The sequence below is a fragment of the Chenopodium quinoa genome, unplaced genomic scaffold (assembly GCF_001683475.1).
Source record: "Chenopodium quinoa cultivar QQ74 unplaced genomic scaffold, ASM168347v1, whole genome shotgun sequence".
NCBI lineage: Eukaryota > Viridiplantae > Streptophyta > Magnoliopsida > Caryophyllales > Amaranthaceae > Chenopodium > Chenopodium quinoa.
Genome location: NW_018745587.1, coordinates 58,073 through 160,091, shown reverse-complemented (window position 1 = coordinate 160,091; position 102,019 = coordinate 58,073). Strand labels below are relative to the sequence as shown.

General features: G+C 37.4%; 6 protein-coding genes and 1 long non-coding RNA gene across 10 annotated transcripts; 3 read left to right on the top strand and 4 right to left on the bottom strand.

Annotated features, from left to right (window-relative positions):
• Nucleotides 1–7,921: 7,921 nt before the first annotated feature.
• Nucleotides 7,922–9,739, top strand: LOC110716490 (zinc finger protein 2-like). The gene has a single exon (XM_021895122.1). The coding sequence runs from the start codon at nucleotides 8,878–8,880 to the stop codon at nucleotides 9,433–9,435; it is 558 nt and encodes a 185-aa protein (XP_021750814.1). The 5' UTR covers nucleotides 7,922–8,877; the 3' UTR covers nucleotides 9,436–9,739.
• Nucleotides 9,740–12,091: 2,352 nt separating this feature from the next.
• Nucleotides 12,092–17,799, bottom strand: LOC110716475 (TIP41-like protein). Its single transcript, XM_021895106.1, has 8 exons — nucleotides 17,516–17,799; nucleotides 15,752–15,937; nucleotides 14,158–14,248; nucleotides 13,855–13,965; nucleotides 13,109–13,168; nucleotides 12,977–13,018; nucleotides 12,453–12,581; nucleotides 12,092–12,349 (listed from the first exon to the last, which is right to left on the bottom strand). Exons 1-8 carry the CDS (start codon nucleotides 17,653–17,655, stop codon nucleotides 12,230–12,232), a joined length of 879 nt encoding a protein of 292 aa, XP_021750798.1. The 5' UTR covers nucleotides 17,656–17,799; the 3' UTR covers nucleotides 12,092–12,229.
• Nucleotides 17,800–21,343: 3,544 nt separating this feature from the next.
• LOC110716479 (TIP41-like protein) lies at nucleotides 21,344–27,037 on the bottom strand. The gene is made up of 8 exons (XM_021895111.1): nucleotides 26,767–27,037; nucleotides 25,003–25,188; nucleotides 23,409–23,499; nucleotides 23,106–23,216; nucleotides 22,360–22,419; nucleotides 22,228–22,269; nucleotides 21,704–21,832; nucleotides 21,344–21,601 (listed from the first exon to the last, which is right to left on the bottom strand). The coding sequence occupies exons 1-8, from the start codon at nucleotides 26,904–26,906 to the stop codon at nucleotides 21,482–21,484; spliced, it is 879 nt and encodes a 292-aa protein (XP_021750803.1). The 5' UTR covers nucleotides 26,907–27,037; the 3' UTR covers nucleotides 21,344–21,481.
• A 6,120-nt stretch (nucleotides 27,038–33,157) lies between these two features.
• Nucleotides 33,158–40,572, bottom strand: LOC110716467. 3 transcript variants are annotated; one of them, XR_002510503.1, is made up of 9 exons: nucleotides 40,255–40,572; nucleotides 40,037–40,133; nucleotides 38,826–38,893; nucleotides 38,356–38,413; nucleotides 36,826–36,908; nucleotides 36,544–36,713; nucleotides 35,800–35,958; nucleotides 35,505–35,668; nucleotides 33,158–35,427 (listed from the first exon to the last, which is right to left on the bottom strand). It is a non-coding gene; the product is annotated as an uncharacterized LOC110716467 (long non-coding RNA). The 3 variants fall into 3 exon arrangements; XR_002510504.1 differs by lacking the exon at nucleotides 38,356–38,413 and having other exon boundaries at nucleotides 33,158–33,957; nucleotides 35,243–35,427; nucleotides 40,255–40,571; XR_002510502.1 differs by lacking the exon at nucleotides 38,356–38,413 and having other exon boundaries at nucleotides 40,255–40,570.
• Nucleotides 40,573–44,459: 3,887 nt separating this feature from the next.
• Nucleotides 44,460–56,273, bottom strand: LOC110716457. 2 transcript variants are annotated; one of them, XM_021895081.1, is made up of 13 exons: nucleotides 55,152–56,273; nucleotides 54,356–54,424; nucleotides 53,492–53,558; nucleotides 52,491–52,726; nucleotides 51,883–51,993; nucleotides 50,202–50,271; nucleotides 49,959–50,107; nucleotides 49,606–49,809; nucleotides 48,809–48,916; nucleotides 48,652–48,708; nucleotides 48,508–48,569; nucleotides 48,266–48,347; nucleotides 44,460–45,916 (listed from the first exon to the last, which is right to left on the bottom strand). In XM_021895081.1, exons 3-13 carry the CDS (start codon nucleotides 53,547–53,549, stop codon nucleotides 45,524–45,526), a joined length of 1,530 nt encoding a protein of 509 aa, XP_021750773.1. In that variant the 5' UTR covers nucleotides 53,550–53,558; nucleotides 54,356–54,424; nucleotides 55,152–56,273; the 3' UTR covers nucleotides 44,460–45,523. The 2 variants fall into 2 exon arrangements, with proteins under 2 accessions (XP_021750773.1, XP_021750774.1); XM_021895082.1 differs by lacking the exons at nucleotides 54,356–54,424; nucleotides 55,152–56,273 and having other exon boundaries at nucleotides 53,492–54,318.
• Nucleotides 56,274–62,728: 6,455 nt separating this feature from the next.
• LOC110716512 lies at nucleotides 62,729–64,168 on the top strand. Its single transcript, XM_021895146.1, has one exon. The coding sequence runs from the start codon at nucleotides 62,729–62,731 to the stop codon at nucleotides 64,166–64,168; it is 1,440 nt and encodes a 479-aa protein (XP_021750838.1).
• Nucleotides 64,169–75,841: 11,673 nt separating this feature from the next.
• Nucleotides 75,842–76,327, top strand: LOC110716511. The gene has a single exon (XM_021895145.1). It carries the CDS (start codon nucleotides 75,842–75,844, stop codon nucleotides 76,325–76,327), a length of 486 nt encoding a protein of 161 aa, XP_021750837.1.
• Nucleotides 76,328–102,019: the final 25,692 nt, after the last annotated feature.

The window sequence follows — 102,019 nt, the reverse complement described above, 5'->3', positions numbered from 1 at the left end:
TGTAACTGATTAAGATTATCCCTCTAATTCACCTGCATAATGTAACGCCCCGACTTCTAAAAGGAAAAATCTGCTACAAGCCTATAACAACACCAACTATCGCTTTGGTGAACAAAATAGCACAACCTGAAGCGCGTGTAGAACACAGCACCAACACCAACTGTCCTAAGTTTAGGATATTACACATAATGCACCATTTATTTCTGATTTGAAATTTTCTTGTTTGTTACATATGAAGCTTTGGATTCTCAATCTTACAAGGAGTATGCACCAGTCCACACCTTATGTCCTCCTTTAGTAATATCTTTTTTCGACGTTGCCCACCAAAGTCCATCAGTATGTTTTGAAGGGTAAGTATGCAAGTCATTGACGAGGATGGATAAGATGATGGTAGGGACGAAGAACATGTTCTGTAGCAAAGGTTTTTTCAAAAAATGAAACCTTGATTTTATGGACATGAAGATTTGGAGAATGTGAGATTAGCTAAGTACATTACTTTAAATTAGGCTTCGAATACGTGGAGTTTGTTACATTGTTTGACAATTGTAAGATATTTTTGGATTTCTATAAAAATGCTTTTAGTATTTTACGTAATCATATTTGTGTACTAGGTTTATTAAAAAAAAGGTGTGACAGATATGTAATCATCTCTCTTCTAAATTGAATGTCCCAGCTGCTTAAAAAGAAACTACCTAATTAACTATGTATGTATGGTCTCTTGTGATAAGGTGGTCTCTTTTCCTAAGAGATTGCTGACCTAGAGACCGCCTCTGAGGTGGTTTATAAGGGCTACTTGGACCCTTGACTATGATAAGGAGTACCTAAGGCCATCATCTTCAATGCAACTATATCAGGTACTCCATGGAAAATTGGCAATCCATAGTGACTAATATTTAATTTGCATGCAGTAGATCGTGGTAAACAAATTTGCTATGGAATGAAGTATTAAGGCGAACTCCTCAATGACATAAATTAACTATTGAATTTATAATGGAATACATGAAAGTTTAATAGTAAACAAGAATCTCATTCCTATAACTAAAATTGAACCAATTGGAATTAAGAATTTATTCATCAAATTCCTATAACTAAAATTGAACCAATTGTAATTGGGTTAGGGCCCTGGGCAGCGGCACCTAATGCCCTGCCCCAGGGACGGCCCTGATAGTTGAAAGACCTTCTACATAATTGAACACCCCCAGAGTGCCATAATAAGAGTTAAGAGGTTTAAATTGGACACCATCATGCTCTTCAACATGATCATCGTCTAGCCCATACGATATCAACCGTCCCTTGTCATCACCTAAGAAAATCCGATCATCATTTGGAATTCCAAGCACATGAAACTCAGGATCAAGAGTTTTTGTTGCAATAGATACAAGCAAGTTCCAAGATTCTGATTCATTATCCACACCTCAATATTCTGCTTCTCGAGGGACATTGCAAGAACAGCAATAGTCTGCTTAAACACCCAAACACTCATGTTTGTGTCTATGAAACTGGGGGATATCTTATTGGGTGGAATTGGAGGGCCAGCCATTACTTTAAAAGAGTGATCTACCATACCAAATGTTAGGACACCAAATGCTACAACCTTACCACTATGTTCATCTCTTTTGGCACATGACCAGTGACAAGCCCCATGGGTGAAGCTGTTGCAGAATGGCTGTTCAGAAACAATATACGGGAACAGGAATGACGATATTCAAGACAACAAACAGTCGTCCACGAATCAGTGGCATTATTATAGACTCTGACATGCCAAAGTTCCTCGGGAGGAAACTTATATGCGGTGTCCCAGTGACAGATTACAACAACCTTGTGTTGATCAATGTCGTCATCAAGATGAAACCCTTTTGGGTTGCACACATCATCATCCGAATATGAACAAAAGCCGCGATGTAGATCAAGGGGGAACGGGAAGGAAACAGGAGGAAGAATGTGTTTGTAGGATCGAGTGGCGGGGTTCCAAAATATTAAGGTACCACCAAGTACGGAAATAAGTCTATGGAATATACAATAGATCCCATTAACAGGGACTACTATATGAATATCACTAACACATGTTCCAGGAAGAAGGTCATCGATGTCAGCCCCTTTAAATACCCACCTATTATCATCAACAAAGGGGGGAAATTGTAAGTTATAATCCTCCGATTATGATGATATCGGCTTCGTCAAGGTCGTAATATTTATTTGCCAAAGCAAAACAATCCAGATCTACTCAATTGATTATAACGAGAGATAAAGGATGGCTTTCTAGTAACAGAATTCCATCTTTTGCAAACGCTCCTGAATCGGAGGATAGATTTTACTGGTAATCGTACAAGGATTTCTCCCTCTACGTCGTCCGGTATAAAATTTGGCTTCATTATCTATTCTTCTTGTTTCGAATCTACCAGTGATTGGAGTTTGGAAGTTAGGGTATTGAATCATTGATGAATTCTGATGGGAGTTTTTATATAGGTAAACCAACCCAATCCGTGCCCTTTTACGACTATTATATATAGATAAACCTAATTAATTAATTAATAATTATAGGCTGAAATTTAAAAATTGATTACCTACCAATCTACCATATACCTCAAATTTTTAGGTCACGTAAAACTTGCTCCCCAATTTTACATTTCTCTACAAAGGAGGAAAATGTTTCAAAGTTGATGACATATTAGGAATACATATGCAATAACCAAAAAAATAATTAAGAATACATTTGCAACCAAAAAAATTAATTAAGAATAACATTTGCAACCAAAAACATAATTAAGACTACATTGAATAATATATTAAATTAATAGAGTTATCTAAGGGACAATAATTAAATTTATTAATGATTTTAAGGAACAATAAAATAAATTAAATACTCTATTATACTAATAAAACTTACTCATACTAAAATTAGTACCCAAACCCTACAACTACATAAACCCAAATAATAAATGAAACCCAAAACCATCCCATGTTACCAATAGTTTTACTAGTGGAATTGTTGGGATTTTTTACAACAAAGACTTTTACCTTTAACCCCAACTTACACAAACTAGGTGTGCCGGATATAAAATAATGCCAACCCGTTTTCGTCAATTGTATCATTGCTTGAGCCGAGTTATCTTCAAAATCCTCGATGTCAATCGGATTGTTTGCTACACAATTCTCATAATCTGACTCCGGTACTTCAACGACAGTTTGGTTCTCCACCATATTGAATACTAAGAAAGAAAAACAAATTATAATTACAATACAATTAACTAGTTCTTTGAATGTTTTTTACTATTATTTTTGTTTTTTTAAGTTATCATTCACTCCAATTTTTTATAAATTTTTAGCGTCTTTTAATAATAAATTATAAATATGTATAATCAACAAACAAGAAATAAGATTACACAACTTTACTAAGAAATAAGATTATTAATATAAATTATAAATATACAACTAAATATAGGTTTAAGAAAGAAAATTACCAAGAAAGTCATTTAGGAAAAATGTAGTAGAATCGGACCACCCTTGGAGATCGTAATTGATCTCAAAACCGGTTGCACCTCCAACAATTTGGTTTCCAAATGTTTCTCCTTGGGACAATAAGCTTTAAAAAAAACAAAAAGAAAAGCATTAACAAAAATTAGTATTAAATAAATTAATTAAAAAAAAAAAGAGAAGTAGAGATTACCCAATAAGAGAAATTAATATTATCACCATGCCCATATTTACTTTACAACTAACCGTAATAATTGTTTGTTGAGAATTTTTTCGTTCTATGAAACTATGGAGTATTGTTATGGTTTTAAACTTTTTAATAGGCATAAATAATAGGATGAATAATGGGATGAAGGGGAATATTTAATCATTAGTAAAACATTTTGATAGGTAGATGAGTAATGATATTGTGATAAGTGGAACATTATTTATATGACTCAACCAGTCAACCATGAAGATTAATTTTAGAGGGGGATTACTACATGCATGGCAATGCATGCAAATCAGAAAAAGAATACGTGAAGAGGCATTGAGCACGTACTAAGAATACGTGAAGAGGCATTGAGTGTTAATAATTTAAAGAATGGTAGGTCACTTTCATGTTATTTAATTGATTTACTTAGGTTAAGGTGTTGTATTATCAATTAAATAAGTAATTAAAGCAAATAAATATAATTGACTGTTGTCTTCAGTTTTAATCGTATGGTTTGGCTGTACAATGCTTTGTGTCATTTGGCTTAAATAGCCAAACAATACTAAGAGACGATTGTGACCAAACAATACTTCCCATAGGAATTTGTATTTCATGGGAATTAAATTGTTACATCAAATTCATGGGAATAGCTTAAAATTGTTTGGTTGACATGAAAGAAGTTGCAAATCATGGGAATTTTGACTTACCTAGGGGGGTTGGGTAATCAACTTCCCATGTTTTGTGGAAAGTCACAATTCCCATTAATTTGCAATTCCTTCGTTATTTTCACTTTTTATTGAGAGTGAGACATGAAAAGAATAACACTAACTTTCTTTTTTCATTGCTCTTGGGGGTTGTTAAAATCATGGGAATTTGAAAATGAATGAGTTATTTGCTTGACAATATAAAGTGTAAATGAGGAAATTGCAAATTCATGGGAATCATGACTTTCCACAAAACATGAGAAGTTAATTATCCAACCTCCTCTAGGTAAATCAAAATTCCCATGATTTGCAACTTTCTTTATGCCAACCAAACAATTTTATGCAATGCCCATGAATTTGATGTAGGAATTTAATTCCCATGAAATACAAATTCTTATGGGACATAGCAACCAAACGACACCTTGATTTGCATTCTTAATTTCATTATTTATCATCATAATAATTTATCTAAGTTTGATTACATTAGATCACAAACATACTACACACGTACTATTGAATGAACGTTTTACATAGGAAAATTAAACGTTTGGTGTGTGTATTTTCTCCAATTTTTAACAACAATTTTTTAAAGCTTTGACTACATTTTTTCACGATTAATATGTAAATTTAGGATTAATATGTAAAATGCTATTGGATTAGTGATCAAAGTTGTACATTAACGAGCATAATAATCATAAAGCTGCAATTTTTTGAAACAAAAAATTTGAGGAAACATCTTGTAATCTCCTGGTTCACTTGTTTTTGTTAGTCGATTTAACATTCCAACATGGCATGAAAGCCTATGTTAGCCTTTCCCCAGGACCAAAGTAAATCGTCAAATGATGTACTACTCCTTTCGCCGCCACTGGGTAGTTTTGGTACTAGGATTAGTTTGTTTCCCCTTCTTACCAGTTATTGAGAATAATAGGTCACATCTGACTTTAGAATCCTATATTCTTAAAATCTTACATTGATTGAGAACATAATTATATCGTATACATGGCTTACAGTTAAAGGTTTAGCATTGTTAAACTTACTATGAATTATATTGACCCCTACTTCATACACACACATGGAGGCACCAAGTCGATCAATTATTTATACACCTCTTAAATTCAAGGAGGCAAGAAAGCTTTGGTTCTTATCGAATATTATGGACATGCGCTATGCAATGCTTTCGTATGTTGATAAGGGGATGATCTAGCATCACATTGGAGTATTGCGGCCAGCCTCCATTGTGAACTTTGACTCTATCAGGCTCCTTGAACTGAACTGATGGTCGTTGCAAGAGGATTGGACTTAGCTTGGGTTTTTCGATACAAGTATGTTGTTAAAAGGAAGGTGATTAATGAGGCCGCAGTCATATGGACAGTAGATATGCACTTGGTTGAGGAATTCACGTCTAAAATGTTTTGTACTGTAAAAATAAAAAAAAGTTGATTAAGAAAAATGCACTTATTTGCTCATTTTGCTCATTTTGCTCTTCTAACTTTATATATCTTAGACTTAACTGAACCTCTGTGATTTTTTAAGCATTGATTTTAGTTGTAAAATAAACTTAGTTAGCCTTGACTAAACTTATTTTTATGAAATAAGTGGAAATAAGCTAAATAGAACATCACCTACTTTTTATTTAGTTGCAAATATTACCGTTTGAGCTTTTACATGTTTATTCTTTTACCATATTCAATAGTTTTTCAAATTTAGTGGTAGTCTCTTTTTACCAAAGAAGTCCCAACACGAAGGAATCAAATTGTCCCCATAAAGTAGATATTTATAGATCGTCCATCTAATGCAAGAACTAATAAAGCTTAATTGGCACAACTTTGTTTGTAGGCCAATAAGGGCATCTCGTCCATGTTCATTGTCAACAACTCAACACCCAATCTAACATAATATGGATGAAAATCCAGCTTTGCACTATACTACTCCTATGATCAGCTTACTGTTTATCAGAGCTAAAATTTCCTAAGAACTATAAACTCAGGAAATCGTGGTATCAGCACTTTAATTCAGATATATGTCATGAGTAAAAGAGCTAAGTCATTGACTGTTAAGTACTTCGTATACAAATAGTGCAATTTTACATGAAGTTCTTATTCTCAGTTCCCGCATAATAAAACATGTTACTTTTCATGATCAACCAAACTACTCCGTAGTTCAATTACAAAGAATAGAACCACATGAAAAAAAGTTCTCCTTCCGTTTTCTTTATTTGCATCAATTTTCTTTTTAGGGTGTTTTTTTTAAATTCATCACTTCTGTATTTGATAACTTTAAACTACTCCGTATATTTTATCATTTCTCTCTCTTACTTTAAACCCCACTCAACATATTTTATCATGGTTCCCACTAAAATAATATTTCCTCTGTTCTATTAATATTGCAACAATGGACTTTTTGCACTATTCATTACTCTTGTTTGACCATATAATATGAGTTATACCTTAAGCAAAATATAGTCAAGTGAGATCTTGTTGGATTCGTCTCATAAAATACTTTCAAAATATCAACTTTTTATAATTTTTACTCTTACACAATTATAGATATTTAACATATAAAATGTGTATTGGGATGCGTAATTTTCTTCTTATTGCAATATTAACAGAACGGAGGAAGTATGTAATAAAAATATATTTCCTCTCTCACATCCTTTCTATTTCAAGGTCCCATCTTACTAATATTATAAAATTTATTCACACTCACAATATTATATTACTCTTCTAAAACTCCGTGTAAACACAAGTGATGCAAATAAAAAAAAAAACGGAGGGAGTACACAATTAAGCCTTGGGAGTTTGGGGAAACTGGGAAGAATAACAAGCAATAATTTCCAAAGGGGAAAAGGCAAGTACAAGTGGTTCATAATGCGTCACATGCAGGTGGCCACTTTGTTCATATGAGATCTTCCAAAAAAACCCTACATTCAACTCCCACAAAGATAGTCTTGTTCTTGTAAAAGGACAATACCATAAATAGTAAGATAGCACTCAGATCCATCAACTTTTCCCAGTAATATTATCATCTAGGGACAGCTTATTCCACAAAACATCAAAATAACTTTAGTTAATTTTTTATTCATATTTTTTTTTTTATGGGAACATCACAATAATTTATTTTAATATTAATGATGAAACTCAATAACCCAACTTTAATCCACTTTATAATCTCCTTCATTTAAGCCAATCACCTAAAAAAGATTCATTAAAAAGACAAACTTTTTTTTTGGGTGGTATCCATCTCATTGGACATGACATGAGATGATGGAAAGATCAAATCATTAAGCCTATTAAGATACTCCTAGTAGCCAGTTAACAGGATACCCTGCTAATTAAAGAAAAAAGAATAATCCATATGATAATGGCAAATGCTATGTCCACCCAAAACAAAAGGATCTAGGGACTCAAATAGTACACCCCTACCTTAATTATTGACGCCTTGAATAATTAATCTACAAAACCTAGAATAATTGATTATGAGGGTCTTTTTTGGGTTCAAGTAAAGGTTAGATAATTTGAAAATATCCGTATGTCGTTTGCAATTATATATGATTATACTATTATAATTTTTGACAATTTTACCCCACCCCTTTCTCAGCCCTAAGCGACAAACTGACCACCACCAGCCATTCAGCCACTACACCCAACAAAACCAGCCAATGCTTCTACCACATCCTTCACTAACTACCAACCACACCCACGAACAAGTTCCAAGTACTATAGGATGCGGTGGTTCCAGGAATAAGGGACTAACACGAGGATTAAACCCCTACTTATCCTCATAGATGTAAGAGGTAAAAGAGCTTGCCGCTCTTCCTACCCCTCATCCTCGCAAAAGCTATCATCATTAAACTACCGTACGTGCAACATAAAATACCTACTCTGCTCCAATCTACTCAGCAGCTTTGGCCTTTTAGACTTTCAGCCAGTGAAAGAGTTGCCCAGAGTTAAGTTCCAAGTACTAGTACCAAAAGACAGTACAAAGCATTTACAACAGTACAAGACGAGATCTATGGTACTAGGTAAAGTTAAGTACAGTAGTAAGTAGAGCACAAACTTAGTGGATTTACTAACAGACAGCAGGCAATTGAGTCCCCAATAGTAAGAAACATGAAGTTGTCAGTTGATAAAGTAGTTTGTAGGATAGTCAACTAGTGTTCCTTTTGGCCTACCTTTGAAGTGTAGAGTGCCACTTAAAGTTGGTATGATTTGATATGATCCAAGAAAGATACATTAAGGTGGGAATCCTAAGCTCGACATTAGCAACTGTTTCACTGACCTGAGTATTGTCTTCTGTCCTACCAAAACATCACTATTTGGGTCCTATCTTCTTACTTCAGATAATATTTCTAATCTTCCCTCTCACTTTCTCTAGTGTTATTCCTCCTAACTCTCTCTTTCTATCTCGCTCTAGCTCGCTCACTTCTAGAACAACTCTTCTGTTTAATACTCAGCAAAACAACCATCAGCGAAAAAATTTGATCCTGAGGGTTGCAGGATATAAAATATGATAGTTCAGAGTGATATAGCGACAGGGTTAACATCTAACCAAGATCAAGCTGTCCAAAAAACATATTCGGACATGGAGGAGAGCAGTCAAGGGTGGCTAAATCTGGGTTTGACAACAAAGCCGGCTTCTATAGCTGACGAACTGAGTTCTTCAAGACCGGTTCCTGCTAAAATCTTCTCATGTAACTTCTGCATGAGGAAGTTTTTTAGCTCCCAGGCTCTTGGGGGTCATCAGAATGCACACAAGAGGGAAAGGGGTGCAGCAAGAAGATTTCAATCTAAAAGGATGATGTCGATGATGGAGTTACCTGTTAACTCACTTATGCAACGATCACTAGGTGTGCATCCCCATTCACTGGTACACAAACCACCAAGAGAAGATTATCCATTTGCTGGAAGATTTAAACACTCAGATATAGGAATTGCCACTCCTTGGAACCAGTTCATAGCTGACAGCACAACAGAAGTGCTGTGGCCTGGGAGTTATCGCGTGAATTTGCAACCAGTTGAACAGCAACCAGAGGAATCGAAGCTTGATTTGAATCTCCGGCTCTGAATGAGTTTCAACTTTTCAAGCAATCTTCCTTACCTTCACAACCCAGGTTTTTAATCAAGCATCAAGGACACGGCTTTAAGTGAACCAAGCCTCTGCAAATTTCAAGTTCAGGTTTACAACTTCCCAGAGTAAGATTCAGAGTGGTCCTACCTCTAAATACTCGCAAGTGTTAACTGTACAAGCTTCCACTTGAATATAAACAGCGTGATGCCCAATAATTATAGATATGCTGAAGTACTGTAATTTACATAATCAAATAATGTATATGAAATTTATGCATATAAAAAAGCCAGTTATCTTTAAATTCTCTTCTTTACTTTTTCATCCTCAACATGATCATCTACATGGTTAGTCATATCTGAAATGATCAAAGGACAACTTTCAGGAAGAACACAAGTCTAGTTCTGGACTTCCCAGCGGTCCCTCAATAATAACTGGCAAACTTTCAACAGAGAAACACCTCGACTGTAATTCAACTTAACTAAAGAAAAATAACCATCAAGGTAGTTTTCGTGCTAAACAGCTTTTTTTAAGTGTTTCAGAAGTAGTCCTTTAGCTGGTGCGGACCAATCGAATTTATGGCTGCAGTATGTGAATAATTAGATCTCCACCCCCAAACCGTCTACAGACAGGCCAATCAGGATCCTTCCAAATTTTTTGTGATTTTTAGTTATCGTGTGTGTGTGTATCCACCCAATATATTGAACAGATGCAACCAGACTAATTGAAAAGCCAAGATGGTCAAACACACTTGCACACAGTTCACATCAAAAGTCATCTAAACTAGAGGATGTAGTTGTAGGAATCATCACATCAAGAACTAAAACCACAAAAGTCTCATAAAGAGGGGGGGACTACAGGTCGGAGAAAAGGCTTCTTTTTCAGAAAAAAATCTAGCCTCAGAAAGGACAACTGCATAAATTCCTATACTTTTCATGTGTTTGAGAAGATAATGCAAACTGCAAAGCGTGAAATAAATAGATGAAAGTTATTGCCAACAATATCTCGCATGGTCAAGGACATTATACATGTCAAGCCTTGACGATTTGTTTGAAAAGAAGACACATGAAAAAGTAAATAATCACCACGGGAAAAAACTACTGAATGTCATAACTCTCTGCAGAGGGAGGGGGTTGAAAACCAGGAAACGCACTCGGCAGAGTCAAGCACACAAATGACAAGGTTACATAAATCACTCAAGCTCAGATTCTTCCACAAGGAAAAGAAAGAGTGCCACAGAGTGATTGCAATGTTAGAGTCATCTTTAGGTAGTCTAACTAATGTCAACAACAAGCTTGCAATCCCAACAGCTAGGTCTAGTTGCTGGTGTTAAAGAACTCAGATATTCGGCTCAGCCTCACATGAAATCAGAATAATATTATATAGATAAGACGTAAGAATTTAACAACTTGACTCCAGAACTAGTTTGTATACCAAGGTGGGTTATTGCAAATTTTCAAGAAAAAAAGTAACCAACATATATTCCTTGAAAAAAGTTTTTTTTTATTAAGGTAAGCTTAGGCCCCACCTATGTTACTTGGAGAGTTGGAGTCTTTCATTTATATATATGTCGGATCCTCAGTATTCCGAATGTTTTATTTATAAAGGTAAGCTTAGGCCACACCTATGTTACTCGGAGTCTTTCATTTACATCTACAACGAATCCTCAATATTTCGAAACAGATAGACAATTAAATTTTACACACTTTATTTTGGGACATATTCATGAATTCATAACTTTTTTATTTCTTCACAAAATAGTCGAGTTGGACATTGTCACGTTGAATAGGTACTCATTTCTAACATGAGTACTCAAAGCCAAGTAGCATAGGTCAATATTAGGTCCCCACTTAACTCTATATAACGGGTGAGGGATGAGATCATAGCTTACAACCTCCTTTGATCACCATCTCACTAAGAGCAAAGCCATTGGTTGCCAAGCCAATGGTGGTCATCAAATATTTAATACATATCTCTCTCTTCCACTTCATTCATGCGTATCATGCCCAATTCTCATATGCACCCATGCCCATATACCCTCATTGGTTGCCCTAGTCATAAGTATTTTCTTTTTTATACTTTTACTCTTATGCACATAAAACACTAAAAAGAATATTAAAAAAAAAAACAATATAGGCCAATTATAACAAGACAAGTGGCGCACCCTCATCTTTTTCCCACAATCCCACCTTTTGCCAGAGGTCATAGCACTTTCCTCTCCAAAAATGCTATTTATGTATTTTATAATATTATTTCATCTACTCTCTCCTCATGCCCATTACAAAAGGGCAACATACGGCTATGCTCTTAAGTGGCGAGAATCAAAACCATGATTAAAGTCGTGGAACGCAGTGAAATCCATTGCCCCCTCAAACAATTTTAGTTCCCAACAGAATCAATACAGAGGTGGAACCTTAGTTATATTTGTTGAAGGCAGCCTAGAATACCAACAAAGCATTGCCACTATGACAGCTTCTGTTTGGTTTCGCAAAATTGAAGGCTTCTACTGGTCTCAGTTCCGAAGTCATTTCATAGTACATGGCCATTATAAATTTATAAATGCACCTTTGATGCCTTCACGTGGTATTATAATGTGCTTACCAAGCAGACAACCTTCCATGCCTCCATTAATGAACTCTATAGCAAAATAAACATATACTTTAAATGCAGAAAGAAATTCTCATTCAGAATTGCATCATTATGTTAGATGGGTATAAAAACAATTTCATTCCATTTCAGATTCAGTCAGTATACTAGTGTTATGAATAGCCGCTGACAAATGAATGTTACAGCCTTACAGGTTGGTAGTCTTGGTATTGAATATAAGCTTTTGTGTTTTATGCTTGATGATAGGGAGCCTCTCGCTGATGATGCTTGGATCATTATATGAAGCAACATCAACTGGATACCCTTTCTGCAAGATATAGAGGGAAATTAATACAAGGGCAAAAACAGTTGCAGAAATCCAAAGCAGTAAATAGACAGTTAAGGCCTTAAGGGATAACACAGATACTTACTGCAGCCAAGGCACTGAATGAACACTCTCTCCAGCAGCTTTCCCGAAGAACCACAGGGAATGAGTTTTCTCTAAAAACACAATGCAGGCGCGTGTCTCGAAGTCTCATAAGCACGCCATCAACTCTTAGCTAAATGGAATTTAAATCATGTTTAGATAAGTATGTAGACAGATGAAGCAACAGATGAGAGTAGATCAGTATGCTCCCTATATCTAGTACAATTATTTTGCATCAGTACAAAAAAGCATGGGTGAAGAGGAAAAGACTCAAGCAATTGTCTTATAACTACTATCCCAACTAATTTTCTGTGAATTAACAAGTCAGTGAATTGATCTCTCAGTCAAGAATCTAACAGAACTATTCTTCTCAGTTGCATGGGTAAGAAACATACATCTACTTTTTTTTTTCCTTCGAATAGTACATACATCTCCTCCTCTATACCAAAAGTGTTATTAGAAACAATATGGACTTTAAAAAAGAAGATAAATAGAAAAGGAAAGGAAGATATAAATTTCAGTACTCACCCAAAATCTTAAGAGAACGAACCAACCACTTGGCATAACTCTCTGCAGAAATAAATACTCAGTCCTCCATGTGATCAAGGAACATACAACAATTTCATAATTTAATCAAAATATAAAAAATGTCAGAATTACCACTTTAGCAGTCAAAAGTGATACTCCATTGTCGGCTAATTCATCTTCATATAAAACCACCTGCTCCAAATGAAGAGAAGCATTAAAATAGGGAATAATACTACATATTTCATAGCAACAGAGAAGTGCTGAAGGATTCAAAGGTTGAAAGAAAGTTTGAAGATACTTAGAAGAGTTCATCTAGTTTAACTTTCTAAAGAGGTATCTTAAAAGTGTGGAGACAACTGTGTGTTTAAGTATAGATCCTAGTCAGCAACCAAAGAATAAGAGCTCGAATTTTAATATAGTATGATGCAAGCCTTAGAGTTTTCGATGTAAAGCAACATATACAAAAAGCTAGTGCATAGAAAGGAGAAAGTATGTAACAGTGCATTAATGAGTCAAATTAGAACATAAAGGAAGAGAAGTGAATAACCAAAGAAAACAATGTCTTTTAGTGCACCATATGAAAAACGAGATACACATGAAAACTTGTTACAAATTATATGAGAGAAATGTCAGGCATTTATAACAAGAACATAGTTATATTTTTCTGTCATATTAGCAAGTAGCTGTTATAAAAGATAAAGGTGTGTGGAGTTTATAGACGCTTTATCACATGCGGACCTAGACCAAATAATGCACCATTTATGAAGATTGATTACATCGAGACAGGTACAGAAAGTCTCAGTTGAACTGTTCAAGACACAACAGACAGATTCAATATCCCTCTATTGGCAGTTTATAGTTGCTTTATCAATACTAACCTCATCATAAAACAGAATGGGTTCTTTCGAAGCCAGAGCCACCATATCAATCTTCTCCTCACAGTCTTCCCAACAAAGGCTGGGACCACCATCTGAAATGTCCCCTCCAACCTGTTTTGCATAACATTCAAACAAGCCACCATTACAATCAATGCAAAAATCAAAGAACAAGTTTTTTAAAATCTTAAATAAACGAGAAACAAATTTCAGCCTGAAAATCACATCATAAGAAATACACATGGAGTGGAATATGCACAAGAAATATGGACAGTTAAAATTAGAAGCAAAATTAGGGAGCCACACCTTTTCACTATTTGTGTCAACCTCTTCACTCCCACAATAAGGAGTTGTGAATGTGTAGTCATAGTCCAATATCACCTGTTGAAATGGTTGGCTGCAAAAACATAATTCCATGCAACAGGGTTAGACTTCACTTTAACAATTGGCAATATGAAGCCAATCAAATGTATTGCTACAAAGTAGTTATATGTGATAGGTCAATCAAGAGCATACACATTCAGCCAGTAGCCCAGCACTGGACAGTAAATAATTATATATTTATATACACAATTTCCATCTATATTAAAAAAAATTACTTTCACCCAGCTCAAAATGAATTTCATCATTTGTTTATAAAGCTTGTCAATATCACTCGTCATATATGAGCAACTTTAAAGAAGAAAATCATTTCAGATTCACACTTTGGAACGCAGACCAATTGCATTACATCCCACCTTTTCCTTTTTCTTTCCGGGTGAAGGAATGGGAGGGGAGGGATGATATCCGATGGAACGGCAGGAAATCATTCACATGCAATTTTTGGCGACATTAAATATGTCTACAAACTTCCTTCAACCTTTAACATTTTCCTTTTGGCCACAAGCAATTTGGCAGAGTAATTTAACAACAAAAGTTGTATTTGTGGTTGGCTTCAAGTGACTTGAAGCCAAGCAAGCTACTATTTTACTAATTCAAGAAACAGAGAAGATATTTTGTTCACTCTGACTTTCAATCAAAATTATTTACAGGTTCCAAATCCAGAGGCCATGTAGAGTACTCTCATGAGTCACAAGTCATGAGCATGTTTATGTTTAGTGTAGGAAGGACGAAGAAGCAGGAAAAAAGATATCCCCCCCCCCCTCTATTCTGAAGTGGCCTTTAAGCCGAGTGTACCATGTTCAAGATGTGTAGGGGAAAAGGACTTCAACAACAACCAAAAAAAAAAAAAAATCATCATATACAAGTTCATTTACGAGGTAAGGGTGGAATTTGGAGCAGAAAGGTCATTGGTCATTATACCAACTTGTTAGCTTTGTGATTTGAGAACATTCAAAGAAATGTCAGAATATTTCACAAGCTTCCTTTTGTGTTCACACAGCCAGGGGGGTTTCAGATACATTCTCTTTTAGTTCTTAAAGCACAATGGACAGGTTATCTCACACAGATAGTTTTGGAGGAAAGACATGTAGTTTAGAGTTGTAATCGGCTTCTTGATATAGTTACATATAGCATTCTCATTACAAGAAGTGAAATATATGACAGGGACAAAGTGCAAAAGCAACAGACAAAGGCAACCACAAGTACCGAATACGAGAGGGCCCAGTGACAGCAGGAATACAGAAGAGGATACTCAAGTAGAAGCAACACAATGACCATTGATCATAATGTTTTTCCTAAACCAAAAAATAGGGAAAAAAAAACATATACTTTTCCAAATATTTCAAAAGATGCCCAGATAAAAGAAAAGTTAAAGTGGATACTCAGCACCTATTCAAAAGTTGGGCTGACGTTTACTATGATTGCTCATCATTTACCGAGCATGTTATATTGAAATGTTATGTCTGTTAGGCATGTAATGATACACGAGATCTCAATTTTAATAATTCATTCAGCTAACCTTCTGAATTTCCATTTTGCTGCAGCAGGAACTTCAACTGGTGGTAAGGCTTCTTGCTTCCAGCCGATTAAAGCATCAAATGCGTTGAAATGAATTTTAGTACCACTAGCTAAATGCTTAAGAATTAAAGAGCTGTTTCCAAATATCATCTCAGGAAAGTGAGTTGTCTTTAGTTTTTCTTCCCAACTGCAATTACAAAATATAGAACCACCAGAGCAAAGTTAAAATAGGGCAAGAAACAAAATTCATATAGCACTAAGGTAGTAATTAAGATCAGAAGAAAGGATTAGTTGCAAGTTGAGTACGCACACACGCTGACATGCATAGAAAAAGGTTAAGAGACTGGCACACCATAATATTGAGATAATTTTCTGACATTGACTCTCCAACTACCACGACTCCCATGTCTAACAGTGGATCCAAAATCTCAAACAGATACTTGTATATTTATTGGTATGATCCCTCAAAATACTTAAAATGCTAATAAAAATACATTAAAAAACTTTCTCAATCTGTGTCATGTACTTCAAACGAGTCTGACACTGCTGAAAGGTCATTGAGACGGTTAATTTTTCTTACAACGCTTCTGTTAAATTACAAATCTTCCAAAGAAACAATTCACACTTTCAATCCAACACCACAGGTAGGATAAGCATGACTAAATGACTCAAACATCTTCCTCACTCACAAAATTCCCAGCAGTATATATTTAAGCAGAAATCTGCAGCATGTAGCAACGAAAGAAAAGAGCCCTTTCCTTTTTACTTTTCTGGATGAGAAATACATAAGAATGCCAAGGATTCAAGACTACTGCATTCCCAACTATAAGCATCATGCTAAACTGCATACGGCATGACCAATCATCAAAAGTTGGCCAAACCCATACACAAGTTTAAAAGATCAACAAACAAAAAGATGGTGCTCAGCTTCCTACTATTTCAAACTAAATAACTATAAGTTTGAAACAAAAAAGTTGTTTAAATTGCTAACAACAAAAACCCGAATTAAGGAGCAAAGTGTTGACCATAACTAATACGTAGTAGCACAATTCATGTTTAGTAGATATATATATAACACAACTGAGTGACAGAAAGTCTTAGAAGAACCTACAGGCCAGATACAAAAATTCTCTGCCGTGATATTTTCTTTAGATTTTCCAAGCATGTCACAATGAAGAAAAGCCCCGGTAAAATTCCACACTATACACAACTCCCCAGTAATGTAAACGGTGCAGTCTAATTAATACTTGCACTTCTTAGATTATGGTACAGTGACTAAAAGTGAATGATAAGTAAGTGGTCAAAGTTTGAGTAATGATCACCAAGATCATACATGATGTTACTTCGCTCATACATGAAAATTTTCAAATTAGCAACAAATAATCATCAAAACACATCTCGTATCGTAGTTCATAAACTTATTACAACTAGATATCTAGGTTACTCTGATTCAGGTAAGTTTCCAAGTTTCTATAATTTCCAGTGTTGAGGATCCAACAAGAGAAGTCGAGGTAAAATGAAGAGTCCAAGTTGCATAAATAATGATCAGAATCAAAACTAAGATTCAGCAAGAACAAAGCGCACAAAATAAACCTAAAAAATAAAATTTCCCGTCCTTAATTTTCGACGATGCTAAACAATTAACCTAAAATGTAAGTCAATAAATTCATCACAACTAAGATAATTTCAAGCTGACCAAAATTCCAGAAAAAAATGTAAAAGTGAAATGGAAACAAGGAATTAGAGAAAGAAAAAGAGGTAATACAGTTGAAGTTCAGGAGAAGTGAGGATAGAGCGCTTGGAAGTCTCGATCTCCCAGCCGTGAATACGCAACCCTCGGCGTCCGTCGGTCAAGGCGGCGCCTCCGGCGGCTTTGATCTCTGTCTCGTCGATCTCCACCTCCATTGCCGCCACTGCTGTTGCTTTTTTTCTGTTTCCGGTGTAATTTGGGGAAGAACAATTAAGTGTTTTGGTACTCCCTGCAAAACGAAAGGGGAAAACTCTACAACTGTCAAAGAGGGTTTACTACTTTACATTTCAAGCATTTGGGTAAAATTCTTTTTTGTTTTTTTTTTGACACAAGGGTAAAATTCATTTTAATAATCTCAATTTTTTCCAATTTACTTTAATTAATCTCAATTTTTAATTATTCTGTAATTAAAAAAATAAAAGGTAAGTTTTCTTTTTTCAATTCTAAAAATCGGTAATATACTGAAAATGTTAAAAAAAATTATAAAAAAATATATATATGTACTTCGTATTTGTCACGTGTCAATATGTGATTAATCCAAAGAGTAAAAGACAAAAAAAATAAATTAAAATAAAATAAAATCAAACCAACAGCCACCTACGTTGGTGGCCTCCCCTCTCACCGCCCCGGCCATGCCCTCCCCAGCCCCAACACGCTGGAAACAACCCTCCTCCCTCCCCAACCCGAAAGCCACCAGCCACCTCGACCACTCCCACACCGTCGACCCCGCCCTAATCCTGACCCCTTTCTCTCTTTCCCTTCCCATCACCACCGCCGACCAACCCCCACCCACCGGCCCTTTCCCCCGTCGTTGAACATACCCCGACCCCCTCCTAAAAACACCACTAAAACCCACCCCCGAATTTCAAACCAACCCCTGCCTTGACCTCTTTTTCTCTAGCGTCCCCTTTATCTCTCCTCTTCCTTATTGAAAAGTAATAAATGTTTCCAACCGTATCTTAATAAGCGTTACACTTACCAAATGAAGTCGTGTTTTAATACGTGTTACATTTCCATTTTTGGCAACATTTTAATATTATATCTTTCTCCTTTAATAGTCCCCACCCATTCCCACTACTAATATTTTTTTTATTATTTCTTTTCTCTCACATTTATTATTTTTCAATAAACTATTAACCACACTATCTTTCTTTTACAATTTTTTTTAATATTCCAACTATCCACTTACCTCTTATTTTATTTAAGTCAATTAAATTGCCTAAAACTATGTGCCGGTCAAAGTGTAATACTTATTAAAACACGGATGGAGTATGCAATATTGAACCATCATATCCCCAATTCCTCATATGATGAAAAACTCAATAGGCTAAATATTAATTATGCAATATTGAACCATATATATTAAAAGTAGTTAATGGTGTTTAAATATGTAACTAGTTATTGGTTCAGGCAATACCCCGAACCATTATATAATTGCAATTTTGATCAAAATTCAAGTTAAGTGGGTTAATATTAAACAATATTAAGAAGTGAAGGAAGATATAATTAATGACAAAAAAATAATTAAAACATCTTGTGGTTACACATTAACCGAATATATATATAACATTATTTGTGGTTACGTGATTGATAATGCTATAACAATGACCAAATCGTTCACGTATAATTACAAAAAGTAATTTAATTAGCCAACTATCTATAATGAATAGAATATAATCAATATAGAACTATTATACTTTCTATTAATATGAGTTCAGGGTTATAACATAGCCGTGCACAGTCAAAATAAGAAAAACATTTAGAATCACATAAAGTATAATATTATATGCGGTTTAGGGTTAGGGTTACTTATTAAGGGTTTATGGTTTATAGTTAGGGTTTAGAATTAAAGTTTAGCGTTTAGGAGAACGTTAGGGTGTTTAGGGCTTTAGGGTTTAGGTTTAAAGGTTCGTGTATTTAGGGTTTAGGGTTAAGGGTTAGGGTTTAGAGTTTAAGGTTTAGGGTTTACGGTATAGGGTTAAGGGTTTAGGGTTAGGGTTAAGGGTTAAGGGTTTAGGGTAAAGGTTTAAGGGTTCAGGGGACTACAGGTCGGAGAAAAGGCTTCTTTTTCAGAAAAAAATCTAGCCTCAGAAAGGACAACTGCATAAATTCCTATACTTTTCATGTGTTTGAGAAGATAATGCAAACTGCAAAGCGTGAAATAAATAGATGAAAGTTATTGCCAACAATATCTCGCATGGTCAAGGACATTATACATGTCAAGCCTTGACGATTTGTTTGAAAAGAAGACACATGAAAAAGTAAATAATCACCACGGGAAAAAACTACTGAATGTCATAACTCTCTGCAGAGGGAGGGGGTTGAAAACCAGGAAACGCACTCGGCAGAGTCAAGCACACAAATGACAAGGTTACATAAATCACTCAAGCTCAGATTCTTCCACAAGGAAAAGAAAGAGTGCCACAGAGTGATTGCAATGTTAGAGTCATCTTTAGGTAGTCTAACTAATGTCAACAACAAGCTTGCAATCCCAACAGCTAGGTCTAGTTGCTGGTGTTAAAGAACTCAGATATTCGGCTCAGCCTCACATGAAATCAGAATAATATTATATAGATAAGACGTAAGAATTTAACAACTTGACTCCAGAACTAGTTTGTATACCAAGGTGGGTTATTGCAAATTTTCAAGAAAAAAAGTAACCAACATATATTCCTTGAAAAAAGTTTTTTTTTATTAAGGTAAGCTTAGGCCCCACCTATGTTACTTGGAGAGTTGGAGTCTTTCATTTATATATATGTCGGATCCTCAGTATTCCGAATGTTTTATTTATAAAGGTAAGCTTAGGCCACACCTATGTTACTCGGAGTCTTTCATTTACATCTACAACGAATCCTCAATATTTCGAAACAGATAGACAATTAAATTTTACACACTTTATTTTGGGACATATTCATGAATTCATAACTTTTTTATTTCTTCACAAAATAGTCGAGTTGGACATTGTCACGTTGAATAGGTACTCATTTCTAACATGAGTACTCAAAGCCAAGTAGCATAGGTCAATATTAGGTCCCCACTTAACTCTATATAACGGGTGAGGGATGAGATCATAGCTTACAACCTCCTTTGATCACCATCTCACTAAGAGCAAAGCCATTGGTTGCCAAGCCAATGGTGGTCATCAAATATTTAATACATATCTCTCTCTTCCACTTCATTCATGCGTATCATGCCCAATTCTCATATGCACCCATGCCCATATACCCTCATTGGTTGCCCTAGTCATAAGTATTTTCTTTTTTATACCTTTACTCTTATGCACATAAAACACTAAAAAGAATATTAAAAAAAAAACAATATAGGCCAATTATAACAAGACAAGTGGCGCACCCTCATCTTTTTCCCACAATCCCACCTTTTGCCAGAGGTCATAGCACTTTCCTCTCCAAAAATGCTATTTATGTATTTTATAATATTATTTCATCTACTCTCTCCTCATGCCCATTACAAAAGGGCAACATACGGCTATGCTCTTAAGTGGCGAGAATCAAAACCATGATTAAAGTCGTGGAACGCAGTGAAATCCATTGCCCCCTCAAACAATTTTAGTTCCCAACAGAATCAATACAGAGGTGGAACCTTAGTTATATTTGTTGAAGGCAGCCTAGAATACCAACAAAGCATTGCCACTATGACAGCTTCTGTTTGGTTTCGCAAAATTGAAGGCTTCTACTGGTCTCAGTTCCGAAGTCATTTCATAGTACATGGCCATTATAAATTTATAAATGCACCTTTGATGCCTTCACGTGGTATTATAATGTGCTTACCAAGCAGACAACCTTCCATGCCTCCATTAATGAACTCTATAGCAAAATAAACATATACTTTAAATGCAGAAAGAAATTCTCATTCAGAATTGCATCATTATGTTAGATGGGTATAAAAACAATTTCATTCCATTTCAGATTCAGTCAGTATACTAGTGTTATGAATAGCCGCTGACAAATGAATGTTACAGCCTTACAGGTTGGTAGTCTTGGTATTGAATATAAGCTTTTGTGTTTTATGCTTGATGATAGGGAGCCTCTCGCTGATGATGCTTGGATCATTATATGAAGCAACATCAACTGGATACCCTTTCTGCAAGATATAGAGGGAAATTAATACAAGGGCAAAACAGTTGCAGAAATCCAAAGCAGTAAATAGACAGTTAAGGCCTTAAGGGATAACACAGATACTTACTGCAGCCAAGGCACTGAATGAACACTCTCTCCAGCAGCTTTCCCGAAGAACCACAGGGAATGAGTTTTCTCTAAAAACACAATGCAGGCGCGTGTCTCGAAGTCTCATAAGCACGCCATCAACTCTTAGCTAAATGGAATTTAAATCATGTTTAGATAAGTATGTAGACAGATGAAGCAACAGATGAGAGTAGATCAGTATGCTCCCTATATCTAGTACAATTATTTTGCATCAGTACAAAAAAGCATGGGTGAAGAGGAAAAGACTCAAGCAATTGTCTTATAACTACTATCCCAACTAATTTTCTGTGAATTAACAAGTCAGTGAATTGATCTCTCAGTCAAGAATCTAACAGAACTATTCTTCTCAGTTGCATGGGTAAGAAACATACATCTACTTTTTTTTTTCCTTCGAATAGTACATACATCTCCTCCTCTATACCAAAAGTGTTATTAGAAACAATATGGACTTTAAAAAAGAAGATAAATAGAAAAGGAAAGGAAGATATAAATTTCAGTACTCACCCAAAATCTTAAGAGAACGAACCAACCACTTGGCATAACTCTCTGCAGAAATAAATACTCAGTCCTCCATGTGATCAAGGAACATACAACAATTTCATAATTTAATCAAAATATAAAAAATGTCAGAATTACCACTTTAGCAGTCAAAAGTGATACTCCATTGTCGGCTAATTCATCTTCATATAAAACCACCTGCTCCAAATGAAGAGAAGCATTAAAATAGGGAATAATACTACATATTTCATAGCAACAGAGAAGTGCTGAAGGATTCAAAGGTTGAAAGAAAGTTTGAAGATACTTAGAAGAGTTCATCTAGTTTAACTTTCTAAAGAGGTATCTTAAAAGTGTGGAGACAACTGTGTGTTTAAGTATAGATCCTAGTCAGCAACCAAAGAATAAGAGCTCGAATTTTAATATAGTATGATGCAAGCCTTAGAGTTTTCGATGTAAAGCAACATATACAAAAAGCTAGTGCATAGAAAGGAGAAAGTATGTAACAGTGCATTAATGAGTCAAATTAGAACATAAAGGAAGAGAAGTGAATAACCAAAGAAAACAATGTCTTTTAGTGCACCATATGAAAAACGAGATACACATGAAAACTTGTTACAAATTATATGAGAGAAATGTCAGGCATTTATAACAAGAACATAGTTATATTTTTCTGTCATATTAGCAAGTAGCTGTTATAAAAGATAAAGGTGTGTGGAGTTTATAGACGCTTTATCACATGCGGACCTAGACCAAATAATGCACCATTTATGAAGATTGATTACATCGAGACAGGTACAGAAAGTCTCAGTTGAACTGTTCAAGACACAACAGACAGATTCAATATCCCTCTATTGGCAGTTTATAGTTGCTTTATCAATACTAACCTCATCATAAAACAGAATGGGTTCTTTCGAAGCCAGAGCCACCATATCAATCTTCTCCTCACAGTCTTCCCAACAAAGGCTGGGACCACCATCTGAAATGTCCCCTCCAACCTGTTTTGCATAACATTCAAACAAGCCACCATTACAATCAATGCAAAAATCAAAGAACAAGTTTTTTAAAATCTTAAATAAACGAGAAACAAATTTCAGCCTGAAAATCACATCATAAGAAATACACATGGAGTGGAATATGCACAAGAAATATGGACAGTTAAAATTAGAAGCAAAATTAGGGAGCCACACCTTTTCACTATTTGTGTCAACCTCTTCACTCCCACAATAAGGAGTTGTGAATGTGTAGTCATAGTCCAATATCACCTGTTGAAATGGTTGGCTGCAAAAACATAATTCCATGCAACAGGGTTAGACTTCACTTTAACAATTGGCAATATGAAGCCAATCAAATGTATTGCTACAAAGTAGTTATATGTGATAGGTCAATCAAGAGCATACACATTCAGCCAGTAGCCCAGCACTGGACAGTAAATAATTATATATTTATATACACAATTTCCATCTATATTAAAAAAAATTACTTTCACCCAGCTCAAAATGAATTTCATCATTTGTTTATAAAGCTTGTCAATATCACTCGTCATATATGAGCAACTTTAAAGAAGAAAATCATTTCAGATTCACACTTTGGAACGCAGACCAATTGCATTACATCCCACCTTTTCCTTTTTCTTTCCGGGTGAAGGAATGGGAGGGGAGGGATGATATCCGATGGAACGGCAGGAAATCATTCACATGCAATTTTTGGCGACATTAAATATGTCTACAAACTTCCTTCAACCTTTAACATTTTCCTTTTGGCCACAAGCAATTTGGCAGAGTAATTTAACAACAAAAGTTGTATTTGTGGTTGGCTTCAAGTGACTTGAAGCCAAGCAAGCTACTATTTTACTAATTCAAGAAACAGAGAAGATATTTTGTTCACTCTGACTTTCAATCAAAATTATTTACAGGTTCCAAATCCAGAGGCCATGTAGAGTACTCTCATGAGTCACAAGTCATGAGCATGTTTATGTTTAGTGTAGGAAGGACGAAGAAGCAGGAAAAAAGATATCCCCCCCCCCTCTATTCTGAAGTGGCCTTTAAGCCGAGTGTACCATGTTCAAGATGTGTAGGGGAAAAGGACTTCAACAACAACCAAAAAAAAAAAAAAAATCATCATATACAAGTTCATTTACGAGGTAAGGGTGGAATTTGGAGCAGAAAGGTCATTGGTCATTATACCAACTTGTTAGCTTTGTGATTTGAGAACATTCAAAGAAATGTCAGAATATTTCACAAGCTTCCTTTTGTGTTCACACAGCCAGGGGGGTTTCAGATACATTCTCTTTTAGTTCTTAAAGCACAATGGACAGGTTATCTCACACAGATAGTTTTGGAGGAAAGACATGTAGTTTAGAGTTGTAATCGGCTTCTTGATATAGTTACATATAGCATTCTCATTACAAGAAGTGAAATATATGACAGGGACAAAGTGCAAAAGCAACAGACAAAGGCAACCACAAGTACCGAATACGAGAGGGCCCAGTGACAGCAGGAATACAGAAGAGGATACTCAAGTAGAAGCAACACAATGACCATTGATCATAATGTTTTTCCTAAACCAAAAAATAGGGAAAAAAAAACATATACTTTTCCAAATATTTCAAAAGATGCCCAGATAAAAGAAAAGTTAAAGTGGATACTCAGCACCTATTCAAAAGTTGGGCTGACGTTTACTATGATTGCTCATCATTTACCGAGCATGTTATATTGAAATGTTATGTCTGTTAGGCATGTAATGATACACGAGATCTCAATTTTAATAATTCATTCAGCTAACCTTCTGAATTTCCATTTTGCTGCAGCAGGAACTTCAACTGGTGGTAAGGCTTCTTGCTTCCAGCCGATTAAAGCATCAAATGCGTTGAAATGAATTTTAGTACCACTAGCTAAATGCTTAAGAATTAAAGAGCTGTTTCCAAATATCATCTCAGGAAAGTGAGTTGTCTTTAGTTTTTCTTCCCAACTGCAATTACAAAATATAGAACCACCAGAGCAAAGTTAAAATAGGGCAAGAAACAAAATTCATATAGCACTAAGGTAGTAATTAAGATCAGAAGAAAGGATTAGTTGCAAGTTGAGTACGCACACACGCTGACATGCATAGAAAAAGGTTAAGAGACTGGCACACCATAATATTGAGATAATTTTCTGACATTGACTCTCCAACTACCACGACTCCCATGTCTAACAGTGGATCCAAAATCTCAAACAGATACTTGTATATTTATTGGTATGATCCCTCAAAATACTTAAAATGCTAATAAAAATACATTAAAAAACTTTCTCAATCTGTGTCATGTACTTCAAACGAGTCTGACACTGCTGAAAGGTCATTGAGACGGTTAATTTTTCTTACAACGCTTCTGTTAAATTACAAATCTTCCAAAGAAACAATTCACACTTTCAATCCAACACCACAGGTAGGATAAGCATGACTAAATGACTCAAACATCTTCCTCACTCACAAAATTCCCAGCAGTATATATTTAAGCAGAAATCTGCAGCATGTAGCAACGAAAGAAAAGAGCCCTTTCCTTTTTACTTTTCTGGATGAGAAATACATAAGAATGCCAAGGATTCAAGACTACTGCATTCCCAACTATAAGCATCATGCTAAACTGCATACGGCATGACCAATCATCAAAAGTTGGCCAAACCCATACACAAGTTTAAAAGATCAACAAACAAAAAGATGGTGCTCAGCTTCCTACTATTTCAAACTAAATAACTATAAGTTTGAAACAAAAAAGTTGTTTAAATTGCTAACAACAAAAACCCGAATTAAGGAGCAAAGTGTTGACCATAACTAATACGTAGTAGCACAATTCATGTTTAGTAGATATATATATAACACAACTGAGTGACAGAAAGTCTTAGAAGAACCTACAGGCCAGATACAAAAATTCTCTGCCGTGATATTTTCTTTAGATTTTCCAAGCATGTCACAATGAAGAAAAGCCCCGGTAAAATTCCACACTATACACAACTCCCCAGTAATGTAAACGGTGCAGTCTAATTAATACTTGCACTTCTTAGATTATGGTACAGTGACTAAAAGTGAATGATAAGTAAGTGGTCAAAGTTTGAGTAATGATCACCAAGATCATACATGATGTTACTTCGCTCATACATGAAAATTTTCAAATTAGCAACAAATAATCATCAAAACACATCTCGTATCGTAGTTCATAAACTTATTACAACTAGATATCTAGGTTACTCTGATTCAGGTAAGTTTCCAAGTTTCTATAATTTCCAGTGTTGAGGATCCAACAAGAGAAGTCGAGGTAAAATGAAGAGTCCAAGTTGCATAAATAATGATCAGAATCAAAACTAAGATTCAGCAAGAACAAAGCGCACAAAATAAACCTAAAAAATAAAATTTCCCGTCCTTAATTTTCGACGATGCTAAACAATTAACCTAAAATGTAAGTCAATAAATTCATCACAACTAAGATAATTTCAAGCTGACCAAAATTCCAGAAAAAAATGTAAAAGTGAAATGGAAACAAGGAATTAGAGAAAGAAAAAGAGGTAATACAGTTGAAGTTCAGGAGAAGTGAGGATAGAGCGCTTGGAAGTCTCGATCTCCCAGCCGTGAATACGCAACCCTCGGCGTCCGTCGGTCAAGGCGGCGCCTCCGGCGGCTTTGATCTCTGTCTCGTCGATCTCCACCTCCATTGCCGCCACTGCTGTTGCTTTTTTTCTGTTTCCGGTGTAATTTGGGGAAGAACAATTAAGTGTTTTGGTACTCCCTGCAAAACGAAAGGGGAAAACTCTACAACTGTCAAAGAGGGTTTACTACTTTACATTTCAAGCATTTGGGTAAAATTCTTTTTTGTTTTTTTTTTTGACACAAGGGTAAAATTCATTTTAATAATCTCAATTTTTTCCAATTTACTTTAATTAATCTCAATTTTTAATTATTCTGTAATTAAAAAAATAAAAGGTAAGTTTTCTTTTTTCAATTCTAAAAATCGGTAATATACTGAAAATGTTAAAAAAAATTATAAAAAAATATATATATGTACTTCGTATTTGTCACGTGTCAATATGTGATTAATCCAAAGAGTAAAAGACAAAAAAAATAAATTAAAATAAAATAAAATCAAACCAACAGCCACCTACGTTGGTGGCCTCCCCTCTCACCGCCCCGGCCATGCCCTCCCCAGCCCCAACACGCTGGAAACAACCCTCCTCCCTCCCCAACCCGAAAGCCACCAGCCACCTCGACCACTCCCACACCGTCGACCCCGCCCTAATCCTGACCCCTTTCTCTCTTTCCCTTCCCATCACCACCGCCGACCAACCCCCACCCACCGGCCCTTTCCCCCGTCGTTGAACATACCCCGACCCCCTCCTAAAAACACCACTAAAACCCACCCCCGAATTTCAAACCAACCCCTGCCTTGACCTCTTTTTCTCTAGCGTCCCCTTTATCTCTCCTCTTCCTTATTGAAAAGTAATAAATGTTTCCAACCGTATCTTAATAAGCGTTACACTTACCAAATGAAGTCGTGTTTTAATACGTGTTACATTTCCATTTTTGGCAACATTTTAATATTATATCTTTCTCCTTTAATAGTCCCCACCCATTCCCACTACTAATATTTTTTTTATTATTTCTTTTCTCTCACATTTATTATTTTTCAATAAACTATTAACCACACTATCTTTCTTTTACAATTTTTTTTAATATTCCAACTATCCACTTACCTCTTATTTTATTTAAGTCAATTAAATTGCCTAAAACTATGTGCCGGTCAAAGTGTAATACTTATTAAAACACGGATGGAGTATGCAATATTGAACCATCATATCCCCAATTCCTCATATGATGAAAAACTCAATAGGCTAAATATTAATTATGCAATATTGAACCATATATATTAAAAGTAGTTAATGGTGTTTAAATATGTAACTAGTTATTGGTTCAGGCAATACCCCGAACCATTATATAATTGCAATTTTGATCAAAATTCAAGTTAAGTGGGTTAATATTAAACAATATTAAGAAGTGAAGGAAGATATAATTAATGACAAAAAAATAATTAAAACATCTTGTGGTTACACATTAACCGAATATATATATAACATTATTTGTGGTTACGTGATTGATAATGCTATAACAATGACCAAATCGTTCACGTATAATTACAAAAAGTAATTTAATTAGCCAACTATCTATAATGAATAGAATATAATCAATATAGAACTATTATACTTTCTATTAATATGAGTTCAGGGTTATAACATAGCCGTGCACAGTCAAAATAAGAAAAACATTTAGAATCACATAAAGTATAATATTATATGCGGTTTAGGGTTAGGGTTACTTATTAAGGGTTTATGGTTTATAGTTAGGGTTTAGAATTAAAGTTTAGCGTTTAGGAGAATGTTAGGGTGTTTAGGGCTTTAGGGTTTAGGTTTAAAGGTTCGTGTATTTAGGGTTTAGGGTTAAGGGTTAGGGTTTAGAGTTTAAGGTTTAGGGTTTACGGTATAGGGTTAAGGGTTTAGGGTTAGGGTTAAGGGTTAAGGGTTTAGGGTAAAGGTTTAAGGGTTCAGGGTTTAGGGCATTTTATCCAAAACTGTATTTACCTATTTGCCCTTGGAATTAATTTCAAAAAAATATGAAAAATCTTTGAAATTTAATTATTCTTCAAAAATATATATTAAAATTTCCGATCTCCTTCCCCATCAAACAAAACCCAACAAAGAAAATTTCCGAAAATAATATAATTTCCAGTTATGTTAAGAATTAAAAAAAAAATATAAAAAGGCAAAGATGAAGTTTTTATTTTGTCAAATATTAAAAATAAAAGATATTGAAGATGTTTCGAAAAAGCAAAAGATAAAAACGTTGTTTAAGCTGTGGTATTGGTTGCCGGTAACAACCGTCACACCACCCAGCAATCTTTGCGAAACCACCGAAGTAATGTATTGCCCCAAGTGACCAAACTGGTAATTTGTTTGATTTTGGCATTCACTGCGTTGAAGATTCGAATAGTTGAGAATCCCAATTCCAATTCGAAATCTAGGAAGAATTATGGAGGATTTCAGGAAATTTATAACCCTAACCCTAGGTTTGGATTGAATTCGTGAATTGAGTGGAGGTATAATGAATTTGGGTCTCCTGCGAATGAATTTGATGGGTATTCGGGGAGCAATGGGGAGGTGGGTCATCATCTGGGTATGGATTGGGGGTAAAGAAGAAGAAAAGGGGGAGTGCGTTTGCGGAAGCTTTAGGGGAGACCAGAGACAATACAAATTTTTACCTACACCCTAGTGTAGGCAGAACTCCCTACACCCCTCCCCACTGCATTATCCTACACCTCTCCCCACTACATACATCTCCTCCCATCCTTCCCCTCTCCCATCCCAAATTATAGCAGCTATCACCGATTCACCGCATCTTACCTCCAAATTATATACAATATCCATCTATATTAACTCTAGAGAAATCCATTTTCAACAATCTCACCACCATTATCTCCTCTTTGACGACATTATAAACCTCGCCTCGTTCGTATAACCACCGTTTTATATAATCCGATTAAATCACAAGACTAATCACTTATAAACACTCGATTTCGATAAGGAATCTCGGATCTTTGAAATTAAATTTAATGGCAGTAGCACTACAAGAAAATAATCTTTTCGTAACGATTATTTTAACCTTTAGTATCGATTGTAATTGCAACAAAAAGCTTTCCCAACAAATGGTCATTAATATCCGTCGTTGCCTTAGCCTTTTAGTAGTGGTTTTCAATATCGCTGAGGTTGGCCTCAATAATCGATACGAAAAACTACATCCAATCGTGGTGATTATTGTAGCGATTATAATCGCTATAAATGTTGAACTCATTTTCTTCAAAAAAAAATAAAAAATCATACATATGATCTTTACAAGATTCGAACATGCAACCTCAAACTCTTATACTAAATGTTTCACCAATAAGCTATGACATATTTTATGTATTCTTTGTCAAACAATATTTATATATCTAGTGTAGAAAAGGCTTTTCGTATCGATTTTTGGGATTTAGTGGCGATTGTAAATGATACGATTTCCCAAAATTATATAAATGTGCAAAAATAGTGTGGATATGTATTATTATGTTTTCCGTATCGATTTTATATGGGAAAACCATGGCGATTGTAAAATGATACGATTTCCTTAATTATTTCACAAACATACTTGCATATTGTAGCGAATGTACAATCACTACAAAATAATCGTTACGAAAAGACAATTTTCTTGTAGTGTAGCAATTGTGTGCTCCTGGGCAACAATTGTGGTTATGACCGTAGTCATGGTTATGGTGGTGGTAGATGTATCTTCCATTATATGGAGTAGCGGCGGGAAATATAGGAGTTGATATTATATCCCATCACCACCACCATGGATCGTTTGTCACGGAGGAACGACGGCTTGAGCTAATTTGGGATGGCGTAGCGGGGTAGAAAATCGAACAGGGGAAATTGTTGGCAAACTTTTATAATTAAACATATAATATTTTTAAAATGAACATTTTTAACATTTTTTAATGGTTGTAAATGAACATTTGTTTTTATTAATTGTAAATGAACATTTATTATTTTATAAATGAACATTCAATTATGGAGCATTAAAATTAACCTATTGCGGATAACATGTTACAGTTTAATTATTTGATCAATAAAACAAACAACTTTCAAAGGATATTTTTGAAAAATAAGCACTATGTATCTAAAAGTCAATAACATAAAAAAAATTTAAGATATGTCAATTATAAAAATATTTAAAACTATGCAAATGAACATATAGAAATATGAATATATAAATGAACATTAATTATATTAATAATCTATTAACATGTGAATAACATCATACTGATATATAAATGAACATTTACCAAATTGAAAATGAACATCCATAAAATAGAACTTTCCGCTACGAACTAAATTTACAAATCTATATTCATATGAAATAGATTAAATTATCAAGAAAATTGCGAAAATTTAACCCTTTTTTTTTTTAATTTTTTGTGTCCAACAATTTTATAAACTAATAACATACCACAAATTTACAAATCTATATTATACTTGTGTTTTCGTTTCAAAAATCAACAAAAACACTTACAATTTCGATTTTCGACTTTGTTTTGGTAATTTTTCCAACGAAGTGCAAAATTTTCTCATATATTAGACATTGTGCTTGATTATTGCAGAGAACTGTAACTTTTTATTGAAATTTATTTGCAAATATAAGATTTTGATGAGAGAGAAAATGGGGAAATAAAATGAAAAGATGAAGAGAGAGAATTTGAATGGTGGATGGTTTTTTTTTTTTTTTTTTTTTTTTTTTTTTTTTAATGTAGTTAGTGGGGTATAGATTGTTACTGTAGCAAGTAGGTAGTACCGTAGTATATGGGATGTAAGGAGTTGGTGGAAGGAAGACTAATAGTAATACAGAACCGTTTTGCATGAGGGGTGTAGGTAGAAGACCCTACACTAGGGTGTAGGGCTCAATAACTATTAATATTAAGAGGCCTGGTTTAAGCCCAAGAAGCAAGTGTGCTTATAATCTACGGAGTATGTGCTAATAATTGGGGCCCAAACTTTCTTTCTTCATAGGACCATAGCTAGGTTGCACGAAAACGGAAACGAGAAACTGAAACGCGAAAATGCAGAAATGGGGAAACGTAGTTTTTAAAATTAAAGAAACGAAGGGAAACATGAGTTACTTAATATACATAAAATAGATTATAGAGAAATCACATGTTTTTATAAGAGGAAGAATAGTAAATGAAAATAGAGTGATGTAAATTGAAGCTCTCTTGAAAGAGTAAGTGAGTTTAAAGAGTAAGAATTAATAATTTTGTTAGAAATATTTTTTTCAAACCAATGAAACATTATTAAATATAAATTAGAGCTTCGGAAAAGTTTCCACAAATGTCTGAAACGAAAAGGTGTTGGAAACAGGAAATGCAAACCCTCAAAAGAGTTTCCGTGCATCAGAGGGCCATATATATAGTCAATGTAAAATGAAAAATTAAGACCATGGATGTGAGTCTTTAATCAATAAAAGTTGTACTTTCACCGTTTTCAAAAACTTGTAATAAAGGGTCAATTTATGTTAAAAATATAAATTATTAGAAAGGAGCTCGTGACGATAAGCACACGTCATGCATGATACATATGTACCCCACCTCACCCTGTCTTGCATCTTTCTCCATGCAAACACGTCTCAAATTAAGAGCAACATTTTAAATAAATTTTTTTATCTCTCACAAATATTCTCATTTGTTACCCAACTACAATAGTTGGGTAGCCATTATATTTCAAAAAAAAAATATTCTCATTTGTTGCAACTATTAAATAACGGAGTAAACTATGATAGCAATTACTTGTACCTTATATTTTAGTACTTTCATATCCATTCAAATACATTTTCAAACATTGCTTTATTCACATCAACTAATTTTTGCTAAACTTATGTTTTTAAAGCTGAACTTATTAATTTTTTTCTAAACTGAACTCATTTTTACTTAACTAAACTTATTTAGGTTAAAATCTTAACAAATGTCTCAAGGATTGAACTTAACGATACTGAACTTATTTTACTAAAACTTATTCAAATAGGAATAGGACCTTAATTTTTTTTTTTAATTCTTTAAAATGAGAAAGTAATGAAGACTCCTTCCTTCCACTTCCTTTCATTTAATTTTTTTTTTTTTTTTTTAATTTCGAACCAAACATTCTTTCAATTTCCTTTCTTTTGGATCCAAATCCCTTCTACCAACCTTGTTAGGGATTTCATATTACCTATTTAATAATTCAAATATGTTAAAATATTCTATTTAGTCATTTTATGTAACTTTAATTAATAAAAGCAGACTCTTATTATAATAATTTTGCAAATGCAATGGTTATTTAAATAAATAAAAAAATCGTGAAAGCAATGGGAACTGCATATGAAGTTGATTGTTTAGATTAAGTACAGCTTTGTAACAAAGAAAGTACATTATGTTTACTGATCAAGTAATCATTGATATGTTCTAGTAATACAATCAAGCAACTGTGACTCACTCTAGTGATATTAACCTTAATTTGATCAGCATGTGCCAAGCTCCCAATTATAGATTAGTGCAAATCCCAGAACTGCTCAAGCTTGACTCAGAGTAGAATAATGTCCTGAAATTATCTTTGTTGCTACAACATGATTAGCAGCTTCGGTACAATGAACTTCATCCCAATATATAGACTGTGACACATTGCTGCAGATGCTTGAGCCTGGTTGCCCACTTGTCGCGTTTTTGTCATAGAAGTATGGAGCCCCATGACCACAACAGGCTCCAAATTGATTCTTTAACAATTTGATGATTTTGTGTGCGCTAATAGTATACTTTTGTACTTAAAAAGAGCACAGCAAGCTTTCAATTAAAGGATAATTATACCATATTTTTCAACATAGATTATGACAGCATCGTCGTACACCGATCTTAGATTTGAGAGGAGCAATTGACAAAGATGTACACATCGCACAACCATTGATAGAAATCTGAATTCATGAACAAATTGTCTACCTGTCTTCCATGCAATGAAGCTTTAAATAAACTTAAAAAATGACTAAGAGATAACGCAGAATATCCAAGGTTTGAGAGAGCATCCACTTATATCTCAAGGTTGTTCTGCTTCATACCCTCCAAATTAACACTACAATTTCCATGCATGCAGCTAAACTATCAACCTAAATGACAAGCATGTACAGATTCAAATCAGATGTTGATCCACCAAGTGTAGACACCCAGGTTCAACTTCATCAAGCATTGCAAATCTTAAGGTCTTGCATGTCCTATAACACTGTGTCAATACAAAACTTTTGAAGACTTAAAAAGGGCCCCTATATTGATAAATTTCTAGCTAGCACTGTCATGCAATTTGAAAGGAAACAGACTTACAGGCTAACAGCTAAGTTTTGTAGCTTAGAAAAGTTACAAGAGAGCAACCCTTATTCAAATCACAAGATAAAACACGTCACTTGAGCTACAACATCCAAACCAATAACCATGCCAATAACAAGGAAGACAATAGAAAAAGGTAGACACACTGGAGTATTGCCAGAGCAAAAGAAAAGAGAAGTGATAACTGAAGCAAAAAGGAGAACAGACTCCCCCAATTTCAACATCTATTGCACAAATCTTTACAACAGATTTTCAAGATTAGAACACGATATCAGGGAAGCCTTTGCATATCAAAAGAATAACACTAATTCTGCTCAGCTTCCCTAACCACCCTCCCCCCCCCCCTCCCCTCTCGCGAGTGGACAGCGCCCATAGCATCATCGTCTATTTCATATAAGTCACTTCTAGTATTATTCTGATCCAGAAAGATAGCAAGAATAATAAGCTGTATTTAAGGTCCTTTAAAGTGATTTGGCAAAAGTTGCAAGAGATCAAATCAAAGATGCGAATCAAATAATTCTTATTTCACTATACTCTAAAGTCTAAACTAATAAGCTCGTTTTTTACTAAATTAATATTAATATAGCAAATCGACACCAGTTTAAATCCTGTTCCTTCTACCTCAGGATCCTGGTTTTGAAAAATCTAAATTTACATTTCAAAACTATCAGAGATAAGGAAAAAAATTCCTTGCTAAATTCTCATGTAAAAATTAGCACATATTAAACGCATCATTTAGTGTAAATTTCAACGACTTTCATCTCGCAACCCTTTATTTCAATTATTCGGCTAAATCAAATAATTGAGCTCAATTAGTTGCATACTAAAAAGAGCTAGAAACAGCAACGACGTAATCAAAGCAGCATATAGTGTAAATTTCACCAATTTTCCTCCAGGAATATCTATGTTAAGTTCTTCGCCTAACTAAAATAATTCAGCTAAAAGTAGTTGCACAAACTTAATTCCTTGACAAATTGATTAGGAAAATAATATCCAAAAACAGCAACAATGCAATCAAAAATTCAAAAATTAAAAATCAAAAGGACAAATCATGAGAGAGAAATAAATTACCTTACAATGCCAATTCTCATGATAGAAATGGCAGACAACACGATCATTGCTTATGCACACGAAAACATCCAATTCGATCAAGATCAGTGCCTTTACGACGATGCAGAGCATGTTCTACAGGTAAGCAGCCAAAGGGCCTTACGTTGTGGATCCAGGATTTTCTCCCACCATATATGGTAGTTTGTCTGTATCACATCAATCACCTTTAAAATAGTCCCCAGAATAGCAAAACTAATTAACAGTTAGAGTGTTGACGGCTTACCTGCACAGCTAATCTGATTTCTTCGAGAAGGGATGGAATCTTTCGAGCAACAGGACCATAAGTTAAGTTTGATGCACGAAGAGCCTTTACAAAATCGTTTTGTCCAATGTCAATTATATATAATGCACTGCGGAATCCTTCTTCATCGATCAAGTCCCTTGATCCTGCATAGAATGTAAGCAATAAGTCAACAGATTTTCTGATCACAGGTAACATTTCATAATTATGGACTTGTGTTCTACAGGAATAGAGAAACTACTGCTGCTAATAAGGTAAGAAGCTAGGCAAAGTATACCAAGTTACACGAGCTCAAGTGACTTGTTTTTAAAGAGTGATCTGGCGAACTTGAGCATTCAATGTAACTGGAAAGAACTCCGGCAGAAGGCTTGCACCCGCGACAGCAAAGTTGACTCCACTGGTAAAATTTGGTGACAGTAAATCCAATACAGTGCACCTGCCACAAAATTAAACATGAAACCAAGCTATTTCAGCTAGCTCTTCAATAAAACTTTTAGTGCTACAATATGACTGCTCAGCCCCAGAAGATAAACTTAGTAAGATTTTCAAAGCCCTATTACATTAAAAATCAGATCATATAGGATGAAAAATGAAGGAAGGCATCAAGTACAGATGTTTATAATAGGTATAGTGACAAATAACAAATAAAATCTTGATAGTTTGGATAGGCTATCCTTTTTTTTTTTTTTTTTTCTTTTTTCTTTTTTTGAGTTTTACTGTATTATACACTTACTACCATGAAAATCATCATATATTTTACATTAAATCGGTCACTTAAATTTTAGGAAGCAATAGGAATTAAGTTTGATTAATCAACAAGAACAAGCTTGGTACTATATGAAATCTTGCAGTAGCTTAATTAACCAAATTCATTAAACACTACATAGGCTAATGATTTTCATATGGATACATTTGTGCAAAATATCAAGTTTTTGCATACAATTGCGAGCTATGGTGCAACAAAATCAATAATCAGACAATATAAGCAAATTCTAAACATAAATTAGCAATATCAACTCACTCTTTCGCAAGAATTTCAATGGAAATGTAGCAAAGAAGTGAAGTGCCTTCATCCCAATCAAGACCAGGCCAAGAAAGATCACGCAACACAGCACAGCCTCCTCAGATTCCTTAGTAGACCTCTACATATCAGTATCCTCAATTCTCCGAACAAACTTTCCACCTTTCGACCTAAATACCGAAAATTTGCAGTATGAAAATTGCAAAACAAAAATAAAGTCAATTACTTTAATAGATAACCATATATGTAAAACTACGACAACCAGCATAACAAAAGGCTCACATGTCCATGATGGGTCTTCAAGACTTCAAGCCCCAATCCTCCACTCTACAATTGCCACCGATAACAAGCGCCTTGACAGGTACCTATTCAAATAATTAAAAAACAGAAGATAAGCTTACTAACAAATCCTAAACTTTTGAGAATGGATAGAGCTCATAGATACCAGCTCCCACAATCAATCAATTAAGGCAATAACTTTCCTACACATCAACATATGAAAAAAAAAATTCATTTTCATATTCCAATCAATGACTATAAAATCATTCTAGCAAGACAATACTGAAATACACTTGGATCTTTGTCATTCATAAATTATATTATACACTTAACATCTTGGCCATATCCTATTATTATATAGAATTATTTTCTGTGTATAAAATGCTAGCAAGCATGGCATATTAAGAATAGGTAGTTTTCTCAACATATAATAGAAGTATAAAACTAAAGAGTTCACTGATCCTCAAAGAACCTTGCAGAGTTCCTAATAAAACACCTCGGCCTAGGATAGGTAGTCTACGAAACCATTGATAATTTCGTAAGACAAATGCATCTTCAAGTTTCTTCAGATTTATCAATATACATTATTTCAATGGACAAATTTTACCTAGTTCCTTTAAGTGTCAATTTTTGCAATGTCTCAAATAAACACCTTTGACATAAAAGCAATTCACCATCAAACACAGCTTTCTAAGGTGAAACTATCAAACAGCAAGGATAATCAATGTTCCAGAGCACAACGAACAACCAGGAACATAAAAAATTCAACTAAAACCAATTATACAAAGCCTTAAACGTCTAAAACCCAGATACAATTAGAAAATAATAACTGAATCAACCTTAATGACCAGCCACTCAAAAACAATCAACAACTTAAACAGCTCCAACCAACATAACGACCTTTGTTTGGGCTCATGGTAGCCCAACCCTCCTAAGCTATTTTGAGTTATTAGATACTCCCTCCGTATTCTAATGATCTGCACATATACTTTTTGGGAAAGAACAGGAATAATGTATTACTTGTATAACGGGAGTGGGGTCAAAACGCAAAAATAGATTGGAGAGACTGAGAGAGGTAAATGGGATAAAAGTAAGGGAAAGTGAGAAAAGTAAGCGAAAGTGGTAAACCGACCGAAGCACAAACATATACACATATGAAACGGAAAAAGAAAAAACAACGGTGTGAGGCAACCATCAAGCGAACACTAAAACATAACATTTTCCAAGAAAAAAAAAAGACAAACAAAGGCCAACAAGAAAACAGATTCCAAGTGAAGCCAAAACCACACAAAGCCATGCAACTAAAACTCAGACAGACACCTCACAACAACTCAACAACACAGAACAAGAGAAAGAACACAGAATACATGGACCAAAAACCAATCCCCAGCAGACAAAGAAAGCAGGGCCTTCTAAACCAACCAGAGACGCACTACCCACCTCGCAGCGGAACAAAAGCAAAAAAAAAAAAAAAAAAAAAAAAAAAAAAAAAAAAAAACAGAAACAGAAACAGAAACAAAAGAGTCTGCTAACCATTTGAAAAAGCAGGAGCAAAAGGAGAAGCCAGAAAGAACCGAACGGGACACCAAAGCTGAAAGAAATGCAGACCACCATTTACAAGAAAGCAGATCAGCTACTGACCAAAGAACAAACAAATACACATATGAAACGGAAAAAGAAAAAGAACAGTATTGAGGCACCCATCAAGTGAACACTAAAAAAGAACAAATCCCCCCCCCCCCCCCCAACAAAAAAAAAAAGGAAACACCAGCCTACCAAAACCAAGAGCAACATAAAACCAAACACAAGAAACATATCAGAAAGGACTTTCTGATGAAACTCTCCACAAGTAATCAAATGAAATCTTTGCAGATTGCTGCGCATAAGAGCATAATCAAGAGTTATTATTAAGTGGGTATTATATCTATACCAGCAACAAAAGTTACAATGTTAATGCAGCATTCATATCTATACCAGCAATAAGAGCACCATGCAGTCATTACCTTCTGCTTAAATGGACAGCCCAAAGAAAAGCAACTCCAGCTCCAGCTCCTTATCCTCGGATGCAGATCTTAATCATCAACCAAACAGCAATTAGTCCTTAGATATAAGGATCATCAAAGCTCTTTAACAGATGTAGAACTAAGAACAAAAACTTTAAGTCAATGTACATATAATAAAAAGAATCACAGCAAGAATGGAGTTGTTGCTGAAAAAATGTGAAGAATGGAAATAACAAAGAAGCATTAATTTCATTATCAAAATTTATAATGCGGCTCCAGAATCTTTTATTAAGTTTGAACTTTTACTAAATCTACAAAACATCCATTATTCCATATAGTCAAGGCATTCGGTATAATATTACATCTAAAGTTATTCATTCTATCTCAAACTATCAATAATAATTATTAACATAGTACTTCATTACGAATATACCAAAGAATAAGCACATAACCAAATCGGAGTAGATAAATGTAGGTAAAGCAAAAATAAAATCCAATATACTGCCATTCTAAATTCTAAACCTTTTATCAAGTGAAGTTAAAATTACAAAGCAAGAACACCAAAACTCTAAAATTAAAGAGAGCGAAATAAGTTAATCATCATTGTTACAAGTAATACACAATTTTACTATTTTTATAGAACTAAAGATCTGAGTGATATAAATTAGTATACTTGAGAGATTTAAATGAGAGATTTAAATGACAGATTACCTAAACCTAAAAATTGATTTTGTTTGCAAATTCACAACCCTTACCCCATTAAGCAACAATATAAAAACCCTAAAACAAGAAAATCGAGCAAACGAACATGAAGGTCAAACAAACCGAACAAGGAAGTGTACAAAAAAAGTAGAAAGACCACAATCAAGAACACTATGGAATTATTCATTGTTAACATGACATGGCTTTGACTCAAGATTGCAGATCCAGTCAATCAAGTTTCTAACTCACACACACGACACACCAACATATAATAAACAAATTAAAGAAAGAAAATAACTCGGAGGGACAACGCAATATTGTGGAACGTGAATTTGCAACTTATTGATGCAAAAAGAATAATAACAATATTAACAAGTAAAAACTATAAGAAAGATGACAAAAATGATCAAAACAAAGAGACTAAACAGCTTGACAATTCGAAGATATTCTAAGACAATTTAACAAAAATTAACATTAAGACATACAGAAATGAAACCAAAACAAATTACCAATACAAAATATGAGTAGTGCCTGCAATTGAAGGTTGATTTGAGAGGTGTTGGCAGCTCCAACACTGCGTCTTTCTCTGTATATCGGCTATCCTTTCTAATTTGAATAACATAAGAAAATAAAAATGGAACACATACATGAGCAACAATAATAGTCAGATACACATCGTCACATCAAGTAAATTCATGATTTGGGAGCATAGTAGAATATTGCTTACTTGGGTAGCATTCAATCGAGCAACTCTCCACTTTCACACAACCTGATTACAAATGATAATCAACACCATATCAGTAACAAGACAATAGGTTAGTTGACAAAAGTGAGGAAAAGTTGAATGCCTCTTTTAAAGGAGAATACATAGCAGGCATCCTAAGATGCAGGATCTATCATTGAAGAGTATGAAAGTGTCTAGGGTGAAAGTGTGAATATGGGGGGTATAATGGGCATCCACATAATATAATAATATTACGTGACACAAACAATTAATGTCAACAGCAAACTTGCAAAATTACTCACTAAACCTCTTAAGAAATTCAAAAGGTTATAAAATGACATACCCTGTATTAAATGTCTTAAATCACTAGGTTATACAGACTAAATTTTCCTAGCCTTGACAACTTTGATCATTTAAATTATAATCCATTCAATGGAAATTCATTTAAATTAATTCAATGGTATTAACACAATCCAAGCATCTGATACAATCCTTACCATCATGATAACCTATCTTGCATTTCTTTATGTTCTTGGATACAACGTAGAGCAATACTAACAGCTTCCTTGGTAAACGAAGACACACATTACATCCATTATCATGGGTTCTTTTCAAAATTACCCAAATTTAGGCCATACATTACATCCATTATCTATGTCAACAAATCTCTATTTATTTTTTTATTTTTTTTAAATGGCCTTGAAAAAGATGAAACAGAAGAACAATGAAGTTACTGCATTCACTTTTATCAATTTTGTAAAATAAAGCTGTCTAAAGTTACCAATAGGCGTATATAATCTTTAGGCATTCCTGTGCTAAGGAAACTACTTGCATAAGCGGAGAAAACTAACCTACCCTAACTGTAGTATGATGTAATTCTTGATGATGTTCTAAACAAGCCTAATGTGTTTGCTTATTTATAATTTAAATGGCAAACCACACAAATACCCTCTAAAAAAGGAAAAGAAACAAAAAACAAAAATGTTGCATATATTATATAGTCTAGTTAGAAAATGTCGCTTCATTCTAAACAAACCTAATGAGTTTGCTTATTTATAATTTATATACTCAGTTTAAATATATCTGTCATACATTGTCCAAAGTACCCTGCTAAACCAAATAAGGCCTGAATAACTCCTTCACTAAACAAAGAACAAGCCCTTTTTTCATAGGACATGCAAAATAATATGCTTTTAATCAAGTGAGACGAATTATAGTATTAATGTGGAAGTTCATTGAATTAAGTGTAAATGAACACGCCTTCAAAATGCTTTTATAATGACATCTTATGATCAAACATAAACATATAGGAACTACAAACCAAATCACTCATCTTAAATTGGAAACATTGGTACCACGAGTGTTTATTCAATGGAAAAGAACCCTTTAAAATCCTCTCTAAATCAGCCCTTCTTCATGGCTTTTAAAACCCAGAAAACCCCCAAATAAAACCAGAAAAAAACACTCCTCAAAACCTTTAAATCTTATTCAAATTACCAGGACCCAAAAAAAAAAAAAAAAAAAAAAAAAAAAAAAAAACCATATAAATAAAGCAAAACAGTTGCTAAAAACTCAATCTTTGCAAAGAGTTTGTGATCCTCATAATGTTTTGTAGAATCTATATTGATACTCCATCTAATAACAAGTATGGAGGTAATAAATTACACTGAAGTTCATTAGGAAATTCCCCACGTCAATTTATAATATAACTTTATTCTTAACCATGTGTTTTCCTAAATAAATGTCCATTACCATCATATCTAATATTAAGCGGTAGTGATCTTTGATGACGAGAAGCTTGTAGGTAAACAAGCATTACCATGGTTATGAACATGACGCTTCTCTTAAAATTACATACAGCCTCATTAACATTACTGTCATTTATTATCTCTCACCAAATGATTTTTAAGGGCCATGTTTGGAATGAGGAGAAACAAAGGTACAAGATAGTTAATAAATTACCAGACAGGAAGGGTTGACAATTATTACCCTCATTAGGTAGTAATCTATTACCTTCTCTTCCTCCTCTCTCTTCCACCAAATACTTATGATCACCTCGCAACCATCCCATTTGCAACCCCTTTATGAATATTACCCTGATGTCCCCGTTCTAAGCATATAGTAAGTCATAAGTCACTATGCAGTTATCTAGTTTCACTCATTCACTACTGCTAATGAACATTTTGCAGGCTTCTCTTTGTTCAATAATATCCATAAAAGTCTTGTAACTAAGTGCTCATCTAGGCTGAGCTAGATAGCTTTGGTTGCTATTAGCTCATAATCACACCTATAAACCACACAGAGGAAAAGCCACTGTGCTATTTAGGCATTTAGGAACCTCCGTGTTTTTTCTCTTCAAAATGACCTTTAAACATTATCTATAGCCAGTCAGCCAATAACATACGTTCCTCATGTTTAATAAAATGATAATTATTTATGTTCCAACCATCAGCTGAAAATAACCACCTATACAACAACATAGCCTTACAAAGTTATCTTATAAATCATAGCATGGAAACCATATATAAGGGAAATAAGAAAAATCCAATCAAATAACATACAATGATATGCATACAACACATAGTGAAGGCTAATTTTCATATGGTTAAAGATGAATAATACTCAGAATATGGGAGCATTTACAAATTTACCTGAAGCTGATATGGATCTGCCACCATAAGGAGAAGGGAGGGCTTATGAACTCATTACCATAAGTCATGGGTTATCCTTATTATCCATTCCTGGAATTTGGACAGGGGAATATCCAAAAGGCATTGGCACACTCCCTGGAGCTGAGAGTGTGGGCTATCCAAAAGGCATTGGCAAACTCCCTGGAGCCGAGAGTGTGGCCTAAGAGGCTCACCATTAGTAGGAGTGCTGCTGATATCCCGATAGAAACTATATTAGGCAATTTATTTTTTCATTCGCGAGGAGCTGGATGAGAAGAAACTCTCACGTCCGGCGCTCAACGGACCCTTTTTTTGAGATACAAACCCCTTTTTTAATTTGAAAGCCATATTTCGACCCGGACGTTTTCTGTATCAAAAGTGTCATGATATGCAAGCAGCCTTCTTTCTACCCATCCCAAGATAGCACTCAGAAACTTAGAGTATACTGTATCCCTCGTTGTCTTTGCATCCCTTGCTACTTCTTTTAGATGACCATCTGCAGTTAGGAGTTCCAAGTTCAACTTGACCAGTTGCAACAAAACGATTACAAAGAACCCATGTAAAACAGAGGTTATGCAACAACTGGATAATGCCAAGAATAGGCCAAGTTTTCTTGGTCCATAAGTTCATCAACCTCTTCAATAACTGTTGATACAGAGAGGGAACCCATCAGCCCAATGACAAGAATCAGACAATCCATCAGCTGCTCTGCAAGCCAAAGCCACTACAGCACTACGAAGAACTTGCATTGATTCGTTATTATACTGGTCTCTCCAAAGCTCCACGAAGAAACTTTTGAAAGTTGGGCAGCAACTTCAGCTTTAAGATCAGCTTCAACAATCGTCCAATTTTGTTTTTGCCATGAGTCATACTCTTGCTGAATGCTGATCAGTAAAGTCTGACAACTTCAGCTGTTGTAGCAGCTCAAGTGGCAGTACCAAGTTATCAATACGCTTTCCAAGCTGTGACAAGAACATTAAATCAGTCACTGGATCAGTTAAACTTTGGTTAATGTCTAAGACCCAAACAAAATACTTCCTCTTATCCATGCTGCATAAAGATCAAAGATAATAGCAAATGCATTGAATTAAAAACAAGCTGAGTTACCAACTCAAGCACTTTCAGCGCTTCCTCTCTGCAACATGCCTTGCTCAGTTCAGCCTCAACAAGAACCACTTCATCAACAAGGGTCAGGGGCCATTAACATACTGAGAAATTGCAATACTGAAGTCCCAGGAAGTCGAATACATTCTGAAGTAGCAAGAATTCAATATTGTGTCCAAAAAAAAACACTCCGAACCCTCATCTTTCTTTCTAAACTGATCTATCATTCTAAAATGCATCTTAATTCTTCTACAACATAATTATCTTAATTATTTTTAGAAAACAAGTATTCAGCGTCCAGAATTTCAAGTGAAATAACATCTTAATAAAAATGATAAGTCTTTACTGTTTAGCAATGCAACATGCTGCCTGAAGATTATATCCAGAACTCTCAAAGCTTTGTTTCACAATTAAGATATCAAAAGTTCTTAGAAATCCAGATAAAAATATTAGGCATATATCAACATACATTGTCACAAAAGGAAAAAATGTTATTCATCTATTCATGGCTAATGCCAATATCAACATTAATATCAAAGTACAGCAGCCACAACCAACAGGAACAGTCACTTACAAACAATCTACCTTAGACCTATATTAAAGTTCCACCTAACACAAAACCTTCTTTGCACAATTTAACAAAAAAATCTTCCAAATAGCAAGGAACCAACTGACTGGTAGCAAGTTCAATATACTGACATATCAAATAATCTTCACTGTCAGCCTTTTGAATAAAAGGATCTCCGGTTCTTTGACTCCTATCCTTGCAAAGTGCATGCACCAATCTCACATATCCGAGAAAATGTTTTTGATACCAATTTGGAGCATCATCAGTGCCAACAGAGTTGTAGGAGTGTCCTACGCTACCACCAGTGTGATAAACTCTTGAAAGAGGAGTGTTTTCTGGTATACGCTTTGCAAAATCTTGTTTAACTTCGACAAGATATAAGAAATTATCATGAATTTTCGAATCCAAAGAATTCCTTTCAGGTGCAAACTCACCCATAAAAGAGACAAACCCATCATTAGATAGAGGTGTTGATCCTTGAACCCACTCCTTATACACCAGCTCGTAAAAACCAAATCGTGCAGACCAGTCCCAAAGGCTAGGGTGATTTTTAATCACAAAACCATTTTCCGTTTCCATTGTCTTCCTTAAATGCAGCAAACCATCAGGCAACTTAACCCCACCCAAAATTTTATTGAAAATAATCCCATCCAATCTCAACATATCAAGTTTGGCTGACTTTTCTTTCAAAACTTTAGCTTCATCCTCAGCTGGGTTCGTGTTTCTAAAAGTCAAAATGCAATCCACATCAACCACATATTTATCCGACATCAAATGATACTCTCTTTTTTTCAAAAGAAAGTTCTCTGTGTTATGTAAATAACCATGAAATTCATCAGCAGCGTGAAAATCAACAACCGCTTTTAAGATGCTCCTTATGATCAACCTTGGATTATCATCTAAGCGCCTACTATCCCAATTGTCCATGCAATCAACTCCATTTTTTTTTTTTCGAATCTTCTTGATTCCAAACATCATATAAAGCAGACCAAAGATGAAGGTCTACTTTTTCTTTCCTTTCCAGCCAATCTTTCAGTGTAAAATCATATTTGAGACTTACGAGCTCTTCTTTCATCGTTAACACAGTTGGTCTAGGCTTTTCATCTTCTTGAAGTTCTTTTACTTTTACTTCATCTTCGTTCACTTCGTCAACTTCCATATCATCTGCTACTTGCACTTTTTCCACCACTTCTGCTACTTCCACTTCCTCTTCTCCCAAATCTTCTATGTTAGCTTTATGTACTGGAGATTTAGCACCCACATTTTGTGCTTTAGAAGCAGGTCTCTTCATCTTTTTATCTTTTCGCTTCTTAGTTTTTTCCACCTGGAAATCATAAATAAAAAACTAACATATAACAAGCATAGAAACAATGTTATGAATTGCCAATGAAAATGATTTTTCAAAGTCATTATTTGTTTGTACTTTGAGATTTTTCAAATTCCCAATGGTGGATCCGTGCTTTTGAGAATCCTCAATAGTGTACATAAACTTTTTTTAATCTCAATGGCTTCCCAAATGTAGTGTTATGGATGGAATATTCTGTTAGATAACAAAATTTTCCATTAAATTTAACCCATAAAGAAAAATAAAAACCCCCACTTCCACCCAGCACCGCCTACCACCACCCAATCAGTGTATGAAAAGGCACAAGGCGCACTGAGGCGCTAGGGGTCTTGGAGCCTAGGCGCAAAGAGCAGGCGTTAGGCGCGCGCCTTATCGAAGTGAGGCGCACTTTCACATAATTAAGCCTTTTTTCACTCATATGCATACATAACCCACTAAATAAACCATCATAACACATAATAATTTAACAAAGGTTCTAAATATTATCATTTTAGATCATGTTTAATCATTTTAAGCAGCAAAAGATACTACATATCAACATAGTTAGCATTAATATGAAAAGGATATGGAAGATTGGCATTATATATAGTCTTCTTCTTGTGCAATGTCTTCCTCCATGTCATCTCCATCAAGTGATACCCTTCATCGTCTTCTTCCTCTTCTTCTGTTAGGATTTCATTGATTTAGTTAGAGCAAAAACAGCAGTGAATAGTGACCAACTAATAACAGCAGTAACCAGGAAGTAATGAACAAAGCAGCAAGGAATGCAAAGAACAGATTACAGAACAGCAGCCAGCAAATTATAAACAAAACAACAAGAAATGCAAATAATAGAACTGCAGCAAGAGATGCACAGGCTAGGAAATAGCAAAAACAACAAAAACAATGCCACGTATATAATGTATATATTACTATAAAAGAAACAAGACAACACATATTAAAGGGAAGAAAATGTATGTTTTATAATTATTATTATTATTATTATTATTATTATTATTATATACATTTATAAGTTAGTGGCTGTTTTGTCAATAAAATAATGGTGGGCATGTGATATTTAATGGTGGAAATTGGAAAGCAATAAATAAGTGGTCCATGGAAGAGATAAATAATGATTAAGAAAATAAAAAGTTGAAAACTTCCTCCTCTATATAAGAGCAGTTGAAGATCAGTAAAAAGAAAAAGAAGATGAGAGAGAAAGAGATGAAAGTAAGTAAAAAAAGATGGAGAAAAGATAGCACATAAAGAGAGTACCTTTTTGCTTTCTTCTTCTTTCTTCTTCCTGCTTCAACGTGATACTGCTACTTTCTTCAATGTTCCATTTTCAAGCTAGGGCTTGCTGGGTGTACGTGTCTTCTCCTTTTCTCTCTCTTTTTTTTAACCTTTCATCTCCACCCTTCTAGACTTGTCAGCTCTCATAATCTTCAAATTGGGCTTTGGCCCACTTTCTGATTGTTAAGGGAAGTGTAATAACATAGTAACATATAATATTATAATAATACAAGCATACACAATTTTCAACAGAAAAATTTAAAGAAGCACAATATCTCAACACCTTGCGCCTCAATGCCTAGGCGCGCCTTACCACAAATGCCTCGCCTAGACTCAATTAAGCGCTTACCCCCATGCGCCTTGAGCCTTAGCGCCTAGGTGCGCCTCAAGCGCGCCTTTTCAAACACTGCACCCAATACCATCGGCCTCCACCCCAATTCCACCTAACGACGCCGGCAAAACTCCCTGAACCCACCCAATACCGTCGAACCACCCTCAAACCCCAAAAACAACCCACGAAAACAGCCACCACCCCCTCAAACCCTAACAACAACCCACGAAACTGCCCACTACCCCTTGAACCACCCTCAAACACCCGACAGCCCATGAAACCCACCGGAACCACCCACCACAAACCGACATTACCCACAAAACCCCAAACCACCCACGAAACACTACCTCTTTTCGAGCCATACCAGCCACCTCCTTCCATCCACCCCCACCCACTTTCGAACAATTAAGGGATCTTTTTTGGTGGTTTACGTGGGGAGTTCAAAGGAGACAGGGATTGGGATAGTGGAGGTGGAAGGCGGTTGTGTGTTGACCGATTAGTTCTGGGGTGTATGCGATGGCAGCTAGTGGTTTAGGTGATAGCTGGTGGTGCTAGGGTGGTGATTGGCGATGGAGAGAGAAGAGAGGTGGTTAAGGTTAATATTTAACAGTTTTAAGCAAACACTAGTTTAGATATATTTTTGAGATTTAAAATAATTTAGATACACCATTGAGAATTCGTTAAATAACAGGTACTCCGTTAGAAAGTTCCCTAGGTTTAATTACCGTAGGCTCGGGCAATGCATTTGTAGGTAGATAAGAGGCCTTCTCCAGTCTTGAAGAAAATTCCAAAGTCCAATCATGTACCCTATTTCATATTTCAATTACAAAATACAATATGTTAGATGATGGTGTAGAATAATTATGATCATGATCATAATCATAATCATAATAATCATCATAATGATAATGATAATGATAAGATTATGATATGTCAAATTATAAATGCTAATACACATGGCACATACATATTACATTTCACTCCAGCTGAAAAACCTAATGTCTTCCCCAAAGTATCCTTTAAAGTCTCCTGATTGTGCAACACCAATTTTAGTTAATCTGATAACTTAAAAAAAATACAATTTTAAAATGAAATTTTGAACACAACTTACAACAGTTGTGTCAGAGCCATCTAAACCAAATCGAAAATTGTCTCCCCAGGACATTACCTGTAAGAGAACAAAAAGATTATTACATGTAAGAGAACAGAAGATATGATGTAAAAATTAAGATGAAAAATTCGATTAAAAAAAATTTCAAGACACTTACTATAACAATGTTATCAACTGATGCATCCACGATCTCAAAAAGAAGCCTAAAACAGCGATGATTAGCTTCTTTAACTAAGTAGTCCTCTATAATTTTGTGTTGGTATTCCTGAATAAGTATTTACAAGTTAAGCGTCATAATTAGAATTTGGTTTCCAAAACAAAACCAATAGTGATAATTTAGTAAAATATTAATAACTTATAATACGCAGGTCAAAACTTTATAAGCCATATAACACAAAAGCAGCTAATAATATACTTTCAACTAAGATAAAATTGAAAGATAAAGGTAACAATGTTTGCATACTTTATTGTTCAAAAAACACAACTTTGTTGATAAAGGTGAGTTTTTTTAAACAACATGGTCATTAAAGGTACTTTTTGCAAAAAAAATGACATAAAAGGCATTTTCAGAAAAAAGTGGACATAAAAGGTGCATCCTGACTAAAAATTCTATTTTTAATTTCATCTTTGAATGTAGCCCTTTTTTACAATATGTATCACTTGTGTTTCTCTGCCTTGCCTTGTTGTCACTACATATCATGTTGCTGTTATCGGGAAAAAATTATGATAATAATTCCACCTTTTACTCATCTTCTCAAAACAGTCTGAGTTTAATTTTTCATTTTATATAAACCGACCTTTATACTTTATCCGCTTAAAATGGTCCCTAACATGTAGGCAATCTATGGTAACCCGTATAATAAGTTAATTGAGACATGTGTCATGCAAGGTGCAACAATCTCAATTTTATAATATTGAATAAAGAGATTAGACATAGATAATCCTCATCCTCACCTCTGGTACTACAATGATATCAAATTTTTCAAGATGACCAATCTGTCTTTGTACCACTGTTACATGATGATGTTCTGTAGCAACCTGATAAAGAGGCCTTTCTTTAAGATTCTCAATCTCATCCAAGGATCCGGATACCTTTGAAATTGACTGCTGACGGTCAGCGATCGTTTGTTTCACCCCAGCTATAAGATCTGTCTCTTCCTAAACGTAAAACATATGAAGTGCAAAACAAGAATCATTAATTAAAGCATGAAAAACACATTAGAATAAAAGGTAGAAGCATATAAACAAAAACAAAAAAAATCTAGCAAGCTTTAAATAAATTAGATAAAACTCATGATTCAAAATACCTTGAAACCAACTAGACATATCTCTTCCTTTTGGAAAGGACATCTCTCCACAACAATGATTGAAACTGTTTTGGATTCATCATTAAAATCTTTCATTGGGCCATTTATACTCAGCTTCCATCCAAGATCAAAACATTTGAAAAGATGAACTATGAAAACAATGAATTAGAAAACGATATCTTAGTAATATATGTATTAATAACATATCAAAAGGAATAAAGTTGACATTAAAGTACTTCATACCTATAATCTCACTTATAGCATTCACTGTAAGGTAAATGAACATTCCTTGAAGCTTTAAAGATTTCTTCACCTGCCACAACAACAAAAACAAAGTTTGAGAAGAATGAGGTTGAAAGTAGAACAAGAAGTGAAAGTAAAGGATAGGACAAGAGAAAGCATGGCAAACCAAAAAAAACCAGAAAAAAGTTTGAGAAGGTACTATGAAGAGGGCTAAAAAGAAGATGCAAAGAGAACATAAATGTTAAAGAAAAAAAATAACTATAAAATTAATAATAAAATAGATAAGAGAAATTTTTCTAAAACCTTATACTTTCTCCGTAATAAAATACATGTTACACTTTCATAATATATATGAGACATATTTTATTAAAGTGTAACATGTATTTCGTTACGGAGGAAGTATAAAATTTTCTAAGATAGAAAAAATTGGCATCATAAATCCCAAGTTGGGGTGTTTCCCATCTTAATACCATGTGTTCATTATTTCTAAATTATCAGTCCCAAGTTTAAATGCATTCTTGCCATCTTTAATTTCCTCTTTCCTCCTTAACCTCACCCATCAAACAAAATCAACATTCAAAACCCACTGCAATGATGACACGTGCAACCTGACCACAACATCCATGAATGCCTACCCTATCCAACACCCTCACATCTTCAGCCTTGAAGATTGTTGTCTTATTGCCCAAGCATGATAACAACCTTCAATTCAATAAAGATAAAATTTACATCAACCCACCTTCTCCAATACAACCTCAACAAAACAACCCAATGGTAATGAAACTTTGTTTCATTGTTTCTCACTTCCATAATCATGAAAATCAAACTGAGCTTAAATAAATATATTGTTTTAAGTCCAAAAGAATCATGGGTCGTGATGTGGAATTGTAGATCATAATGCTGTTAGTTGAGATGATTTTAGGGAGAGGAAACACTACCATTTAAAGGAAAAGGAAGGGGTTTAAGTAGGAACATAGTGCCCATTTCACTTATGTTTTCTTTGCTTTTCAAAAAGTCTGGCAGCAACATTAAGGAAGTAGGGCACTGCTAATTAGTGTTAGACAATTTTTATTTAAATTTCTATATTGTTGAAAATCATGTATTATTATGTCTCTAGTTCATATTAGAGTTAAAATAAAGCAAAACTCCGTTTTAATCCCATTAAAGATTAGGCAGCATTTTGATGCCCCATTATATATACATACTTCCTCCATTTTTTTATAGTTGCATTGCAAGAATTAAGGAGAGGATAGAGATAGAGAGAAAGAAATAATGGTACCCATGTGATAGGAGAGAAGTAGAGAGAATTAATTGCCAAGAAAAATGATGCAAGTAATTTGTAACTTCCTAAAAAGGAAAACGATGCAAATAAAAAAAAATGGAGGAAGTATATTTTGCTAGTAGCAATGGAACAGCCAGTTGGGATGGTGGCAATAAAATGGCTTAGATAGTCCAGAAGGGAAAAAAGGGGAGGGGAAGAAGATTGTTGCCTATCATCATCAAACTTCTCTCCAAAATCATGACATGTGCGTATATAACCTTTTGGCGATCTATGAGTTGTGATCAATATGAGAAGACTATCTCTAAACTTGGGATTGTTAAGATGTAACCAAAACTTATAATTTCTAAAAGCAAAATAAAGCAATAATATATTATATTGTGAACATGCCGAAAAACAAACCTTCTCAAAATGTCCAGAAATTGTAAGCTTCGAATTAGATTTGACAGAAATTTTAAGCAACATATCAGCATAGCCCACATCAATGACAGCATCACACCTCTTGGGCATATCCTATATTAAACATATTAATATTTAATGTTATAAAAAAATAACAAAAAGGCAAAAGGAGATAATAGTAATGATACGTAATTCTTACTGTATCACAATGAAAGTAATTCAAGTGGCAGCAAGTTTGTTCAATATGTTATGTGAGAGTCAGATTAGGGCACAGGGACAAAAATTAATTTTGTTTGTGAATTGGTGAGAATGTCGAATGATAGAATTAATAGAATAATGAAGGAAAAACAAGTGAATCTCAAAACTTTATAAGAATTTAAAAATCTCAATCCAAATAGTTTGGTTTAACTAGAAAACCTTAAGCAATCTCAAGCAAAAGCAACAAACGTAATGTTTGATAAAAGATAAGCAACAACACACTTATACATATGGCACCACAGGAAAGTGAATAAAAAACTAAAAATTACCTAATATATGATAAGGAAAAAATGATATAATCCAAATACCACATGAGCTAATTATAGTCACTTTGAACCACATCAAGTAATTACCTTTGGCATAATGTCAACACAAATGTCAGTAATACGCTGTTTCAACTTTTCGGTGACATAAGTGCTTAGAATCTTGTGTAAACAAGAAGTGCACTCAAAACTGTTAACCTTAATCTGTGTTTTCACCCTGGTACCAAGAAATGCATCCAGTTGGAAAAAATTGCAATTCTTTGGCAGAGGGGGATCTTTTAAGGATGGGAGTGGATGAGTCTTAACATCCAATTGCCCTGATGACCCTGCAAATTCAGGTAACAATATATAAACAAATTTGAAAAGATAGACTAAAATTTCATCAGCAAGAGAGAGAAAAATGGATAAGGATGAAAAGATACAATCAGTTCAGCTCAGAATAGAAATGTCAATATAGTAAGACAACGTAAAGTTGGAAGCAGTTAGCTGTGTAGAGAAACTACGAAAAAACTGAAACATTTCCTAAAGTGACCACACCACCACAGCGAGCACTTATGCCACTTCAAAAAAAAAAAAAAAAAAAAAAAAAAAAGACCCACAACCTTCTCATCATAATCTTCACATATACATTAGCTTATTAGAAGAAAATCAGTCAACATCTACGATTAAACACGATATAATATTATTAACAATACAAATAAGCTAAAGCATCCCCTCAACAACCACACATTTTTTCTGTTAATAAATTAGAAAGACAAAGCAAACAGAGAAAAAGAATGAGAAATGAAAATAAGATTTCAAATCAGAATACAGAAGATAGGCACGCGTACATGTTGGACAAGAATACACAGAGTCATATATGGCCATTTTTTCATGCTCTGAAATATCAAATACAACAATGACGTTTCAAAATTCCAGATTTCAGAAAAAAAATTCAGAGCACACACATTTGAGAGAAAAACAAAAACAAAACAAAACAAAAAAATATTTCCTCTTATTGCAGTTATTATTGAATGTTCTCTAAGAACATGAATTCGAATATAATTAAAGTGACAGGCATCCAACGTTGATACACAAAGAACAAAAGATACCTCCAAATGATGGCCAAGTGCTAATGGAAGTAGAGAAGGCAGCATCTTCTCCCTTCATCTTTTAATTCTAGAAAAACCAATTAAAACAAATTATGTTAGCAAAAAAAAAAATCAGTACAATGTTAAAACACTGTTCTCTCACTTTCAAACTTCTCGCCTTCCACGAATATACTTGTTGCCCTTCAAAAATGCATGTAGAATCTCTAATTTCTTAACAAGCCAGCAGATTCGAAATAACCAAACACTAAACAACAAATACAAACCTCTATAGTTTACATTTGCCACAAAAAATAAAAAGATAATTCAAACGAATCAAATCCAAACAAAACATGTGTAGAGATTTCCCTAATTATGTAAATCTAAACTCATTCAATTATAGAGAAGATATAATAAAAAATAAAACAAACTATTCTATTGCACTTCTCATTGACACTCTGATAAAAGGGACACCATATGCGCCATTGCAATGTAAGACTTAATTCTATTGCACTTCTCATTTACACTCATATATTACGTAAAACCAATAGATTCAACAACCTTAAACCCCAAACCAAAAAAAATACAGGTAGAGATCTATCCAATTATGTAAATCTAAACTCATTAAATTAAACAGAGAAGATATAAGTAAAACAATCTACCAAAAATCAGAAACTAGGGAGTATAAATCATCACCAACAGATATAAAAGGACTCCGTTTGCGGTATTGCAATAAGAGTGACACCAGAAAAACACAGCCATAGCCAGATTAACAAGTTTAACAGATGAACCGCAAAAGTGTATTAAACACGGATAGTTAGACAAAGTACCAAACAATATCAGCTCAATATCATACAATACAATCAAACAAGGATACAAGTAATGTACCTTGGCAGCAGTAAAGGTTGAAACGGACTGGTTGAATAGAGCAGCAGTGACAACTTGGAGGAGAAAGAACTGGCAGGGGCATGCCCAATAAAAAAATCACAAATAAATTCATAGCTAAACCATAAAAACTCCCAAAATTCAAGGATAAACATGACTCAAATAAAAAAACATAGAATAATTCATACCCACGTCATGAACACTACCAAATATCAGAAAATAAACAAGATCCAGATCAAGAAACACAATATCATTCGTACCCATGTCATAAAAACTCCCAAATATCAGAAAATAAACAAGATCCAGATCAAGAAACACAATATCATTCGTACCCATGTCATAAAAACTCCCAAATATCAGAAAATAAACACTTTATCAAGCAATAATATGAATCAGTTAGTCGAAATTTATCAACAAAGCGACAACAATAAAGTTTGTAGGATACTACTTTCAGCTATGGATGATAATTAAGTTGTGTTAAAGAACTCTGGAGAGTAGCAAACTAGACCTAGCAAAACATACAGGCAAACAAACAAAGTCGAATTCGAAATTAATCTTCAATATGATTATATGAATCAGTTTTGTTAGTCGAAATAAATTCATCAACAAAGCAACAATATGATTATATATAATAATAAATTATATGAATTTGGAAAATATGAAGGATGAACCTGTTTTTCTTATTTTCATTCATGGAAACCCTAATTTCTAAATGTCTAACTAAAAAAGGGAAAAAAAAAATACAAAACATAACATGATGCAATCAAATCAAAAGTGAATGTTCCTAAGATTGATTGACCTGATATTATTTTCGATCGAATTAAAGACTCCGCACAGCACCGCGCCACGCCACCGCTTCCCGCCGTCCCTCGACAAGCCCACCCTGGTTGACCGCCGAAGTTCGAAACCCAACCCAACCCTACACTACACTACCCTGGTTAGTGTTAGTGTTAGTGGTGAATTATGAGGAACAGAACATATCAGAGGGAGAGAGAAAAATAAGAGCTCCATCCTTTTTACTTTTTATTTAACTAGTCGAGCAATCGCGCGCCAAAATGATATTATCGGGTGTGGATATTTTGGAATGTAAGTCTGTGTATGCTATTAATCCGTGTAGAGTGTTTTTCTTTTTTTCTTTTTTTTTTTTTTTTTTTTTGTTTTTTTTTCCTATTTCTATTGATTTTGAATGTATGACAATGTAAATATACTCTAATTGAAAATTGTAATTACGAAAGAAAGAAAGTGGAGCTGGTGGATGCGGAAGTTCGGACTTTCAGAAGAAAGAGAACTATGCAAAATCCTTTTGTGGACAACCAAAGAGTACTGCTGAAAATGCTGGTGACTGTATATTGGATAGGGCCTCTGTAGAAGACGGCCTGAGTAACTGAGATGCTAAAAAAGGAGAGGGAAAGTCTTAGTTTTCATGGGGACAATTAAGTGATTCAACTCTAAAGAAGTTTGCACTAAGTGCTGATCCATGGGGTTTCGATAAGTCTAAGCAGTCTAGAAACTCATCTGGTTGGGGTTTCTGAAGGGACCAAGTTTGGAAAGGACAATGAGAAACAGGACTCTTAGGGGAAACCAAATTCTTCAACTTGGAAGGAGTGAGATTTTCAATTTCTTTCATATGATGAATAGTGTAAATGAGGATAGATTGATAGTAGGGGCTTAGGTGAAGATATTGATAATTTTGACAAGAGTGTTTTCATGGAATAAGCCTAGAAAGGTTGGTTCTGAAGATGATGAGAAGGATGATGCATTGATGTAGGTGTTGATAGCCCAATATGGTAAAATCGGGTGTGGATATTATGTAGCGTAAGTGCATGTATGCTATTAATCAGTGTAGTTATTGTTATTTTGTTTTTTATTATTGCTATATTTTACTTTATAAAATATACAACTTTAAAAAATATAATTGGAAAATAGTAATATGTCTTGGGAAATATATAACTTCTTTAAAGTGGCCTCTCTCTCTCTCACCCCCCAAGCCCCCCCCCCTCTCTCTCTCTCTCTCTCTCTCTATTTCGCATGCATTTTGTTAAGCCTTTTTCCTTAGCTAATTGCCCCGACTTTCTTTAGCGATCTTTCATAAGTGGTCTCTCTATCTTTCTCCTAAGCTAATTGCCTTGATTTTTTAAGTGAGCCTTCTTAAGTGATCTCTCTCACTCTCCTAATTTGATTGCCCTGATTTTTCTTAAGTGAAATTTGGTAAGTGGTCTCTCTCTCTCTCTTCTTCCTAAGATAATTTCCCCGATTTTCTTAAATGATCTTTTTTCTTAAGTGATCTTTCTTTAGTGGTCTCTTTCTCACTTTTTCCCTAATTTAAGCTAATTGCCTTGCCTTAAGTGATCTTTCTTAAGTAGTCTATTGATTTTCTTAGGGGATCTTTCTTTTCTTAAGTTACCTTTCTTCTTAAGTGATCTTTCTTCTTAATTGTTCTTTCTTCTTAATTGATCTTTTTTTTTTAGTGATCTTTCTTTTTTCTTGAGTGGTCGTATTTCTTCTTAAGTGATCTTTATTAAGTGCTCTCCTTATCGCTCTCTCTATCTCTCTAAGATTTAGTAACTCTTTTTTCCTAAGCTAATTTCTCTTATTTTCTTAAGTGATCTTTCTTAATTGGTATCTCTATTTTTGTTAAATGATCTTTTTTAATTGGTTTCTCTCAAATGATCTTTCTTAAGTGGTCTCTCTCTCTCTCTCTCTCTCTCTCTCTCTCTCTCTCTTTCTCTTTCTCTTTCTCTTTATTTCTCTCTCTCTCTCTCTCTCTCTCTCTCTCTCTCTCTCTCTCTCTATCTATCTATCTCTCTCTAAGCTAATTGTGTTTTTCTAAGCTGATTGGCCCGATTTTCTTAAGTTATCTTTCTTTAGTGGTCTCTCTCACTCTTTCCCTCTTTCTTGCATTTTAGCGTAAGCCTTTTCCTAAGCTAATTGTGTTTTCCTAAGCTAATTGCATAGATTTTCTTAAGTGATATTTCTTTCTTTATTCTAAGCTAATTGCCTTGATTTTTTTTTATTTTTTTTATGTGATCTTTCTTAATTAGTCTTTCATCTCTCCAAATCCAATTGATCCTATTTTCATAAGTGATTTTTCTTAAGTGACCTCTTACTCTTTTTCTCTCTTAAGATGATTGCCATGATTTTCTTAAGTGATCTTTCTTGTGTTGTCTCTCTTTTTCTCTCGCATTTTAGTAAGCCTTTTTCCTAAGTTAATTGCCCTAATTTTCTTAGGTGGTATTTCTTAAGTGGTCTCTCTCATTCACTCTTTCTTTCTCTCCCTTTCTTAAGCTAATTTCCTTAATTTATCTCCTAAGCTAATTGCCTAGATTTTCTTAAGTGGTCTCTTGATTTTCTTAAGTGACTTTTCTTTTTAAGTGATTTTTCTTAAGTGATCTTTCTTCTTGAGCAATTTTCTTTTTCTTGAGTGATTTTTATTCTTAAATGATCTTTTTAAAGTGGTCTCTCTCTCTTTTTAACATTTCAGTAACTCTTCCAAAGCTAATTTCTCTTATTTTCTTAACTGATTTTTTTAAGTAGTCTCCCTTTTTTTGTTAAGTGATCTTTTTAAAGTAGTCTATCTCAAATGATCTTTCTTTAGTGGTCTTTCTCTCTCTCACAAGTGATCTTTTGTATGTGATCTCTCTCTCTCTCTCTCTCTCCCTCTCAAGTGATCTTTCGTAAGTGATCTCTCTCTCTCTAGTGATCTTTCTTCATAAATTAGCTTAACAAAACGAAATTAGCTTAAGTGGTCCAACATTTTAGTAAGCCTTTTCCTAAGCTAATTGCTCGATTTTCAATGTTTAGTGATATTTCTCTCTCCCTCCTTCTCTTTCTTCCCCTCCCTCTTTCTTACTCTCTCTATAGCATTTTAGTAAGTCTCTTCTTAAGCTAATTGTGTTTTCCTAATTGATTGCCCTAATTTTCTTAAGTGGCCTTTCTCCCCCCCCCCTCTCTCTCTCTCTCTCTCTCTCTCTCTCTCTCTCTCTCTCTCTCTCTCTCTCTCTCTCTCTCTCTCTCTCTCTCTCTCTCTCATTTTAGTAAGTTTCTTCTTAAGCTAATTGTGTTTTTCCTAAGATTGCCCTAATTTTCTTAAGTTGCCTCTCTCTCTCTAATCTCTCTTTTCCTTCCTTCCTTCTCTCTCTCTCTCTCTCTCTAAAGCATTTTAGTAAGCCTTTTTCTAAGCTAAATGTGTTTTCCTAAGCTAATTTCCCTCATTATCTTAACTGATATTTCTTAAGTGGTCTCTTTCACTTTCTTCAAAGCTAATTGATGTGATTTTTTTATGTATTTTTTTTTAATTAGTCTCTTTCTCTAAAGCCAATCGACCCGAATTCCTAAGTGATCTTTCTTAAGTGGTTTATCCTTCTCACTCTTAAGCTAATTGTAACGATCTTCTTAAGTGATCTTTCTTATGTGGCCTGTCTTTTTCTCTCGCAATTTAGTAGGTGTTTTTCGTAAACTTGTTTTATTTTCCTAAACTAATTTCCCTAACTTTCTTAAGTGGTCTCTCTCTCTCTTTCTTCTAAGCTAATTGCCCAAATTTTCTATGTGATATTTCTTAAGTGCTTTCTCTCTTAAGCTAATTGTCATGATTTTCTTGAGTGATCTTTCTTAAGTGCTAATTGCCCAAAGTTAATTGACGTGTTTTTTATGTGATCTTTTTTAATTGGTCTCTTTCTCTAAAGCCAATTGACCCGATTTTCTTAAGTGGTTTCTCCTTTCTCTCTCTTAAGCTAATTGTCATAATTTTTTAAAGTGATCTTTCTTATGTGGTCTCTCTTGATCTCTCGCAATTTAGTAAGCGTTTTTTGTAAACTTATTTTGTGTTTCCTACGCTAATTTCTCTAACTTTCTTAAGTGATCTTCTTAAGTGGTCTCTCTCTGATCTCTTTCTTCTTAGCTAATTGCCCTAATTTTCTTAAGTGAAATTTAAGTGCTCTTCCCCCTTCAAGATAATAAACCTGATTTTCTTAAGTGATCTTTCTTTAGTACTATCTCTCTCTCTTAAGCTTAATTGCCCTGAATTTCTTTAAGTGTTATTTCTTAAGTACTTTATCTCTCCGTCTCTCCTAAGCTAAGCTATGAGTTTTTTAAGTTAATAACTCTAAATTCTCTTTTTTATTTTTTGAAAGAAGTCCAAAAGGACACTAAATTTCATTGATTAAAGTCATACGACATCTACAATTGATAAATAACGATAATGAAAACAGATTTAACAAAATCAAACAAGAATTAATTGGAGAAGTGCTAAGAATCCAAATACATAGATATAACAATTCGACATATTCTCGATTCGTTGTCTCATACAACTTTTGAGTGGATCCGTCGATGCTTCAATATTTTGTGAGGAAAAAATTTCTTGTGATAATTTTGTAACCCGAATTCGAGCAATAATCAATTGTAGCCCCATAAAACTGGAGACCCTATCAAACGTAAATAACACCTTGTCTTTTAAAGGAGTTCGAAAAACCTTTTCTTTTGAAGGAGAATTTGAAAAAACCTTGTTTTTCAAAGGAGATAAACTCTTTCTTTTGAGGGAGACATTATTATAACCTAAGAATTAAAAGAAACTTAAAAGAAACAAACGATTGGGGCTTTCCACTAGTGAAATCTGATGGAAGCCCCTTCAAAATTTACAATGGAGAGTAAAATTTAAGAGAACTCTGAATTGTTAAGCAATCCTTCTTAAGTGGTATCTCTCTGTAACATTTTAGTAAGCCTTTTGCCTAAGCTAATTGCATTTTCCTAATTGAATTGGCCTAAATTTTCTTAAATGCATGGTCTCTCTCTAGTACTTTGTAGCTATTTTTCCTAAGCTAATTTATCTAAATTTTCTTAAGTAATTTTTCTTATGGTGTCTCTTTTTGTTAAGTAATCTTTCTTAAGGGGTCTCTCTCAAATGATCTTTCATAAGTGATCTCCCTCTCTCTCTTGCTCTCTCTCTCAAGTGGTATTAATTTGGGAAAGCATGACAAAATCACGCGTCGATCGGTGTAATTAATGTTAATTTTAGTTTAATCTTTCTACTTTTAGCTAGCTTATCCAATGCCCCTGGGGCATTCATTAGCTTTTGCCTAATAATAATAATGTTTAATGTATAATCAATCGTTTAAAATGGGTTAAATAAACTAATGTTAATAATAAAGTTTTTAAAGTGGATATTTTTAATGTATAATCAATCACTTTCTCACCCCTCTTTCTCTCTCTCTCTCGTCCTACTCCCTCCAAAACTGAGATTTACAACTACCTTGATCCGATGAGTAGCGCAAATGAGGCAAGATTAATAGAAGGGGCTTAGGTGAAGATATTGACAACTTTGACAAGGATGTATTAGGGACACGTTTCCTCTCAAGAGGATCTGGTTCACCCTTAATTGGTACTACGTCCGGATCAATTTCTGTTGGAGGAGGTGGAGGAAGAGGTTGATGAGTGGCATTTATGCCACTTTTCCATCCTTTTTCTCAAAGGATTCTCCCCTTATTTGCACTTGTTTGAGCCTTTTTAAGCATTTTTACCTTAGTTTTGCCTTCTCCTTTCCTTTCTCGTGTTTCCTTTCCTTTTTCCCCTTTTTGTTGGGTTTTTTTTTTCTAGTGTTTCTTTGTTGTTTTGTAGGTTTTTGGCCCGTTTGGATGAACCTTTGGATGCATGACGAGCTATGGAAAGGAAATATGATGCTCAAGGATGGCACAATGGCAATGGAGAAGCCGCGGGCGCGGAGTCAGAGGCCGCGGGCGCGGTTGTTCAAGCTTGAAGATGCCTCAACTTTCGGGAGATGCTGCGCCGCGCCCTAGAAGAGGGCGCGGCACCTGGAGCCGCGGGCGCGGCTACTCGAGGCTGGCAGCTCCCCTGATGTCTTGCCGCGGCCTCTCCTCAGCAGGAGAGGCCTCTCCTTTCTTCAGCCGCGGGCGCGGGCGTAGGAGCCGCGGGCGCGGTTTGCTGGGCTAAGCAACTCCGTACCCACATTGGAGAGGGCGCGGCTGATGGCTAGAGGGCTCTCCTTGGTGTTTTATTTCCGTCTTTTATGATGCATATAAATAGTTCCCTCATTCAAGTTTGTAATCATCTTTTATCTTATGAACAATTAGCCCTAATCTTAGAGAGAGAAAGTGGATTATGACTCAAGTTTCCTCTATTGTATTCAACTTTGATCAAGTTTAATCTTCAATCTAGCAACCTTTCAAGCTTTCCTCTTTCATTAATCTCCTCTTTAGTATTCTCTTATCCTTTCTCTTTATTTTATTTATTTGCCTCTTAGTTGCTTACTTCTATTAATCTATTATTTCATCTAGTTATTACTATTTTTATAGTTCTTAATCATGTTTTGTTTTGTGTTTCTTGAGTCTATATCTAATCTTGCTATAATGTTTGTTCTCCCTTCTCTAGGCTAATTTCTTAGCTAGGGGAAGGGGGTGGAAAATATGTGTTGAATATTGGATGAATGATGATGGTTGGATTGAATACATGCCTTATATTGATGGAAGATATGATTTTTGATAGCTTGAGATTATTGTTGCACTTTATTTGATTGCTCTCTAGTTTAAATGCATGAAAATGATTTGAACTAGATTAAGATTACCTCTATTTTAATGATTGCATGAGAATGAGTTGTTAAAGTGGAGCTTTATGGATTGTGCTTCTTTATTCTCTTGTTTTGCTTGTAACTAACAGGATGCATGCGAATGATCCAAGTTAGTATAGACCTCTTCCATTGATTTGCCTTGATGATTGCATAAGAATGAATTGTTTAGGTAGAATCTTGTGTTCTTTGGCATGTTCTTCATGATAGCTATCATTGTTCCCCTATTTCTAATCATGTTTGACACCCCCGTATCCCTAGCGTTGTTTTCTCTTGAGTTTATTCATCTCTATCTTTGCTTATTTGTAGTCTTAGTGCTTAATCCAAGAATCAACAAAAACATTTCCCTTCTTACTCTTGCTTAGTGATTTTGATGTTGAACGAGTGTGCTTCCTTAGTGGTTCGACCCTTTACGTACCCCTATACTTGTATTAGGGTAGTCTAGGATTATAAATGATTAATTTGATTAGGGTAGTAGCTTAACGACCTATCTTATCCCTATCAAATTTTGGCGCCGTTGCCGAGGAGGCGACTTGTTTAGTGTCTATTTTTGCTTTTGTTAGAGTAATTTTAATTGCTTTTCTTTTTGTTTTGTTTATTCTATCATACTTGTCATTTCTAATTGTTTGCTTAGCTTTGGTGAATGCTTAGAAGATCTCAAGGACCACCCACACATCAAATTGACCAAGAGATCAACCGAACTCTAAGGCAAGTCCGTAGGCTTTTAAGAAGAAGGAAGAGGTCTTGGTGCTATAGTTGATAGTGGGAGTGATTCTTACTCTTCAAGTTCGCAAAGTGAGTCAATGGCGGGACAAGAAGATGATGTGTTGTTTCATGAGTTCGGAAATCCGGAGGATTATGATCTCACGGGAGGGATTTTGCTACCCGTCACGGAAACCAACTTCACAATTCATCCCCAATATACTAGAATGGTCCAATCGGAACAATTTTCGGGTTCTCCAAGTGAAGACCCCATAGAGCACCTTGATAGATTCCTTGAGCTATGTGCCATGATACAAACCAATCAAGTTTCTCAAGAGTACATCCGAATGCATCTATTTCGACAATCTCTTTCGGGTAGAGCAAAGAAGTGGTTGAAGCAAGTGAAGCCTAACTCTCTCACGACATGGAGGGAGGTAGTCAAGGCATTCTTGAAGAGGTTCATTTCCGAGGAAAAGACCGCCGAAATGAGAAGGAAGATTGCATCATTTGAACAAGAAACGGATGAGAGTCTTAGTGAAGCTTGGGAGAGGTTCAAAGAGTTGGTACAAGCGTGTCCTCATCACGAATACAATCAAAGTTTGCTCATGAGGTTTTTCTATGATGGATTGGAGCCTATGTCTAGAGCTAACTTGGATGCGGGGGCGGGTGGACAATTGATCAAGATCCCCCAAAATCAAGTGGAAGCAACAATCGAGGAGGTAGCAAAGAATTACTCTTGGGGTGGTAGAAGAAGGAATGCACCAAAGAAAGGTGGAATTTATGAATTGGAGAAGGTTGATCAATTACAACATCAAATTGAGCAACTCACAAAAGGGCTTTCCAAGTTGAACACGAGTGTAAATGCAAGTTCAAGTGGTGGAGCGAGCTCTTCTCAAGTTAACTCTTTCTCTTGTCAAAATTGTGGAGGAACGAACCATGATACATCCTATTGTGGAGGTTTGAGCCCCGAGCATGTAGCGGCATACAACACAAGGCAAGATGGTTTTAGAGGAGGCGACGATGGAGTAGCTTGGAGACAACCACCACCCGGGTTTACATCTCAACCTCAACAATGGAGCCAACAAGCTCAACCTTCTTACAATTCCAACCCCCAATACCAAAATCCACCTCCATCTCAAAACCAAAACCCAAGAGGGATCTACCCAAGGAACAACCAATACAACAACCAACACCAATACAACAATCAAGCCCAAGTGCCTCAAAGAAATCAAGAACAAGCACCTCAAGCGGAGCCAACACCAACTCAACTCCTTCAAGCCATGCATTCACAAATGCAAACCTTTGGGCAACAAATGCAAGAAATAAGAGCTCACAACAAGATGGTTGATTCACAACTAGCTCAATTGGCCGAGAGAACTCCTTTCAATTCACCATCTACTCTACCCGGACAACCACAACCTAACCCTTCTCATAACCAAAAACCCGATACATGCAAGGCAATCACATTGAGGTCGGGAACTTCCTATGATGGTCCAAATGAGGGGATAGTGAGGAAAAGAAGGGAGGAGAAGAGAGTGTGAATGAAGACAAGAGAGGTGAGAAGGAAAAGGTTGATGAGGTAGAAGGAAGTTCGGAGAAGAAGAAGCTTGACAATGAGAAGACAACTTCAATTCCTAGTGAGACTAGGAACCTTGATGGACCGGTTCTGTTTCGGGGTTTTCTGATGTCCTGCGGGAGAGTTACAATACCGAGACTGGAACCGGACGCCTGTACCTGCAAAACAATGAAGACTCCTTGTGGTAGGAGCTCCGCCTCCAACGGTCAAGTTAGTAACTGTTTAAGGAGTGATTAATGCGGAAATTAAGGTGATTTGGTCTCTCTAGGTGAGAGTGTTTAATGTGTAATCCGTGTGTTGTTTCGAGTTCTCCCCCCTCTTAATGAGGATTAAGAGGGGTATTTATAACCTCGGGAAGCGTGCCACTCTCTAGGTTTAGGGTAAACCTAGGGCTGACTGGGCCTCTAAACAGGATTGGGCCTTGTTGGCCGATTTTCCCACTTGGCATGGGTGGACACGTGTCGTGTCTCAATTGGTCCGTAGAGGACGTATCTGTGATTGACACGTGGCAGGCTCCTATTGGCCTACGTGAAGGACACGTGGCGGAACCTGGTTGGTCCACTTGTTAGACGGTGATTGGTGGATAAAAATCCCCTAATCATTTGCCCCTCACAGGTGGCACGTGACTGGTCACGTGTCACCTGTGACAGGTGTCGCATGGTGACAGGTGACGGCCTGCTACAGGTGTCACCTTGCAAATGGCCGAGAGATTTTCCCGCCCAAATTTTGAATTTGGGAGTGACCCTTCGCCTTCTCACTTTGCCTATATAAGGAAGTGCTGACTTCGGTCATTTTCACATTTGAGAACTTTGCGAGAGAACATTCGGACCCCTGAACTTGCTCTGACACTTTGGACTTTTTCTGCCTACCGCCTGCTCTGACAAGCCGTTTGCAAAGGATTTCAGAATTTCATCAATCGTCACTCGTTCAGGTAACCGTCGGTTCTCTTACTCTTAATTTTTTTCTTATTATTATTTTTGAAATGGCACCATGGAAGCACACGACACGACCTAAGTTAGTGATCAGCCGGTCACCGGGGACGGCTGAATCTAGGACTAGGAGTGCCGCCTGCCCTTTTCTGGACCCATCTTTGCCCTTTATACAAAGTCCGACTGTATCTGTGTCTATGCAGAACATGATGGCCAGAACAAAAAAGACTGCTAGGATCTCAAACTCGGACGGCTCCTCTCAAAGGGTGCCAATTAGTGAAACATCTGACCAGGCGCCAGATGTAGAAGTGAAACAAGGCGGCTGCCAAGCCGACAGTTCTGAGGGAGGGGTCAAGGTGGTCCCTTCCCATTTCACCGTTGACATGTCTAATTTTTCTCCTGCTCCTTCTAAGGGAGAGGAGGCGGGCCCCTCTGGGAGAGGGGAGGAGTCGTCCTCTTCGAACTCGTCAGAGGACGAGTCCGAGTCCAGCTCTTCTGGCCACGCTTCTCAAGGCACAGAAGAAAGAAACAGCCGCCTACAAGAAGCGAGGCTTTCTCATGCAGTTGAGAAGGGGGATAATTGGGCGGAGCCGTCCGCCTCTTACCGAGAGGAAAACACCCCCTACTACTGCACGGTACCCCGGGGCCGGATCGCAGCCATGCAAGACAAAGTGGAGAGCTTTATAGCTAACCACAGAATGGGCCCCGGATTTTTACTGTTCGTGCTGGATCCAGAAGACACTGTCGTCTGGCCGGCTGGTACCAGCTATGATGACGGCTGCTTTGGCTGCTATGTGGCGGCCATCAAAGCTGGACTGCGCTTCCCATTACATCCGGCTGTTCAGCGGATTTTAGATGGGTATGATTTGGGGTTATGGCAGTTAGCCCCCAACTCTTGGGTAAACGTACTCGGCTATGTGGCCGGGTGCGAAATGTACGGGGTGGAGCCAAGCTTTGAGGCTTTCGCCCACATGAACTATCTCAGCCGGACCCCTAAGTCGGGCGGTACCGGCTGGTATCAATTAACAAGCCATAGGGGCTACCTCATGACGAGAGGTAAGGCGAACAAATGGAAGGATTGGAGGAACACCTTCCTTATCATCGAGGGTTCAGACACGGAGCTGAACAAACGCTTTAACAAGTGGAATAGGGATCCGCCTCTTCTTGCAGGCGGCCGCAGCATGCCGCCTGTTCCCCCAAAGGCTAAAAAAGAGATCCTAGACAAAGGACTCTTCAAAGTAGAGACTAGGGTGAACTCTACTTCAAGGGTACGAGAGCAAGTACCCCTAAACTGCGTCCCGAGCTTCAAGTGGCTCTATGACGAGTACTTTTTGGCCGCCTGTGGCCTCAGCAGTCGGTGCTCTAGAGGTAGCCGGCCTGACAAATACTCTGTTTTTTCACGCTTTGTTTACTTGGGATTTTTACTAACTTTGCTGTTTATTTTTTGCAGCTGACGCCATGAGTAAAATAACAGCATCCAAGACTGCGGCGGCCATGTTGCGGGCCTCTCTCATGCAACAGTCTTGTACCGACTCCCCCAATAAGGGGGCACCCTTGGTGGGCTTCGAAACTCTTCCTCTTTTTGGAGTAGTTGTCTTATGCATATACTAACTCTTTTTTTTTTTTTTTTTTTTTTTTTTTTTTTTTTTTTTTTTCAGTCGGGCACTCCAAGAGCTTCTTCCTCGCAACAGCCGGACCCCAAGGCCCGGAGGACGACTGTTGCAAGCTCTCCTGGGTCTTCCAGGAAAACAGTGGCGGCTGAGAAGCAGCCGGCCACTTCTTCTAAAACTCCGGCGGGGCCGCCTAGAAGTATGGACAATTACTTGTAAAAACTTTTACACTTGCTTTGACTAGGTCTAACTTGCTTTTTTACGCTTGATGCAGCCGGCCCTCAGGAGCCTGACTTGGTAGAGGTAGCCAAGTCCATGATCAAAGCAGTTCCTCCATCTGAAAGGGAGGCGGTCAGGGGTGTCGGCACCCTTGACCTTGATGAGATTGCAGAGGTCCTTGCTGAGGTATACTTAGCATTTTTTGAGTATTTGAATTCCAGGACGCCTGTTATCTTTTTTTCTTGGAAACTGACGCATGTTTTCTCTTTACTTAGGCCCTGATCCGAGTGAACGGCCTTCGCAAGCCGCTTGATCGGAAAAACAAAGAGGTAAAGGCTGCAAAAGCTATGGCCGCCTCTGACTGTGATAAGGCAATGTTTCAAATTGCCCAAAATGAAGTTCTGACAATTGATATTCTTTATTATCAGGCGCAGGCTGCCGCCGCTATCCGGGCTCAGTTAGAGGCGGCCCTGAAGAGGAACAACGAGCTGGAGGCGACCGTCTCCAATCTCAAGGCCGAGCTTAAACCTCTCCGCCAAAAGATGCTCTCATAGGAAGCCATGGAGAAATCCTTGGCTAACGTAAAGGAACGCCTGGTGACCCAGGAGAAGAGTCTAACTAAAGAGCTCTCGGAGAAGGCCGAGCAAGAGAAGAGAGAGCTCGTCCGAGAGATGATGGAAGACTCTTCCCAGATCCAGCGCATGACCTGGAGCCGCCTCTTCCCCAGTGCCGACTTTGCCTCGTGGGAAAAAACGTACCGCCAGTGTTCTGAAACATATAATCAAGAGATCCTGGCGGCTGCTGAGGACGAGGAGTTGGAGGAGGCCTTGGATGGGGATGAGCAGCCGATAGTGGCGCTTGTGCCACTTGGGGGCAAGGCATCGAAGAAGGCTGCAGCTGAGGCCGAGTCTAGCAAGAAGAATGCTGACCAGGCGGGAGCTGCTAATGTTGAAGATTTGCCCCCTTCTTAAGCTTTTATGTCTTTTTCACGGCCTGCGTGCCGTTTGCTTGTATTTACCCGGCCAGGGGGCCGGGGTTCTGAATATTTTAATCTTCTCTAATGCAATTTTATTTTGCTTGAAATTTGTCTAAGTGTTGAATATTTGATATTGAATTGTACACTATATCGACTGTTTTGCATGGCCGATTATAGACAGGTACGGGTGGTCCGCCTATGCCCCTGGACGACTGGTTGTTTGTTTCCAAGCTGGGCGATCAGTCGGCCATTTATTCAATCGGTATTGGTCCCGTTTAAAAGACTGGATTACCTTTAGGCAGGCGGTCCTGTTATTTGTAAAATTAACCAAGTAAGAAAGGGTTTTCTTACTTGTATTTTGTAGGCTAGACTTTTAGGCAGTCTATGACTGGATTACCTTTAGGCAGGCGGTCCTGTCATTTGTAAAATTAACCAAGTAAGAAAGGGTTTTCTTACTTGTGTTTTTTTTGCTATAGGCAGTCTAGGACGACTGTTTCCTATCAGTGTGAATAGGTGTTGTATGAACTTTTTAATTTCATACTAAAAACTTTTAAGGGGTGACTAAGTAAATATGGCTCTTACCTAGTCGCCGAGTGATTGAGTAGTAGAGGTATCAAGCGGTGGGTACCGGTTGTTCCCCTTTATTCGCCAATGTTTGTTGGCTATTAACTCGAAGGGAAACCTAGTAGGAATAGTGGTTTGAATGCCCTTGTTTGCCAAAAAACAGGTGGTCTATTCAAACTTTTTAGGTTCCATACCAAGTTTGGGAAAGTGACTATGAGTTAACGTTGGTGTTACTCAGTCGTCCTCATTCTAGATTGAGTAGTAGAGGTACCAGGCGGCAGAGGCCAGCTAGACCCCTTGATTCGCCAATGTTTGTTGGCTATTAACTCAAGAGGTACCCCCTGCATTTATCCCAAGTAATACAGGCGGTAATCCGACTCAGATGTCAACTGTTACCACTAGTTTGGTTAGTGATAAAAGTTATCCTTGTCTCAAAAACGGCTACGTGGTTGCCCTTGGGGACAGTCGTATAGGTGCCGTGTGATTAGTTTATAGAACAATGTTCCACCTAAAAGGGAGCTGCTCTCTGCGACGAATTTCATCCGGATGGATGCCGTCGGACGCCTGCTATAATGTTGGGACAGGTCGAATTGAATTTTTATATTTTGATCAGTTGGCTTGACACCTGGTCTGATCATGTTTTTTGATAGTTCTTGGTGAACTATATTATGTGAGGGTAGCCGGTCAAGCGGCGTGCCCCTCTTAAATTAAACATAGAGAGTGGCCGACTGTTTGTCAGTTGGCATGCCCCTCTTAAAATAAAAATGAATATAAACATGGAGAGTAGCCGACTGTTGGTCAGTTGGCATGCCCCTCTTAATACAAAATTGAATAGTAATTTGCAACTTTATTCAAGTAGTCCTTGACTTTATTTTTTCAAAAGAAATATTTCTTAAGATTATCTATGTTCCAAGTTCGAGGTAACGGTTGGCCGTCTGGTTTTTCCAGACGGTAGGTACCGTCTCTAACCTCTTCATATATTCGGTAGGGGCCTTCCCAGTTGGGAGTTAGCTTGCCAGACTCGTTAGCCCTACCAACAGCTTCCATTTTTCTAAGTACAAAGTCCCCCACCTTGAGTGGACGCCTGTGCACTTTTCTGTTGTATGATCGAGTCATTCTCAGGCGGTAAATCTCATGGCGTAAGACAGCATTGCCTCTCTTTTCAGGGAGTGAGTCTAATGCCAGGCGCATGGCTTCCCAGTTTGCCTCTTCGTCATATAGCATTACTCGAAGAGTCGGCTCGTAGTGTTCTATTGGAAGAACAGCTTCCGCACCATAAGTTAGGAGGAATGGAGTTTCTCCAGTCGCCCCTTTTTCAGTCGTCCTAATGGCCCAGAGAACATGTGGTAGTTCATCCGCCCATAGGCCGCCTGCTCGTTCAATCTTTTTCCTCAGACCGTCTGAGATAATTTTATTAAAGGCTTCTACCTGGCCGTTTGCTTGTGGACGGCCGACAGATGCAAAGCAGTGTGCAATTCCTTGGTCACCCAACCAGCTTTTGAGAACATGCGTCTCAAATTGGGGACCATTATCAAAAACCATAGACATGGGAACCCCGAACCGAGTGATGACATTTCTCCAAATGAATGAAATTACATCCTTCGTCTTGATTCCCTTAACAGCCTCCGCCTCTACCCATTTAGTGAAGTAGTCGACGGCAACAAGTATGTACCTTCTTCCGCCAGTAGCAGGCGTATATGGACCCAGAATATCCATGCCCCACTTAGCAAACGGTAGGGGGCTATGAATGGTGGTGAGGTCAGTAGCCGGACGGTGAATTAGTTTGCCAAACCTTTGACACTTATCACATTTTTTCACCATCTCCATAGCATCTGCTTCTAAGGTAGGCCAAAAGTAGCCCTGCCGTCTTGCCCGTCGAGCAAGCGTCCTTCCGCCTATATGTGAAGCACAATAACCAGAGTGAAGATCGTCTAGTATCTCTCGCCCCTTTTCTGGAGTAACACACTTTAAGAAGGGTTGAAGGTACCCCCTTTTGTGAAGTTCTCCCTTTATCATTTCAAAATTGGTGGCTCGTCTTTTCAGCACTGCCGCCTGTTGATGATCATCCGGCAGGGTACCATTTGTCAGATATGCCCTGATTGGATCCATCCAGGTTGAGCTTCTGTCTAAGATTCCAATAGGGTCTCCCTCAATGCTTCTCTTCTCCACTACTTCCCAAAAAACGGTTCGAGGAGTATCACAGGAGGCGGATGATGCTAATTTTGAAAGTGCATCCGCTTGGTTATTCTCTGATCTCGGTACTTGGACCAGATGGAAATCCTCAAGGGAGCCGACTGCTCGACGGACCGCCTGTAAATACTTGATCATGGCCGGATGGGTCGCTTCGTATTCGCCATTGTACTGACTCACTATTAATTGTGAATCGGAACAGGCGTCTATTTTTCTTGCCCCTGCCGCCTTGCACATGCGGATTCCGGCTAGTAAAGCTTCATATTCTGCCTCATTATTTGAAGCCTGAAAACTGAAGCGTAGAGCATACTCGTACCTGTCACCCTCTGGCGACTGACATATGACGCCTGCTCCACAACCATTTAAAGTAGAGCTTCCATCCACATATACCTTCCAGACTTGATCTGGAACTTGAGAGTCAGGGGGACGAGTCATCTCAACAATAAAGTCAGCAAAGGCTTGCCCCTTCACTGCTTTTCTAGGCTCGAAGGTAACTTCGAGGCTCTATATTTCTATGGCCCATTTGATCATTCGGCCTGACGACTCCATGGTGGTCAGTGGCCGCTTGATCGGTTGATCTGTATACACGACGACTGCATGCGCCAAAAAGTAGGGCTTTAATTTTTTAACAGCCATGAAGAGTGCAAGACCAAATTTCTCTACTAAAGGATACCTCAACTCGGCATTTTTCAGCACATGGTTGACAAAGTAGACCGGGAGCTGACAGCTGTCTCTTTCAGCAAGAAGAACAACACTTAACGCATGATCAGAGACAGCCAGGTACATGTAGAGTAGTTCTTTGGGCAAAGGGCTGACTAGCCTCGGCAAGGAATGCAAATGAACTTTCAATTTCTGGAAGGCCGCCTCAGCATCCGGCCCCCATTCAAACCTTGCCTTTTTCTTAATTGCCTGGAAAAAGTATAGGCATTTGTCGCCTGATCGACTTAGAAATCTTCCCAAGGCCGCCAGACAACCTGTTAACTTCTGAACCTCTCGGATGGTACGAGGCGACTGCATGTTGATGACCGCCTGCACCTTCTCAGGGTTCGCCTCTATTCCTCTCTGATTAATGAGAAATCCGAGAAATTTCCCAGACTCAACTCCAAAGACACATTTCTTGGGATTGAGCATGACATGGTGCCGCCTGAGTGTGGCGAAAGTTTCTCGAAGGTCCGACAGATGATCTGTCTGAAGTTTAGACTTGACAATCATATCATCAATATATGCCTCGACATTTCTCCCAATCTGATCAAAGAACACAGTGTTTATCATTCGTTGGAAGGTGGCCGGGGCATTCTTAAGACCAAACGGCATGACCGTGTAACAGTATAACCCTTGATCAGTGACGAAGGCCGTCTTCTCCTGATCCTTCTTCCATAAAGGGATTTGATGGAAACCAGAGTAGGCGTCCATGAAACTCATCAAAGCATGGCCGGCTGTTGAGTCGACCAGGTTGTCAATTTTAGGCAGAGGGTAACTGTCTTTTGGGCACGCCTTGTTCAAGTCTGTGTATTCTACACACATTCGCCAGGTACCATTCGGCTTTTTAACAAGCACAACATTTGCAACCCAGTCTGGGAAGTAACATTGCCGAATGAACCCTGCATCAAGTAATTTTTTAACTTCGGCAGCTGCCGCCTGACTTCTTTCTTCGCCATAGTTCCGCTTCTTCTGCCTTACCGGCTTCTTTTTTGGATCCACAGCCAGTTTATGTACCGCCAGCTCAGGAATAATGCCTGGCATTTCATGGACTTCGAATGCAAAGATGTCCTTGTATTCTTTCAACAGATTGTGAAAGTCGTCACCTAGGACCCCTAGAGCAGTCGTCCCAACTTTAACTGTTCTGTCAGGACGTGAGACATCTAAGATCAGGTCCGTATGCTCACCGGCCGGCTGAGGGCGGAATTCATCCGACCGCTCCTTTGCCAATGATTGCTATTTTTTATCTTTTCTTGCGGCCCCCATCTGGGATGCCTTTCTTTTCTTGCCGCCTGCTTCTTGAACAGGCGCATTATCCTTGACATTGTCAAGGTCAGTTTTTCCTCCACTGGACCCAGCGGCCATAACAGTGGGCTTGACATCCGAGAGATAGCACTCTCGGGCCATCCTCTGATCTCCCCTTAGGGAGCCGACTGTTCCATTATCCCTCTCAAACTTGAGCAACATAAGAGATGGGATTATTACAGCCTTGGAATTATTTAGGGTTGGTCGTCCCAGAATCATGTTGTAGGCCGAGAGTTCTTCTACCACCAGGAACCGGACTACCATGTGTCGTCCTTCCCCTTTTTCACCCAAGCGGATGGGTAAATCTACTCGTCCTACAGGGTGGACGACTCCCCCTCCAAACCCTACTAAAGGATGGGAGGCCGGATGTATGCAATCAGTCTTGTATTTCAATTTTGACAGGCATTTGCTACTGATAAGATCTGAGGAGCTTCCGGTATCTATGAGGATTCGGCCAACTCTCTGGTTGGCCACTTTACATTCAATGACGATAGGGTCGTCATGCGGCCCCCTGACCCCTCCTAGATCTTCCTCAGTAATGACAATCTCAGGAAATGAATTTTTGGAGGGCCGTTCTGGGTGAACAGAATTTACATCTAGCCGCCTGATATTGTCTTTGTTGCCCCTAATAGTGGGGCCTCCTCCTGCGAAGCCGCCTGCAATAGTGTAGACGACTGCATCATCTGTATCAGAGCTGTCGGCCTGTTGATTCTTTTTGGCCGACTGTTTTTTCGAGGAAGTGCTCCCCGTGGATTTCTTGACAAAGGAGTCAAGATCACCTTGCTCAGCCAGGCGGTCTAGATACCGCATGAGACTGATGCATTCGTTGGTGTGATGACCAACATCTTCATGATAATCACAGAATTTGTCTTGGTTCCGGTTGCTTGCAGAACCCTTCATGGGGACCGGCTTCTCAATAGAGATCCGTCCCTTGATTTCCTTTAGGATAGCTTGGCTATCCTTGTTAAACGCATACTTTGGGGAGTATGGTTTGAATTCTTTTTTCTTCTTCTGGGCCGGCTGTTTAGAGGAATCAGCCGCCCAGACCTCTTTTCTCTTCTTATCTTTGCTTGACGACTGTATCTGTCGTCCTTCTTTTTTGTCGAACTTTTTGTCGCCTTGTTTCACTGTACTACAAAGATCAGTTGCCTGTATATAGGCTTCTGCTTCAATCAAGGCCTCCTGAAGAGTCTCCACCCTCTTTCGAACCAGATCAAATTTTGAAGGTCGACCCGTCTTTGAGACCCCTGAAAAAGTCAGTATAAGCTACCTCATCCGGTAACCCTTGAATCTGTATTCTCATCAGGTTAAACCGCCTGATGTAGGATCGAAGCCCCTCCTTCTCACCCTGCTGAATTGTTCCCAAATCAAGGGTCGTCTTCTTCGCAGGAATGTTCATGGCGAAGTTGGAGGTGAACAAGTAAGCAAGCGTTCTGAAGTTGTTTACACAACCAGTCGGCAGGTTGCCGAACCATTGCTGTGCAATTCCTTTGAGAGTCGCTGGAAAACACTTGCACCAAGTGGGATCATCCAACCCTTGAAGGTACATTAGGTTGGAGAATGCCATCAGATGATCTTCTGGGTTAGTAGTGCCATCATAGGCGCCTACTAACACATTTTTCACTTTGGCCGGCTGAGCGGCTTCAGTGATTTCCTTGGAGAAGGCCGACGGCTGTTCACCAAGTCTAAGCAACCGTAGCTGCCAGTCCAAAGGTTGGACATTTTTAGCTGTGTGTCCACCAAACGGAGGTGGCTGCATAAAATAATGTTGGTGTGGTACAAACGGTAAGTTTGGTACCGCCTGGTCGCTATGAAAGCCTGACTGACGGGAGGTGCCGCCTGACTGACTCTCATGATACGACTGGGTATGCCTCATCGAGGTATTTCGCAGACTTTCTTGGAAATTTGAAGTAGAGGCCGACTCTGACAGTCGGTCACTCTTCTTCTGTTCTAACAGCAGACGAGCGTCTGTGTATGTTTTCTTCGACCCGTCCGCCTGAATGTGACGAACAGGTTTCCTATTTCCTGGAGTAGGAAAACGGTATTTTGTGAGGTCAAGGGCAGGCGGCTCCCACTTCCTGGATTTAGGATGAGGAGTTCCCTCTCGCCCTTGAACCGGCTTCCTCTTACCTGAGGTGGAAGGTTTCTTAGCCGACTGTTCCTTGGCCGGAACAGGCTTCTTATTAAGCAACTCTTGAATTTCTCCCTTGAAGTCCCTCATGAAGGTCATGAGTTCGTTCCTTGTGATGGGAGCAGACCCATTAGTCGCCTGCTGCCGAACAGACGGTGCGCCTGTTGGCTCGCTTACAGGTTGAAAATGTTCCCGTTCCCTCCTTTCGGTCTGACGGGTACGTCGGGCCCTTAGGGTCCCGTCTGGAGCTGTGTGAGCTTCAACTTCAAGTTCATTGTCAGTATCATGGTCCGACTGGACTTGAGGGTCGTCTAGGGGACGCCTCTCTTCAAAAGTCGGTACAAACGTGGATGCCATCTCAGAAGTACTCTCCCCACAGACGACGCCAAAATGTTTCGGGGTTTTCTGATGTCCTGCGAGAGAGTTACAATACCGAGACTGGAACCGGACGCCTGTACCTGCAAAACAACAAAGACTCCTTGTGGTAGGAGCTCCGCCTCTAACGGTCAAGTTAGTAACTGTTTAAGGAGTGATTAATGCGGAAATTAAGGTGATTTGGTCTCTCTAGGTGAGAGTGTTTAATGTGTAATCCGTGTGTTGTTTCGAGTTCTCCCCCTCTTAATGAGGATTAAGAGGGGTATTTATAACCTCGGGAAGCGTGCCACTCTCTAGGTTTAGGGTAAACCTAGGGCTGACTGGGCCTGTAAACAGGATTGGGCCTTGTTGGCCGATTTTCCCACTTGGCATGGGTGAACACGTGTCGTGTCTCAATTGGTCCGTAGAGGACGTATCTGTGATTGACACGTGGCAGGCTCCTATTGGCCTACGTGAAGGACACGTGGCGGAACCTGGTTGGTCCACTTGTCAGACGGTGATTGGTGGATAAAAATCCCCTACTCAGGTTCCTTTTCCAAGTAGACTTGCGGAGAGGAAATTGAATGACAAGTTTGCAAAGTTCCTTAGTGTGATGAAGAATTTGCACATTAATCTCCCATTTATTGAAGTTGTGACACAAATGCCATCTTACTCTAAGTTCCTCAAGGAAATCCTCACCAACAAAAGGAAGCTCAATGATGAGCTTATCACCCTTACACATCAAGTGAGTGCTCTTGTCCAACATAAGATGCCCAAGAAGGAAAAATACCCGGGGAGTTTCACTTTGCCGGTGAAAATTGGGAACATGGAAGCTAGGGGTGCATTGGCCGATCTTGGAGCGAGTGTTAGTCTAATCCCTCTATCCATTTCTCAAAAACTCAATATTGAGATTATCCCTACAAGGAAGACAATTCAACTAGCCGATCGGTCGGTAAAATTTCCTTGTGGAGAACTTGAGGATGTTCCAATTCAAGTGGGACACATCTATGTGCCTTGTGACTTTGTAGTGATGGACATGGAGGAGGATGTGGACACTCCCTTGATCTTGGGTCGTGAAGCTCTTAAAACTTTGGGGACGGTCATAAATTGCAAGAACAATACCATCACATGTGAAGTGGCCGATTAGAAGATAGTTTTTGAATTTTCTAAGTTGCTCAAGACCCCCATGGTTGAAAAGTGCTATAGGGTTGATGTTGTGAATGAGGAGTTGGACCGCTTAGGGAGAGTCATGATAAAGCCTCAAGATCCAATGGTGGAAGCTCTTACATGCAAAGAAGAGTTCCACTCTCAAGAGGCCAAAGAATTTGTCATGGCAATGGAGGAATCCTCAAAAGAGGAAGTTGAACAACAAGGCGAGATTGAGCTTGAATCAAGGGAGGAGAAATTGGAGGAGAGCTCTAAGCCTCCTCCCAAGGTAGAACTCAAGCCCCTTCCCCCTTCTTTGAAATATGCTTATCTTGATAAGGAGGAAAAATACCCCATTATTGTCAATGCTACCCTTGATGGACTTGATTTGGAAAAGTTGCTTGATGTTTTGAGAAAATATAAAGATGTGATAGGGTATAGCATTGATGATATCAAGGGTATTAGCCCTTCTTTATGCATGCATCGTATTCATCTTGAAGATGATCATTCCACCTCCATTGAACCTCAAAGGAGGTTGAACCCCAACCTCCAAGAGGTTGTCAAGAAAGAAATTTTGAAACTACGTGAGGCGGGCATCATCTATGCTATCTTCGATAGCAAGTGGGTTAGCCCGGTTCATGTAGTCCCAAAGAAGGGTGGAATGACCATAATCAAGGATGAAAGGGGAGAGGAAATCTCCACCCGGACGGTGACCAGGTGGAGAATGTGTATTGATTATAGGAGATTGAACAAAAATACAAAGAAAGATCATTTTCCTCTCCCTTTCATGGACCAAATGCTTGAAAGACTTTCTCACCATGCTTTCTTTTGTTTCTTGGATGGGTAATCCGGATTTTTCCAAATCCCTATCCATCCAAGTGATCAAGAGAAAACTACTTTCACATGTCCATATGGGACATTTGCATACCGAAGAATGCCATTCGGATTATGCAATGCTCCCTCTACTTTTCAAAGATGCATGACCTCCATTTTCTCCGAAATGCTTGAAAAAGAAATTGAAGTTTTCATGGACGATTTTAGTGTTGGTGGCTCGTCTTTTGACACTTGTCTTTTTAACCTTGAAAAAGTTTTGAAAAGTTGTCAAGAGACGAGTTTGATTTTAAATTGGGAAAAGTGCCATTTTATGGTCGAGGAGAGCATTGTCCTCGGCCATAAGGTTTCAAAAAATGGCATTGAAGTTGATCCGGCCAAAGTTTCGGTGATTGAAAAGTTTCCCCCTCCTACTTCTATCACGGGAGTACGAGATTTTCTTGGGCATGCCGGTTTTTACCGGAGGTTTATCAAAGATTTTTCATCAATCGCCAAACCTTTGACCGAATTACTCAGGATGTTGTTTTTAGCTTCAATGAGGCTTGCCTTGAGGCATTTCATAAGCTCAAGGAAGCTCTCATTTCTTCTCCCATTGTGCAAGCTCCGGATTGGAGCTTGCCTTTTGAGCTAATGTGCGATGCTAGTGATTTTGCAGTAGGTGTCGTTCTTGGTCAAAAGAAAGAAGGAAAATCATGTGTCATCTACTATGCAAGTAGGACTCTCGATGAGGCTCAAAAGAATTATACAACAACGGAAAAAGAGATGCTAGCGGTGGTGTTTGCATTTGATAAGTTTCGGTCCTATCTTATATGCTCAAAGGTTATTGTGTACGCGGATCACATCGCGGTGCGATATCTCATGACCAAGAAAGAAGCAAAGCCTCGCTTGATCTGTTGGGTTCTCTCTCTCCAAGACTTTCACATGGAAATGAGGGACAAAAAGGGAGCGGAGAACTATGTTGCGGATCATTTGTCTAGGCTATCTTTTGAGAACAAGGAGGATGTACCAATTAATAATGAGATAGGATTCGAGACTCTCATGGCTATGGTGTCAACTTCTAGCCCTTGGTACGCGGATATAGCCAACTATCTTGCTTGTGGAGTCGTTCCCCCCGGAGTTTTCTTCTCAACAAAAGAAGAGGTTTTTCAAGGAAGTGAGGAGGTACTTTTGGAATGACCCATACTTATTCAAGCAATGTGGAGATGGCCTTTTTCGGAAGTGTGTTCCAGATCATGAAATTGAAGGTGTTCTTGAGCACTGCCACTCACTACTATGTGGAGGACATGGTGGTGTTGACAAAACAGTGGCAAAAATCTCTCAATCTTTATTGTGGTGGCCGACAATTCATAGAGACGCCCACAAATTCGTTGCGCAATGTGATAGATGTCAAAGAAGTGGCGGCATTACCAAGAGGGACGAAATGCCCCAACAAAGTGTTTTAGAAGTTGAGCCCTTTGATGTTTGGGGGGTGGATTTTATGGGGCCTTTCGTTTCTTCATGTGGGAACCTATATATCTTGGTAGCGGTTGATTATGTGACAAAATGGATTGAAGCTATACCCTCTCCTACCAATGATCACAAGGTTGTGCTTAAGCTTCTTAAGAAGATCATTTTTCCTAGATTTGGGGTCCCAAGAGTTCTAATTAGTGATGGAGGTTCTCATTTTGCCAAGAAGCAATTGGAGGCTCTTCTTAAGAAATATGGGGTTCATCATAAGGTTAGTCTACCTTACCATCCTCAAACTCAAGGCCAAGTGGAGGTCTCGAATCGTGAAATCAAGAATCTACTTGAGAGGATGGTGAACAAATCAAGGAAAGATTGGTCTCTCAAGCTTGATGACACACTTTGGGCTCTTAGGACGGCGTACAAGACTCCAATCGGCACAACCCCTTATAGGTTGGTCTATGGAAAGGCTTGTCACTTGCCGGTTGAGTTGGAGTATAAAGCTTGGTGGGCTATCAAAGAACTCAATATGGATTTGTCTTTGGCCGGTGAGAAGAGATTGTTGAAGCTCAATGAACTTGAAGAGCTTAGAGATGATGCTTATGAGAGCTCAAGAATGTATAAGGAGAAGACCAAGAAGTGGCATGACCAACATATTCGAAACAAGAGCTTTAAGGTTGGAGATAAGGTTTTGCTCTTCAACTCAAGGCTTCGCTTGTTTCCGGGTAAACTCAAGTCCAAGTGGTCGGGGCCTTTTGTGGTATCGAAGACTACTCCTTATGGTTCTTTTGAGTTAGATGTGGATGGGAACAAGTTCATGGTCAATGGTCATTGTTTGAAGCATTATTTTTGCAAAGAAGAAGTTGGTCTAATCGAATGTCTAAAGCTTGATCCTTTGGGTCCTAAGCCACCCCTTTGAATGAATTTTTCTCATGGTCAAGCTAGTGACCTCATAAAAAAGCGCTTCTCGGGAGGCAACCCGAGTTCCTAACTCTTTTCTTCTCTATTTTTCTTTCTTGTGGTCGGTTTGGTTGTTTTGTCTTTTGTCTTATGGTTTTTGATTTTTATTTGTAGGTACTTGCCCCCATGGTGCATGTATGGTTTGGAATTGGAGGCCATATGATGGTGATTATTGAGCTAAGTTCGAATTAAGAGAGGAAGAAGAAAAGCAATTCAATGTGCAATGAAGGTGTGAAGCCGCGCCCAAGGAGAGCCCTCTCCAGGAACCCGCGGGCGCGGCTTATGAAGGAGAGGGCGCGGCTCAGGAAGATCAAGAAGCTAAAAACTTTCGGGAGATGCCTAGCCGCGCCCGTGGAGAAGGCGCGGCCATCAGAGCCGCGGGCGCGGCTGTTCAGGACCCGCGGGCGCGGCCCTGTTTCCGCGGGCGCGGCCCGCTGGGTTCTACAACATACTTCGCGAGATTAATACAGCAGCCGAGCCCCCCTTCTTTCATAATTTTCGCATCAAACTTACTCTCTCACTCACTCTCTCTCTAAAAAACCCCAAAAACCCCAACCCTAACTCCAACAAAATCATCAAATTCATCCCAAATTCCACAAAATTCCTTCACAAAACATCAAATTCATCAACAATTTTCATTCTCCATCATCAAAAATCCAAAAAAATTGAATTTCCACCATTGTTTCTCCTTGAAGCACCATTGGAGTTCATGTTCTTGGAGGCTAGTTGGAGGTGATTCTTAGCTTCATTGTTGGTATAATCTTCTCCTTTCTAGTTTTTATTGAACTCTTATGCAATTTTGGATGAATTTCATGATTAATTTTTGTGATTTTTGTTGGGAGATTTTTCATGTTTGATTTGGTGAATTTTGTTGTTAGTATTGTTCTAACTCTTGGTTGATTTGTTTTTGTGAGTTGTTGTTGGAAATATTTGTTGTGTTCTTGGTTAATTTGTGTTGCCTTGTGAAGTATATTGCTTGTGGTGGTTGCTTGGTGATACTTGTGGTGGTTGCTTGGTGTTACTTGTGGTGGTTAGTTGATTTGGAGTAAGGTATTTGTGTTATTTCTTGAGAAGAAGAAAAAAATGGAGGTTGGAACTAGCTCTAAGAAGAGAAAGAGAAAGAGTGGAAAGGAGCCACAAGGTTCATCTTCACAAACCCCTCAAAATGTGGAACCCCCACCACCTTTGCCTCCAACCAAATTTCTAATAGAAACCATAAAGCCAACTTCGATGCCCTCCAATCAAGAAAACTCCTTCCCACCAAACACTACCATCAACCCATAACTACCCAACTTGGCATTGATGAAGATTGTTGGTTCTTTTTCAACAATCTTGGACTAAATGAATTTGTCTCAAGGGCCTACAACACATACCGAGAGCCCACCCTAGAGTTTCTCGCCTCTTTTGAGAAATACACCTCCGGAAACAACAACATCTCCGTTTCCTTCCAACTCTTTAACAAGAAAGAGACAATGTCCCTCCACAAATTCAATGAATACCTCGGCCTCAACCCCAATGCCGACATCCTCTTACCCGAATATGTCCAACTCCCGGACTACAACCCCCGACGATGGTGGAAACGAATCTCCCGAAACAACGATTTTGATGCAAAGTATTCTTTGGCTAGTGAGATCATGCACCCCGCTTTGAGATTGCTTCACCGTATACTTGGGTACATGGTCTTCAACAAACAAGACTTGGGGAAGATAACTTTAGAAGAAATTCGGATTCTTTGGCTTGCATCAAGGCCGGATTTTGGGCATAGAGTTAACTTGGGATTCATCTTCACCCAATGCATCGAGGCCATTGTCTCGGGAAGCAAGAGAGGGGAGATTCATTGTGGAGCTATGGTGACTAGGTTGGCCATAAAGTGTGGCCATGAGGAGAAGTTGCGATCATGCACCATAGTAGGGAAAGGGGATGGGAGCGATATATTGCTTGATGAGAAGCAACTCAAGACAATGCAGTTCATCAAGGGTATCAAAGGGATTAAGGGAATTTGGAGTCTCCTTGTATCCCGCAAGCACCATTGTTTCCTCCCAAGGCCGGAGTACACCTCCCACACAAGAGAGGGAGCTCAACACCCTTGGTGGGTGAGGAAGGACTCGGGTGTCCTCCCCAACAATGTAGCGGTGGATTTGGAGAAGGTGTTTGAGGAGGATGAGGAGATAGGAATTAAAGGAGAAGAGGAGGATGAAGTAGAGGAACAACAACAACAACAACAACATGGGAGAAGAAGAAGGCAACAACAACAACAACAACCCGACTTCCAACAAGACATGGCGAGCATGAGAGCTCAAATGGAGAACATGCAACTTTGCATGCAAGGTATGTACGCTTCCTACCAACATAATGCTTTTCAAACTAACGCCTTATATGATTTGAGTGTGCATAGGGGGGAGGTCACCCCTCCGATCAACTATCCTTATACACCGGCCCAACAAGGGCCCGTGGCTTCATGGAATGGTGACAACCTCCCTACGTACCCCTTCTGGCAGGGTGTTGAGAACCCCGATGTGCCTAGGCGTAACTTTCCCGACGAGTCCGGTCACTATGATTACCGAGTCTCGGGTGGGAGTGACTATAGGGGTGACCCTAGCTACCACTATGTTCACCCCGATCACCCCGCACTTTATGTGCAACCCGAGCCTTTTGACTAGTTGACCCCCTCTCAGCTTGACCTTGTAAGAGGTCACTATGGGTTTCCCCCCGGTTACACCTGAGGGTGGGAGCCTCATGGCCCCCCTCGTACCCCCCTAGGGATGATGGTGACGGCCCTAGTGGCCACTAGTCCCCTCCTTGGTATGCATGTTTCCCCCCTTTTTGGTCCCTCCCTTGTGTTTTTATTTGCTTGTGAAGCATCGAGGACGATGCTCTTATCTAGCGTGGGGGGGTGTTTGAATCAAAAGGGAGTAGTTTTGAGTAAGTGTGGGGGAAGGCACCAAGGACTCGTGGGAATGTTTGAAAAGCTTATGTTGGGTAATTTTGTTGTTAAGCGTCGGGTTGTCTAGCTTCTTTATTGTTTTAGCTTGTTGTTGTTTGGTAGTGTCTTTGATGATGATGATGAGATGATGATGATGATGTCTTTAATGATGGTTTTGGTAGTTAGTTTTGTCCATGGGCCAAGTTTGTAGCTTTTTGTTTTTCTTCCCCGTTTTGCTAACTCTTTTTCTTTGTCTAGTGTTTGCTTTTGTTTTCTTTTCTCTCTCTCTTTTGTAGTTTTGAAGATCGATGGAAGAAACATTTGGAGCTTTGGAGCTTTGGTAAATGGTTTGGTTGCTTTATCTTTCTTTAAGAGACATTTGGGTGAGACCTTTCCTTTTTCCTTTCTTTCTTTTTTCTTTGAGTGCTTAGTTTAGGTTTAGTTTAGGAAGAGTTGAATAGTTCGAGGATTGATTTTGGTTCTATGGAACCTGGGATCATTGATGTTGTTATCAACGATCACTTGTATGACGATTGAGATTTACTTGGATTATATGCCTCGATTATGAACCTTTTTAATTTCTTCCTCTTTCTTGTGTATTTTTCTTGTTCTTTTTTTTGTGTGACAAACATGACTATGACAAGTTGAAATATTTTTGATGTGGATTTGCTCATTCATTTGGATTTGTGGATTTGTGTGCCTACTTGATGACATGACTTTGAATGCCTACCTTCCTAGTTGATGAGGGTTTACACGGTTTAAGAATGCTTAGGGTTGAATTAGACACATTGTAAGCTAAGGTAGCCCGGTTTAGAACTTTTGAGGACGTTTGAACCCCTAGTTCACGGGAAAGTGGTAAGATGGTGTTGCTCTCTATGGTGGATAGGATTCCCTTGGTTGGTATTTGCTTATTTCTTATCCCGTGTCAGCGTCATTTGTTCTAGCCTTCATCATTCTTGTGAGCGGCATTTAGGATCCTTAACTATGCATATCTTAATCTTTGTGTTGGCGTCTAGCTCCCAAGATCGTGACCATATAACTCTAGAGGAGGAAGAGGGCATTTCTTCTCATTTTTTTTTGTTTTCTTTGTGTTTTGCTACAAATTTGGTTTTCATTTTTGCATTCACCCACTTGCTAACCAATTTGAGCCTTATTTCCCCTTTCTTGACTTAGCCATATTACAAACCTAGCGGCCTATGTTCTACCAACCCTTGTAGTAGTGAAGCATTGGCTTGTGAGGTTCGAGTTTGATAATGTTGAAATTGAGCAAGAAAGTTGTGTAATTTGGTTCAAGTAAGGTTTTGAAAGATTATTCATGAAAAGAGTATGCAAAAAGGTTTGGCAAGAAAATTGAAACTCATGAAAACCAAGCAAAAAAAAAAAAAAAAAAAAAAAAAAATTGTGTGAAGGAAATGAAAAGGAATGAAGTAATGTTGTGTGGTTTGTTTTGAAAGGTTGTAAGTTTGAGACTAGGTTCAATTCTTAGGATGTTCTTGAGAGATGGCCACTCTTATGCTTCACTTAGGAATTGCCACCAAAATTTTCAAATTGATTCCTAACCTTGACCCCTAGCCATGACATTACAACCCTAGTTAAGACCCTTGGACTTTAGAGGGGCGTGGTCAAAGAACGGTGGAGGGAGATAGATTTCAACCCTATGGAGAGAGTATGCATAGTTGAGATGTCGGGATGACCTTATGATTCCACATAAAAATTTCTTTTTCCGGTTCCCTCGAGGAATCATGAGGAGCTAACTAAGGGATGATTTGAAGCTAGTGGAGAGAACGTGGACCGTCTTGGTTGGGGCTAGGGCGGAGGATGAAATCATTAGTTCTCTATGCTTAGCTTAGGTTTGTCTTCTTCAACCATGAGCATCTTAGAACGTGTTCCCCCTCTTTGAATTGAGAAAGGTAAGTATTCTTTGATGCATGTCCCTATGTTTGAGTCCAATTGGAGCATTTCCCACCATGAAACTTGATTGATTTTCTTAATCTTTGTCATGTTATGTTTGTTGTGTGTGGTGTCTTTTTGTTTTAGTTTTCCTTGCTTGAGGACAAGCAAGAGGCAAGTGTGGGGGATTTTGATGAGTGGCATTTATGCCACTTTTCCATCCTTTTTCTCTAAGGATTCTCCCCTCATTTGCACTTGTTTGAGCCTTTTTAAGCATTTTTACCTTAGTTTTGCCTTCTCCTTTCCTTTCTCGTGTTTCCTTTCCTTTTTCCCCTTTTTGTTGGTTATTTTTTTCTAGTGTTTCTTTGTTGTTTTGTAGGTTTTTGGCCCGTTTGGATGAACCTTTGGATGCATGATGAGCTATGGAAAGGAAATATGATGCTCAAGGATGGCACAATGGCAATGGAGAAGCCGCGGGCGCGGAGTCAGAGGCCGCGGGCGCGGTTGTTCAAGCTTGAAGATGCCTCAACTTTCGGGAGATGCTGCGCCGCGCCCCAGAAAAGGGCTCTCCTCACTGGCCCGCGGGCGCGGCACCTGGAGCCACGGGCGCGGCTACTCGAGGTTGGCAGCTCCCCTGATGTCTTGCCGCGGCCTCTCCTCAGCAGGAGAGGCCTCTCCTTTCTTCAGCCGCGGGCGCGGGCGTAGGAGCCACGGGCGCGGTTTGCTGGGCTAAGCAACTCCGTACCCACATTGGAGAGGGCGCGGCTGATGGCTAGAGGGCTCTCCTTGGTGTTTTATTCCCGTCTTTTATGATGCATATAAATAGTTCCCTCATTCAAGTTTGTAATCATCTTTTATCTTATGAACAATTAGCCCTAATCTTGGAGAGAGAAAGTGGATTATGACTCAAGTTTCCTCTATTGTATTCAACTTTGATCAAGTTTAATCTTCAATCTAGCAACCTTTCAAGCTTTCCTCTTTCATTAATCTCCTCTTTAGTATTCTCTTATCCTTTCTCTTTATTTTATTTATTTGCCTCTTAGTTGCTTACTTTCTATTAATCTATTATTTCATCTAGTTATTACTATTTTTATAGTTCTTAATCATGTTTTGTTTTGTGTTTCTTGAGTCTATTTCTAATCTTGCTATTATGTTTGTTCTCCCTTCTCTAGGCTAATTTCTTAGCTAGGGGAAGGGGGTGGAAAATATGTGTTGAATATTGGATGAATGATGATGGTTGGATTGAATACATGCCTTATATTGATGGAAGATATGATTTTTGATAGCTTGAGATTATTGTTGCACTTTATTTGATTGCTCTCTAGTTTAAATGCATGAAAATGATTTGAACTAGATTAAGATCACCTCTATTTTAATGATTGCATGAGAATGAGTTGTTAAAGTGGAGCTTTATGGATTGTGCTTCTTTATTCTCTTGTTTTGCTTGTAACTAACAGGATGCATGCGAATGATCCAATTTAGTATAGACCTCTTCCATTGGTTTGCCTTGATGATTGCATGAGAATGAATTATTTAGGTAGAATCTTGTGTTCTTTGGCATGTTCTTCATGATAGCTATCATTGTTCCCCTATTTCTAATCATGTTTGACACCCCCGTATCCCTAGCGTTGTTTTCTCTTAAGTTTATTCATCTCTATCTTTGCTTATTTGTAGTCTTAGTGCTTAATCCAAGAAAATCAACAAAAACATTTCCCTTCTTACTCTTGCTTAGTGATTTTGATGTTGAACGAGTGTTTAGTGGTTCGACCCTTTACGTACCCCTATACTTGTATTAGGGTAGTCTAGGATTATAAATGATTAATTTGATTAGGGTAGTAGCTTAACGACCTATCTTATCCCTAGCAGAGGTAAAGCTACTATTTCCCGATTCCTTTCTCTCCTTCTCTCTCTCCCCTTTTATCTTTATATCTCTCTTTCTCTCTGTATGGTTGTACAAACATAAAAAATAAATAAAGTACTTACTCATGTATCTAACCCGTTTCTACCTTAATGTTTAACTTTTATGTTAATTGTGCTACTAATTAGATGACTTGTCCTTGTTGCATCTTCTAAAAGACTTTGAAAATTATAAAAAGCTTTGAAAATTCCCAATCCCTCTTATCTTTGTTCCATCCTCTAAAAGGATTTGAAAATTATAGGTTGCACTTTATCCCTCTCCCCTGAGTCCCTTCCCCGCCCACACTCTCCTCCCCTTTGCCCCTTTATATCTCTCGGTTTATCTCTATCTCCCTCTTTCTCCTGACCTCCCTTTCTTTCTTTTTCCACCGACCCATCTCGCTCTCTCTTTATCACTCTATATATCTTTTTCTCTTTCTTGGCTACACTTTTTCTTTATTGCTCTCTCTCTCTCTTTCTCTCTCTCTCTCTCTCATTCCTAACCCCTCTTTCTATCTCTCTCTTTTTCTCCCGACTCCTCTCCCCCAATTTTTCTCTCTCTTTTCCTCTTGGCCTTATTCTTCTCCTAGCCTATCCCCTCTTTCTTTTGAATTGCCCTCTGCCTTTCGGTTGCACTCTCTCTTTCTCGGCCCCCCTCTCTCTCTCTCTTTCTCTTCCAACCCTTCTTTTTCCCGGTTCCTTTCTCTCCTTCTCCCTCTCCCCCTTTATCCTTGTTCCCAATCACATTTATCCTTGTTCCATCTTCTAAAAGGCTTTCAAAATTACAGGTTGCACTTTATCCCTCTATCTCTTTTCTCCCGACTACTCTCCCCAAATTTTTCTCGCTCTTTTACTCCCGGCCTCTTTCTCTTTTCTTGACCTACCCCCTCACTCTTTGGAATTGCCCTCTCTGTCTTTCGGCTACCCTTTCTCTCTCTCGGCCCCTCGCTCTCTTTCTCTTCCAACCCTTCTATTTCCTGGTTCCTTTATCTCCTTCTCTCTCTCCCCCTCTATCTTTATATCTCTCTTTCTCTCCCTATGGTTGTACAAATATATAAAAAAAAAGGGTACTTACTCATGAATCTAACACGATTCTACCATAATGTTGAACTTTTATGTTAAATGTCCTACTAATTAGATGACTTTTCTTTGTTCCATCTTCATTCTAAAAGGCTTTGAAAATTATAAAAGGCTTTGAAAATTCCCAATCCTTCTTTTCCTTGTTCCATCCTCTAAAAGGCTTTGAAAATTATAAGTTGTATTTTATCCCTCTCTCTCTTTTCTCCCGGCTCCTCTTCCCCAATTTTTCTCGCTCTTTTTCTCTTAGCCTCTCTCTCTTTTCGTGGCCTGCCCCTTCTCTTTGGAATTGCCCTCTCTGTCTTTCGGCTGCCCTCTCTGTCTCTCTTGGCCCCTCTCTATCTCTCTCTCTCTCTCTCTCTCTCTCTCTCTCTCTCTCTCTCTCTCGTCTCTGTCTTTTTCTCCCTCTCCCCCTCTCTCTCTCTTTCTTTCTCTCTCTCTCTCTCTCCCTCTCTCTCTTCCAACCCTTCTTATTCCTAGTTCCTTTCTCTTCTTTTCTCTCTCCCTCTTTATCTTTTTATCTCTCTTTCTTTCTCTATGGTTGTACAAACATAGGAAAAAAACTACTTACTCATGAATCTATCACGTTTCTACTATAATGTTGAACTTTTATGTTAAATGTGTTACTAATTAGATGACTTGTCCTTGTTCCATTTTCTAAAAGACTTTGAAAATTATAAATAGATTTGAAAATTCTCAATCCCTCTTATCCTTGTTCCATCCTCTAAAAGGATTTGAAAATTATAGGTTGCACTTTATCTCTCTCTCCTTAGTCCCTTCCCCCGCCCACACTCTCCTCCCCCTTTGCCCCTTTATATCTCTCGGTTTATCTTCATCTCCCTCTTTCTTCTAACCTCATTTTCTTTCTTTTTCCACCGACCCATCTCTCTCTTTATCACTTTATATATCTTTCTCTCTTTCCCGATTGTACTTTTTCTTTATTGCACTCTCTCTCTCTCCTCCCACAAATGATTTTTCAACAAAATTTCATCATGCACACTAATTATAAGATAAAGAAACTCAATTTCGTTCAATTTAATTATTCGTCCTACATAATCACTCCATAATACAACCTAAATTAACAGTGAAACTTAAAATTAACAAAAATCTAATTCTTAAAATGGGAAAAAGCTACAACCAAAAAATTTAGTAACAAACAATAAAGAAGCAATTCAATAAAATCAGCATCGATCGTAAATCATGAAATCAATAACAACAATTTTAAAAAGGCAGCAAAATACCTGGTAGGAACCACACATTGTGTAAAGATAATCAACATTATGTAAAGATAAATTCTAAAAATAAAATTATAAACAATTATAGCACATCAATTCAACTAAAACAGAATGTTACAACTTTTTGGTAGTATGTCATACCCTTTTTATAGTGCATTTTTCGAGTGTTTCCCTGACTATTAGCAGTGGAACTGCAGGACAAAGCCTAAATGTTTCTTTGACCACGGATTTAAAATACTCGAGCTTTGGTAGATCATCTGGTGATACATAACCCTTGTTGCCTGCTAAACCTCGAAGCTCTCTTCGTAATTTCTTCATCGCGGTTGAGTTCTTAATTAGTTATGTCATCGCCCAAACTACTATGGTTGAGCTTGTATTTGTTCCTCCTACGAACATATTCAGTGTAACACATATTCATAACCAGTCAGTTTAGAAACTGTCTTCTAAAAAAATATATAATTGTAAGATAAGAGCATCCCTTAATTACCATAAGAACTCTGTTGGACTTAATGATTTTGATGATGACACAACCACACTTACTTACAGACTAATAAGAGCTTGATTGTTTGAGTGTGTGATCAGTTGCAATGACTAGGAGAATTAAGGGTCTTGCGAAGATTCCATGAGGAACAGGAAGGCCAGAAACAAAGCTATCCAAAAAGAAGAGTTCCCTCACAGGAACTGGTGCTTCAGAAATGAAGACTTGAGAAGAGAAGGTTCCCCTTAGGGAACAGAAGCTTCAGAGCAGAAGCTTCACCAGAGAAGAGAAGTTCCTTACAAGGAACAGAAGCATCGGAGTAGAAGCTTCAGCTGAGAAACATGAAGACTAATATATTTTTATATTTTAGGATTTATGTAAGTATAAGGATAGAATTACACTCGAAAATAGCTGTGTGGAATTGGTCAAATAAGATAACATTGTGCATGCTTGTTTTTAGGAAAACAGTTTTCTTTCAACGGTTAGGTTTTTATCAAAAAGGATTTTATTTTTATTCTGATTTTCGAAATATCTTTTTAACAAATAAAATCTGATTTTAAGTTTTCCAAAACTTGCGGCCTACTCCCCATGATCTCTTCCATATCATGGTGCACATTGAGAAGTTCATGTCCCTTGAATTTAGGAACATGATCTTCTTAGTGGGTTGGAGTAGTGGCGTAATGGAATTGCTGCACAAAGAGGTTTTTCCAGAGTATTTGTTGCTCTATAAATAGTCTTTGATTTCAGATGGAAAAACTCGCCCTTGCTCAAATAAGTTTTCAGCTTTTACTTTCTTTAATTGAGTTGAGAGTCCAATTCCACATTTGTGAAAAAGAGTGTTCTAATGTCCTTATATTAGAGTTATTTCTTTCGAGTTGTATTTTGAGGAATTGGGAAGTTTGAGTGAAGTTCTGTTTGTGAGAAAGAGAAGTGAGAAAGAGAAAAAGAAGAGTAAGAGAAGAGAAAGAGAAGAGAGAAGAGAAGAGAGAAGAGAAGAGAAAGAGAAGAGAAGAGTAGCAGGTTGAGGAACTTGCTGCTTGGGGCTTTGAGTTCGTAGAGGAACTTGAAGTTAGAGTCTTTAGTTTTTAATATGTGTTTGCCCTATTCTAGTGAAGATTCTTCTCCTAAAATCCCAAGTGGTCGTGGTTTTTCTCCTTGATTAGGGCCAAGGAGTTTTCCACGTAAAATCTCTCTTGCACTTTCAGTTCCTTTAGCTTACTTGTTTTTATTTCCGCAAAAAGTCTGACAAATCTGTCATACTACAATTCAACCCCCCCTTCTTGTAGTATTCACTGAAACAACAATTGGTATCAGAGCCTAACTTCTAAGAAAATCAGGAAACCCTGAAGAAGAAAGGTCTTGGAAAGGATGAATACTCATGAAAAGCTTGAGGAAGGATACTTAACTCAGAGGCCTACCATGTTCAATGGCAAGTTCTATACTTACTGGAAGAACTTGCATGGAGATCTTTATCAAGGCAGAGAAATACCAAGTCTGGAGGGTCATTGAATTTGGTGATTTTGAAGTCACCAAAACAAACTCTCAAAATGAGGTAATCCCTAAGCCTATGCCTGAATATGAGAAAGAGGATTTTGATAAAATGAAAATCAATGCTATGGCTGTAAAATTGCTCCACTGTGGACTTGGACCTCACGAACACAATCGTGTTATGGGGTGCAAGAACGCTAAGGAAATCTGGGATTTGCTGCAGATTACTCATGAAGGAACCAATGAGGTTAAACGCTCAAAAATCGATCTACTTATGTCTAAGTATGAAAGATTTGAGATGCAACCAAAGGAAACTATTCAAGAGATGCTAACCCGTTTTACTAACATCATAAATGAGCTGGTTTCCCTTGGTAGACAGATTCCTACAGATGAGTAGGTTAGGAAGGTTCTTAGAAGTCTTCCACAGGATGAGAGATGGAGAGCTAAGGTGACAGCCCTTCAGGAAACTAAGGACTTCACCAAGTTTAATATCGAACAACTGGCAGGTTCTCTCATGACTCATGAACTACACCTTGGAGTCAACAATGAATCTATGAGGAACAAGGGTCTGGCTCTTAAAGCTGAAGAGGAGGAAGACTCAGAAGTGGACGAGGATGAGGCTGCCCTGATTGTGCGAAGATTCAAAAAGATGTTTAAGAAAGGCCGCACCTCAAGGAACTTCGGGAAGAAGACCTCAAATCCAAAACCTGACTACAGCTGCCACAAGTGTGGATCCCCAGATCACTTTATCAGAGGCTGCCCCCTTTGAGAAAATGATAAAGGCAAAGGAATTTCCAAAGAGCAAGGAAAAGAAAAATTCAGCAAAGCAAACTACTCCAAGTCAAACATGAAGAAAGCTATGATAGCAGCTTGGGGAGATTCAGACAGTGAAGAGGAAGAGGATGACCAACCAGATGAGGAGACAGCTAACCTTTGTCTGATGGCCAAATCAGATGATGAAAGAGCCTACCTTGAGGAACTCCAGAAAGAGGTATTTCTTGATCCTAAAGAGCTTAAAACTCTCTCTAAAGAAAGTCTAATTGAAATATGTCTGGAAGAAGAAGAATTCTTTAGAGAAACTTGTGTGAAGCTTAACAAATGTGAAAAGGCTCTCAAAATTTGCAAAGAACATGGTACATGTTTGGAAACAGCCTATACCAAGTCTCAAAGCAAGTTAAGAGAGTTGGACATTAAGTATAAACACATAACTGAGATAGTTGATAGGATTAAGAATGAAAGTATTCTTCTGAATGTTGAATTAACTCAGTATAAGCTCATGAATTCTGATAACAGTTCTAGCAGTTCCTCAAGCGATCAATTGCTTAAATTTAATGTTGATTTTGAAAATCTGAAAAATGAACTCTCTACCTTAAGAATTCAAAAGGATCAACTTGAAACGGAACGGAATACTAGGAAAGATAGAAGTATTGACCCAAAAGTCATACCTAAGTGGATAGCTGAAGCTCAAGGAATACAAACTAAAGGACTTGGTTACATGACCAAGAGAAAGGGTAAGCAAAAGAAATATGTTGAGCTTCCTAGCATGAAGGTAAGCACTTTCTGTGGTAAGACAGGTCATCTCTACGAGCAATGTAGAAATAGAGAAGAAGCAAATAAAAGAAACTTTAAGCAAGTGTGGGTTAAGAAAACTGATATTGCATCCACGTCTAAGGAACCCAAGGAAACCTGGGTTCCTGATCCTAATGCTTAGTTTTCTTGCAGATCCTAGTGAGGGGGAACAACTCGTGGTATCTCGACAACGGGTGTTCAAAGCACATGACAAGTGATAAATCAAAATTCCTCTCACTAGAAGACTACCCTGGAGGAATAGTAACCTTTGGGGATAATAAGAAGGGTGAGATCATTGGAAAAGGAAAGATTGGAAGATCAAAATCTCATTCCATTGATAATGTGTTCCTGGTTGAGGGCTTAATGCACAATTTGCTCAGTATATCACAGTTTTGTGATAAAGGAAACTCTGTAAGTTTTACTTCTGATTCTTACAACATCATCAACAACAAGTCAGGAAAGGTTGTTCTAGAAGGAACAAGAAGAGGGAATACATATACTGTTGACCTCAACTTAATCCCAAGGAACAACCTTACATGTCTGAGTGTTGTTGAAGATGATTCCTTGCTATGGCATAAACGTTTTGGACATGCTAGCTTTTCATTACTGGACAAACTAAGGTCAAGGAACTTAGTTGTGGGACTTCCTATAATCAAGTTCCTACAGAACAAAGTTTGTGATGCATGTGTGAAAGGCAAGCATGTTCGCTCATCTTTTAAATTGAAGAAAATGGTAAGCACTACAAAGCCTCTGGAATTAATCCATATGGATTTGTGTGGTCCCGTGAGAATTCAAAGCAGGAGTGGCAAGAAATATGTTTTGGTCATTATTGATGATTATTCCAGATTCACTTGGGTTATTTTCCTTGCTAGTAAAGATGAAACTTTTAACAAGTTTGTTGCTTTTACCAAGAAAATACAGAAAATCAGTGGTCACTCCATAGTCCATCTCAGATCAGATCACGGAACTGAATTTGAGAACTCAAGGTTCGATGAGTTTTGCAGAGAAAATGGCATGAATCATAACTTCTCAGCTCCAAGGACTCCCCAACAGAATGGAGTTGTAGAAAGGAAGAATCGAACCCTTGAGGAAATGGCTAGAACGATGCTAATTGCAAGTGGATTGCCGAGGAACTTCTAGGCTGAAGCCGTGAATACAACATGTTACATTCTCAACAGAGTAACAATCAGAAGCATCATCAACAAAACTCCCTATGAATTGTTTAGGGGAAGAAAGCCAAACATATCTCATCTTAGAGCCTTTGGTTGTAAGTGCTTTGTACATAATAATGGTAAGAAAAACCTAGGCAAATTTGATGAAAGAAGTGAGGATATGCCTCTGACAGCAAGGCTTACAGAGTTTTTAATAAAAATTCAATGTGTGTTGAGGAAAGCATTCACATAATCTTTGATGAAGTTAATCAGTTTGTGAGTGTGCAGGAACAAGAAGAAGATAATGATTTTGAAATTAGATTGATAAGGAACAGGAAAATGAAGAAGTTCCTCAACAAGAAGTACAGGTCAATAAGGAACCAGCAAATGAAGAAGAAGTAGAAGGAACAAAACAAGAATCTCCTCAAACTAGAGTTCCAGTGAGAGAATTTCAACCTAGGCCATTCAGGTATCGAGGTTCTCATCTTACTGATCTAATCATCAGTGACATAGAGAAAGGAACTCAAACAAGATCACAGATGAGGAACTTCTGTGCGTTCCATGCATTTCTATCCATCTTAGACCCTCAAAATCATCAAGAAGCCTTGGGAGATGCTGACTGGATAGTGGCCATGCAAGAAGAGCTAAATGAGTTTGAGAGAAACAAAGTATGGCACCTTGAGCCAAAGCCAAAGAACAAGAAAGTCATGGGTGTTCAGGAACAAGCTAGATGAGCATGGCACTATAGTAAGGAACAAGGCAAGATTGGTTGTGAAAGGCTACAATTAACAGGAAGGTATTGATTTCGATGAAACCTTTGCTCCTGTAGCTAGATTAGAAGCTATTAGAATCCTAGTAGCTTTTGCCTCTTTTATGGGTTTCAAACTCTATCAAATGAATGTGAAATGTGCTTTTCTTAATGGTTTCTTAAATGAGGAGGTTTTTGTTGAACAACCTCCAGGTTTCGAAAATCCTAAATTTCCAAATCATGTTTTCAAGCTTGATAAAGCTCTCTACGGGCTTAAACAAGCTCCAAGAGCCTGGTATGAAAGGCTTTCAAAGTTCCTATTGAAAAACGATTGCAAAAGAGGAAAAGTTGATAAAAATCTTTTTCTTAAATCTCGAGGAACTGATTTGTTGGTTGTACAGATCTATGTAGATGACATTATATTTGGTGCAACTAACAATGTTTTGTGCAAGTACTTTGCTGAGCTAATGGGTGGTGAATTTGAAATGAGCATGATGGGTGAATTAAATTTCTTCCTTGGACTTCAAATAAAGCAAACTGCAGAAGGAATCATGATTCACCAACAGATTTATGTCAAGGAACTTCTAAAGAAGTACAATATGGAGAATGCTAAGACAAATCACACACCTATGGGAACAACAACAAGACTTGATGAGGATCCACAAGGAACAAGTGTGGATCAAACTACTTATAGAGGTATGATTGGTTCATTGTTATATCTAACAGCCAGTAGGCCTGACATTTCCTTTAGTGTTGGATTGTGTGCTAGATTTCAGTCTAATCCTAAAGAATCACATCTAACGGCTGTCAAGAGAATTTTGAGATACCTCAAAGGAACAGATGACCTGTGTCTGTTCTATCCTAGAAGTGATGACTTTAAGCTTAGAGGATTTACCGATGCTGATTATGCTGGTGATTTAGTCAACAGGAAAAGCACCTCAGGTATGGTCCAGTTCCTTGGCTCTTGTCTAGTTTCTTGGGGTTCTAAGAAATAAAATACTGTTGCATTGTCTACTGCAGAGGCTGAGTATGTAGCAGCAGCTGCTTGTTGCTCTCAAGTCCTTTGGATCAAGCAACAGTTGCGTGACTTTGGTATTAAATTTAATTGTATTACTATCTACTGTGATAACACTAGTGCAATTTGCATATCTAAAGATCCAGTCCATCATTCAAGAGTCAAGCATATTCACATAAGGCATCATTTCCTTAAGGATAATGTTGAAAAGGGTTTGATTAAATTAGATTTCTGCCAAACTGACAATCAAATTGCAGATATTTTAACAAAACCCTTGAATAGAGAGAGGCATGAGAAGATGAGAATGGAACTTGGGATGATTAAGTTAAACTAAGAAAAATGCATCAAGTTCCCTCAGGTATGAAACTCAAACTGACGTGCTTAATCATTGTATATTGTGCACAAGTGTTATATGTTTAATTACATAGTTGAGATAGGTTGTGAGCAGGAGTAATATTTTTTAAGGCATGGTAATTTGAAAGGCATAGTCTATGAAAGTCCCTAATTGATTGCATGAGCCTTGTTGAATTGTTCCGTGTACCAAGTTGTATTTGCAAGTCTTCCTTGGTAAAATTCAAAAGATCAAATTTTTGTGTTTATCTTATTTTCAAAAATTCCTAATTTTTCTATCCAAACACAATTTCTGATGAATACATCTAATATTCATCTCTATCTTTTGTTCAAAAGTAGCCCACATACACTTATCTCACAAAAACACGGTTTACGTTTCCCTAAGCAATAAATATGAGTGTCAAATCAACTTAATTCACTTCACCTTCCAAGCGACACCTCACAAATTCACCTCACCAAGTTACCTCCACCATAAAAAGGATGTCAGCCTCACCAAAATTTACACCACTCAAAAATTACCTTCTCACTCTGATCAAAACTTCTCTCCCATGGATATTTCACCAAAAACCCAAGCCGAAACCGAAGCAAACACAAACCTTATTCCAGATATCACCATGGAAAACCTTCCGGAAAACCAAATTCCTGAGCCTCCAAAGAATGAATCCACCACTGAATCCCATTCTTCTAGAAAAAGGAAAGCCGATGACATGCAAGAAGGAGAAGAAAGTGTTCCAGAGATGGGTGTCAACTATCGAGACAAGCCTGTTGCCATGAAAAGGCAAGAAAAGATAGCTGATCACTTCGTGACAGGTTTGGCACTCAATTTACCTTGGTGTAGATCTGTTAAATTGTATGAATTGCTTGATTTGCTTGAGTTTCAAAATTGGGTCAATTTGTTGAGTGAATGTTTTAATCAGAGTATGTATGTTGATGCTATGAAAGATTTCCGCAAAAGCTTTAAGTATTCTAAGGGTACTATTCGTAGCACTGTGTATGGGAGGGAGATTGAGTTTGATGCGATGTATTTGGCTGAGTTGTTTGATGTGCCTAATTCTGGGTATGATTTGTATTTCAAGAACAATGTCATAAGAAACCCTCTTCCTGATGCTAATATTGATGAAATTGTGGAGCATCTTGGAGGTGACCCTGAGGAAACCTACATCAACCACAATGACCTAACCCCTCTTGACAAAATCCTGTTGAAATTTGTATACAATGATATAATCCCTCGCTCTCAGAAGAGAGATTGTGCCAACAAACTCGATGCTACCCTAATCTACTGCCTAGCCCGAAAAATACAAATCAACTTTCCCTCTATCATGATCCAACACCTCTCTCACTGTGTTCCAAAAGGATGGAAAGTTGGATATGGAAACCTACTTACCTATGTCTTTGAAAGCTTTGGCATTCTCTTTGCCAAAAAGGAACCCCTACCTCTCAAAAACACCGAATACATTTGTCGCGTTGGATCGTTAGTTGCTTGGGTGTGACCCGAAGGGTTCAGTCAAGATTAAGCTGTAATATTAATTATACATTAATACTACTGATCGGAAGCGACCTCCACCTAGGCATTCCGATCACTTGAACTTACTGAATAAATAGCTTTCCAATAGCTCCGAACCCTCTATCGGAATAATACACTTGTTCGAAGGGCACCATTCCTTTCAATCTCCCACTTGTCCTTCCGGACAAGTGCGCTTTTAGTGTATAGCCTTTTTCCTATGTCACTTAATGTCTCTTCATGAACTATAAGGTAAGATTATTCGTCATCCTTATTACGTCCAGAAGTGTTTCTCGAAATCTGAGTCTGACTGTCAATAAACAGATGATTTCTAAAATCCATCCGAGCACGGCCATGCATTTTCACAGTCTCGCTCTTCGAGAGGCCTTGTAAACAACAAAGACATGTTCCCTATTGTTAGTAGGGGGACATTCCCAGTCTTGCACTGTTAGCTTCTCTTACTAAGAGGACCTAGCCGCCCGAGTGTTGCCGTTATAATCCCCATTTACGACAGACGTTTGACAACATTAAAACAGACTAGTACTCAAACAAGAGAACTTACAATACTCATGGTCGAGGAAAGAGGTTCTGATAGCCATAATGAGAGGTATACTTATGACGATATTAAATCTCTTAAAGTATTCTCATAGGTCGATCCGGTATGGTTCTAAACCAATACCCGTGCAAATGATTTATGACAATCATGTCCTTGTAGCACAAGAAACGGTGCTATAAACCATACTACACACTAATCTCAAGTGGTCATTAATCGTCCACCATTTAAATGACCTCGATTAGGGATAATTTTCGATTAAAATATTCAATGTTCACTTAATAGGTGTTTCTTTATCCAAGACATTGTCTTGATACCCTATTTTGAATATTCTCAAAATCGAATGGACTCAATATTTAATTCTAAACCACAATTAAATAGCAACGGAGTGATAAAATTGCATGAAATTAAATTACTCCAAAACCTGAATGGTTCATCTTATGATAAATGGTTTTTTCCAAATGTTTTAAGAGTAATACTCTATATAAAACATTTATAGAAATCACACCCGTATTTAATATACTTGATTTCTTTCGTGCAATTGTGAATGTTGTCGTTCACTTATTGCATAGGTTTAGCTATAATTACTTTGCAAATCCTAGCATCTTCATTATCGATCACTTTTATAATAAGATGATAAGATTTGAGAGTGTCATGGATTATATGTGATTTAAAATTTATTGTCCAAGTGATGGCTCCCACTCATCTTCATGATTGAGATCTTAAACTTGACAACCTACAATCATCAACGTTCAACAAAAAACTTTCCATTTAACATCCTCCTTATTATTGCCTTTAAGGCAACCATATTCTCAACATATATTTTAGTAGACTTCCTGATGATGCTTTGCTTGGGTTTCACACCAAACGGCTCACACTGATTTGGGATACCCTAATCACTTGTGATCATGGAAATTTACCTTAAATTCCCGCACATTACACATGGATGCACGTCCATGTTACCATTCTCAAGCCACGACTCATTGTTAGTTCATGCTTATAAATGGCTTCCTTGTTAAGGATCTGATCCTTGTTAAGGTTTGTGCTTGCAACATCAATTCTCAAATTACATTTGTTTCCATGCGTCAAGAACCCATCCCTTTTACTTATCCAAGTACTTTGGATGTTCTTGATCATAATCTAACGGTCCATGACTTAGATTTATTTTGATTGGTACTTTATTCTTCTCATGTTCTAAACATGTAAATTGTGTGACGACTCCATAGCATACAAAATGGTTTCAATTGCAGAATTATTCTCAATTTTATTCCAAACATGTGACCTTTTAGCTCATCCAGTTTCACTGAATCTTGCTAAACTGTTTGCTATGTGATATGGTTGAAAGTCTCTACTCGAGTCTTTCTTGTTTGACTTAGTATTTAGCCTAGCTTATACTTAGTTCAAACAGTTACTTAGTTTTATACATACGGGTCGAAAGCCTTTTTAAGTCCTTCAATTCATGTTTAACACGGTAAATTCATTTACTCGTTTAAACATTTTATTAAGTCTATACAATAGATCTTAATTCCCAATATGTACTAAGTATCGTCTTTTTCTTGGTCCATTGTCGAAAATACTTTCAAATCCAAGCATTTAGCATTTGATAGTTAATTTACAACAGAGTTCGTAAACTTCTTGTTGGACCTTACAAGATTGACTCTTGCTCTCACTAAACTTCTTATCCACAAGAATTTCTATGTTTCTTCATAAGCCAATACCTTTTATTAACTTTATGAGAAAACACGTTCCAATTCCTTTATGCAATGCTTCCTTCAATCCCATAATGGATTTCTTGAGTTTTCTTTCAAATCTAGCATTATTCAGATTTTCAAAACCCTTAGACTATTTTCATAGTCACTTCCAAAATCCTATTTTAGGAAGGCAGTTTTGGTATCTATTTTGCCATATTTCATATGTGCAATTTTGCTAGAATAATCACGAAAAGACTTGAGCATTTTGATTGGTGAACAGGTTTTTATTAAAACCAACTCCGTGAATCCTTTTCAACCAATCTAGCTATGTATGCATATACATTTCCACATTTTTTAGTTTTCTCCTTGAAAACTTATTTGCAATCGATGGGTCTTTCACCCTTCATGCAAATTAATCAAGTTTTAAACATGATTTTCAAACATGGAGTCTATTTCGGATTTTATGGCCTCTAACCATTATTCGGAATTTGGATTTGTCGTAGCTATCTTACAAGGCATTATTCCCTTACTATCTAATAGTAAATAGTATGCTTGTAAGTCTTAGGTTTATTTCTAACTTAATAGAAATTTTATAGGATTCAATCCAAACCTCTGGTGAATTCTATACCTATACGGGGTAATTGCATCAAACACTGAGTTTCAAGACGCTTTCAAAGCCCTTTCATTATGTTGATATTACTCCAACTTTTCAGAAGTTTTGTAAGTAATGAATTCTCTTTTAAGGCACTTGTAAAGTCCTTTTGAGTATTCTTGATCAATTATTCTCACGAAGCCCTTTTGAGGTCTTCCGAGATTCTCAGTTCTAGTTTGTTGCTAATCTCGATGGTCATCGAGTTCATTTTTCTCTCACTTGTCGTTTTGGAAATGTGTTACTTTCCAGAAAGACACCACTTAGAGCAACAAACAATATGTTCTCAATTAGGTTGTGGAGGTAATGCCCGTAGTCTCACTTGAATGCTTACAAAGAGACATGTGTATAGTCTTTGGGTAAAAGTTCGTTGTGAAACAAACAGTTAGCTCCCACTTGAGCTATCTTAGCCTTTAATGAGCCATTAAGCTCCCACTGAGCCACCTAGCTCTTGCTAAGCCGGTGAGCTCCCACTGAGTCACTTAGCTCCCACTGAGCCAATGAGCTCCCACTAAGGCTAAGAGCCTTAGACATATACTTGAAAAGACGTTTAGAAGTTATTTCTATCCATAACTGAATATGGTGTCCTTTCTTAGCTTCGACATTTTGTTTAGTGTAACATTAGTCATTTGTGCAAATCTTTAAGAGTTTTATAGGAAGGAATGTGATCCATCATCGTTCGAGTCATTTTCAAATGGCATCGAGGTCTCCGTGAAGACACACTATGTTCTTTGTGGAGTTATTTATGAAAGTTTCAATTTCATAACTTTGAGATGGTCACGCTTGGCTCAAGCAAACATCGCTCGATCTAATCTAGGCGTTTTGATATCTTGCCAAGTTGATTCTGTACTTCATTGAACTCTTGAGCTATTCAAGGTCAAGTTTGTTCACATTTGATGAATATAGCCATATTCTTTCAAATTCTTCGTGAAACGTTGAAGTAATTGAATCCTCTTTAGCTTTCGGAGTCAATTGTCTATGTCAAGAACAATAGCTCTTTGCTTTGTCGGTTTTTAACAAGTAAGACTTGCTTGTCTTAGAACGATTCCGAATCGATCAACTGTCAAGAGCCTATATAGCCTTGAGTACGTTCTTGTTAATGTGACGTTGCTAAAGATGTACAAATCATGCTCATGAATTGATTGTGAGTCTTCATGTTAGGGAAATGTTTTTTTATAATCAAGCATTCTTGACTCATGGTTTAGACAACCATGCCATTCAAATAAATTCGCAACTATTACTCTTTACTTTGAATGTGAGTCTTTCCGTGTGTTAACGGATTGTTTGCTGATTATGGAACATAATAATAACCATTATTTATTCCAGCCTTAGCTTTAAAAGGTCTTTAAACAAAGCATACAACCTTACAACTAATGTAGCACCACTTGCTTCATTCTAAGCTTGTAAGTCAATAACTTAGCTTTACTTCAATAGTTTGAGGTCACCTTTAAAGTGGAACCCTCAAGCAGTATTCGATACTTGTGAAGATAACGAGTTGCTAAGTTAACTGTAATAACATGAACTCTTTAGTAGAAATGGAATATTATTCCTTTTCTATGTTCTTTGTTTCCTATATTTCTTATCATACTTCATCTCATAATCTTTAAGAACCATTTCTTTAAGTGTCTTTGACTTTTATACTTTGTTAGGCATAATTAAGCATCTAGTGCACCGTATAACAAAGTTCTATCTTTTCTTTAATTCGTACTTGAATTAATACATCAATGAGTTGTACTCACTAGTGTATAAAGCGAAAAGATATGTTGGTTGTCAAGCATTGACAATTTGAGTTTTCAACTCAATACTTCATGTTTATCAAAACTACCTAGTATTTTGAATACATGATGCCCAACCGTCCTTTCGGACTTAGTTATAAAAGTCATTTATGAGAATTGTATTTTAGAAATGCCTTTCCTTTCTTTGAGAACTATTCTCCAAGATTTCCTTTACCAATCATTGAAAACAATATAGTTTGATTTGGAATTCTACAAATATAAGTGCAAAGTATAACCATTTATCAAGAAAATAACATAATAAGTTTGAAATTTAAAAGCATTCATGCAAACTTTCAACCTTATTTAGCGTTTTATCCACGCATTAAATTTGTCCCCATTTGGCGAGAATAAGGCGATTCCAAGATCCAAAGAATCAATGAGTGATTAAGCATGCTTTGGCTTGTCTTAACACTCAATATTCTAGGGTAAACAACTCTTTGCTAATGACTCCAAGCCACTCTTGGTTAGA

Bases quoted from the DNA above. Each gene is read 5' to 3' on its own strand.
- LOC110716490 (XM_021895122.1), top strand. From the start codon at position 8,878: ATGATAGTTCAGAGTGATATAGCGACAGGGTTAACATCTAACCAAGAT.
- LOC110716475 (XM_021895106.1), bottom strand. From the start codon at position 17,655: ATGGAGGTGGAGATCGACGAGACAGAGATCAAAGCCGCCGGAGGCGCC. The intron at 15,938-17,515 runs GTATTACCTCTT...TTGTAATTGCAG, and splicing joins ACTTCTCCTGAACTTCAACT to TTGGGAAGAAAAACTAAAGA. The intron at 13,169-13,854 runs GTTAGTATTGAT...CATTTGGAGCAG, and splicing joins CCATTCTGTTTTATGATGAG to GTGGTTTTATATGAAGATGA.
- LOC110716479 (XM_021895111.1), bottom strand. From the start codon at position 26,906: ATGGAGGTGGAGATCGACGAGACAGAGATCAAAGCCGCCGGAGGCGCC. The intron at 25,189-26,766 runs GTATTACCTCTT...TTGTAATTGCAG, and splicing joins ACTTCTCCTGAACTTCAACT to TTGGGAAGAAAAACTAAAGA. The intron at 22,270-22,359 runs GTAATTCTGACA...TTATTTCTGCAG, and splicing joins CACTTTTGACTGCTAAAGTG to AGAGTTATGCCAAGTGGTTG.
- LOC110716457 (XM_021895081.1), bottom strand. From the start codon at position 53,549: ATGAAGGGAGAAGATGCTGCCTTCTCTACTTCCATTAGCACTTGGCCA. The intron at 52,727-53,491 runs GTATCTTTTGTT...CTGAATTTGCAG, and splicing joins CACTTGGCCATCATTTGGAG to GGTCATCAGGGCAATTGGAT. The intron at 48,348-48,507 runs GTATGTGCCATG...AATATGAAATAG, and splicing joins GCTGGAGTGAAATGTAATAT to GGTACATGATTGGACTTTGG.
- LOC110716512 (XM_021895146.1), top strand. From the start codon at position 62,729: ATGGCGGGACAAGAAGATGATGTGTTGTTTCATGAGTTCGGAAATCCG.
- LOC110716511 (XM_021895145.1), top strand. From the start codon at position 75,842: ATGCCATCTTACTCTAAGTTCCTCAAGGAAATCCTCACCAACAAAAGG.